Below are 106,774 nucleotides of genomic sequence, written 5' to 3'. Positions count from 1 at the left end.
TCTGCAAAAGAGGTATCAAAAATAGAGTTCACGAAAGTAGAAAATTGGGGAATGACAAGAGCAAAGAAATAACCTGCTTAAATAGATCTGGAGAAGTAAACATCAGCTTGTATCATCAGCACATAATGCTTAAGTTCTGGGTCATAAAGGCAAACTGCTGTGTGTGTGTGTGTGTGTGTGTGTGTGTTTACAGCATAGCCTTTACAACCATAACACACACATATTTTATTTAAAAGTATCTTTAAATGTGTATATGTATATATATACACACACAAATACAGTATTTCATAATCTAGTTTTTCCCCTCAAATTATTGAGCTGATATCATTTGTAACAAAAAAGTATTGCATTAATGCAAAATAAAACCTTTTTCGAAAGTCATCAGACTTTCGGACCCAGTATATAGATACATATATAGATCGATAAATAGTAGGATTTCTTACCTACTAAGAGAAGAAAACTGAGCAGCCATGTATTACAGCGATTTTTCCATGGTTAAGGGGTCTTCTTGCTAATAATTGGTCAGGAAGTGCTCTGATAAAATGTCTGATTCCAGACAAAACAAAGGAATGTTATATGGGCTTTAAAACAATACTAGCATAGAACATTTGGACTTTGTTTCCCATGATGTACTAACAAAATAAGTCTATGGGGCAAGGCACTACTAGGATAAACATTAAAATACACATTATAGAAAAAAAAAAAGTTAAACATTTTAACATGTTAACATAAGTTAAAACCTCATGTCATGACCCTGTAAAGCCAGAAAATAAGAGAACACACAACATGCACAAAGCATTACGCTTTTAAAAAATAGCTTGTAAACCCTTCAAAATGCCGTTCTCCATGAACCCCACTTTTTAAGTGCATTACTGTAAATATGATTTTTGCTTTCATTTACAACTATTCAAAATTTTAATACATTTTACATTAAAATGCATTACTGTGATGGAAAAGCAGAATTTTCAGCATGATTACTCCAGTCTTTAGAGTCACATGATTGATCAGAAATCACTCTAATATGCCGATTTGGTGCTCACGATACATTCCTTGTTATTATCAATGCTGGAAACAGTTGTGCTGCTAAATATATTTGTGGAAACCCTAGTCTACATGTCCCCCAAAAAAAGAAATAATATATATATTACTGTCGATTGAGGCATTGACGGAACAGTCAATGATGTAACAAGGTCTTTTTATTAGTTAATAAGTTTAATTAGTCAGCATTGTACAGTTAAACCCACAGATACCCTAGTGTCAACACAAACATATACGGACTTTACACTGGATGTGTGCGTGTGTGAGTGAGTGTATGTATGTGTAGTGTATCATTAAATATTTGGATATTGAAATATTGGAAGCATGAGAATTCATTTAAATACAAAGATGTCTGTGTGTATGTATATATCACAAGGTTGAAGAGCTGTTTGAATTATGATGAATGCTGGTGTGTATGCTTTGGGAGTAGTAACATGGTATGAAGTACACAGGCTAGGCCAAATTCCACACAACAAAGATGCAGTCTAAAAACTTCGACCTGTGTTATGATACCTCATGCCAGCACTCATCCCTGTAAGGAGCTGACTACACATATTGAGACAGTTCAGATCTATCAAACATTTGACCCATCGGTTATAATTTTCTTCTCTATTCCTCCCTTCTCGCCTTTCACAGCATCAGCTAGACAACTCCACCTGTAAACAGATGCACAACATGTAAAAAATGAAGCCCGAATCTACATAGTCAATCCAAATAGACAAGTTTCATTGGGGCTGTGTAAGATTCGTACCTCTCACCAGTCGTAGCGAGGGCGGGAGTGAGGAGGGTGGTGGCGTGGTGACTCGTGGCGGGGCGAGGGAGAGGAGGAGGAGCTCGGAGGCGCTGTCAGGGCCAGCTGCTGTCCAACCCCTGCACTCCGGTCACGCCCGTAATCTAAACTACGGGCATTAGAGGGGCGGTACCGCCCCAACTCTCTCCTCCACTCTTCATCAAAGGCAGCTGCCTCACCTGAAAGAGAACGAGTTTTACAATAGTGAATAGGAGAATTTATTTTGACAGTTTCAAGACGAAATTTAAGCAGTTGCAGAGAAAAAAAAAGAAGAAAAGAATAAAGAACAAGGGATTTGACCCACTCTCTTCCAGGTTGAAGTAGTCCTGTCTCTCTTCACGGTCTCCGGTGAGACGGTTCCTTGACCGTTCCATCACATGACCTCTCTCACCAATGTGATGCCCTATAGCCATTCGCTCCAGTCCACTCTCACTGTCCCGCATCGTTTGACGTGTCTCTCTGATCTAAACAAACATACACACACAGAAACAATAAGGGGTGATTTAACAGTTGTGTCACGCTCTCATTTTCAGTCTTTTATGGATGGGAATCATAAGAGTAATCAGAATCATTTTAATGTTAAATAAATCTTAATGGTTCCATTAACAATTCAAATTCGAGGAATATATATTTGGTAAGGAAAAAGTGCATTTCTGTTGCCAATTTTTTTTTTTTTATAAAACACCATTGACAAAAAACAATGTTTATCTTTTTAACACACATTGTCTTATGAAAAACCATTTGCGAACTATACTGATTTAGGTCTCAAGAGCTACAAGTACAGCATAACAGTATCAGTTCTCAGGTCATAGATTCAGACATGATTAAATGAATGACTTGTGGTTCAGGGAATTATATTAATTGAAAAGAAAAATTGGGATTCATTTACATTACAAGAGACAGATGTTTTAGGCTTCACTTGTCAGTGTATGAAAAAAAGAACTGGCTAATAAGAGTCATTTGCTTGAGAATCGGACTTCTCTGGTCATGCAGTATGTTTTTAATCAACTAAAAATAACCGCCTCATAAGAGTAATTTGCTTCAGAACTAGACTTGACTGGTCCTGTTAAAAAAAAAAAAAAAAAACCCAGCTAATGAGAGTCATTCGCTCGAGAACTTTACTGGGCGTGCTGTTTTTTTTTTTTATTCACTAAAACCAGCTCATAAATGCGTCACACTTCAGGGACGGCCTTAAATGGTTGCTTTGTATGTTTGAAATTCACACACACAGAAAAAAAAAAAAACCTCATGAGAGTCACAAACTCGAGAATCAGACTTTTGGTCTCTATGTATGTTTCATGCTATTTAGCAACGCCAGGTTCGCACAATACTCCGTTTGCAGTGCGTATGCAGTATGTATTATAGAACGCATTGTTTTTACATATGATTCATTTGCAGTGCGCAACTGATCTGCGGCTGTATACCACTAACACAACACGTATTCATTATATTTATTTTAAATCCAAAAGTTGTTACTGAAAATGTTTTTTCAGCATTGTGATTCTTTGTACACAGTGCAGTTATACAAACTCTCAGATGTATTTGCGTTCAAATTTAAACGGATTACTACATTTATTATTTCTATACAGATTTATATATTAAAGGTATAGGCCCCCAGGATGAAAATCCTGTCATTAATTCGTTACCCCCATGTCATTCCAAACCAGTAAGACTATCAATCCATCTTCGGAACACAAATTAAGATTTTTTTGATGAAATCTGAGAGCTGTTTGCCCCTCTGTTAACAGCTACCACAACTACCACTTTGAAGCTTCAAAAAGTTCATAAAGAGATTGTAAAACTAATCCATTAGAATTAAGCAGTTTAGTCCAAATTTTCTGAAGAGACGTGATCGCTTTATATGATTGAATTTAGCCTTTTATTTACATAAACATTCATCAACTCACACAATCAGTTATGGTAAACGGATACTCAAGCATGCTTGCTTGATATGCGAGAATGTGTTACGCAGCATGTTTGAGCTTCCGCAAGAACCAATGAGGTTTGTTCTCCACGTTAAGCAGGCTCGGTTGAGCTTGTTTATATTCGCTGATCAATGTTTATATGTGAATAAAAGCCAAAATAAATTTGTTCATCATATAAAGCGATCGAGTTTCTTCAGAAATTTTGGACTAAACCGCTCGATTCATATGGATTAGTTTTACAAGCTCTTTAGGAACTTTTTGAAGCATCAAAGTGGTTGTTGTGTAGCTGCAAATGGAGGGACAGAAAACTCTCATATTTTATCAAAAATATCTTAATTTGTGTTACGAAGATGAACGAAAGTCTTGCGGGTTTGGAACAACATGAGGGTGAGTAATTAATGGCAGAATTTTTTTTTAGGTGCACTATTCCTTTAAGTTGTAAAACATACTTTTTGTATTTTAAGGTCACAAACATTTCAAATGAAAACTTACACTTGACAAAAACAGCCAATTCACATGCCATTTCTTTTGCATTTAAATCTATATACAATAAATCCTGTGGGTCATAAAGAACGTTTACGTTTTCCCACCTCCACGAAGAGAGACGAGTGCCGTCGATTTTGTCGCCTTTTTTATCTAAGTTTGAGGTAAGGAGTAGTTTTCCTTGCTTTACACTTTTGGCAAAAAGCCAAGTGTTGATTGTGAAAGAGTAGAGTTTAATTATAAGCATTTATGGTTAAATTGTTCAATTTTCATGCATCCGTGTGCAGTGTGAATGCTCTATCCTGTTAACATGGGCACAGAAAAAAAAAATACACATCAAATAAGCATCGCAAACGGAGTATGTGTGAACCTGGCGTAATGCGTGGAGTATTTTAATCTACCGTTGTGCCCTGATCCGTGGAAGAATGCACATGCAAATTACGTTAACAGAACCAAATGATATGAAAATCATTTGGTTGTGTTTTTTTTTTTTTTTTTTAAATGGAACTTCTGAATACGATTAATTGCATACATGTTTTAGCCATCATGACAGAAGCAATTTAGCAAATGATGAACAAATAATGGAGAACATCATTATAAATGGGCATACATCCAGATACGTGCCAGATATTCAAGATTGGTGTTTAAGAATCAGTCATGGACATGCCTGCCTCAATGTCTATAACATAATATATGGTGTATATGTAAAACATATGGTAACACTCTGCTGTGTGTCTAAGTCTCTTACACCCCCAGGAGCAGTGCGGAATTCACTGGTCTGCTGATAGACTTTCGGTGCTCCTGGATCTGTGGAGGAGTATGAGATGACTGTGGAGGAGGAGAAGGTCTGGCAGTTTGGAGAACCAGACATTCGTTCCTGAAGACAAAGAGAAGTTATGAAAGTGTGATCTAAGATCAGTTGACCTCAATCATTTGTGCAATTGTATTCTCTCAAAACAAATAATTCATGTTGATTTCGCATTCAAATTACTGAAATCTACAAGGTAGCTACTTGAAAGTCACAGTCTGCACTTACTCCAGTTCAAAAGCTGCAAACAATAATGCACCATTGCAATCAACAAACGGAAGCCTTGTTCTTGTTATTGAAAACCACAGTGTTTCAATATTTCAGAATTGTGGCTGCCAGGCCACCATGAAACTCACCATGTTCTCCATCATCCCACTCATCATACTGAACATGTCCATGAAACCTCCACCCTGAGAAGAAACAAAATGCACTCACATTAAAATTATTTATGATACTGCACCATTTCTGTCACTCATCAAATTAGTGAACTTCATTGAACAGGCAAAAAGGGGTGAACAAGGAACAGTATCATACCATTCCCATCATGCCGAAGGGGGTCAAGGCTCCAGCTTGTGGCTATAGAGGGTGGAGGACAAAAAAAAAAATGGACACTTTCATTTCTAAAACAAATCTAAAAATCACCCAATTGAGACAAACTGCCGTCAGAGATGCCAAATCAGCATCAAACTGATAGTCAACATATTAACATGGTCATTTTCAGTTAAAACGTTCAAACCAGGCCCTGTTTTTGTGGCTCTGAGTGATGGGTACCTGTATGCGTGTACGCGGATGCTGGATCTGAGGGGTGAGAGGAAACGGATCCATCCCAAATGACCCAAAGAGACTCCTCATTTGGTGCCTGTGTGCCGCGAACGGATCCCTGTCACAACATAACATGCATATCATTTATAGTCATAACATTTATTTGAAAGCACAAATTGATTGTTTTGTAATCCTCAAACATTTGTCATTTTAAAAGAACTAATACTCACATCATGTATGGGTTGTCATCCACATCATTCAAGTAGTGAAACATTTTTGTTGGTCTCTCTTGGTTGGTTGAACTTGCACCAATAAATAACTTCAGTCTCTTTAATCAAAAGCCAACACAACAACAGCTCAGGGGCTCTTAATTGGTCAACCAATCATCAAGCTCCCTTTGCCAGATACGCAAAACACGCTCAATTGGAGAATTACACAATTCGGCCTGCACGTTATATTACCCAACCACAATGCAAACCATCAATTTACCGAGCGAGATAGATAAAACACCCTGATATAATAAAGCAGCTCTGCAGAACATTTATACCTAGGCGAATAACGTTACTCTCGAATATTCCAGACAGGTGCTAATCCAAAACAGCCTGCAAGCTATTTCAGATCGTTAGCCTAGCATAATAACAAGCGCGCTGAAATGATTTGTTTTAAAACCACAACAAGATTCGGAGAGGTACAAGTCAAGGTGAATTATGACAAGCCGACGAGAAAAACAGCAGCACGCAGAGCAGACGGACCGACGGAAATAACCGCCGCAGATGAGCACAGGAAGACAGTATGACAAAGGAAACAAAACCTTGAAGATCTTGGGCGAATATCTTGCTCTTCTAAGAGATTCACGCGCTGTTTTTCGGGGTGTATTACATCAGAACCGATGCTGTGTCACGCGCTGACACTAAAAAATAAACTCCATTGAGGAAGAGATGGCTTTGATGGGAAGATTACGTGCACTTAGTAAAGCAGGCACAAAAGCCAAACGTCAACAGAAAAGAGCGATGGGAGGGGGAGGAAGAGGAGGGGAACAGCCCTGTTCACATTCCGGTGAATCAAGATAAAAGTTTAAGCTCTGCGCTCGAAATAATAATATTTATTATTATTTTGGTTCAGATGCTTATATATTTTGGTCTCCCGTGGGTCATTCGAAGGTTGTCTTATTGATTTTAGAGCATTATTAATTTGATGCTTGGGCATAAGCTCAGTATGGACGTTGTGCAATAAAGTTATATGTTTTGAAAATGTGAGGAAATAAGAGATTTGCATTAAAGACATTAACTACACTGTACATTTTAATTGTGTTTTATTTTGTATATTAATTTTTATTTTATCGATATTTTTAGGATTTGTAATTTTCTTATTTTTGTTTTATTTTGTCATTGTGTGTGCATTTGTTGATTAATGTGTGCAAAATATTAGGTCATTTGAAATTTTAAAATTGTACTATACATTACAATATATATGTGTATGTATATGTACAATATATATGCATATGATTGAGGAGGGGGCTTTTATCCTGATACAATCCTTAAATTGCCTTGCCTTTGTTCTCTGTTCTCGTGTTCCGAAATTCCTTAATACATTTCACGTTGAAAAATATATATATTTTTCAAGATTAAATATAAATAATAGAGCTTTTTGCTTGTCTGACGCTAGATGGCAGTATACAGGACGCCAACAGAGAGCCTCTCATCGACAGAAGGAAAGCCACCTTTCCACTCGTTTCCAAATTCGGTCACGTGATTGTCTATATCCTACTGACAAGCTTGTTTCATTGTTATATTCATTTCATTTCAGATCTTATTATTTTATTTTTTTTATACACATTTTAGTCATAGTGGTTTGGCTAAAACTTTTTGACTGCACAAAAACTTGTCCTCCATGACTTGCACCCTTTTGGATTTGACAGAAATTTGACTAATCACTATATGGGTTTAGCAGCCCCCTAGTGTGTTCATGATAAGAACTTTTTTTTATTATAAATTGTATGTATTAATAGAATATATTGGCTAATAGAAATGGAATTTTAATCATAGACATATAATGATTTTACTAGCATTTTGGACCACACGCTTTCCATTCTTCATTATTCTAGAGGGAGGGGGGGGATTTTTCTTTTTGGAATGTAATTTTTAATATATTCCACTTGAAAGTATAAATGAAAAATGTGTATAATCCTAAAAAGCCCTCGTGCGCCCCTGGTGGCCACTTGAGAGGAACTGCAGCCTGTGTTGGGCGTGTGCGCAGAGTGGGTATGCTGAATATCGCAGGATCTACAACTGGACGTTTTTCGCTTTCATCACGTCAGATTGATACTCTCAAACCCGGACGTAACCAACGCCTAGTCGCCGGAGAGGAACGGTAAGTAATTCTCAATCTGTAGCATTATTTTATATGGCTTTTATTCGATCAACTTGTATTTAAACAGTACACGTCCTTTGTCAGGCTTTACCGTTGTGTAATTTTGATTTAGGGTGATTTGTGGCCTCTCGGCAGTGCTAGCGCGTTAGCTTAGCCTCGCAGCATCCTGTCGCCTTCTTTACACAAAACTTTGATTTACTTCACTGCTGACAAATCTCTTCAGGATTATTTTCGTTTTCTATAATAACCCCAAACTACCAATTTCTTCGCCATTCACTGTAGTATTCAATTAAGTAGATTTATCAGTTGAAGTGTATAACTTTATTGGTGGGGGAAGAAAGTTGAATTAAATCATTCTAATGTAAAATCCGACTTTTATTACGAATAAAATGCGTCCCGTGTCGTGTATCGAAAACAAACACAGCCTTGAATCAACGATAAACAGGAGCATTAGTGTTTTACTTTTAAGCTATCAAGTTTTCGTTTGTATTATTGTCCTTAATTGGTCTACAAAATAAAGACGAAAAGTTTAAATAAGGTTTACTATAAAAAATAAAATTCAGAAACTGCAATGAAGCTGAAAAGCAGGCGATATTGTTAGTGCGAGTATGACAAAGTAATAAAGCCTTCCTCTAAGCAGCGTTAATATGCGGAAGCAAATAAAATCGGACACATTCTTGTAGATGTCTCTCTGTATGCCTGCCTTTGTCTCTGAAATCTAATCACATCACTTAGGGCTTATTGACAATTCTGGTAAATGCATTCACCCTGACATTGGCGACAGTGAACGGTGGGACTAAACGAAACTAATGATTCCTAAATGAGGTATTTCTGAATCCCACAAGGGCCAATGTAAGTGATAACATAATTTTCATCCATTCTCTTTTACCATATAGATGCAGACCATAAAGTGTGTGGTGGTTGGAGATGGAGCTGTCGGAAAGACCTGCCTCCTCATCTCATACACAACCAACAAATTCCCCTCTGAATATGTTCCCACGGTAACGGAGTAAAGGGTGGTGGGCTCTGGGTCAGAGATTTGGGGAAGGGGGCACAGTGAATGAATGATTATGAGTAGTAATGGTAGCTATTATTATCTATTGTGTGCCTTGTGCCGTTTCAAATTAGGAGCTCTCATGTATGTGTATGTCAAAGGATATTTGATTATATTATTGTAGAAACCTTTTTAGTATTAGATGTGTAGTGTTGTCTGAAATACAATGTATATAAATGAGTTATTTTTGTTTGTTTTGCAGGTTTTTGACAACTATGCTGTCACAGTGATGATCGGAGGGGAACCGTATACGCTGGGGCTTTTCGACACAGCAGGTAATGCGGTCTGGGGCTTGTTTACTCTAGACATTAATCTGATTTGATTGCCCACACTGTAATTTTTTTAATGTAATGATGACTGATTTGTTCAGTCAGTATCTAGTACATCAACTTTGGTTACCATAATATTGACTTAAGTGTCAACATGATACCAAGAGATATGAGAGAATAGCTGTCTCTGTGGAAAAAGAAGATGGAAAACTGGAAATTTGGCCTCTGCTCATTTCTATCTTGCCACGGTGCTGAACTAATGCGAAAACATAAGTTACAGGCTTTTTATGCAATAATTCATACCGTTTAGACCCGCTGACTTATTTGCTTATTCACTAGCTAGTGAATGTCACACAGTTCAGTATACGAGGAGCAAAAATGTGTATTCGGATACGGCTTTAGACATTAAAACGCATTTGATGATGTTACATATGTATGCCACAGCCTGAAGAAGATAAAAACTATTTTATTTTGATATAGGATAAGGATTTATTAATTAAGTGGTGAAACAATAAGGAAAAAATGGTCCGATATAAAATATACACTGTGACTGCCGTTCAAAAGTTTGCAAATTAAAACTTTTATTCACTAAGGACACATTAAATTGATTAAAAGTGGGGGTAAAGACATTTATAATGAGAGATAAGATTTCTATTCATCAAAAAATCCTAAAAAATGTACCATGGTTTCCACGAAAATATTAAGCAGCACAACCATTTTCAACATTGATAATAATGATTTAAAAAATATATATATATATTAAAATAGAAAACTTTATTTTAATTGGTAGTAATATTTCACAATACTACCGTTATTACTGTATTTTTGGTTAAAAAATGCCTTGGTGAGTATGACAAATTAAAAAACCCTTACCAACCCCAAACTTTTAAATGATAGTGTACATTAATTTATAATTTCCTCTTGCTATTTTTCAAGATGGATTGAATTTCTCAGTCTTTGCTGTTGTGTTCAAAAGCTACGTCTCAAATGACTCTCAGAGCAGAAGAGAGGTGGTAATGAACTGCATCTGTTTCTGTTCTCTCAGGTCAGGAAGACTACGACAGACTTCGGCCTCTCAGCTATCCGCAGACAGACGTATTCCTTGTTTGCTTCTCTGTTGTTTCCCCTTCCTCCTTTGAGAATGTGAAAGAGAAGGTGGGTGTTTATTAAATGCTTTCTGCTTTCTTGCTTGTCTCACTGTTTGGGCATCAGAACATGGAAGAGCTACCTTTCTCTGATAGGCTTGTTGACATCATTACTGGTGGTATACTAAACTATGTCATGATTTAGCGTTTACATTTTCAGTTTACTATTCCCCCATATTTATGGCATGGTATCATGTACAGATACATTACAGTGTTGATACATTCTTTAACAGCATGTATGTTTCATACAGTCAGGTTTTACTTTGATGACACTGACGTCACATGTTTAGTGTCATTAAAACACACACTTAGCAGTACCTGATTTTCCTGCTGGACTTGGAGAATGGAACTCATGTGAATAGATCTATTTAAACTGATCATCAGTATGTATGTGAATAGCACACTCATTGCACCTCGGTGTGTATCAGATTTATGTAGAGATTTTGTATTTGTTAGTCGTTTTCTCTTCAGATTTATAGTGTGAAGTCTTTAAAGGAATAGGTCACTCAAAAATACTCACCCTCAAGCCATTCTAGGTGTATGTGACTTTCTTTTTTCAGTCAAACACTATCAAAGTTAAATTAAATAATATCCTTGCTCTTCCCACCTTTATGGCATTGAATTTTTTTGAGTTTTTGAAGCTCCAAAAAGCGCATCCATCCATCATAAAAGTAATCCATATGACTCCAATGGGTTAATAAATGCCTTTCTGAAGTGAAGCAATGGGTTTTTGTAAGAAAACATGCGTGCGTTCACAAGAGAGTCGAGCTCCGGCGGAAGGTTGTCATACGACATATGACGTAATCAAACCATAAGCTTCAGTGAGATTTAACGAATGTAGAAGTGCAGACGACAGAGCTGAACAAAACTCTGGTCACAAATTAGAAGTCTAAAATGAGAAGTTAAAAAGTCTGAAGATTTCGATATAAGAGAATAGGGGCTACGTCGGGTCAGAGCTAGAGGTCAACCGATTGATCGGTTTTGTCGATTGATCGCTGGATCAACGCTGGAACAATCGGTTATCGACAAAAATCCATACTGATAGTTTTGGGTAGCGTCAGTTGCTGGAGCGGCTGAGAAGGGTCCGCTGTCATTATACAGTACGAGAGCGGCCTCTAGAGGCTAAATAAAACCTATCACTGACGCCTCATGGAGTTTGTTTTGACACGTGAGACTGCGCGCTGCACAGAGCGGGAGACTTAAGATGCAAATTTAAAATAGACAATCAAACGGTATGTTACAGTACACTACCCTATGTTTTATATCATTATAAAGTAATTAGTTTGTTGACTAGATGCTGCATTAGAGGAGAACAGCAGTATGTTTCCTGTCGAGGCTGAGAGGACGCTAACATTAGTAGCACCTCAAGCAGTTTAAATAACGTGACAGAAACACACGCAAGCCCGACCCAAATGTTTAATGTCACAATTGTTACCATCTGTTTGCATTAGTTTATATCAATCCAGCTAGTCACTTTTATGCATTTCTTAGCCAAAATAAGTTACATATTTAAAGCTAGTGATGCGAGACACTGATATGTTCATGCAGCCGACAGAAACAAACAAATCAGAAATGCATTCGATGTTAACATTTACTAATACATTTTTAAATGTTACATCTGTTAACTTAATTTAATGCACTATGAACTAGCATGAATGATAAAGGTATATTTAATATATTCATATTTATTTATATTTAAAAAGTACAGTACATTTTCATGGTTCAGTACTGTTCTTTTTTATTTCTGTAATAAAATTTAGTTTGAGCATTATTACTTTTGAGTGCTAACCCGGACGTTGAGGTCACTTCCATGATTTGGGAAAAGCCCGGGTATTTTTGGCATATCCAAAAAAAAAAACACTGAGCAAAAACTGATACTACTAACGAAATATTACTGCATTCCTGGAACTGGACGTCGTTACACTACATCCTTATGCATCGCTTTCTGCCAGGACTTTTACGGGCTTTTCCCAAATCATGGAAGTGACCTCGACGTCCGGGTTAGCGGTAGCATAAGCCATCAGGCAAGTGTTATTTAAATAAACTCCTGATGTACTTACAAACTTTCCAATGCCTCGTTTTATGAGTACAGAACCTATTTGTACTACTATAGAAGTTTGGTACCATTCCAGGCATTATTAGTGGGACAATTTAAGAGATACAACCTTGGATCCATTAGCGCCTGCACTAAGCCATTCGGCTGGCATCTCTAAATAAGCTCTATCTTTAATAATGTTCGACCAAGGGAAAAAAGCTTCTGGGGGGGTGTTTGGCTCGAGGTCATGATGCAAAGGACCCTAGGTTGAAATTACTCTGAACCAACCCTTTAAATGAAAGATAAAATATGATAGAGCAACATAATGAACAATGAAAGTAACAGAAGCTCATACAATACATTTTAACGTGCATGAAAATAACTGAAGGAAATAAATATTTACTAAACAAATTAAGCCAACTAATGATATATATATATATATATATATATATATATATATATATATATATATATATTCTTTTGGTTTCTCTACCCAATAAATAAGAAAATTACAAATGCAGTGAAAATACAGGTATCAGCAATTACCAAAAATGAAAGTGGTATTGGTGCATCGCTAATATAAAGTGATCAATTGGACAAAATTTGGTTATCAGTAAAATATTTTGTCAGCTCCGTGATTCTCTGTCGATGGTCAGATTAGTTTATCCAGTTTTGCACACTGGGATGTTTGTTTCTGATTGTGCTATGATAAATAGCTCTCTATACTCTCTCACCATTCATTTTTCCCCCTCTCTCTTTCTCCAGTGGGTACCGGAGATCTCTCACCACTGTCCACGCACTCCATTCCTTCTGGTGGGCACTCAGGTTGACCTGAGGGACGACAGTAACACTGTGGAAAAACTTGCCAAAAACAAGCAGCGCCCCATATCGCCTGAGAGCGGGGAGAAGCTGGCCAGAGACCTCAGAGCTGTCAAATACGTGGAGTGCTCCGCCCTCACACAGGTTAAAAGAGCAGCCGCACACACCTATGATGACACAACAGCCTTCCTCACTTATCATCACCCATGTGACCTACTGCAAATGATGTTTCATTTTATGATCTCTTTCTTACAGAGAGGCCTTAAGAATGTTTTCGACGAGGCAATACTCGCTGCCCTTGAACCTCCAGAGACCAAACCCAAGAAGCGCTGCATCCTTTTGTAGGAACACAAGCAGTGGGTTTTGCGCTCACTCCAACAAGAGAGGCAGAGAAAAGGAAACATTCTGGTGGGGTTTTTAAGTTTGGTAGGGCTTGGATTTGGAGTAGAGTTATTATTGGGAAAAATCATGGGAACAAAACAGCAAAAAAAGAAAACGTGATACTTGAGGAATTTGGCAACAAACATGGTATTGCAAACAAATAAATGCACACTGTGCCTTTCTAAATGTTTCTAGAAGAACGGAAGAAATTAGAGAACCCTGTAACCAATAACACCCCTACAAACAAAGATAAAAAAAGATACAGGCGCACTTTATGCATGTGATGCCTACAGAACAACATATAGATCCACTTTAATGCTTTAAGTGTCAATTACATGTAATCGATCCAAAAAAATGTGCGACAGTGGCACAAATATATGAGATTAAATGCTTCAGGTTTCTGATCGCCATCAAAAATGAATGATTTGAAATGCTTTTGCTGGACAAATGTCGGGTTTGTCCCTGACACATGCTTTGCTCTAAGCTGCACAAGGGTGGTTAGCACACAATGTCTAAAAACAGCACATTTCATGAAGTGTAAAGCCGAACATGCTGACTGCTCTGATGAGCGCTTCTGCAGGGCTCGGCTATTTGCTCTAACCTGTGGATAGCGTGCGTGCAGTAAGCTGATTTCAGCTTTCTTGAATTTCTTCAGTTGAGCATTTTCGCTACATTGCAAAATTGCCATGGGCACAAAGGCGATTCTTGACAAATTTGCCTTTTAGTGTTGCTTTAGGGTCTGTTTTCAGTTTTTAATGTTGCGTTTTTGCCAGTTCTAGACGTTGGACTCACACGACACCTCTAGGCAGGTTCTGTCCTATATGTGGTCACTTACTGTTGTTAATACGTACTGGACTGTATCTGGCACAAAAGCAAGCTAACGTTATTGGTTTGGGCGTATAATTAGCTCTAATCACTGACAATGGCGTTGAATAGAACATATACAAAAATAAACCGTAACAATTTTAGATATTTTAATTATTAAAAACAGTTTTTATGTTGGATCAGAGTGTTATGGCTATAGGAATCTCACACTATGGCCACATCCCCTCCGAAGTAACGTGTTATATGGTTTATAAGAGAGTTTGGGACATTTTGTGGGAGCCAATGGATTCTTAGTTCACAAGCATTTGTTTCTTCCTGTATGAGCCAGACTGTTCTCCTCTTCTGTGGTTCATGCTCCTAGAATCTCTTAAGTGCATTTACTCTCGAGCCATGCAGTGCCTTCTGCTGGCTGTTTAGAAAACTGAATTTTTTTTTTTTTTTTTTTTTTTTGCCTTTTTCTCTTTTTGTTTTGACTTGGAGTATGATGTATTAAATGTATTACTGTTTTTCTCTTGGGTGAATGAATTTAGTGGACACATTTTGAAACTTGAGTTTTTTTTTTAATGAATTTTTTTTTTTTTTGCTAGAGTACCATTTGATTGTGATTTTATTAATAAAATAACAAATTGAAATGTAATATTTTGAATAACCAATTATAACAGTCGTGTGAGTAAAAAGGATGATAACTGATGATGACGGTTTATAATGTGGCCTTTTCTTAGTCAAGTTCTGCGGTGTTTGGAATCTCACTATATTTGTAATAAAAGTGGTGCGACTGACACAGCTGTATTTGTATCCTGCTTATTAGATTTTTATGGTATTTGGTGGTGTGTGACAGCAGACAAATGTTAAAGCATGTATACTTCAAAAGTTTGAGGTTAAGTTTTTTTTTTAGTTTTTTTTTTATAATTAATACTTTTATTCAGCAAGGGTGCATAAATTGATCAAAGTGGCAGTAAAGACATCTAGAATGTTATAAGAGATTTCTATTTCAAATTAGTGCTGTTCTTTTAAACTTTATTCATCAAAGAATCCTGAAAAAAAAGTTTCCACAAAAATATAACCAGAAAATCATTGATTAGAAATGTTTTTTGATCACTAAATCAGAGTGATTTATCAATTAGAATGATTTCTGAAGGATCATGTGGCAGTGAAGACTGGAGTAATGATCCTGAAAAATCAGCTTTGCATCACAGGAATAAATTACATTTTAAAATGAAGTTATGTTTTACTGTTTTTGGTCCAATAAATGTAGCCTCAATGAGCATAAGAGACGACTTTCAAAAAATCCAAAACCCCAACAGTGTAAATATTCATTTAAAATGTATCAATCCATAATTAACAAACAAAACCACTTTCCACATGTAAGATTTCAAACAATTTTATTTTAAGCCATATAGATTATAAAAATGAGACAATAATAATAAACAAGCCTCTAATCTATGCAATAGGACAAGCCGAAAGCCGAAGAGTTTGCAGGTGGAACTTTCCATCCAGAGATAATGCCACACAGGCATGATGAACTCAAATAAATAAACATAACCAGCAAAACTGAAAAGAAATTATAAATACAGTACACAGGGAGAGAGCAACTCTAGACTAGAATTTAATGCTAAGGCCTCAGACTAAACTAACATTATTCTCCTGCTGTTATTCAGGGGTTAATCTCGGCTTTAAGAGCGTTGTCTGAACAAGTTAGTTAATGTCTTTTGTATTTTATGTGTATTTGAGCATTTAAGAAATGTAATGATGTCGGTGTGTTCCAGTTCAACACATTGCCCTTCAACAAAAGTGCTATTGAAGATTAAAATAATTGTAATGTAATGTCACATTTAAAAGAACTTTAAATTCACCAAATTCAGGGCATGATGCAGGATGTTTTGGATGGAGCAGGTTTGTTCTTCATCATGTGGGCATTAATGCAGGCTGGCATGAGATGAGGTGCTTGTGCGGTTGTGCGCTTTTTCTAGGTATGTCTCATTCTCGGCAGGTGTGTATGAGCACTGTGTTCTTACACTGCTGGCAACGAACTGAGCAGCACCAGGAGAACTTACAGGAGCAGCGCTGCACCACCTCAGCCCGGCCTGCTCGGAAACCCGGGCCACAACATAACAGTTCACATCCATCTGGTGCCAGCCGTGAGGTTCCTAGGACGTGGAACAATAGGAAAGGATGAGTAAAGAGCGATGAAATGACATGTAAAACCAGGGAATTGATTAGAGAATTAATAAGAAGAAATTTTATACTGATTATTTTAGTTGGTAATTTGGATTTTTACACTTTTACCGTTACAACGTCGTCCTGCAGTGCCAGGAATGCCATTGTCTGGGTCTAAGCGGCAGAAATCTGGTGAAGAAGCCAAGTAGACAAGGTCCCGTGTGGCTGGGGGCTTCACTTGGGGGTCCCGTGGAAGGAGAGCTGTGCGAGAGCCCACGCGTGTCAGCCGTACCTAAGCAGAAAGTGTGGCTGTGACCCTTGAACTTGGCAAATTACATACACATATTTCTTCTACAGTACTGCAATAGCAAAATTCTAATGTAGCATTGTATGTATCCTTCACAGAGGATGTAATCCCAGAATGCATTGCGACAAACTCCAAAAATCATCCAAGAAGGTGGATTTCAAATATTGATGAGAAATGATTCAAACTAATAAAATGAACTATTTCACCCGTGTGAAACACATTATTATGCTTATTAGAATTTTGTGTTGTTAGCTTAGCAACATCCTAACGCCAAACTCTACAGAGTGCAACAGTTGGATTTTGGAAGTGAATTTTTGACAATAACTTAGAAACCTTTAAAACAGACCTACTGTGAGCTATGAGGTTGTTAATTGCCGTTATATGGTTTTGATGAAGCATTATTCCAACTTATTTTTTAAATAAGCATGTTTAACTGTGAAATTCTGATTCTGATGACACTTATGATTCTGCAGAGAAATCTCCACCAGTCAGAAAATTACACGTAAATCATGCCAAAAGAATTCTTCAGCGCAACCCACACCAATGAAGCACTGCAAATGAGGTAAACGAGTTAGTTTCCTTATGCCTAAATATGCATGTTTTGCAATAAACAAACTTTTTACATCTGTAATCAGCTTTAAATCAATAGTTTTATATTTCTCCATTTTATTTGATATGTCATTTGCAATGCTTCATGGAATCGTAATTATTTCCCTCATTAAAGCATTAAGTACACGGTTTTACCTTTGTCTTATTGTCTGATTTTCAAAATAATGATTTGCTTCCAATCAAAGTTTGTAGTGTTGTGATTCACCTGGTTGATTAGAGCCTGAAACTAAGTGCCATTTGTGGAACATATGCAGTTTCTACCTTAGTAAAGCATTCCAAAAAATCAGTCATGAGAATCACTTATGAGTTTCCGTCTCAATTAGGATTCTGCCTTAGAAGACAGCTATCTATGTAGGCAACGGTCAGTGAGGCAACTGGAACAGAGCCATTGTAACACATACCTCTGTGGCCCCATCAAAGCGTTCTTTCAGCACAGCACCGACCCGGCGGAACGGAGGCATCACCTTCCAGCAAGTTCTGAGCTCACAGGACCCCGAAACACCGTGACACTTACACTCCACCTGCATGTTGTGGAGGATAGCCTGAACAAGGACAGAGAAACCCATAAAAACAAATACGCAGTTGGTGATAAGTTTTGATATCAATCAATAAGTGAAACATCATGCTTGCCTTCCGTCCTGCTTCGTTATTGTGAATGTTCATTAGCGGTCGCCCTGATGACATGCCTTTAGCTCTCTCTGGCTCGTCCACAAAGGTCTGAGAGAATGCAACGCCATAGGACAGATTATCAGAGCAACCTGACCACTGGAAACCTTAGGGTGAGCAAGAGGCACATGTTTGGCATATATTTTTTTGTCAGTGTGAAATTGTTATTGACATGTTTTAAGACTCACCTTCAGGACTGACCCCCCTGACCTTTCGGTCACAGCCGCACCTCTCCAGTTCTCCTCTGCTACAGCCCCGAGTCACAGCCACAGCAACTGCTGCCGATGAAAGAGCGTGGACAAAAGCCGCCTCACGGGTGCCTGAAGACAGCACATAAACTGAGCAAGGCTAAACGGGGTTGTCCTTTAAAGCTGATTGTATTGATTGCATCTTGTGAAATTAATAAAATAAGAATGTGGGTAAATAATGAATAATTTAATACAAAAATTCACAGTGGTTCTCAACTTTTTTGACTTGAAGGCCACCCTCTGTCCAACACTATTCATACACTAACACCATATATATATTGGTATAAATAAATAAAGAAAAAATGTTTTTTACCAATAAACCAATCATGACAGCAAGGTATTTGAAAGTTGTAGCATAAAATAATCCAATATGTTCTATTCTGATATGTTGTGACATAATTGTTGTAACCTTGGTTCATGACTCGTCCAAACACATTGATCCCACGAGGAGTGGTGGAACAGTTCCAACGCCGGTTTCGGAACTGATGTTGGCACTGCAGTGGTTAAAATGGAACAAGTAAGTCAGAGTTAATATATGCAGATATGAAACTGTTAAAGTCACTTAAAGTTTAAAGATTAACATCTGTGGCCCTAAAATGTGACCGAGGCTACTTGCAATCACAAGCAGTGGTGGAAATTTTTGGAGTAAATGTAATTAGTTACTGTACTTAACCCTCTATGGGACATCCTAATTTATAAATTGCATTTAAAATACAATAATACAAATACTGTGCGTCATGCATAAATGACAAAGTCCTTTTAAAGGATACATTTTCTGTGTAGCTGGCACTATTGTTCAGTACTAGTCTGGCAGGCAGTATAATAGTCTTTTTGCCCGTTTTAGGTTGATGTTAGTACATTTTATGGAAGACAGAGAGGAAAAGCTGTACCATTTCCAGAAAGTATTGACGATAGTGATGCCAGTGCATCAGAAAATAAAGTTTGGGTACATTATCCTATATGCCAGTTTGGAAGATGTGATCCATACTACAACCAAAGGTCAGATGCCACTGCCTATTGGTTTCAAGAGGTGAAAAATCGAAAAGTTGAATTTCACTTAGGCTACAATCATTGATTTGGAATTCCAAGAAAGAAACAAAGTTTTTAATGCTTTTTGAAACACTAAGACATGGTTTCACTTCTTTCCAGGCAGGAAAGTTGCATCTGAAATTTTGTCAAGTTTTTGACATTTTCACATGTGAGTTCCACGTGAAGTAGTATACGTAAATATATACGTCGAATATATTTGTCAGAAATACAGTTACTCGTTACATTTAGCATGGCACCTAACTTTTTCTGCAACAGTTTATTTCTGCTACAAAAGAAGCGATATCACCATCTACGGGGCATTGAAGATACAATAACTTGTGCGTTTCCCCCTTATTCATTGAAACTTGTCAACAAGGCTCCTTACACGAATGGCAGCAAATACGAGATGAGGACATGGCTGTACCTGGTGATGAGGCCGAAAACCAACACGTACAGTGCAAGTAGCTTTGACTATTCAATCTTACTTAACATTATTTAAATTATTCGTTATATTAAAGACACATTTTTGATGGATATTGAAGGATATACCGTGTTTGTTGACGTTTAAGAGGCTGTTGTGTCGACCTTGATTTATTGCAATAGAGGTGTTCAGTAAGTTTTATTTTGATTTTAGAAAATAAAACATGATTGCTCTCCTCTTAAATCAACTGTGTCTTGTTTTTCACTGGCATGTCTCTTATGTTGAGGACTAGTGCATATTCAGCCTATATTCAGTACGAGTAAAAACACTATGCTCAGATAGTCAAGCCCCTGGTGTTTCACAGAGCCTAATCCCAGACTAAAATGCATGTTTGAGCTGTTTTAACTGAAAGCAGTTTGCACTGCAGTGCCATTGTTTTGTCTCAAAATGAACACCAGCAATGTTTTTTTCTAAGGCACGTTTATAAAAGCTACTTAAATGTCCTAATTTAACTAAAGCCTAATCCTGGCTTAATCTAAGCCCTGTCTGTGAAACCGGGCTAAGACTTTTACTTAAGTAGTATTGCAAATGGTGACTTGTAATGGAGTCATTTTCGCTACAAGGTATCTGTACTTTTACTTAAGTATGGTTTTCAGGCACTCTTTACACCTCTGGTTACAAGGAATAGACAAAACAAAATGGTCTATGTGGGTTTAATGAACTGTATTTTTTTCTGGGACAATGACAGTAGAAATTTACAATACTTTTTGGTAGCCAGGACTAAACCAAAACTGATATTCCAAAATAAGAAATATTCTCTAGAGTAAAATGTGTAATAAAGGACCTTCTGTGTATATTTTTGACATGATTTTATGTTTTTTTGCCATCATGTCCTTGAATAAATAAATGTTAGAATGTTCACAAAATTGTCATTGTGAGTCATTGTGTTTCAGGCTCTCTCACCTCTTCAATGACCATCTCTGCTGCCTTTCGCACGGACTCCATGACCTCCCCCCGTGCCCGGCACACCCCAACTTGGCCTGGTGACAATCCCCTCAGACGGCCACATGGTTCGGCACCAGACACAGGACGTGAGCGTGGCAGACGTGCCAGAGAACTACAGAGAGAGAGGTACAGCGTAGTAGAAGAACATGGAGAATAAATCAAACACAAAACAGAAAAATAGTGTCAGAGAAAAAGTTGGCATGTGAATAAAAGGATGACATTTTGTCAATGAACGTCAGGACAGGTAAATAAAAATAAAAAAACAGGGAGAGGAAACAAACAGAAAAGAAACAGAAAGTGTGTGAGAAAGAAATATGTCACCATCTTTTACAAGTTATGGCATAACAAACAAACGCTTTCACACAAGCCAACTTACAGCCAGTTGGTTGCCATGGTGAGGTGGGGTGCCCATAGCAACAGCAGGAGGAGTCGTCCCGTGAGAGTCACTGAGGAGACCGTTGGCATCAGATTGCCTGTCTGTCTGTCTACCTGTCTGTCTCTGAATTAGTGTTCAACTGTGTTTCTTTCAGTTGTGCCTGTTACGTTGGGGTTGTTCCCCTCATATCTGTCAAAATCAATAGACAGGAAATTACATTACTGAATTGTTACATTATTACATTATATAATAAATAGAATTAGCAATTGAACATGAACTGCTATAATTAACATTTTACAGATTATGACTATATTATATATAAATATCTATATTTAGATATTTTTACTGCTTAATGAGAATAATACAATCTAAAGTAGGCAATTCAAATAATTCAAACAAAACAATTAGACAGCCTTCTCAATGTATTAAAGGATAAATTTTTACCACTTTGAGGTCCAAAAGGATAAAAAATATTCCTGTCGACGAACCGTTTAAATCGAGTTCCAGATCTGTCAATTATCCAAATTTAACACAAGCTTGATGATTGTAATTATTTCCACTTATGTTTTGAAGATAAAATGCCTCTAAGTTGTAATCTTATTGTCACACAGAGAGAGATATTCATCTTATGGCATTTTCATCCATGACAAAAAAATCGATATCTATATCTCAATATCTCTTTGGTTGAGTAAAATAATCAGAACAGGAAAAATAAATGTATTAGTTGTATAGATAAATGATTAGAATCCTTTTATAAAATCCCATTTTCTTTGATGAACTAAAAAAGCTATAAAAAAAAAAAAATTAAATTCTATTTTTATCCTAAGAAAGCACTTCCATTCCCTTCAGATCTGTATTAGTATATGTGGGGAAAAAAGTTTCCATTTCAGTAATCCAATTTGTCCAGCAAAATGAACAATCCCAAAGGTAAAAAAAAACAGATAAGTGTGGATGAAGTGATGGTTGTGGGGTTATAAAGGAAGGATGAATAAAGGGTGGGAGGGTTGGAGACCTCAGAGAAGGGAGGGGTGAAGATTTCGGCCATAGTACATTAACATTGAGGGATGAGCTTGCACTCATTGTCCAATTTACTCAGGACGTAATATGTGACCTCTGCTTAATGAGTCCCGCAGGATGGTGCCTTCAACTCGTGGGATTATACAAATGCTAACACACTCAACTGTGTGTTTGTATTTGTGTTGTGCGTCAAAAAGAGGGCAACTGACCAAAAGTCTAGTGCCAAATCACTGTCTAAATGCATACATCTGCAGGTCTGTGTGTGTAAGTGAGAGAGAGAGAGAGAGAGAGAGAGAGAGAGAGGGGGAATTCCTTTTGTCAATGCATGTGACTTGAGCATCTGTTACCTAGTATCAGTGAAGGGTGCATCAGAAAATGTTGCCCTTAAATCCTGAGACTCTCACAAAAGAGTTGTGCGTGAAAGCCAGCGGAAATTGACAGAGAAATATGTGTCGTAACAATAAATAACCTGATAGATAGAACAGCAGAAGTACTCAGACCTGTCCCGAAATGGGTCTGTGTGAACGTGTCTTACCTAATGTTTAATTTTCCCAAACTTTTGTTGCTCTTTTTACGAGTGTCCCCCCTCCCCCTTTCTTTCCTCCCTCTGCCCTGCTCCCTCTTTTTCTCTCTCTCCATATTGTCTTCGAAGAAGGGATGACATTTAGACAAGGAGAAGAAAACACAGTGCTGACAAATATTAGAACTGAGGCAAATAAAGAGAAGAGAGAGAGAGAGAGAGAGAGAGAGAGAGAGAGAGAGAGAGAGAGAGAGAGGAGAGAGAGAGAGAGGAGAGAGAGAGAGAGAGAGAGCTTTAGGACAAGATCTTGGATTTCATGTATCTACTGTGGCCTCCAAAAGTACTTGGACACTTAAGTCACAGTTTAAAATGCAGTAGAAACAAGGGATAAACCAAGTGGCATCTAACCTAAACCTAAAAACTAAAAACACTTTTTGCAAGTACTTTAATTTGCTTGGTCTTGAGATGACTTGGTTGTTTATAGTCAGTTTCCCTCAGATAAACCTGGACATGTTCCACTAACATTTGACAACCAGAGAGTGTCCAAATATTTTTTTGTCTTAAAAAAAAAAGAAGAAGTACCTAACAAATGTCATTTACACATCATTTTTATATATAAATGCCAATTGGTTTACCATTTTATTAAATATAGGCTATTTATTGCATACATTTTTGTTATATTTTGCAAAAACATTCATACTACTTTTGATAAACCTTTACTATATTCTATTGTAAAATGGAACATTAATTTGCTTTAAAAATGTTAATATCTCCATTAATGTTTTATAATACATATACATTGCATATACATGTTCATGTACAAAAAATGTAAGACTTGTTTTCATTTCTCATTCGATATATCTCTATTGGTTGTAGATCTTTTTTTTTTTACATTTATTTACTTAAATACTCTAAGCTTGTTTTCACTGCTGAACTCTCCTGCACCTCAGCAAGCAAATAAATAACTGTGCCCTCTTACAGATTCACTGCCTTTCTCTCGATTTGAGCATTGCCCCCTTATATCTCTCCCCCTCCCTTGTACTTTTTCACCCCTCTTCTCGTTGTATTCTCTCTTTGTGTCCTGCCGTCCTTCACAGTGACGTCTTGCACGGTCTCCCCCAGCAACACCATGGCGACCTGCACCCCCATGTCATGTCCGGCGCCTCTCTTCTCCTCATCTCTCCATCCGCTTACCGCTTGCTCATAAATAAAATCTCTTCTTTTTAAATCAAGTGTCCCATCTGTCGGAATCTGTTTTACACGCTTATTTGAGATGTCACAGTGGCTAATTGTGGCTGTTTTGTGTGATTTAACATGGGGGTTCAGGTGGACACCTGTGCTGGACTGTGAATTACAGTTGAACAATTCTAGACTGTTACTGATTATTTGAAAATAATATATGTATAAATATATAAATATAAATATATATATAAATATATATAATTTGTATTTTCCACATTTTGTGATTTTTTATATATATATATATATATATAATATGTGTCACGGAACACACTCGGGAAACAGAGAGATCCATGTACAGTATTTTTAATATCGGGGCAATCCAACTCATAATCATCCATGCAAAGGTCAAAATCCATCATAGCAGTCCAAATACAAAATAAACAAGAAACAAACCAGAACAGACAGGAACCACAGATCGGAAGTGTAGGGTGACATAAAATAACAACTCCGTGACAAACACTAAAACAGACAGGCTTATTTATATACATAGGGAAATGACAATGCTAATGGGGAATAGGCTGAGTGCAATGATTAGTGACAAGGGACAGCTGTGTGCAATGAGGAAACAAGGATCGTGGGGAATGTAGTTCAGAATGTGACAGACACCGTGGGGAAGGAGGACATCTAGTGGTAACCAGGGAACACAAACCAGACACTGTGACATATATATATATATATATATATATATATATATATATATAAATGAATTGTTTTTAAATAATAATTGCACTGATATTCATTTTTAATATGAAATCCTTTAAAAACATACATATGATTCAATATATATATATATATATAAATTGAATTGTTTTTAAATAATTTCAAATAAAAAATTTATATATATATACACACACAGTTGCAATCAAAATTATTCAACCCCCGAGAACAAAATTTTATGAGGCATCAGTACACTATTATAGAAAGTTTATTAATACACATTTGAGTGATTCTGAGAACGTGAAGTTGATGAAACATTAAAAAAAATCTAATTGACTAAACATTCATGTACAAATGATTCAACCCCCAAAAGTACAATTTGTGCAGAATGTTTTATTCTTTATAACCTGTCACATATCCTGCAATCCTGGCCCATTCCTGGCTTAAAAAAGCTTCCAGATCACTGATAATCTTTTGTTTTTACGTTACCACTGCTTTCTTCGAAGTCCAACAAATATTTTCAATGAGATTTAAATCTGAAGACATTACAGGCCATACAAGAACATTCTGATCCATGAACTAAGCTTAAGTAGATTTGGATGAATACTTTGGGATGGCTGTCCTGCAGGAAAGTTCATCAAACATCAGGCTTCAGTCTCTGCCAAAGGCATCACCATCTTTGCCAAAATGGCTTGATACTTCAAAGGATTCATGATGTCTTTCATACACTCAAGATCTCCACTTCCTGCAACAGCAAAGCATAACAAGACTGGACCACCTCCATGTTTGACCATGAAGATGTGTTCTTCTGCTCAGAAGCTTTGCCTTTTTTTGCACCAGATGCTGATCCATGGGTCCAGAAAGTTCCAGTTTGGTCATATCACTCCATTAAACATTCTTCCAGAACTCGATCCAAATGAATTTGAGCATATTCAAGTTGGCCTTTTTGTTCTTAGTCAAGAGTGGCATTCGGCAAGATGTCCCAACATGAAGGCCATGCATGTCTATTGTTCTTATACTCTATATTGAAATGTTTTTTCCTCCATTCATCAGGTCACCCTCAAAGTCTTTGGCAGTAAATTGAGGGTTTCTATCAAACATTTTATTCTCCTTAATGATATTGTGCTTTTTCTTCAACTCCCTCAAAGATTTTCTGGTACAACAAATTTTAAAGGTCTGAATAAGGCTGCCAGCTGTGTCTCTAGGAACTTTTAGTGTTTTGGAAATGTTCTTGTAGCCATAGACTTTCTAATGTAATAAAACAATCTATTCTAGCTTTTGTGAGAACTAGTCTCTTTTGACTTGGCCATATTACTCAAGTGTAGCACATGCATGCGCCAAATGTATGTGTAACACCACAAGCTAATTCAGTTTTGTTCTAGCGTTCCCAAAGACTTAATTGCGTTTTAACACAATTTTGTAACATACATGACTTAAATACAGCATCATTGAAAAGGGGTTGAATAATAAGAAAAAAAAAAGAAAAAAAAATCCTGTAACTCAAAAGCATTACATTATATATTGACATTATCACTTTTAATATGCCAGACTGTTATACATGCAATTTAAAAAAAAATCATAAATTATTTGCATAAATTATTATAGTCTCAAAGGGGTTGAATAATTTTGATTGCAATTGTATGAATGTATAAATACTGTATACACATACATACTAGTGGAACACGCTAGTAGATAAGATGCATGCTAGTAGACCATCTACAACATGACAGCGCACAGTGATTATTATTGGATGGATTGTTGACCTCATTCTGAAATGCTTGCATTGGGTTACTGCGGACCACTCAGTGAATATTATGGGATAGAAATGACAGCCCTCCAATCAGGCAATCCCTCCCATTCAACCCATTATTCCATAAACTGGACACTTTCAATCAGTGAATTAATGAAAAAATGACATTCTGTAAGCATCACATGATTTTAAATTAAGGTGGCAGTAAATTATCTGTTCGGGTCTACAGGACCAAAAGTGAAATGTTCATGTTCTTTTTGCTTGCTGTAGTTCACCAGTCTCATCCATCCATCTCACCACTGGATGTCCTCACTGCTCATTTGATAAGAGGAAGGTGATGTTAGAGTATTTGTGCTTGTTGCAGGATTGGTATTGGTTATCACCTGAAACAAGCATGCATAGTAGCACATGTACACAGACACTTTGTTTTAACTGGGTCCGCAGTGTCAACATTCCCCTGACCTTCAAGAGAATATTATTGGATGGGGCAAAGTGTGGTGGGGGCTGGTGGGAGCTTCAGTGTGACCCCCACCCCCCAACCCTTGCATGGTTTGCCATGATTGGTGACTGTGGACAACCCCCCGTCCCCCGAATCTCCATGGTGACTGATCTACTTTAAGCAGAAGGGTGTGCATAAGCGTGTGTGTGTGTATGTGTGTGTGTGTTGGGGGGACACAGTACCTGAAGCACTGATGCATTTCTGTACAGGAGAGATGCACCGTGATGTGAGCAAAATACTTTTTTTAAATGTGGATGGTACATATAGCAATGCACTAAAATAAACCTAAAGCTGTATCCATCTATCTATCTATAAAAAAAATGTTTTTAAATATAAATTTAATCGATCTATCTGCTACCATTTAAAAAAAAACCTTGGAGAACTCAAATTGAGCTCAAAGTTTGAGCTTCTTGTCTGCTCACAGTTCACTTTGCAGGTGTTTCATCTTGACAAAATGCAGTTTTTTCATTGTTGATACTCCATAGTTCATAAGTTCACGAGGATCTAAGCCCATCAACACTGCCCTTAATCTGATTACATGTTGTAGTTCCTCTGCTATATCAATGCTATATCGCAGGATTAGTGTCAGTTATATCGCATTTGACCAAAAGTGGGAGACGCACGCAATGAAATCTTCATTTGTTGCTTCATATGTTTATATTTGTGAATGGCAAGTTCCAGTTACTCAAATGAGAAATGGTGTATAAATATTTATAGCACTGACTACTAGATATGTATATCCTTGTTGCAGGTTTAAAGTCAGCATGAAACAGAATCTGCGATAAGGTTCACACTACCAGCGGTCGATTTCCGGCGACACGAGCGACAGTGACCGTTGGCGACCGGGTGGGGCGTGTCCAGCGACGCAACAAAGTTGAGATATGTTCAACTTTATGCAAATGAAGAGCGAGTGACAGCCAATAGGAGTGAAGTCAGTGGAGCGCACGTGATACGTCACTCTTCAGTGCCGAGTCCAGCCGAGGCTAGATGAATGCAAGGCTCATTTCAGCAGTCAGAAACTGTCCTATAATTTATGATATGCCTCCGTGTATGTACGGTGGTATTCGCCATGCTGACCCCGAGCCTGAATGGTTTCGTGAACCCAGATAGACCGGCATTTGCCCTTTTGCTGCAGTTAATAGCCATGATGGCAAAGAGCACTCGTTGTTTCTCGTTCATCTTTAATATTATGCATTTTATTTACTGATTCCATTTAGATTTAGACAAAATGTTTGTTTGTAGCGGCAAGAAAACTGTTGTCTACAACACTGAGTAACATCCGTGAATGCAGTGCACTGACTAAGTCGCTTGTAGTGTGAATGCACATGTCTTTTCTTCCCTATTGGGACTTAGTTTTGTCCAATTCATTAGATGATAGAATCATTGTGGTTTGCAAATTGCTGTGATCTCATGTGAGTGACAGTTTGTCCCGCCTCTGCACCAGTAAACACGTCATCAGAGAAGAGATGGAATGTCGTTGCAAGTGGGAAAGGATGATATTTTGATTAAAGGGCACATGAATTAAAAAATAATGTGAATGGATACATGCAATATTACATAAAAAATAAGAATAGAATAATCATGGTGATTTTAAATAGATCTACTTGGCCAAAACAAAACCAGTTATGCTTGAATGGATGAAAATGTTACTTCTGCATTTCATTCCCTTAGGGGAAGTCTTTTTGACCTTTTGTAATGTGCAGGTAGCTGAAGTCAGCAAGTCACTGGAGTTCAGACAGTCCAAAAGTGTCATTTTGGGATTGTCACGGCACATCCAATTCATAAGAGTTAATGCTCATTTGACACTGCTTCCCACAGACTCATTACAGGAGTCAGACTTCGGTCTGGTATCTGATTAACGAGAAGCAAAAAAGACTGCGGCACCTTGACATCTCATCACCTCTGAAGCTGTGAAGCGTCACTCGTGTAGTGTGTGGCGTTTGACAGATAGCCGAAGCGCACTACTTGTTAGCCCGTCTTCCAACCAGGTGCTCATATGTGTTTTTTGTCACTCGTGCACCAAAAACCCAGCCAGGTGGACAGACAGCCGCAGATTATTATGGTCTGTCGCCAGCGGCCTGGGGTTTCCCTGGAGACCATGTGACTGGTGTTGTTTTTTTTCTTCCCTCTCTTTTAGGAGTTGTGTTTATTATGGGATGTCAGAGCGGCCTGCTTATGACTATTATGGGATGTCAGTGAGGGCGGGAGGGGGCAGTGTCTCCATAGCAACGTGGTTGCTAAGGGGGCAGGGACTAAGAAAGGGGAAGGCAGTGTGTACTTGCTGGTACTGTGTGCGAGGGGGAGATGATTATTATGGTCTGTAGGTTGCGAGGTAACTATGCAGAGTTGAGTGAGTGTTGTAGGGAGGGGGGAGCGTGCCTAGGATTATTATGGGATGTCTCTACCCCCCCCTGATTTCTTTGTGTGTATGAGGATGTTCGCTTCTGGTCACTGACGCTGGGGAAAGGGGAGAAGAGTGGACGACGTCTCCCAAAGATTCACACCTTTTCGGAGCTTCTTTTTATTTTTCAGTGATAGGTAGTAACCTGCAGCTTTCGCGTCAGACTAAAGCTGATCATACCGCCGAGTATCTACACCTTGGACTGACCTGTAAGTCAATTCCTCCCACCCACTTCCAACCGCCTGCATTAAAAATATACATACATATAAATTCGTGTCCCTCGATGAGCTTTTTGTCATATCAGAAAACAGAAAACAAATAAACAAATCTAAAATTACGGGTAACTTACAACTGTTAGACACCGCGTCATAAAGGGCCAAATGTTGTTTGTCGGGGGCTTCGCGACCTCCGCGTGTTATTTTCAAGGAGGAAAGTTTTTAAGAATCGAATATAATCAGAAACGAAGGCAGATAAGCGCTTTAACTCAACTCATCTAGTCGGCTGCCATTTTCCCTGGATCACTTGACTCTGTTTGCTAGCTTTGCTAACTTGATTGACAGCTAAGTTGAGGCGTCTTTCGCTCGGACCGAACGAGAAAGTTTACGAAAAAGGCCGAAATGACACGACGACGTCAAACTCTTTTTAACCCTACACGCTGTGTGATGTTGTAGTTTTATAATGCCACCATTGTTAATTGATTTTATTTTACCTTAACACAGCTAGCCTCCGCTGTCACTGGTTTCTCTCTCTGTCAACATGGGGTGCTGCTAAAAACCTGACCAAAATATTGTTGTTATTTCTATTTTATGAAGCGTCCTGACGGGGATATGTCAGGGAGTGAAGACGACCGGGACCATTTTGGACCCATGCAAGATGGTAAGGCTTTAGCTGTCCCGAGCAGAGTCTGGACCCTCATTTAACCACATCATGTTATATAACCTCCCTAAATGAGCCCAAACATGTAAATTAACTGCTGACATCTAGACAAATGGCCATTTCTGTAAGGAGAACGCTGCTAGATTGAATGTTTATCTATTTTGCTTGAGCTGGCGAGCCACGTGTAACTGCATCATCCACCTAAATAAAGCCAAATCTTTAGGTTATGATGCAGTAACGTTAGCCAGTTAGCTGCATGCAAAAGTCACATCACTTCCTGATTCACTGATCCGTAGTGAAAGCATCAGCTGTTAAAATAAAACATAAACCCTTTTTGTTACAGACTCCTTTACCTTAGTATCATAGGAGCGAAAGTGGCTTGTTTTTGTACTTAAGCGTTCGTACCGGCGGAATATTGTTTAGCATAGTGTGTCTAACCCATTTGTTTTGCTTTCCTATTTTGGCCGCCCTCGGAAATGGCGTTGGTAGCGCATCCTATCAACAGAGAGCTTATAATAAATGAATGATTTCCAAAGCAAGAGCCTTTTGCCCTAGTTTCACTGCTGCTGACATATTTGGACAGTAGGTTAACATCTCGAGGCAGGAATGCACAACAATAATGTATTCTAAAGGCTTTACACGGTTAATGGATCTAAATTAATGAGCTATATTTCAGTAAGGGTCATACAATTAGAATAAAAGTATTATATCGGTTCTGGAAGGAAAGGAAGGACAGAAAATCAAAATTAAGATGATTGTTTAGCTATTATTATTATTTTATGCTGTGTGTTTGCTTTGGACAGATGATGTGGATGAACAATTATCAGAGGCAGAGACTCCCAAATCCAAAAAGAAGAAGAAAGCAAAGAAAAGCCGTGAAAGCAGGAGTAGCAAACGACAAAAAGTCCTCAGAGAGGTTAGCAGAGCACCTCTTCAGTCTATATGTATGTGTGTGTGTGTGTGTGTGTGTATACTTTTATTTAGTAAGGATGTATTAAATTAAATCATAACATACATTTACATTGTTATTGAATAATTTCTTAAGGATAATGTGACACTGAAGTAAGATTTGCTATCACAGGAATAATTGAACTTCAAATGAAAAAAAAAAATCCACAATATTACTGTTTTTACTGTATTTTTGATCAAATAAATGCAGACTTGGTGTGCATAAGAGTCCCCTTTAAAAAAACAAACATTTGAAGGGTAGTGTATGTCGGATTTCATCTCTACAGTGTCACATCAATCATAATTTTTCATTACCATAACTGTTAAACATGTTTTAGGATCAAGCATTGAACTGAAGGGTTCTTTCCTGAATATATCTGATACTGTCACCTCTCCTTGGGTGATTTCATGATCTAGGAGGTTCCTGTCAGCTCTCCTGAAGTCATGGAAGCAATCCGAATGGTAGAAGGCGAGGAAGAGGAGGAGGACAGAGTGATGCGATCTGAGAGTGAAGGGAGTGACTATGCTCCGAGCAAGAAGAAGAAAAAGAGATCCAGCTCCTCCAAGGAGAGGAAGAAGGGAGGTTCAGCGGGAGAAAAGGCTGGCGGCTCATCTGGAGGGAAAAGCAAACGTAAAGACCCAGAACCCGAGGAGGAAGATGATGATGACGATGATAATGAAGGACAGGTAAGGGGTAGCCGATGGGTAGTCTATGGGACAGGGGACAACTACAAAAAAACCCCACAGGATTCAAAAAAACAATTTGTCATGCTTTATAAAAAAATATTATTTGTTCACATACACAGTATTGTATTTTTGTATTAGATTGCTTATGCTTTAACAATCAGTGTTACTTGTCCAAAGGACATTTCTGGAAAAATCCAATGTCAAGCCCTGCCCTTTCCTTTCTACATTGTTGCCACAATAAATACTGATTTTCAGTTTTGCTTGTAAAGTTTTCATCAGCTAATTTACTTTTCCCTTGGTACACTATCATTCAGAATTTTGGATTGTTAAGATTATTAAATGCTGTTAAAGGAGTCTCTTACTCTTAGTTTTTTTTTTTAGAAATAGAATTGATTTGAAATATAAATATTTTGTAACATTGCAAGTGTCTTTACTGTCACTTTTGATCAATTTAATGCATCCTTGCTGAGTAAGGGCATTCATTTCTTTGAAAAAATCTTACCCCAAACCTTTGAAATGATAGTGTATGTTTTTGGATAAAGGTTCAGGTCAGATGATATTATATATATATATGGCTACCTTTTTAGGATTGCATTCTCCAGTGTCTGTCATCTGTTATCCTCTTTTCTCCAGCCCAAATCTTCCTCTCAGCTATTAGCAGACTGGGGAATGAAAGACATCGACTATACCTTCACCCAGGAGGACTACACCTCTCTCACCAATTACAAAGCTTTCAGTCAGTTTGTCAGGTAGAGCAGTTCTGCTTCTTTGACTTTCTGTTTTTGTCCCATATCTATTATCACCTCATGTAAACATCCATATAATATTCCATAGCTGTCAGGTGACTGATCTGAAATGTCTTTTTCATTTCGTCTCTTGTTTAGACCTCTAATAGCTGCTAAGAACCCTAAGATCGCTGTGTCAAAGATGATGATGGTTTTAGGAGCTAAATGGCGGGAGTTCAGCACTAATAATCCCATGCGGGGCTCAGCGAGTGCTAACGCAGCCCTGGCAGCTGCCAACGTAGCTGCTGCAGTGGAGAGTATGGTGACCAGGGTGGATGGAGGAGGGGCGGCACCCACGGCCACGCCCACATCAACAGCAGCTCCTGCTGCACTACCCCCACCCCAGCAGCCCCCAGCGGTCCCTCTGCGGAAAGCCAAGACCAAAGAGGGCAAAGGTCAGATGAGAGATAAGCGTTTTTTTGGGGACCAAATGTGTGCTTATTATATGTATTTTTTTAATTACTCAACTTTTTGTGTCATATATGTATCTACTCTAGGCCCAAATGCACGTAGAAAGACCAAGTCCACTCCAAAGTCCCAGGACAAAAAATCTAAAGCGAAGAAAGTGGCTCCACTCAAGATTAAACTGGGAAATTTCAAGAGAAAGCGTTCCTCTGTATGCATCTATTCCTTATATGCTTACATATATTGGCTAATTTATACAGTACATTATTATTCATATTTATTTAATATTATTAGTTAATATATTAATATCATAGTAAATAATTATATTACAATATTTAATGATATATAATTATGTTAAATAAATGCATGTACTACTGTTCAAAAGTTTGGGATCAGTAAGATTTCTTTTGGAAAGAAACTAATACTTTTGTTCTGCAAGGATCATTTAAATGGATCAGAAGTATAGACGTTTATAATGTCACAAAAAGATTTCCATTTCAAATAAATGAATTTCTTTTGAACTTTCTATTCATCAAGGAATCCTGAAAAATATTTAACATAAATGTATTCTGGAGAAGTATTAAGCAGCTGTTTTCAACATTGATAATAATAACAAATGTTACTTGAGCAGTAATAAATCCATTACAGTAATAAATTACAAATATGTTAAAATAGAAAACATTTAATTTTGCACAATATTATAGTTTTTACTGTGTTTTTGATCAAATAAATGCAGCCTTGGTGAGAATAAGAAACTTTTTAAAAAAAAATCTTACAAATCCCAAACTGTTGAACAATACTGCATATATATTAAATTATACATATATTCCTTATTTTTTATGACATCACTAACTTGTTTTGCACCCCTTCACCCATGGTTCTTCTCTCAGAGCGGTGAGGATGATGATGGTGAGAGTGATTTTGACAGTTTCTCAGTAAGTGATGGATCTAACAGTCGGGGCAGCCGTTCCAAGAGTAAGAAGTCCAAGAGCTCCAAGAAGAAGAAGAAGGGTGAGTCAAAGAGAGCAGAAAAACTCAAATTACTCTGCTGAACACAAATGCTATATTGAACACACTTTACTAGTTTGGACACTTTCCAGCCATTTATATTTGATATAAGCCCTCCTTCTTTCATAGTGGATGAGGATGCTGATGGCTATGAGACCGATCATCAGGACTATTGTGAGGTGTGTCAGCAGGGTGGTGAGATCATTCTGTGTGACACCTGTCCGAGAGCCTATCACATGGTGTGTCTAGATCCTGACATGGAGAGAGCCCCAGAGGGCACCTGGAGCTGCCCCCACTGCGTAAGTACATGCAAACATGTTCAGAATGAATGTATGTCCTTTCCTCAAGCTGCTCTGGGCTCATTGAGTAAAAATGATATTCTGTGTGTGTGCAGTAGTTCTCTACATTCCATTGATATTTAATGACTAAAGTTTCTGTTGATTATGCATTATTTATGTCTCTCTCTCAGGAGAAGGAAGGAATTCAATGGGAGGCTCGTGAGGAGAGTTCTGAGGGTGAGGAGGAGAATGATGATGGAAGGAGGGATGAAGGAGAGGTAGAAGAGGAAGACGATCACCATATGGAGTTTTGTCGGGTTTGCAAGGATGGAGGAGAGCTGCTATGCTGTGACACATGCCCCTCGTCTTACCACTTACACTGTCTTAACCCTCCCCTGCCAGACATCCCCAACGGAGAGTGGATCTGCCCACGCTGCCTGGTGAGAGAGGAATAATATAGTGTGTTAGTCCAAGTCTATCCTTTGGATTTGGTTTTCTTGAGATTTTATCTTCGTAGATGTCATTGCTGAAATATATAGGATCAACATTACTGAATCCCAATTAACATTTATTTATTTTTGCTTGTTTGTTTAATTCTACAAAACAAATATAATATAATATCTTGTTTTCTCAGAGTGCTCCACTGAAAGGCAAAGTCCAGAAAGTTCTGACGTGGCGCTGGGGTGAAGCCCCTCCCCCTATGCCCGTGCCTCGGCCTGTAGACCTCCCAGCCGATGCTCCAGATCCTCCTCCTATGATTGGTCGGAAGGAGAGAGAGTTCTTTGTGAAGTGGTGCAACATGTCTTACTGGCACTGTTCTTGGGTCCAGGAACTACAGGTAATGCACAAATAAAAACACACACAATTTCTTGTAAGTAGGGATGCTCCAATATGAATTTTCTTGCAGATATGATTAACTAATTATTTTCTTGTTTTGGCTGATATTAAATCTATACGTTTTTGTCGAAATAAATGAAAAATGAAACCCTCGATAAATAATAAATAGACGGTTTTAAATTCTAAATTACATGTAAATTATTACTGTTTTTGCATATTAACTTTAAGTGAATGTTAGATCACGGCAAGAGTAATCTAAATGAACATGCACACTTAACAAATTATTTATAATACCTTTATAGCTGGTATGGTACCGTTATATTGTCCATCTTTGTAAGTCAAGAACATAAAAGTATTTACACTCTCTTATATGCCCAATTGACCCTTCGCTAAGCCACGCCCGAAAACCGCCACTGGCCAATCGTGGCTTAGCAACCGTAACTAGGCGCGGGAGGTCTGGCAAGCTTTCGAGCGAGGGAAACATGCCCAAGCGTTGTGCGTATGGATTGTGCAAATCTGATACCCGGTATCCTAAAAGTTTGGACGGGGTGGTGGATTTTGTTCCCTTCCCGAAACCTAAAACCCAAAGGGAGAAATGCCGGGCGTCATCTTCATTTATATAGCGCTTTTAACAATGTAGATTGTTCCAAAGCAGCTTTACATTGATAATAGGAAATTAAAAGTAAAGTGTTATGGCTTTATAGCAGCTCTAGAATAAAGTTATTGTCCAGCTCGTGGATCAAGCAGTGTGATTAAAGGCAAGACGGAGGCTCACTGACATAACTTAAAGTTACTTAAAAATATATTTCAGCATTTTGTTAATCGACGGCTAAACTAGTACCCCAATCCGATCGCGACTCTCCCGGTGTTAGTTCTAGTATAAGTAAAAGGTAGTTAGTAAAAGGAGGGAACATCAGGGGGCTTGCTGGAGATCTCCAAGGAAAAGGTTGGTATGCAAACTTAATCAGTTCATAACAGTAACGTTAGTCACTTATGTGACCCACGACGTGTGAGAGCAGTAGCCTGGCGCACTAAAAATATAAGCGGGAGAATGTTATCATTGCAAAGTGGTCAGGCTAATGTCTTGTGTTTATTCCACAATACTTATGGATAAGCTGTTTGATTTATAAATATTAGATTTTCAAATTTCACTGCATGCACATAGCTGTTCCTCAATTTGTGTTTCTCCCATTTGAATGGTCAGCGTATGAGGCGGCTGCTGCTTGCGCTGGGACCTAACGATCTAGGCTTTAGCTTCAATTTTGATGAAATTATTCTCTAATCGTTTGCATATTATGTCGTGGATATATCCCTCGATTGCATACTGCAGTCCCTTTTGTCTTGCTCTCTCAGATTTTCACCTGTTCGCCAAAAATGACTAATTATCTCCTTGGGAATGTCTGAAACCGGTGCATACAAACTGTAATAGACGTGCCAGGCGCAAAAGCTTGACAGGCGTAGCAACAGTAACTAAGGAGGGCGGGGCTTAGCGAAGGGTCAATTGCACATTAAATTGTGCATTTGTTTACATGGGCGTGTTTATTAGTAAAATCATCCAATCAGGTATGTCTTTCTCTCTCTCGTCACAGTTGGAGCTGAACTGTCAGGTAATGTTCCGTAACTATCAGCGGAAGACAGATATGGAAGAGCCCCCCAATCTAGAGATGGGTGCTGAGGGAGATGAGGATAAGAGCTGTAAGAGGAAGAATAAAGATCCCTTCTATGCCCGTATGGAGGATCAGTATGGACGCTTTGGAGTAAAGATGGAGTGGCTCCTCATCCACCGCATATTAAATCACAGGTGAGGGTGTTCAGATGTTCGAAATCTCTTGAAGAACAACATCTGCTCAACTATTTGGACATTAATTTCTCCGTTCTCTCTGGCAGTGTGGATAAGAAGAATAATGTTCACTATCTGATCAAATGGAGAGATTTACAGTATGATCAGTCAACCTGGGAGTGTGAAGACATGGACATCCCAGACTTTGAGACCTTCAAACAGCATTACTGGAACCACAGGTACATGCACACAGGACTCGGCAGCATTTCACACGCATACACCCTTCTATGAAACAATGTTGCAGTTATAATTTAACCTACATATCTTCTTTCTTTCTGTTTGCCAGGGAGTTGATGCTTGGAGAGGAGGGCAGACCAGGTAAAAAGATAAAGAAGGTCAAAGTGAGGAAGACAGAGAGGCCTCCTGCTAATCCTGTTGTGGATGTAAGGAATCTTGGAACAACTGAAATCAACTTCTGTCTACTTTATAAGATGGAATTTTTAATACTTTACACATTTAGGTCGGAGCCATGGTTTAGCACTGCAAGTTATTCAATGCAAATTCATACCATGGCTGCTGCTTTTCTCTGTTCTGTTCCCCACTTTTTCCCCGTAATTTTCTCTCAAGTGTAATAATTATTAATATAATTATCAGTAAGGCCAAAAATTGCATATAGATTGTTTGAAAACATTGTTTAAAAGCCAAAGAAAATATATGAATAGGTTTTTTTGACTGTCAATGAACTAATATTCTTCCTGTCTCTCACTTTCAGCCCACTATAAAGTTTGATAGGCAACCGGATTATCTGGACTCTACAGGCGGCACACTTCACCCATACCAGCTGGAGGGACTGAACTGGTTGCGCTTTTCTTGGGCTCAGGGCACAGATACCATCCTGGCTGATGAGATGGGTCTTGGAAAGACTGTTCAGACTGCTGTCTTCCTCTACTCGCTCTACAAAGAGGTATGTTTTCTTAAAAATATATAAGTACACATCGCTCAAAAGTTTTGGGTCGGTATGAAAATGTTTTTCAAAAGAAGCCTCTTGTGCTGTCCAAGGCTGCATTTCTTTGAAAATAACTGTTTTCTATATTAATATATTTTGAAATGTAATTTATTCCTGTGATTGCAAAGCTGAATTTTCAGCAGCCATTATTCCAGGCTTCAGTGTCACATACATAATCCTTCAAAAATCATTCTAATATGCTGATTTGGTGCTTCAGAAACAATTTTCATTATTATAGAGGTTTAAAAAAGTTGTGCTGGTCTCTATAAATGGTCTCTAGGAAGACATGGATGTTTATCATAGAATGTATTGTGGCTTTAAAGTAAATAATGTGGTATATTTGGTAATGGTTTCTCTCAGGGTCACTCGAAGGGGCCCTTCTTGGTCAGTGCCCCGCTGTCCACTATTATTAACTGGGAGAGAGAGTTTGAGATGTGGGCCCCAGACATGTATGTGGTCACTTATGTGGGTGATAAAGACAGCAGAGCTGTCATACGAGAGAATGAATTCTCCTTTGAGGACAACGCCATCCGCGGTGGGAAAAAGGCCTCCAAAATGAAGGTATGAATCACAGAGGAAAGGAGGGGAAGAGTTGATACAATAGCTTATAATCAGAGAGAACTAGTAACCATAACCGTAAACATGTAGGTTCATGTAAATATTTGGCACATCTGCTGTGTGGTTTGATGATATTGCTATTGTCTTTATCTGCCTACTATGTGGTTCCTGAAACTCTCTTCATCTGTGCAGAAAGAGGCTGCTGTGAAGTTTCATGTGCTGTTGACGTCCTATGAGCTAATCACAATTGATCAAGCCATCCTGGGCTCCATTGACTGGGCTTGTCTTGTGGTAGATGAGGCCCATAGGCTGAAAAATAACCAGTCAAAGGTAAAATCCATGTGTCAGACCCCTGACACACCAAAGTATTTACTACTTAAATGATTTGTTCATCCAAAAATTCAAATTCTGTCATCATTTACTCACCCTCATGTAGTTCCAAACCTGTATGACTTTGTTTCTTTCACTAACTCAATGATTGGATTGCAGCCGATATCAGCCCACTGAGGTTAAAAGTACTTTTTTACTTTTTTCATAAAAAAAAGCTATCGAATAAATTCAGAAGACTTGGAAAATAGTGCAACGGTCTTATGGACTACTTTTATGGTGCTTTTGCATATTCTTTGAAGAAAGTCATATGAGAGTGAATAGATGATGACAGAACTTTGATTTCTGAGAGATCTATTCTTTAAATTTTATGATAAGTCTTGGATGTAAAACTAACACACACACACTTTCTCTCTCCTTTTCTCCCTCTCTCTCAGTTCTTTCGTGTGTTGAATAACTATCCTCTTCAGCATAAGCTGCTGTTGACAGGCACACCTTTACAGAACAACCTGGAGGAGCTCTTCCATCTGCTCAACTTCCTCACACCTGAGAGATTCAAGTAAGTGTGTGTGTTTGTGTGTTATTGAAAAGTGAGTGCGATGATGATTTTTGTGTGCCCTCAGTTTTTTTTTTACATTGTTCAGTACCAAATATGTGTGTGTTTCAGTAATCTGGAAGGTTTCCTGGAAGAGTTTGCTGACATAGCTAAAGAAGATCAAATTAAGAAACTGCACGACATGTTGGGTCCACACATGCTTAGAAGACTTAAAGCTGATGTCTTCAAACACATGCCCTCAAAAACTGAGCTCATCGTGCGTGTGGAGCTCAGCCCCATGCAGAAGTACGAGACTTGTTCAGTAATTGTCAGTGAATGTTCTATTTAAGATTCTGCACATTTCTTCTAAATTTTCACTCAGACTGATTTGTGCCACCTGCTGGACAACATCTGTTATTTACAGCATCTATCATTGTACTGTATGACTGACAGTTTGATGATTCTGTTTACTCAGTCTTGTCTATATAAAATACAGTTAAATGGGCCATTTAATGTCCTTTTATTACATTTACTGGAGGCTTTTTAAATGACAATTCTGTTTTTCTGGGACAGGAAGTATTACAAGTACATCCTGACACGCAACTTTGAAGCTCTGAACACTCGTGGAGGAGGAAACCAGGTTTCTCTGCTCAATGTGGTCATGGACCTGAAGAAATGCTGTAACCACCCCTACCTTTTTCCCACAGCTGCTAATGTGAGCTTCCATTCACTCACTCTCAACTACCATTTTACAGTAGAAATGGGGGAACTGACAGCTTTTAGGTTTTAAATTAATAACAACAATACTTCTTAATGGGTGATCGATATGGGTCTCATTTTGCAGGAAGCCCCTAAAATGCCCAATGGCATGTATGATGGCAGTGCCCTCACAAAGGCTTCTGGGAAACTGATGCTTCTGTTTAAGATGCTGAAAAAACTGAAGGAGGGTGGACATAGAGTCCTTATATTCTCACAGGTACACACACATGCCTGAAACACACACAGATTACAAATATACTCAGAATAAAACTATATATTCTAATATACTTAAATCTACTGTTGTAGATGACAAAGATGTTGGATTTGCTGGAAGACTTCCTGGAGAACGAGGGATACAAGTATGAAAGGATAGACGGAGGGGTCACTGGAGGGATGAGACAGGAAGCTATCGATAGATTCAATGGTAAGGGGATACTGCCAGCCATAACAGCAGTTTGATCAACATTATGGATGTTTTGTTTTGATCAAAAATGTCTATTTCCTCTCATTGCAGCTCCTGGCGCTCCTCAGTTTGTTTTCCTCCTGTCCACTAGAGCAGGGGGTTTGGGCATCAATTTGGCAACTGCTGACACTGTCATTATCTACGACTCAGACTGGAACCCGCACAATGACATCCAGGTAGAGACGATGTGAAATGCCTGATGCTAAAACTATCAAACACCTGCATCTCTGTGAGAGACTATGTGGACAAACTCTTTCTGACACGATCTCTCTCCTGTTGTCTTTCTCAGGCATTTAGCAGGGCTCATCGTATTGGTCAGAATAAGAAGGTCATGATCTATCGATTTGTCACTAAAGCATCCGTTGAGGAGAGAATTACACAGGTGAGATATGAAACAGTGGTTTGAAACTGTTTAAAACCCAGGCAAATACAAAATTATGTAGAAAAACACTTAACAATCATACACTACCCCTTGCAAAAGTCATCGCCTGACCCTTGTGTCTCAGGTGGCAAAGAAGAAGATGATGTTGACCCATCTGGTGGTGCGGCCCGGTCTGGGCTCCAAGGCTGGATCCATGTCCAAACAAGAATTGGATGACATCTTAAAGTTCGGCACAGAACAGCTTTTCAAATATGAGCTCGGAGAGGGTGAGAAAAACACTGTTTTAAGTAATTCTTCATCTTCTAAACATGACCTTGATTTGAGATCAGAAAGTGGAATAGACATTTGACAGAACAATAATGACATTTAAATGCAGCCGAACTTTGGCTACAGTAAGTTACAGGTGTTCAGCTCGTACTTAAAGGATTAGTTCACCTCAAAATGAAAATTTCCTGACAATTTACTCACCCCAATGTCATCCAAGATGTTTATGTCTTTCTTTCTTCAGTGGATCGTTTTTTTGAGGAAAACATTTCAGGATTTTTCTCCACACAATGGGCTTCAATGGCAACCAAGATGTTGAAGTCCAAATCAATGCAGTTTCAAATGCCATTGAAGTCCATTGTGTAGAGAAAAATCCTGAAATGTTTTCCTCAAAAAAATTAATTTCTCTCATCTTGGATGGCATTGGGGTGAGTAAATTGTCAGGAAATTTTCATTTTGAGGTGAACTTATCCTTTAAGAGTTTATGTGTGACTTGTTTTGTGTATCAGTCAGTTTCGGATATGATAATAATATCCCCAACAAGTAGCTGTGGTGTAGATGTGAAGTTCTGCTTTTAAAGATTATTTAGAGCTTCAAACTATACATGACCTTATTATGCTGAGCATTTATGTTAATGAGTTTCGCTCTGATGCCTCAGTAGGTTAAAAATAAAATGTGTGGCAACATTTCTTTGTAATGGGCCAGGACAAATGTTACAAGTAAACATCTGACATGGTAAATAAAATAAAATCCTACTGTTGAGCCCTGGGCTGAAATAAATTCCATCACCTGACCCAGTTACTGCTCACTTTAAATCAGTCGTCATTTGCCTAGGATGTGAGCATCACGTGACTCGTGTTGCATCTATAGCAAATGGAACCCATTATAATCACTGATGATTTCTACACTGTGACTGGATACAGTATACAGATGCGCATTCAGTTTCTGACATACTCTATGCACTTGAGTCTGTCGACAACGGGACAAACGGACAAGTGAAAAAACGTCCGCCGTGACGCGCCCAGTTTAAACAACTCAATTGCGTCTCTTTGCAGACCTCAGAAGGATCCCAGCATCAGAAACAAGTAGATATTTATTTTAAAATACGTCGCTTATCGTGTCCGAGTATTACATGTTTGTTCGGGGCATTTTGTTTAGCAAATGATGCAGTATAATTAATGGAGAGTTTGCAAAGAACTTTTCGTTGAAAGAATAAGCAGCCAACTGTATTGGATCTGACAGAAGCTGCACCGCAAATTGTAAGTAAATGATTTCATAATGCTTTGTCTGTAAATGCAAAATTGTATATGGATAATGTTTTCAAAACACTTAACTTGCGTGGGCGTTGATACGGTTTCCAATGCAATAACATTAGCTAATCATAATAGTAGCCATTTACTGACATGCTTTAAAGTAGCCGTTCCTTAAAATAGATAATTTCAGACAGAGGGTCAGAATGAAGGTTGAAAATAATAGTTTTTCTGCATATTGTATATACATTTATTTATTTTTGTGTGCAGAAAACAAAAACAAAACAAAAAAAATGCTCTTTTCACAAGATGTAAAATAAGTCTTTGATGTCCCCGGAGACAGTTTTAGCTCAAAATACCCCACAGATATTTTTAAATGGCATGTTAAAATTGTCACTTTTTGAGGGTGAGCAAAAAACGCACCGTTTTTGTGTCTGTCCCTTTAAATGCAAATGAGCTTCTGCTCCCTACACAGTAGGCAGAGCTTCAAGAGCTCTTGTTCTTTTACCTCACACAGACATGCACTGAAAATTTCAAAAACTTGTAGCCTTTTATGTTCAAACCGAAGTCAGGAAGATGGAGAGACTCAAGAACAAGTGAAAACATGTAGACAACATTTCTGAATGGTTAGTTGATGAATTTATGTAGCTTGTGTAGTTATCTTCTAGTCACTGATTAGCATATTCTGTCATGATAATCTATAAATTGTGTTCCAGGGGTGGAGTTTATGTAAATTTTAGGGTTAGTGATGTCACTAACCCAGGAGGAAGCTTGTGTAGTCCCTACCAGCCATTTGTTGTAGTCCTTAAAAATAAATCGATTTCTCCCTTTGCTTTGAACTTTGAGCATTATAACTTTGCAGATGTTGTTTATGCTCAAACAGCAACATTACATACTAACTAAAATTAAAAAAATTAAATCATAATCAACCACCCCTTTAAAATACTGCCAATGCTTGTAAAGCACTTCTAGTACTAGACAATATGGAAAATAAACAAATACAAAAATGGAATTAACAGGCTCGATACAAGAAAGGGACAAAGTAAAGATTAAAATCAATTCTAAAACAAGTAAATATCTCTTATCCAGGAGGTGACAATAAGGAGGAAGACGGCAGTGTGATCCACTATGATGACAAGGCCATTGATCGGTTGTTGGATAGAAACCAAGATGCAACAGACGACACAGAGCTGCAGAGTATGAATGAATACCTCAGCTCCTTTAAAGTGGCCCAGTATGTGGTCAAAGATGAGGAAGAGGAGGTAAGTTTGTGTGGGATTGTGACTGTCTGTGTGCGTGGTGTGTTTATGTCATATGTATCTATATCTTATGGTATGTCTTCGTCAGGAGGAGGATGTGGATAGAGAGATCATTAAGCAGGAAGAAAGTGTAGATCCTGATTACTGGGAGAAACTGTTGCGCCATCATTATGAGCAGCAGCAGGAAGATCTCGCTCGTCACTTGGGCAAAGGCAAACGGCCACGCAAACCCGTGAACTACAACGATTGCTCACAGGAGGACAGAGGTAGTAGACGGGGTACAGGCGCATTTTTAAGCTTTTTTTACTACTCTTTCCCTGTATGTTCGTGAGTAGTTGCATGTGTGTTGTATGGATGAAGATGAACTTGTGTGATTTTAGGTCTGGTAGCTAAATTTTGTTTAATATCTGTAAATCCTTTCCAATGAAAATAATGTTTCATGTTTAAAATAATTCCTTTATTTTTTTTATAAATTATTATATTTATGGTTTATTAATTTTTATAATTTTGGGTGGTTGTTGTTTGGATGTACACTACCAGTCAAAAGTATGGACACACTTACCCATTCTTTATTAATAACTTATTTTAGCATTTTAGAATAACATTGAAGTCATCAAAACTATAAAATGAAAATATGGGAATTATGTTGTATGTGCTAAAAATGTTTAACAAAAAACTTACATATGATGAAAAAATTTAGTTATTTTCTTTTTTTTATTATGGAAACAATAATTATTTACAAAATCTTGGAATTTATGCTTTATAGCTTGTTTGCATATGACGTCACCTCACTGCGTTGCCATGGCGCGAAATGCAGATGGAGGGCAGGAAGTGATTTGCTACATTTAGAACCACTATAACAAACTCAAAATGCCTATGTTTTGCGTCGTTTATGGTTGCTCAAATCGATGAAACCACGAGGAGTTTTTATCGAGTACCAAAAGTTGTTGTTCATAAGGGGGAAAAAAAGGCAAGAAATTGACAGAAAAACGCCGGAAAAAAATGGCTTGCAAACCTACGTCGGAAAATGCCTGTGTGTGCAGTGATCACTTTGTCAAAGGTGAATTAACTTATGTGGCTATGTTTGTGTAACGTACCAGTTTCTGAACTTCGTAAAGTGAAAGTAATTGTTTCTTCTTTTCTTTGAGTTTGTAAGTTACCCCTGTAACTGAAGACAAACTCGTAACGTTACAGGCAAAATCTTTCAATTCAGTTGAAAAATCGCTCCTCTTCATAACGTAAGGATCACGTCCAACATATGTTTCGATTTTTTTGTTGTATATTTCTCTAGTAATAGCGTCAAAAGTAGTCCTGTACGGACTTTCCGCCATCTCGTCCATTCCGCTCTTCACTTCCTGCCCTCCATCTGAATTTCGCGCGTCATCACAATCACGTGACTGCAAACCACCTATTAATCAATTTGATGTTGTTTTTAATGATAATGAATTGAATTATACATTGTATATAAACAAAATATAAGACTAAATTATAGCATTTAGGCATAAGCCTTTGGACTGAATTTGTCCAAAATTCTAGAACCTTAATCTAGTGTGTCCAAAAGTTTGACCTTTTTGTTGTAGATGTCAGCATGATTTTGTATTTTGTCCCCTCAAATTAAATATTTTCTTGCCAAGAGAACTCAAGTGCTCAATAAAATATTGCCCCATCCATTTGTGTCCTCAGACTGGCAGGATGATCAGTCTGATAACCAATCAGATTACTCTGTGGCTTCAGAGGAGGGTGATGAGGACTTTGATGAGCGGTCTGAAGGTAAAGAATGAAATTAAACCATCTTTATCTGAATAAGCATTTATTCTACAGATATATATTTGTATTGACATAGTCCTCGTTTGCAGCTAACTCCCGAAGACCAAGTCGCAAAGGCTTGAGGAATGATAAAGACAAACCACTGCCTCCCCTACTGGCCAGAGTGGGAGGAAACATTGAGGTACAACTTCACTTACCTTTCAATTTTTTCAACTATTCCCTCCACATACTCAGTTATACGTAACCTCTCTCTCCTCATTAGGTGTTGGGCTTCAATGCTCGACAAAGGAAGGCCTTCCTGAATGCAGTGATGCGTTATGGGATGCCTCCCCAGGATGCCTTCACCACCCAGTGGCTCGTTAGAGACCTGCGAGGCAAATCAGAGAAGGAGTTCAAGTGAGTCTGACATTCCTTCCAGAGGATTTCTTGTCATTTATTTTAACTTCATTTACTTGAGCACTCTCTCTGTTTTTTAGGGCATACGTGTCCCTCTTTATGCGTCACCTGTGTGAGCCAGGCGCCGACGGGGCAGAAACATTTGCTGATGGCGTTCCACGGGAAGGACTGTCACGACAACACGTTCTCACACGCATAGGTGTGATGTCACTGATCCGCAAGAAGGTGTGTGAAGTTATGATTGCTAGTGCTTTAGTGGTAAATAGAGAGCTATTTGATTCTGTGAATGACAGTGGCGTTATGTGATTGACTGTTTTAAACTCCAACAGGTGCAGGAGTTTGAGCATGTCAATGGTCAGTGGTCAATGCCCTGGATGAAAGAACAGGAGGAAAGCAAAAGAGCGGCGGCCATTGCAGCGGGAGAAGATCCAAAAACACCCTCTACAGGGACGCCTGCAGATACCCAGCCGAACACACCAGCAACAGGTACACACACGCATATCAGTGTTGTTATTGTTAACTAAAACTATTTAAAAATTAATTGAAATAAAGCTGTGATATAATAAAATAAAATATAAATATTTGATGAAAAACTGTTTGCCTTATTGTTACCTTGTTGGTTCCTTGGCAAATAACTGAAATTTATTTAAGTTGAAGTACTAAAATAACAAAAAAATGTATTTAAATAAAAAAAACTAATAAAAACGTCAAAAGCTCTGGCATAGCACAATTACTAATATTAAAACAATTAAAATAGAAGCTAATTCAAAATATTAATAAATACTGTAATAGTATTCATACATACAATGAATTGAATACACCTCATCTATGATGATGTTTTTAAATTCTGTATTAAAGTGTCTCTGTTATGCTATTTTAAAGGCTCCTAATTTTGTTTTGGAGTGTCCTACAACAGGTTTACATGTATAAAAGGTCAAAAAACATTTCATTTTCTCATAATATAATTGCACATCACCACATTTTTTCATTGATTTTCAAACGACTCGACGGATGAATCAGTCTCTCTAAATCCCTTTTAAAGCCAGAAAAAATTGTACACACTGCAAAGACAGTAATGATGACGTCGATTTTACCTTTGACGTCGAGTGCGAGTCCGATGCTGAAACATTCGAAGAACTAGTTATTCAACCTCCATCGCAAGTACAACGTGAGCAGGACGTTTCTCAGTGATACGCTACTCAGTTTGACGTTCTTCATGAGATGTTGCAACTAATTCCTCACCATCAGCATTAACAAGTGAATGTCCATCAACAAACCGGTGTATATTTCGAATTTATTGCGCTGCACATGCAGGAACTGTATCAACTAAGGTGAATGAATGATGTAACAAATATTTGTAAAAGAAATCTTGCTCAATCCTTTTTCATTACTCAAAGTAGTAAGTACTACAGACAATCTGCATTAATAGACAAAGTTTTAGGTAATAGTGGCCCACAGCTGATGTGCAGAAGTATTTCAGTAAGACTGTAAAATGCCGCTTGATCGCCAGCGGTCAACATACAACATAGGCAGGCATTATGCAAATGTATTTTCTAGTAGAACCGTCACGCAGTAGGATATGAAATACAAATGACTCGTAAAGGCGGTTCAGAGTCGATTCTTTCTTTTGGGAGACAATAACTTTACTTATCATGCACTTTTGACTTTCACAAACAGCTATATTACACACTCCATGAAAGGGAATGTTCTAAAATTCAAACCATTTTTTTATGGGACACGAAGTCAAAAACATCTAGTAAATATCATGTCCTTGTATTATGGGTATAACGAATCATAGTTGATCCCTGCGGACCAGGACCTACGGTTCGAAACGCGTGATTTGCGGATTAATTTCAACATTTTACCATCATAAGAGTGAAAGTTTTTCATTTGCACGTGCTTATAAGTCTTGTCAGTTTAAACATTTAAACGATTTTAAACCATTCAAGCGTAAGAATAAGGGAAAGAGAACTCAATTTGCTTCCCACGCGCTATTTTCTGTGCACACACCATGAGGGAGCCGGACACAGGGAGCCGCGTTTCAGATTGAGTTCTTGAGTTGTCTTCTTATACTTGAATGGACAAATACAGACAAAATTATATCAGAATTACCATCTCGGCAAGTATTGTAGTGAACAGTTATGTCACAGTTACATCTCAAGTGAACATAAAAGAGGTGCGAAAGAAATCGGATGTGTATCATTATATTGGATCTGTGCATAAGTGTCAGCAGCCTATAAATACCTCCTTCTGTCTGTGTCATTAATGTTAATAATAAAAAAACAGCTTTAATAAAGATTAATCTATATTTAAAGGTGCACTGTGTAATATTTAGGAGGATCTGTTGACAGAAATGCAATATCATATACATAACTATGTGTTTAGTAGTGTATAAAGACCTTACATAATGAACCATTATGTTTTTATTACCTTAGAATGAGCAGTTTCTAACTACATACACAACGGGTCCCCTTACATGTTAAGTCGCCGTCATGTTTCTACAGTTGCCCTTAATGGACAAAAGTGTTTCGTCACTATGTTGCTTTTCGTACATAGAAACTAGCTAAAGTCAGCGAATAAAACACTGACACAATGATGAACAAGTAACAATAATATTCGCAATAACATTTTGTTTTATTGAGTAGTTAAGTAAACATAATTTCTTACTTCATCTTTGTTAAGAAACCTCATTGCTTAACTGGCTACTCTCTGCTGTCTCAGACAACAACATCATTTCCTGTCAGCCACCGCAACTTATGTTGGTTGCAATTCGCAACCTCACCACTAGATATCGCTAAAAATCACACACTGCACCTTTAATTTATACTGTGAACACTCTGCAGTGTAGCCTGACAAGCCAAACCCACATCAAGATGTTGGGTCTGGGAACACACCATTGGCAGGGCTCAATCCGAGGGGCGGGATAAACGGTTGTCTTTCAAATTCCCTCTGCACGCAATAGGATAGTGCTACAACCAACCAGAGCAACGAAGATTCGAAAAACCGCTGTTCGCCAGCAGCAGCAGCCATCTTCTTTGTTTTCAAGTAGCTGGGAATTCACGTTGAACCGTTGCAACTCTGCCGTCATTATGTTAAGCCCGCCCACTGACTCTATACACGATGTGATTGGCCTGACTAGAGTTTGGTTTTTCCAGCTCGCAAGCCAACAGAGAGTTGCTAGACGACCCTGGCTGCAAATTACATTTGCTGCCGCTAGGGTGCGTCTGGATTTCTAGGCTATCTGCAGTGTTCTTTTACATTCAGTTATTCCTTTACTGTTCCACAATACTACTGTTAGACCTTACTTTATTTGTATTTATCTAAGCTTGTACTTGTTCTTATTTTATTCCTAACTGTTCATTTGTCTTTAATAATATTTTAACTTTATTAGTTGGTGTAGTAGTTTTTCCTTTGGTATAAACTGATCTTTAAGTAAAAATTGTTGCCTACCAAAAGTCATGTGGTCCAGTGAACATGAAGAAAAAACAAAACAGCTAATTTTTAGATCATTTTACCTTTTTATGAGAAGTTGGAAGTTGAAATGAGAAGTAAGATTTGTCCAGCATCTCTGTGCAGCTAATCGTTACGCATTAATCTGACTCTCTTTTATCCAAACAGAAGACCTTTCCAAAGGCGAAGAAGTAAAAGAGCTGGAGGAGAAGATGGAGGGGGATGGAGAGAAGGAGACGAAAGGGCTCAGACAGGAGGATGAGGTACTTGTTATTTACAGTCTCACTTTTTCACTTCATCTTCCTGTTTCTATTCTCTGTATTTTTAAACACTTTCCTTTTGTAAACACCTGCCTGTCTCACTTTCTTTCTTCATGTCTCCAACTGTCATTCTCACGTTCCTTCTTTTTTTCTCAGATTATTGAGATTCCTGATGAAGGTGAGAAATCCTCCAGTCCAGCAAAGAAAGAAGAAAAAAAGGAAAGGGAGAGAGAGGCCACCTCACCATCAGCAGAAAAGGATGGAGAAAATGAGAAGGATGGAGAGAAAGAGGAGAAGTCCACTGAATCGAAGAAAAACTCATCTTCAGATGTCAAAGCTGAAAGTTCAGATGCCACAAGCAGTGTAGACACATCCAAAACCAAAGGTGAAGAGCTGAGCACTACCTAACATTTAAATATTTATTTTCGATTTGATTAGACATTCATTTGTTTGAATTCTGATTTAATATCCACTTTCATTCCATGAAAACTCTAGTAAAGGTCCCATGAGTAGCATTAATACTTTCTTACTCCATTGCAGAAGAATCTTCTGAAGAGAAAACAGAAAAAATGGACACCAGCCCAGCAAGAGATGAGAAGAAAGGTACATACTAACACAAATAACACGCCTTTATACCACACATAACTGTTACAATCAATAATGTCTCTTTCTCTCTTCAACCAGAGCCAAAAGACGAGAAAGACAGAGTGAAGTCAGAGGAGTCCGCTAAGCTGCAAAACGGAGAGAACACCAAAGAGACAAGTGGAGGAGGGGATGGAGTGAGTGAGGAGAAGAAGAAAGCAGTGAAGCAGAGGTTCATGTTTAACATCGCTGACGGAGGTTTCACAGGTACGCTGGGAATTTACTGTGTGTGTGTATATGTGTATGTGCTGGTGAATTTTGAATCAATGATCTCTCTGTTTCTCTCTCCAGAGCTTCACTCACTCTGGCAGAATGAAGAGAGAGCCGCCACGGTCACCAAGAAGACTTACGAGATCTGGCATCGTCGCCACGACTACTGGCTGCTGGCTGGTATCATACAGTATCCTTGACATATTAACGTCATTTTATTGATCATTTTGGTAGTCACTGTCTTTTTAGTACCGATACAGCAACAAATTTGCTTGCATCACTGAAAGGAATATGTCTTTTAGTGTATTTTATTATTCTTTTTTTATTGTTTGTATTATTAAAAAATTTACCACCAATCAGAAGTTATATTTATTATGACCATTATCTGTAAATGACAGTGTCATACTATCCAGTAGTCATTAAAACTAAACTAAAACAATTTCCAGGAATTATGTAGTGGCCAAGAAATGTCAAATGAATCAAAACTATCCTCTACTAAAAATCAAGTGGAAACTGCTGTTATAATTTTATAGATTCCTGTTCCTAATTTTATAGATTATGTCCTTAATCTCTGTACCATCAGCCACGGCTATGCTCGCTGGCAGGATGTGCAGAATGACCCGAGGTTCGCCATACTCAACGAGCCCTTTAAGGGAGAGATGAGCCGAGGAAACTTCCTTGAGATTAAAAACAAGTTCCTTGCTCGCAGGTTTAAGGTTAGAGATGTACAGAAACTACAAAACTTATTCTCACTGGCTTCATTGTTTTCCTAGAGCTAAATTTGTTGGCTCTTCTTTCAACTGCATCATTAATGTCTGCGTTTAGCTGTTGGAACAAGCTCTGGTGATTGAGGAGCAGCTCAGACGTGCTGCATATCTAAACATGACAGAGGACCCCTCTCACCCCTCCATGGCACTCAACACACGCTTCAGTGAGGTGGAGTGTCTGGCGGAGTCACACCAGCACCTCAGTAAAGAGTCCATGTCAGGAAACAAGCCTGCTAATGCAGTTCTACACAAAGGTACAACAACTCGCTTAACTCTGTACAGCACATCATAAATTCAAAATAGCTATTATTATTACTAGCAGTCAGGGGAAAAAGGATTTACATTACAAAAATGATTACTATTTATTTCACATTTGATTCTGGATCTTTTAACAAAAGTTGATTATCACATTTTTAGTGAATTGTTCGTCTAAGTCTGAATATGAATTCATTAATTAAGCAAATTAAATGAAAATCAGAATTAAAAAAATTATTTAAATGTGAATCCAAATCAAATATGAATCTAAATCTAATTGAGTTTAAATCCAAATCAAATATGAATCCAGATCAGTCAGATTGAAATTGAATTTGAATACAAATGTGATTGAATTTAAAATCTAATCAAATAATAATCTAAATCAAATTTAATTTGAATCTAAATCCAGTAAGATTTAAATTGAATTTGAATCCACGTCTAATTGAATTTGAATTAAATCTATTTAAATTTGAATACAAATCAAATATGAATCTAAATCTGTTTGAATATCAATCCTAATCAAATATGATTGTAAATCAAATGAAGCGTTATAAAAATACATTTGAATTTGAAATCAAATCGAATTGTAAGGTGCTCAAAGGATACCAGTCCTAATTATTATACAAATCTTCGCACAGCTACTTTCACAGCTTAACACTGTTTCTAACACAGCACTGCTCTAATCCACAAAAATTCACACTTACTATCTCAATATATCTTTACAGACCACATTTGGCTTGATTATTACATCCTGTAGCTTTACTGATGCACGTAGGCAAAAATGTTGAGATGTCTGAATTTAATTCCTTAAAATGTTCAAATAAATGGAGACGTGTTCAAAAATCTCCACCATTCTTTCACCAATCTCAATCACCATTCTTTCTGTCAGTTCTCAAACAACTGGAGGAGCTGCTCAGCGACATGAAGGCAGATGTCACCCGGCTCCCAGCAACCATCGCTCGAATACCGCCCGTTGCTGTGCGGCTGCAGATGTCAGAAAGAAGCATCCTTAGCAGGCTGGCTAGCCGAGGACCGGAGGTCACACAGACGCAGGCGCCACGCTGATGACCCCTGGATGAATTTTTCACCCATACCTCTCATAAGTCACGATGAGGAATCATCTCACATACACTTGGGTCAGGTGATCAGATCCGTTGTATATATCTGAAATGAGTTCAAGCTGCCCACACTAGTTTGGACTGAAGGAGAGTGGAGTGGTTCCTATATCTAACACACTGTGGTTCCCTAACATTTCCTGTTAAATTCAATTTAGAGGCATTCCACCCCCTCCATTTAAAAATCCTCTGAACACACACCTACTGACCTGAGAGATGTGTACATATGTTAGAATACACAGCACCCAAATTATTCTCCAATAGAAATCCAGTTCAGGTTTTTCAGGTCACCTCCTCTGCACTGTAGTAGTGCTTGAAGTGTCGTCAAGGTTGAAGAGCTGGTATGGATTTCTGCTTTGTGTGGAATGGATCTTTGCAGTGGGGACTCTTTCCTCCTCAGGTGTGTATTATGTTGTAATTCACACTAGTTGAATCACTGTTTTTTGTGCATTTCCACAAGCTTGAATTTCAAATGCCTGTTTAAACCCTTAAACATCTGGTTTCCAACCAGATACAACCTAAAATCATGTGGTCTCCATCTTGTCCTTCTGTAAGTACTGTCAGGCAGCAGTTGGAAACTGAGTGAAAGGTTTATGCTGATGTAAACACAGACCCTGTCCCAAATGCCACCATGTGACATCCTCCTCCGAGTTCACATTTTGGTGGCTTGATGCCAGATAGACTGTCAGGTAATAGTCCACTGATGCAGGCTTTTCAAACGTACGAACACATAAGCACTCTTCTGAAATCTTGGGAACTTCACAGATGCATTTTGGACAGGGCCACAACTCTTATGAGGCCATCAAATGACCTTTCATTCCTTTAGAATTAAAAAATATATAAATATAGTATATATTATAAACACATTTTTTTCCCATTATGAAAACTGCTGCTTTAAGAAGAGTCAAGTTCCATGTTCACTATTGTTTAGTATTCAATTCTGTGCTTGTTAAAATAAATCCACCTTTATTCCCCATTCTCTCTCCTGATTGGTCCCTGAATAATGTAATAAGAGAGTACGCCACGGTTTCTTTTTCCTAAAAGAGAAGACAAAATCCCCCTAGCACAGGTGAAAAAATGCAGCTGTTTATTTAACGTCTAATTTTACACTTTCGGGAGTTTTGAATATCTCACTTTGTAATTATCGTTGTTGCCCTGTTATTGTTATTATGTCTTCTGTTTGTTTGTTTTTTCAGACCTGCAATAAAAAGGTAACTTAAGCGTGCAGTGTTGTCTCTTTATTAAGGAGTAGCTTGCCAAGTTTTTTTTATACATGCTACATGTTTTGTTTTTTTAGGAAATATGTTGAAAATATTCAGTCTCCTGTACTCACCAGTTCGTAAGACGTATAGAAACGTACGCATCACGGAACTGACCATGTGTGCAGGTATTTTTGATTCCAAATCCATTTTGGAAAATCGTATGATTCATGAGTTTACATGGCTAAACATTCCCTTTCTGCACTATTGCCCTGTCTATTGTATTGAAATTTTATTCGCATTGAGCTCAAATGGATTGATTGAGGTGTTAAGATGAAGACTTCTCAATCTGATTATAAATGGATTATTTGGATGCTTGATGTACAAGTAGCAATCATGTTGAGGGATTACATGGAGGGGAGAACAGCAGAGGATAGTGCAGAGAGAAAGCATGAGTTAATGAAAGACAACAACAAGACAGGATGGGGAAATTATGACAATTAACTAAAATGGTTGGGTGGAGGCAGATAACTTATCGGAGCAAATATGCTTTGGGAAAGGAAGACTAGAAAAGAGGACACGCCAAGTCTAGTTTAGTTAGTCAAGCCTTCATTTTGCATGTTATTAGATCAATAAATGTTAATGATGTTTGATCCGTTTAATCCAAAAGCAGAACTTGACATTGTATTACTGTGTGTGTGTGTGTGTGTGTGTGTGTGTGTGTGCGTGCGTGTATACAACCAAGTATTAATCTGAAGAGGACAAAAGCATGTCATGTAGGTAAGGGACAGTTTTCTGACCTTTCTATAATCGTGTGCAGTTCATTTTTTGGCTTTCTCTATACTGATCTATTTTGTGGACTGATAATCAAAGAATACCATTGCAAGTCTCCAAAAACATGGAGAACTTTACTATGGAACGGTTTGTTTTTGTCAGTGTAGAATAACTTGAGAATGATTAACTTTGAATTCTTTTTTGAAATATATTTAAAAAAAAAATATTTAGAAGATGGTCTAGCTTTTTGGATCCTGTGATTCAAAAAAACAAAAAAACAAAAAAAAAACAGCGTAAGATGTATTATTCTGTTTTGACCACCTGTCAAATGGCAAGGTGTTTCCAGAAATGTGTGATTTAGTTTTTATATGTTTGATCTTCCTTACTGAACACACACCTGCAGTTGCTGCTAAATACCTTTTTATCTGGCTGTGTATTTGTAAAATGGTTCTAAGTTAGTGGTAACTATAGAAAGAGCCACTTTTGAAAAAACATTTTTTGATGTGGTATCGTGAAACTGGATCTTGTACTTTGCCTGTATTCAAATGTTAGCTGCAACCTAGAGGCTAGACGAATACAATTTGCAAGGCAAAAATAATCTCCCTTTCTGGACAGACTTACGATCTTAACGTGTAGGCCTATTTCATTTTGTCAGGCAAAGGTATTTTTGAGGTCAGTACGAATTGAATGCTTTTATTCAGCAAGGATGCATTACTGATCAAAAGTCACATAAAGACTGTTACAAAATGAATGGCTGCTGAAAATGCAGCGTTGCCGTCACAGGGATAAATGACATTTGAAAACATTTTAAAATGGAAAACAGTTATTTTAAATTTTAATAATTTTTCATAATATTACTGTTAGCAGTACTGTGAACACATAAATGCAGCCTTGGTGAGCATGAGATATTTATATCAAAAGCATTAAATAAAATCATACTGACACCAATTTTCGCGTGTAATTTATCAAAATTACGTTTTATTTTTATTTTATTAAGCGTGTTAAATATGCCACTTTAAATTTAAATTTGTTTATTTATTTATTTTGATGACCATGCGGCCTTGTGGTACACTGGCTATTTATATAAGACACCTTAGGCCATTTTTATGTAATAGTTGTGTAAATCATGCAGTTAACAAACCATAACATACATATCTCTCTCTCTCTCTCTCTCTCTCTCTCTGTGAGGTGAAAGTCTGGAAACAAGGAAGTGCAATGTACACTAAACAAAATGGACTTTAACTGTCAGACTGACACCAACCTGTGAAATCAACAAATCAACCTGCGAGAAAAAGGCATAAATGATAGGAAGCAAGAGAAGTACATTCAGAAGCTGTGTAAAAGAAGGTAATTTGCATTTCATTGTTGTTTTTGATAGATTGCTCAGCCTGTAGTTCCCCTTTTTGTCTCTTTTAGTTTCAAATGGTGAGCTGGACGTTTTTCTGGATTAGTTCTTGACTAAAAGGACTTGAAGAACCAGGAAATCAATCTGCCATCTCAGGATCTTTCTCTACCTCTCTTGTTGCTTTCACTGTTTTATGAACAAGCCACAAAAAGGAAGGAAGGAGTTTGTAACAGTGCATGAGAGAGTGAGAGAGGGAGGGACATACGACAGGCTTATATACACTGTCAGGACGACCTGCTCTTCAAAGCACCGAAAACACTGTTTACGTTTCGAGAGAGGAGAAGCAGAGAGGGCAGGTATGATGCCGGTAGACTAATGATTATGGGCTGTGGGTGGTTGTGTGGAGGGATGTCAATGCACAGGTAATAGAAGGAGGGAGGCAAATGGAAAAGTAGAGGATGAGTGCAGACGTATGACACGAAGAGAAGAAGACTGTTCTTTACAGCTCTGGATTATGTTTAAACATGTATCTTGTTTATTACAATATTAATGTGCATTCAATTCTTTTTTCTTTCTGACTGGAAGAGGAACATTTGAAGTAGGAAGATGGTTCGGTAAGTTGAGACTCTCTTGTTCCAATCTTGTTCAACTTCTTCCCTTTTTCAGTTTTTGCTACTCTGTTTTCTTAGACCCTTATCTGTGCGTTTTGCAATATGTGTAAAAAAGCGTTTTTGGTATGTGTGAATGCAACTGCAAAGTGCACCGTGTTATTTATGTTAATGCGTGCCTGGGCTTTGTGTGAATGTGCATTTCTGCAAATGCACTTGGTGGTTTGGTAGGCCTTGGTAGAGTGTGCTTGTTTTTGCATGTGCTTCACCGTGCCATGAATGATTATCATACATCATTATAAATGAAAACATTTGCCCATTTGCTTTTGAACAGCTCTGTGCCTCCTCTACACACACGCACGCACACACACACACACACACACACAGCCTAAACAGTATTTGGACTCTTTTATAAATGCATGAATGCAATACATAACAAAATTTGAAATCAGCTGGATCAAATTATGGTTTTCTCAGAACTAATTTCATTTTTCTGAGCCATTTTTGCAGTTAAATTTTAACCAACCAAGATGTAGATGTATGAAGTCAGTTTCCCCTCTAGTCCACACAGGTGTTCTAAACCACAGGTGCAGTTCATCACATCAACTATGCAAATGTTACACTAACATTTGACTGCCACAAATTGTCCAAATATTGTTTTTATGGTCATTTTGAACAAAATATATTCGTTTTTCTTTTAATTATTAAATATTTGGCTTGCGTACAGTTGTCTACGTACGATATGTTGTACTATTCGTGTGATGGCACTCATGTAAAATGTAATATTATTATCATATTAACAGATGCTCATTTATATGTTAACCAGGTGGTTCCACAGAGATCTGTCTGGAATAGACGCAGAGACCGTTTTGAAGACCCGAGGCGTCCATGGCAGCTTCCTGGCCCGACCCAGCAAGAAGAATGTTGGCGATTTCTCCCTGTCTGTTAGGTACAGCACTTTTTTGTTTGTTTGATGATCTGATAAAAATTTCCATTTTTAGTAACTTTATATGTCGTCATTTAGAGGTGAAAATTTGGTTCTGAGGATAAGCTGAGGTCAGATTGGGTGACAGATAGCCTTCACTACTTTCCAGGACTAGCTGCTCTATTTATGAAAAGAACCCTTTCTGTGTTGGCTTAAAAAAAAAACCATTTTACTGAATGTTTCTGCGTTAGACTGGTTTGAGACTCGTCTTTGTTCCTCTGATTCTGACCGTGTTTAGTTCTAGAGCTTGTCAGACAACATTTATATACTCTTCAAACCAATTATTTGATTTTTTTGGAATGGATAACAAGCAGTTATTTTTTTCTCTCTAGGCAGACATCACACACAATGAGCGAATTAACATTTCATTATTTGTGGGGTTAATTTGATTCTGTATTTGTGTTTTGTCCGTCACATTTTTGTCTTGTATTTTTCAGAAGCGTTGGTGTGGGTTGTGGTTTTCTGACGTTAAATTATTTTCATGCAGTCAACAAATTTTGATGTACTTTCCTAAACAATCTTTTGTTTTTTTCTTCTCTCTTTTTTTCTTTTATTCATGCACCTGCTACCTACAGTTCACTTTACATAACAATACAATAATTCACGCATTTATCTGTGTGTTTATTATTTCCATAAACCTAATTCATTTGATTTATATATAGACTGTAAAATATGCTTCAGACATACGAGTCTATTATTGTCAATTCTACTTTGTATAAAAATGGTCTACTTAATGATGAACAACATCAATAGGCTGATTAGTAGAATTGGTCTGCGATGTTGTCACGTGATGATTCGATGTTACTAAATACCAGCCTAATGTCAGTTTACTTTTAAAGGGCAAAGAGAAGTGTCAAAAGCATGCCTTACGATTCTGATAATTACACTGACTTATATTCTATTCTATTTTGTTCTGTTCTATACAGATAAACATATGTAGAGCAATTTCAATAATACTTGTTTAAATTTGCATGTTTTAATAATAAATCTCCCATGTTTAATAATTGAAAATACAGTATGTCATGCTTTTATGAAGGCACCTTTATTTGTTTACCACATTTGCAGTTTATTGAACCTTATTACAATATAATAAAATTACAATGTTAACAACAATAATGGAAATTAAGTGTCACTAACATTGTAATTTAGTGTAGAATCATAAGTCATCAATCTTGTTTTTTTTTCTTGTTTTTTTTTTAATACAGGCTTTTAAGCCTTTAATTAATATGCTATTATAAAGCTGACAGTACAGTGTAAAGACAGAGAAAGGGAATGGGAATGAACCTTCATTCCTGTAAGTCCTCCTCGTATATGTCACTAGAATGTGTCCTATTTAGTGCACCACAGTTCCAAATCACGTAACCAAAGTTGGTTTACTGGCATACTTGAACATAGCTATTTATTTTGAGAAGGTATTGAATCCTTCAAGCTCAGGAAGCTAAAACTGCAAGCCTGAGGAAACAGAATTGGGGTAATAAATACAAGAAACATTGCTGCGATCCTTTGTGAATAAGCCTTCAAGTAAAGTAATTACTACATGCTCGCTCACATACAATTTCTACACACTTTGTGAAGTTACTATTACTCCATTTCCTGCGACATTACGTCCTGATGTTGTTGAATTTTCCCTCTGAAAGAAACGACTAATTTATGTATAGGGTCCTAATTGAGATGCCATGCATGTTCTATCTGATTAATAGTAAGCCAATAAACAGAAATGTAATTTTACTGAGAATGGTACATCTTCAATCCTGTTTCCTTCTCTACCTCTTTCTCTCAGAGTGGGGGAAGTGGTCACGCATATTAGGATTCAGAACACGGGTGATTATTATGACCTTTACGGCGGGGAGAAGTTTGCTACGTTAGCTGAGTTGGTGGAGTACTACACTGGAGATCATGGAACTCTACAGGATAAAGATGGGACCGTTATTGAGCTCAAATACCCCTTAAACTGTTCTGATCCCACCACTGAGAGGTAAGCCATCATATTTGGCCCTGTATCCAGATGATGTCGGGCTTATTTACAAAACTAACTGAAGCAAATAACTATTACAAGCTGTTGATTATTTGATTTTGGGGATGCCATTGATCTAAATTATTTGTGAGACTGATATACATCATTGGCAAAATACAGATGAAACTCGTACTGTAATGGCAATGCACATATTGCTCTATAAAAATTGTGTTAACATGATAAAAACACTTACTAACCTTGTGTATGGAAAGTTAAAAAACATTTCTTAACTCCTGTCATGACCATATAAAACATTCTGATTATAATGTTCACATCGGTATTTACTGTTCGCTTTTACAACACCATATCCAAAATAACGAGGCCCTCCACAAATACAGTAGATGCATTATTTTCTGATATTGATTATATTCAAATATGTAACATTTATAATTCTGGTTGCAATCATGGCAGTTGCAGTTGTTTATAAAGTTCGGCTGTTATTTTTTTTATGTTAAAAAACTCAAAAGGTCAAAGTCAGAATGTGACATTTCCATGTCTCGCATTATGCAGCTTCATTGTTCGATGTTAAGCTTAATACAGATACGCATAGTGCTACGGTATTTGGGTAATTGGAAATTTCTGTTTGCACATTTATATTCAGACTTATGCCATGGTCAGTGGACCCAGTAGTCAAATTATTGCTGTCCATGTAAACATATCCACTGGCTTTACTGGTCTTTTTAAGGAATATCTAAGACAGGGAAATGCAGTCATTTTCCTAATAAGGCTAAGAATTTACATATTTTATATTTTACAACTAATATACAGTGTTGTTATCAGTGAAGGAAATTGTGTTGTTTTTCACTTTTGGAGAGGTGTTTGGTAGTTTTGTAGTTTAGCAATGGTATTTTATGTAAATGTATCTGTTCGAATGCTGTCATGCTAACTGAAAGCTTCAACTGATTATTTTTTTTTTTTTGCCAGATAAATACTATACTAGCTGCACTACAAGCTAACAAAAAATTGTTAACAATATAGCTTCAATGTATTTAGCTTTTTGTGTTAGTAACTAGTGTGGCTACCTACTTCAAATAGCATGTATTGCTTTTTAGCTACATTACACCAAGATACTAACAAATAGAAGCTAATTACATTTAAGTTGTGTAGTTAGCCACTTTTGTTAGCATGTAAACAAAAATTAGACACATTAGTAGTAGTTTGTCTGTAGTTTAACTATTTAAAAACACAAGCAAATCGAAGCTTGACTGGTAGCTTCCCCAACACTGGTTGCTACATGGCAAAATATTAATGGCAAATTAGTGGAAAAATTGTTATGGAGTGGAATGATCCACATGTATGCAGTTTCTGGAAGTCTGTGATATTGCCACTGTAAAATTGTGCAATAAGACAAAATGTCTCTAAGAGGAGTTTGTCCCTGCTGTTGATGTATTGATTTGGTAAAAGCGTCACATGATCTGTCATTTTATCTCACAATGGAAGTCTTCCACATTCTACTTTCAGTTACATCAGAAACTGAGGAACAAAACTTGATATAAACCTCCAACATTTCTTCCACCGCTGACATTAATCTTTATAAATAAAGAGTTGAAATTCCCAACAGCAGCAGATTCACTTAATTTGGCAAGAGATGTGTTACCATGATCAGCAAGTATAAATCATTTAACATGGTCTCTTTTGCTTTACGGTTACACCTAATTTACATATTCTAAATCAGTCTGCTGCTGCAGCTTCTGACCACACAATTTAAGAACTTAATACAGTAGCCAGTTGTATCAGTTGATCCTGCTTACACAACATCCTGTATCAGTATTGCTACTAGACGCGACGCGACGCGCGATAAAAAATGTATCTTTTCCATGTTATTTCGAGTTTTTGTCAGCCACGACGGCGACACGCGACGATTCTATTTTAGAAACGTTTCTATTTTTCTGCGACGTCGCGGCTGGAACAACAAACACAAATTGTGGCAATGGTGATCATCTCAGATACTGTTTATGTGCTTTATTTAATTTTAAAAGCATGCAATGTGACTTTGAATATCATTTAGTGCTCCCGGCTTTGTAGCTGTAAAAGCAACAATCGATAATTAACCTCAGATCTTGAAATTAAACAAATGGAAACAAGAACGTTCAAACGGTGAACAAAAGTGTATTCTTTGACAAAGATTGTTTTAGTAACCCAGCCTATGTATTTTTTTTTAATAATACTTAAATGGTGTAATATTTGTGAATTTGATTATGTTGCCTACTTATCCATTTTCTTGCGAGTGCCGCCAAGATAAGCTATGCACTTGCCGCGAGACTCCGCCCACACGATGGTTTTGATTGATTTTGACCATGATTTTGACGCATCTCGCAGTCGCGTCGCGTCCAGTGTGGACAGAAATTATTTGTCACTGGAATCTTATCGCATCGCGTCTGGTTAGGATACACGTGTACTGTAGGTGCATGAATGACAAGCACTGGAAAATGCACCTTATCTGTATATTTTTTTCCTCTGTCTGTCTCTTTTTCTTTTGTGTGTGTGCACAAATTATTTTTATGGTGCCAAAAAAAAAAAAAAAAAAAACACTTAAGGGGTGAAAGGTTTCAGATTATTTTTTTTTTAACATACATATACAGTATCAGACAGAAAAAAGTGACTGAATGTAAAAAAATTTAAGATTGGCTGAACAAAAAATACAGCTGATTAATCTAATGATCATTAATCTAATGATTAATGCAGTGTAAGGTAAAGTGAATTATTTATTAAATTATAATCATTATAAATAATTTATAAATGTAACAAATTAAAGTAAATATTTGTATGAGACTGCTAGAATTTTTTTATTTTGCATTCTTTTAACTAAATACTTTTTTTCAATTACAAATTCAAATTCCAATAAAATTTTATATTATATTATTACCAGCATACCAATTTGAGTCAAAAGTTAAATTGAATTTCAGAGTATCGTTGTATTTAGTTCGTCCCTTTTTTGATTTGACAGTAGCACTCGAGTTGCATGAGCTCAGAGCTCTTCAAATTATACTGTCCACATTGATCCAAAGAACATCTTGTACTTCAATAAAAGCAAGACCACCTGACCAGCTGTGCAAATATCCTCACATTATCAATGTCACAAATTTGATTAGTGACTTGGAAATGTGCAAAGTCTTTTTCTTATTCATTCATAATGTTGTTAAATGCTAAAATGTGTTTATTTCCAGGTTCAAATTAGATTTTGAATCCCACAATTCATTGTGGCCTTTGTGATCCTGAAGTGTCACCATCTTGGTCACTGAATTTAATTTAAGCTCCTTATTTCATGTTGAAGCACCTTGAATTGCAGACACATTCTACGCCTCCCTCTGCCATGTGTCTGACTTCCTCTTCTCAACTGCGGTTGGAAACTTTAGTTTTGACACATTTGCAAACAGTGACCAGACCCATTCAGCCCTTCCTTCATCTCTCTACTGTCTCTCTTCACTCTCTGTCCCCCACCCTTCTGTCTATTTTTCTCTTTTTTGGTCATGCTGATGATAACTCTTTGATGGATGTTGTTGTTTAACGGACAGAGAACATGCATACCGAGGTCACATCCACACCGAACACATTTTTCCATTCCACTGCGCTACTTTTCCATTGTTTTTCAATGTAAACGCATACACGGACATCTTTAACTGTTGCGCTAACTTGCGTATTTTGCGTCGTCTTGCATGACACAGCGTTCTAAAACACGACACTCAAGTTAAAAGAAGTTCAACTTTTAAAAAAAAACATCTCTAAACCTTGCACTTTCAGTCGTTCCCCTGACCTGCATCTCATGTTTTTTGACAGCAAAAATGCGTGCTGTGTGAACCGGCCCTATGACTTACTTTCTTCTGCACAACACAAAAATTTAAGTTTGAGGAAGAATTCTACTGTTTTTGTCCATACAATGAAAGCCAGTGGGGCCCAAAAATAAATTTGGACCCCACTGACTTTCATTGTAAGGGCAAATTATCCCCTTTTAAGTGACCTTATTATGAGTTTACAGAGGAAATTTATAACAGCTATGTATAACCACGGTATAACCACGGTTTCTTAGTTAGGATGAGCGTGTCTTCTCACGTATAAAGGGGCTTCATTTCTGAAAAGTGCAGAATTTGTAATGCTATTTCATCATAATTGTCTTTCAAAAGTAGAAAATAGTCACCAAAGACTCACAATACATACTAGTCTGTGTCTGCATGATGCTGTTTCTATGTGGTGAGAGACGATATTCTCAAGTCTATCACGTCAGTTGTGATAGAGTTGGAAGAGAATTTGCAATGACAGATTGTGTAATGTAAATACATTTGAGACTCACATAAATTATTAAATGAAGTTTATTTAACAAAGTTCGGGAAGAGCACGTTCAGGTAATCCATCTGCGAGAAAAGGCCTGTATATAGGCCTATAGCGTTCCCTCACCTCTGTCCCATGACAGTTTTGCAGCATCCCACCGCCATCCCAATGCCTCACTCTTGGCTGGTTCCTGTCCCAATCAAGGATGGCAGGAGTACTCTGGGTTCAGGCCAAACCCTCCCCTCGGACAACACGCCAAATATACATGCGTTACCATACATTACCATATCTGATTGCATGTACGAGTGAACTTGTGAAATGTTTAATGCCAGAGTTAGTTGCATTGATAACAAGTCCAGTCTTAAATTGAAAACATAAAAGAGCAGAGATCTAGATGCCTTCATAAAGGACTGAGATGCACTGAAAATATTATTGCTGATTATAAACAAAAAGGCGTCTTTTTGCATGACATAGTGTCTTAATAATAAGAGAGATGTCTAGTTGAAATGTGTCCAGTCGCTCTTAGGCGTTACTTTTAGTATTATGTATAATTTTAGCAAAGACAGAGAACTTAAGAATCAGAGAATACGTATATATAGATATATAGATAGATAGATAGATAGATAGATATATTAGTGGTTATGTTTATCATAAATATCATTTTATTTAAAAATATAATAATTTCCTTTTTTTTAAAAATAATTATTCATTTTATTTGAAAATGTAATAACTATTTTTTTCATTATAATTATTAAGAAGGATCAAAATCATACAAATTAAAACACCGGTTGTAGTTGACACAGAGCAATCATGGAAGAACCCCCAGAAGGGCGATTTAGCAAGCGTTTTCTCTCTCTCTCTCTCAAGAGAACAGAGAAGGAAGGACAAGCTAAAAATACACCAAAGTCTCGAGTCAAGAAATCTTGTCATCAGAAAATTTTCCGACCGCAGTACAGGAAGCTGAGATGTAGAAATTGAGAACTGAGTCCAATTGTTAGTACACATTTTAGTATGCTAGAGCGTGAGGACCACCATTCTTTTGCGTCACGATCTAGAATTGCTAATAAATATATACGCAAACTAGAAATGCATACGTGACATAAATGTTCAGCCGTGTGTGTTTTTGTTTTTGTTTATGGCTGCAGTGGTTTGTGGTGCAGCTGCATTCGCCCTAGTTTTATTTTATTCGTATTTTTAGGCACTGTCATACTTTAAATACCTTGACTGTCTGGTTTATTTGTGTCAGAGATGTACATTCCTTTGAACCATGTTTGCAGGATATCCTCTATGTTTTACTATTAAAAGTTTCTATCGTAAGAACATCTAGTACTGTACAGGAATCTAAACTTCACAATGACTTTTTTCCCTTTTGCATTTGTATCTTCAGGTGGTACCATGGCCACCTGTCGGGTCCAAACGCTGAAAAGCTGCTCCGTGAGCGCGATGAGCCCGGGACGTTCCTGGTTAGGGAGTCGCTCTCTAAACCAGGAGACTTTGTCCTGTCTGCTCTCACCGGTGATATGAGCAGTGTTGGTAGGAAGGTCTCCCATATCAAGATCATGTGCAACGTAAGTGCATGTGCTCATACACGTATGATTGTTGTGAGTCAAAAGAGGTCAGTGTTCTGCATTACCTATAATGAACGTGAAAATAGAATATGTTACTTCATAAGCTTGTTTCAAGTCTAATAATTAGTTCCTCTTGAAAAGGTTTCAAAGTGGGGTTTTGGACAATATCAACATAAATCCTTATTAATTAGGATTAGCAATAAATGATTAAATACTATTTGCAATACAAATAGCTAATTTATAAATAGCTCAAGTATTTTCTGTTATGAATAATTTTTTTTATTTAATGATTTTATATATTTACCCTTTTCAATGCAAAGCCATCACAAATTAAATATGATTTATGCTGATATTGTTAAAAACCTCTCACTTAGACAGTTTACATACTTCCGGAGGGCACTGTACACATGGCTTATTTAGATGGTAAATCCTAAAATATTTAGCTGAATATGTACTTTTGTATAGATCTTAGCATCTTTATCAACAACACGTTGTTTGAGTGGAATTATTTTCATAAATTCAGCAAACAACAAAAATACTAAAAAAAGTTGTACGTGCATAACATGAAATACATACACGTACACACAGAATGACATTTGTACACATTCACACAGACTTCCATATGCATGTTTGACATACTTAAGCATATGCACAGTATAGTATTTTTAAACATATGGTACACACAGTTTGACATCAATACACACATTTGCACTTACCTGAAAAACGCGACTGGACTTTGAGTCATGAGCGCGTTGGATGGTAGCGGGGGTGGTCATGCCCCTCTCGGGGCTCTAAATAAGCACTATTGTTGTGCTGTTTAAATGAATGGTAGAAGATTATGACCGAGGGAAAATCAGGTCAGCGTACTGCCTGTCGATTGTTAATTTATTCCACTGGTATGTGCGTATGTGTATGTGCATTAGTGAGGTTCAAAGAGCACAAAATGCCATCGTTGCATTGTTGCCCTGTGAGCTGATTAACAGAACAAACAGTGTTCTGTGAAGCTCAGAGAACCAAACAATGCAGTTAAGGCCTAAAACGTCTTAAACCAGCCTGTTAACCCTAGTTTATCCAAGAAGTTGTAAGCCCTTGCCAATGGACAGCTTCTGTTTTTAAATCTGATTTAAAGACACAGAAAGCTTTCTGTGTCGCCATTTTGGTGATGGTATTAGGTTTAATGATAGAACATTCTCACAGGTTGTACAATAAAAGTAAATTCTGAATGACCGTTCTTTATTCATTTTTAATAAGAATAGCATAAGCAAACTTTTCAAGCAAAATAATTAATAAAAACCAATATGCTTTGCAAGATTAAGGCAAAATATATTTGGACATTTTCTACACCAGTGTGAACATGAGAGCATCCATCCATCCATCCATCTTGATTACAGTGAAATCACACAGTATAAATGTGTCAAAAAATACATAGCTGTCTATTCTTTATATTTTAATAATAAGTATTATTTGGGGGTCCTTGGCATCAAGTTAAGGTGCCACTGAACCTCGTGTTACCCTTAGGTGGAATCAGAGTGACTGATTAATTTCTTATGCATGTTTATTTTCAGAATGACCGCTACACAGTTGGTGGTAAAGATATTTTTGACAATTTGACAGACCTCGTGGAGCATTTCAAACGCACTGGTATTGAGGAGTTGTCTGGGACAATGGTTTATCTCAAACAGGTAAAGAACATTTATATTGGGCAGGGGGTTCATACCCAACATGTGTTAAATAAATCTCTTAAATGTCAAGCAAGCGTGCAACAAAAACACTAGCAACCAATCAGCTTCTGGTATTAACTGCAACACTGTGGGAATTGACTAGGTATGGTCACATTGAATTATACATGTTGAGATAGATGGCTGAACTGATTTGATTTTAAAACCCTTTTTAAAATAAAAACAATGTAAGAAAAACTGATTTTGTTATTTGTGATCATATGGATACATTGCTGTTATAGTGATCTACTATTACTTTTATAGTGGCTAAATGTTGAGCATCTGTTCTGCTGAACAGAGATACGGCTGGAAAATATCTGTGAAACTGAGCAATGTACTTTATAGTGTGACAAAATGGCAAATTACATAGAACTGTGGGAAGCACCTTTAATGTTGTGATTAATATTTGCCCTTTGTGTCTGTCTGTCTGGTGTTTTGATGTATGTCTTGCTCTTCTCCCATGATGTTTACCCACCTCTCTTTTCCCCAGCCTTATTACTCCACGAGGTTGAACGCAGCTGATATTGAGAGCAGAGTAAAGCAGCTCGACCAAACCTCAGAGAGAGAGAACATGGATGGGGCTGATAAAAAGATAAAAGCTGGTTTCTGGGAAGAGTTTGATGTGAGTGACGTGTTTGAAGGTTATTCACCACCAAGTTCTTCATACATTAGAATCACAGCTACATTTTATGTGCTCTTTGTGGGATTTATTTGGAAAATAACTGTATTTTATATATGCTGTTTAAACAAACATACATGGAGAATTAATATGGAATTCCAGCTTTTCAGTTTAAAGAACTGATTTTATACTAGAACACGCTTGCATATTAGTTGGACCAGCCTGAAAAATACACACACACACACACACACACACACACAAAAATAAAAATAGTGATTTGAGCTAAACAGATTTTAAAGATGATCAAATTTTATTGCTGACCGTAAATATGTTATTGAATGTAATCTTAAACAGTTCAACTTGCCCAGGAGAAACCACATTTACAAAAACCCAAACCAAATTTAATTTAATTTAATTTAATTTAATTTAATTTAATTTAATTTAATTTAATTTAATTTAATTTAATTTAATTTAATTATTTTTAAGATTAGTCCTACCTGGGTAAAAATATATATGTTATTCCCACGCAGTGGTAGTTTTGGGGGTTTGTGGGCTGGAGTTATTCCGTTCACACCTAACAGCAGCCTGTAGTCTGTTAGGCCACAACAGAGGGTCTATTTCCCACTCAAAATAATCCATGTTTGCCTTTGACCCACTTTTTGTTCTGCCAAAGCAATCAGATCTTATGAGATAACTGATTTATTACTTTATAAACGCAGTTACATTTTAACATAAATGACAAAAAGACACAAAGTCGAAGGTATGTGTTTTGTCGAAAGCAGTTTTAGCAGCATCATCTACATGAGTTATGAGTCTGATTAAAGACAATTTGTGCATTTTTTACAGCCTTTTTTGTACTTATAACACTTGGTACCGGATGGCAAAATGAATTTAATCAACTGTTGCTAAAATTAGTGCGTTCATACTGATCTCTGGTCGTAGTAAGGTTAGACCACAGGAGCCAAACGGTTGTTAAGAGCCACTCTCAACAGGCAGGATGTGGTAATTGTACTTTCTGTCTTAATTTCCCTTACTGTCTCTTCTATTCTTGATCTATAAATCTGTTTTTCTGCTTGCAGGCACTGCAGAAGTTGGAAACTAAGGTAACGAAGAGCAGAGATGAAGGAATGAGACCAGAAAACAAAAGCAAAAACAGATACAAGAACATTCTTCCCTGTGAGCAATGAATCTGATCACACTGCAGTATTTCTTTTAAAAATGAATAAATGAAATATAAGTTTAGTAAATAATATATTTGAAGAGATGTCCACAAAGTTTTGGCCATCTTGCTATTATTTACAAATAATAAATATTCCCATTTCTTCCCCTTTTAGTTGATGACACCAGGGTTATCCTGCAAAGCGGTGATCCCAATGTTGTCGGCTCCGATTACATCAATGCCAACTATGTTGTAGTACGTCCACAACATAAATCACAACATAATCATAAATCTCTCAAATTGCATCTTTAAAATGTCTTGTTTACACCCTCTCTTTTCCATCATTCTCTCTCTTTCTATACGTCTGTGTTCACAGAACAAATTAATGGATATTAATAACCAGAAAGTTTACATTGCTTGTCAAGGCTGCCTCGCAACGACTGTAGGCGATTTTTGGCAAATGGTGTGGCAAGAAGAGTCACGAGTAATCGTCATGACAACAAGGGAGGTTGAGAAAGGACGGGTTAGTACTAGTTAACATTCATCCGGTTAATAATTAATTGTATTATTGTTTTATTTAGTATTTTTTATTTCAATTATTATTAAATGTAGTAACTATTAATGAAAAATGTACATCTTTATAGCCTCGCTTTAAAAAAAAAAGTAACGTTCAATGTAACGTTTCATGGTTTATCTTTTGTTACCTCTGCAGAATAAGTGTGTGCCATACTGGCCTACTGTTGAGGGAGAGTCAAAGGACGTAGGCAGATATGTAGTGACGTTACTGAATGAGAAGGATGCCACTGATTACAAGATCAGAGTGATGGAGATCACAGCTACGCACCGGGTGAGAAAAGAGTCTTTTCAATACCTCTGTGAGCACATTTCTGTGCACTGCACCTGTGGCCCAGATTCTGTCCCTATATGTCATTCTGTTCCATTGCATCTCATACCATCACCTTGATTCCAATAATATAAAAATAAAACTGGATGAAGTAAATAGTATTGTGGTTTTCAAATGTGGCTTTTCTGTTATTAACAAATAGAGTTGCATTATGGTTAGATTAAAAGGTCAACACTTAAGGTTCAGCTTTCGATCGATTGCTTTAAATGCCACTTATTTTGTGTTTCTCAAAGACTGTCACTGGGTAAAACCATGATTAATCTTTTTGTGTTGGACTTGGACTGGTCACTCCAAATTGTTTTAAAAACTGAAGATTATTTTATTTTATTTTATTCCATTTCATGCTATAGATTTGATTCCAATAAAAACTGTGTAAAGAAAACAGTATTGTGGCTTTAAAATGTGGCTTTTCTATTATGAAAAACACAATTGCATTATGGTTAGATAAACAGGTAAAAAAGTGAGACCACTTTAGGATTTTTAAAAATTCAAGAACAAAAACACATGATGTAAAACAAAGGAAATTATTTCTTGAAGCTTGAGCGCCTTGAAATACTAAGAAATGTACAGTATGTACAATTTAATACATTTTTATGTTGGCAATATCATTTTAATTAAGTAAAAAATGTTTCTTAAACCGGAAAGGTGGCACAAAGCGATTGATTAGCATTGAAGCATAAATGCATGAATGCACTGCACATTGTGATGATTCTCTTCCTTCATGTAGACTCTCTCTCTCTCTCTTTGCCATTCTGATTCCAGAAAGAGCCAGCTCGGACCATTTGGCACTACCAGTATTTGAGCTGGCCGGATCACGGCGTGCCGCAGGAGCCTGGTGGAGTGCTTAGCTTTCTGGAGCAGGTCAACATCAAACAGAACAAACTCTCCTCATCTGCACCCATGATCATCCACTGCAGGTACTACTTACTCACAATAACATCATCCTCCACTTGGGGGCTTCATGAGCACAAGATGCCATGCCATTTCAGATGTCCATAAAACATACGCTCTTAGAAGAAAAGGTTCTATATAGAAGCTTAAAGGATTCTGTCAGGCACTTCATGTATAGAACCTTTTAGGGGTTCCCATCATGGGATCATTATAAGGATTTAGTTTTAATAAACTCATTTTGTTTTAATTATTTTTAACAATTAAACAGCTCATAAACATACTTAATCCCTAGAAAATGTTTAAATAACATATTAAACATGAAAGTATTATTAAAGGTATAGTGGAGGATTTTCCCGAATTTTAGAAAAGAACCGCCCTCTCCACTTTTTGAAAAAATGCACATGCGCAACACTCTACCTGCTCCCGAGAGGGAACGCCTATTAAACGTGTGCACGAGAGAGCATGCACGAGCCTAGTTCTCCTCGTGCACGCTCTGTTTACAAGTTGCTGTCGGTGCGCGATTTGTGCCAGGGCTAGCATCGCTAATCATAGCTTACATTAACTTTTACTAGCAGTGATTTTAAATGGATTTCTCCAAATAGCATGCCAAACTTTACCTGTCGAGTAGAAACTTCGCGACTGAGGCATCAGTGGGAAGCCCAACCTGTGCTTTTAGCGCACGCCAGCGTGTGAAATATTCTCCCAAAAACACTCTGGTCTTGTTTCTTTCTTCAGAGGCCTTTCTCTTCTTGTCATACAATTCGTAGACACTTTTTCTCTTGCGACCCTCAGACATTTTGAAAAAAACCCGGTGAGAACGGCGAGCTTCAATGAATGGCTGAAACCGTAGCTCACCACACATATACACCTGAAAGTGCGCATGCGCAGAAAGCGAAAACTACCTAGGGACGAGCACGTACGACGGCCTTACGTAAACACATCACCAGAATGATTGACAACTAGGAGGACCAATAGTCTTGATGATCCACCCTCCACTATACCTTTAAGTAGTATTATTAATCATTTAAGACATTCCTTCTTATGTAGAAACTTTTGGTAAAGGGTTCTTTAAAATTGAGTCAAGAACCCTAGGTTCTATATAGAACCCCGTTGAACCTTTTATTCTAAAGGCCCGTTCACACCAAGAACGCTAATTATAAAGATAACTATATTAGCGTCCACACCGACAAAAGTGATATTGTTCTGTTTATTATAAGCCGCTTTAAATGCTCAAGCTCTTTAAGTTTGTTGGATTCGGATTGGCTGTCCATGTTTTGTATCATTTATCAGCCGGATGAAATCGTTCTGAAAGTGATTCCATTTCCAATAATATTGTTTCTCTGTGCCATTATCGTAATAGTTGTGGTATGGACTCTGCTATTCTTTTAGAAATATATCTTTATCCTTATCATTATAGTTATCATACCTGGTGTGAACGAGCCTTAAGAGTGTACATCTGAATATTCTTGACTTTTTATGGACAGCATTCATTGGTTAAGTGCCACTTATTTTGTGCTTCACAAACACCGTAACTGGGAAAATACATAATTCATCTTTTTGTGTTGGTCTGATCACTCCAAATTGTTCTAAAAAGTTAAGATGATTTTATTTTATTTTATAACAGAGAAAACAATTTATTACATTTCATGTCATTTCTTGGCATGACATGTAATGCATGCTAAAAAGTTTAAGCAGAGAGTTTCAGCACCACTGTAATCACAGTACATGCTTGAACTCCTCATGATCCCTCACTTCCCACAATCTTTAAATGAACAGTTTGTTTACTCTTTGGTAACGTGCTATAGGACATTCAGTGTTTCATGACCTCTACAAGTTGGAAGAGATCGTTTCAATGTGTTGTTGCTCAATGTGTTTTTGGCAGTGCTGGTATTGGACGAACAGGAACCATTGTGGTAATCGACATGCTTTTAGATTCGATTGATGCTAAAGGTGAGTTTACCCTCTTTTGAGGTTTTTGAACCTGTTTTTTACTGTGTAAAAACTGATATCTGTGAGGCTTTAAAGTCAGCAGGCTGGAATCCAGAAGGTTGCTAGTTCAGTCACCAACTATTACAAGATATTAGCCATTGTGCCCTTCAGAAAAGCACTTACAGGGATAGTTCACCCAAAAATGAAAATTATGTCATCATTTACTCACCCTCAAGTTGTTCCAAACCTGCATGAGTTTCTTTCTTCTGTTGAACCAAAAAGAAGATATTATGAAGAATGTCGGTAACCAGTCAGTTGACGGTAGCCTTTGGCTTTTCCCCTACTATGGTAGATAACGGCTATCGTCAACTGACTGGTTACCAGTAATACCTTCATGGTACTGTTCTATCAGAATATAACATGAAAGGTCATAGGTTTGATTCCCAGGGAATGGATAAACTCATTAAATGAATACCTTGAATAAGTGACAGCCAAATACGTAAATATATAAATTCTCAACTCAGTGGAGAAATTAGTGTATTTAAGATGTTTTTACAGGTCACTGGAAATCCTGGGCAGTTTTGAATAAATTCCAGCTCTTAATGAGAGGTTTACAACTTTAAATAAGCACATACACATTCTAGAGACAGGGTCAGTACAGTTTCAATATTCATCTTTGTCTCAAAACAATAATGAACGTTGCCATGGCAAAACTCATTTTAGATCAGGACATTTAAAATGATAATCTGATCACAGATCAGCTCTCTCAGCAGGAGACTCATTATTATTCATCATTTTTATTGCAACTTAGGGTTGATGCAGTGCAATCACATTGATTAAAGCATTATAACCTGTGAATGTCCCCAGGCTTTCTAGAATCAACAATATGGTTTGCTAATATCACATTATTATTATTATAATATGCTTCCCTTCGAAATCCTGTTTTTTTTTGTTGTTTTTTTACACAAATCATTATACTTAGTCTTATAATAGGCTTATTTTTAGTTGTTGCAACCACATTTCACATGGACACCTCAGGGTGGTACTTTATCATAGATCTTGGATCAAACATAGTCTAAAGTTTCTAAAGATGTTGTCTGTGTCAGGTTTGGACTGTGACATCGACATCCAGAAGTGTATTCAGATGGTTCGAGACCAGCGGTCTGGCATGGTGCAAACTGAAGCCCAGTACAAGTTCATCTACTTGGCTGTGCTACAGTATATAGATTCGGCTACGGTCACACGAAAGGCTGTCATGGTAAGAAAATGGCTGAGGATCATTGTGAGAGGGTTTTGAAATGAAATTAAGGAAATAAAGGGAAATGAAGCCATAAAGTTTGCACTGTAAATGAATAATATTGGTTTGTGTTTAATAATGTTTGGTTCCCATGATATCTAATCAAAGTCAACACTGTAAATAAAGAAGATAAGACTTGTATCCAGTTCTCTATCTCTCCCATCTGTTGTATTTAATATTGCTATTGATTTTTTTTTTTTTCTGCTACAGGAAACAGAAACTGAATATGGAAACCTTTCAATTCAGCCTAAACACCAGAAAGCCAGTCGCAAAGCCTCTGCAAAGTGAGTATACAACTGAGACTTCAGATTGTAGCGTATCTCCAAATACTCCCACAGACGTTAGGAAACATTCTTCTCACGTCCCCATATCTTCCCTGAACCAATGACTACTTAAGTAGGTGGTTCAAAGATCTCTGTCACACGGCCATTCTGCTTATACAAGCTTTTTGTAAGTTATAAACCGTTGTGCAATATCCCATTGAAAAAGAAAGATAGATTGAGTAGGGCATTTTATCTCAGATCTTGTATTGATTCAGCTCGACCTTGTTCAAATCACCGTGAGTTGAACTAATCATTGTCTCATTGGACAATGTTTGGCAAGTCTCTATTTCTCACATTTATGTGGTTTATGTGCTGCTGACAAAAACATTAAAACTGCAGTAAACAGCAAAAAAAAGAAAAAAAAGAGAGAACTTACTAAAAACAACTTAGTATAATGGTATGCTTTTATACATATTCAAATCTAACTGCATTTAAATTAAAATGTTCATATCCAAGCATTGCATTGCACTTCTCGTTTGTTTCTCTAGAAGTTGGGATGGTTATAATAATTGCTTCAGGTTAGTGACTAATCAGTCATACTGATTTTTTTCTTCTTTTTTTTTTTTTCTAGAAAAAATGAAGATGTTTATGAGAATCTGGCAGCAAAGGGAAAGAAAGATGTCAAAAAGCAGAAATCAGAGGAAAAGAAGAGTGGATCTGTCAGGAAACGATAAAAATACACGAAAAGATGAGATTTAATTTTTGCTTCGTAATTGTACAGCTTATTTTAAAATACAGTAGTAGCTGATTTACACACATACTGTTTGAAAGAAAACCGTGCCAGGGATTTTACAAAGATGCCAAAATATTTGATCTTATCCAGCTAATCTTGCTATATTGTTTTCTCTGTGTATTTTTTGTGTCATTTTTTTTTAATATCTAGTAAAAAATTGTTGTTGAAGTAAATTCACTAAGTTGCAATTAATTATAAATCATCCACTTGTTTTCAGTTTTAATAAAAGTCCTTTTCAAAGACTGTTCAGAGTTATCCCTGGCCGTTATGGTTATCTTCTGTAATAAAATGAAGTTGTGTTTGCATAGAATGTTTAATTTTCCGTGATGTTATTGTAACAGTAAGGCAGAAAGGAAAGGTTGATGTCCTGGTGAGATGATACGCACAAACTCTGGCCTAATGCCAGTGAGAGGGACCCGTCTCATTCTTCTTCTGTACATCAGAGAGTGAACCCCATACAGGGCTGACCCCGTTTAACATCGAGGCACAGCGGGGGAAAACATTAGGAGAAATGATGAATGAACTTTCCAGAGCTCCACATGAGCAACAAAACAAAATACGTCGGAGAAAAGAGTGCTACATTTCTAGAACATTCTCCATATAATAGATAAACATTTACATTTTAGGATATAAAATCAACTTCTCACCTTTAGTAAGTTAGCATGGTTAGCATCTTTCAACTGCCATTTTACTCACATAGCAAATGCAGGGGGTCCACACCGTCAGATACAATCATAATGTGATTTTAGTAAACATTTTAGCAATTTTATGTTTTTGACTAAATAGTTTTATTTCAGTGTTTGGTTTTACCTCTTGTATACATCAAGGCAACAGATGTCTTGGAAACTGGCTAAAATAATAAAAGTTTTAGTTTTTTTCTGTTTCATTTGATTTGATTTCAGTTCATGTTTATCTTACCTTGATAAATGAGTTGAGACCTTATGGTGGTTTCAAACTGGTTTAGGCCTACGTCTATCACCACATTCAGACTGATAGTCTGAAGAATATTTTGCACATCACACATGTATTAAATACATTACTATTTCTAAAATTTATTTAATTTGCTGAAAATGCAAAATGGTCAATTACCATTCACTAATCACAGATCACAATAAAACAAGTTTTCTTTTTCTGACACTTTATGTAGTCTTATATTTGCCTATTTAAGATGGCATATTTTACAGGGGTACGGTCATAATGAATCATTCTTTTAGTGTGCATTTTATAAAGTTACAATTTGATAAGCTCTGGAAATCCAGTCCACCTCCCCTTAATGCCTGCAAATCAATCCCAAACCTAGAGAGGCTGGATTTGGCTATTTGTTCTGTTCAGAATGAGATGGTTTGGGAGGAGTCACCGCTGCTTTCGGGTTTACTTACAGAGGCCGAACCTCAGATCGGTCATGGCTCATTGTGCAACGGAACATCACGGAAAAGATTCCCGGAAACACTGACCACGGATTCTGCTCGGTACACTTCGCGTGCTGATAGTAGGAAACGGCGTCAATCGCGCTATTATTTAACCAAATTAACTAGCGTACAATGCGATAGTGCTGCCTGGAGGCACGGATAGAGATCAAGATAACCAGAAGGAAAAGTGAGCCAACAGCAGAGCCACCTATCACAAAGTTTAGTTAGATTCGATTCGATTCGAACGAAAGAAAGAAAAACTGAGAATGTCTAAACCTAATTATACTGGCATTTACCACATGGTTTCCCAGAATAATTTTGAAGAATATCTGGCGGCTTTGGGTAAGCTACAATTTTTTTATATATATATTTTTAATTTTCTCTCAATTTTGCAATCTAAGAGCACATGATAAGTGAGCTGCTCTAGTATATAAAGAGTCTATTCTTATTTAACGAACCACAGTGACTCGCTTTGATTGTAACTTGATGCTTGTTGACTGTGATGTAGGCTACCTCAAACCTTTGTGTGAACCTGATGGATGCACCTCCCTTTATTCTGGGTTAATGTGATGAAATATAGTCTAATCATCGTCTTGCCGTGGGGAAGAAAGCCTAAACGAGATCATAGCATTTTAGTGTGTAAATCTATATATTTTTTTTCAAAGTGAAGAAACATGCCTGACCCTGAACCGTTTATCAAATGTATTGTTTCTGACCTTGTAACTGGTCCCATCCTGCTGTTATGCACCTAAAAATGAATAATTCCCTCATATTGTTGCAAAATCGTATGAATGATTTTTTTTTTCTGTGGAACGCAAAGTGAGAAATGTTCAATAACTTGCTTGCCACTTTTTTTCATGCATTTGCAATAATGGAGCTTTTGAGCTTCAAAAATAACAAGCAGCATAAAAATTATTCATGCATCATATTCATGCAATAGTTTGTGTGACAAACAGACTGAAATGTTTTTGTTTCTCACTGATAATCTTCTCCAGTGGCCGGTAAACCACTGCAACCAGAAAAATTGAATCGGTTAGTTGAACTCAAAAACATTATGATTCCGAACCAAATCTTAAAAATTCACCTTTTGTGTTTCACTGAAGAACATAAAAAATAAAAATACAAATGGAATTTGTATGGAATAAATATGGAATAACACAAGGTTAAGGAAAAAATATTTATTTTTAAATCAAAATGCTTTTCATATAATCTTTCTTCTCTTCACATCAGATGTTAATTATGCATTAAGAAAAGTCGTCTGCATTCTGAAACCCAGCAAACATATTGAACATAATGTGAACTCTGGCGAAATTAAGATAAAGACAGTCACCACCTTTAAGAACTTCGACATGGACTTCACTTTGGGACAGGAGTTCACTGAGGACCTGGGACCAGTCGATGGAAGAAAGTGCCAGGTCTGTGGGTTCTTTTTTTTATTTGCACTCCTCATTTTTATATTATTGTCTTTCTAGTCAACCCATTTGTAATGTATTTGTGGGAAACCTGGGCCCGTTTTAAAAGGAACAACCACCAGACAAAGGAGCGTGGTATGTGTGGCGCTAATGGGTAATGCTCTCCGTATGTTTCAGACCACAGTGGACTGGGACGGTGATAAATTGGTCTGCGTGCAGAGAGGAGAGAAAGAGGGCAGAGGCTGGACACACTGGTTAGAAGGAAACATCCTTCATTTGGTAAGCAAGTAGGGTTTGTGCTGGGCTTGGAAAAACTGCTTTACATATGCAGTGGATATGTTTCCAGTGTTTACTGGACTATAAGGTTTTGATAAAACTGTATGAAAGGTTTTTAAATAACATAGAATTATAAGTGTGTGTGTGTGTGTATAGCTTTTCTAGGTAAAAATGATCTATATCTTTTTATAATTTCTAAGGCAGTTATAAAAAGTGTGAGAAAAGCGACAGGACACAGGCCACAATGAAAAGGGTAGGTGAAAGAGGAGATGAAGAGGAGGGAATTAAATGAGACGAGTGACGGGGCTTTTGTGGGCTAGTTTAAAGAGACACTGCTCTTTTTGTGTTAAACTTTAGTTACACTATTGTTTAAAAGTTTGTGGATTTTTTTTTTTTTTAAGAAATGAATGGTTTTATTCAGCAGGGACACATAGCATTGATCAAAAGTGACAGTAAATACATTTACAATGTTACAAAAGAGGTCTATGTCAGATAAAAGCTGTTCTTTTGAATTTTCTGTTTATCCTGAAAAATGGTTTCCACAAAAATATTAGGCAGCACAACTGTTTTGAAGATTTATGATAATAAGAAATGTTTTTTGAGCACCAAATCAGCATATTAGAATGATTTCTGAGGAATCATGTGACAGTGATGTTGAAAATTCAGCTTTGCCGTCACAGGAATAAACGACATTTTGTCAATTAAAATACAGTTATTTTAAGTAAATTTTTATGCCATTTTTGATCAAACAAATGCCTTGGTGAGCATAAGAGACTTCTTTCAAAATTTTTTTAAAAATTATAATCTTGCCTGGTTTCATTTAACAGATCTTTTCATTTAAAGAAATAGTACATTCATTTTAGGAATAGTTTCCATGGAGCAACCTGGTATTCAAGGCTTTATTTAGAAGCATAATGTTGATAGGACCTCCTCTGAATGTCTCCGGTTCTTGGGTTAATCCTGAACGAAGCTTTAATCGCTGGGCTACTATGTATCTCTTTCAATGTCCTTCATCCTTTTCCCTCTCTCTCTCTCTCTCTCTCTCTCTCTCTCTGCAGGAGATGAGGGCTCAGGGTGTCACTGCCAAGCAAGTCTTTAAGAAGGCTGAGTGAGGATGGAGAGAGAGGGAGAGAGAGAGAAATAAAGGGGCCATTTGCTGGGGGTTTTGAGCTCAGATTGTTCTTAGAGCTCAGGGCTCAGAAAGAGGCAGTATTGCCACAGTGATTTGTTCCTGATCCACAACAAACAGTTTAAATGAAAACTACAAACGAAGAAATTGGTTCCCTCTCTATGAATTGTTTCAGCTTTTAAAGCACAGTTTTTTTCCTCACAGTTGCAATCAAACCAAAATGCGAAGATCAAATGAGATCATGGCAATAGCGCCCCCTCTTTGAACATTAATGAATGGTACTATAAAATATTGATCAGGCTGGATTCATGGCACCCTAAAATTAATATTTTATGCAGATGTTTACAGTAAGCAGAAGTAGTGATTAAACCAGCCAGTGGTTTAGCTAGTCTCAAGTACAGCTTGAATTATTGATTCCAAAATTATATTTAATGTCCGGTGTCCTGCTCCTGGATTGGCAAATGATTGGATAATATTAGAGTTAATAAATGAAATTTTGATTAATTGCTGTAGTCAAACATTGTCTAAAAGTGCTGAAATATGTATTGTCTGAAATTTTAGGTCATGTTATTGTATTTGTCCACTCTAGAATACAACCATTTATATTACAAAAAAATTCTGTTTGAATGAATATATTTCTTATCAGAGCATTACTAATAGCAGTCCTTCTTTGCGGTAATTATTTTCAGTTACCATGCAGTAGTTATTTTGTAATAGGGTTGGCCAAAATAGTCTCATATTCAATAATTGTGTACAGGTTTGGCTATACTTGTGAGGGCCAATACAGTGAAATATCATGACAACCATTTAGTAAGAACATTTGACTGGTCTTCACTAGTTAAAAAGGCTTTTAAATCATCCAAAACATGTTTTTGTTTCAATCTAGTGTTTTGCAGGTTTCTGGTTTAGAGGTACACTGTTAGAAAAATCTGTAGAAATTACAGTATTACTGGCAGCTACTTGCCAGTAACTTACTGTAGATTTAAATTGATGTTATTTACTGGCAACAATTTGTTCAAAATTAAATGAACATTAAACATTAACAAGTCTTTATCTTTACAGAATAAAACTAAAATAACAGCCTCATGCAAAGCATTCTGGGAACCAAAATCTGAAGAAAAAAAAAACAGAAAAAGGTTAATGAAGATTTCTGGTTCCCAGAATGCTTTGCATTAGATTGTTATTTTATAATTTTATTCTGTAAAGACAAAGACTTGTTAATGTTTAATGTTCATTTAACTTTGAACAAACTGTTGCCAGTAAATAACATACATTTAAATCTACAGTAAGTTACTGGCAAACAGCTGCATAACTACAGCAAATTTTTTACAGTGTAGAGGTAGGGGTTGGGTTAACATATCATTATCCTGATATAAAATCAATAGAAAAGTCTATGCAATTTCTTCAATAATATAGTGAAACAAATGGGTGTTTATACACACACTTGTATTCAGCAAGGATGCATTAAATTCATTAAAAGTGGCAGTAAAGACATTTATAATGTTAATTTCTTTAAAAATAAATTGTGTTATTTTGAATTTTCTAAGAATGCTGAAAAAAAGTGTCCACAAAAGTATTAAGCAGCACAACTGTTTTGAATATTAATAAGAAATTTTTCTTGGTGAACCAAATTAGCATATTAGAATGATTTCTAAAAGAATAATGTGTGAAGACTGGAGTAGGCCTAATGATTGCTGAAAATTCAGCTTTGCCATCACACAGGAATATTTCACAATATTACTGTTTATTTGTTCTCTATTTTTGATCAAATAAATGTAGCCTAGGTGAGCACTTATTAATTTCTTTCAAAAACCTTACCTTTTGAACGATGTATCTTTCAACCAGCCAGTTACACATTAAATGGCTTCCACCTTGCAGTTCCCTCATTTTGCCTCTAGGGTTCGACAAAAGACTTGGAAAAGGAGTTTGCTAAGAATGATTATTTCAATCACCAATAAAGGACAAGCTTGTTTTGGCGCATATGTTTTGCTTTGTGGTGAAGTACGTGCTTCTGACCGACTGACAGGTTCGCCAGTGAGATTTAATTGTGAAAATAACAGATGTTTAAAAGAACAAGCTTAAAGTCTATTGCGCCCTCTTCTGGTAAGACATAGTATGACACGTATTAGTCTTCATCTCTTTGCTTTGAACATATTTGAATCCCACAAATACAACATTTTTATTAAACAACATTAACATAAAAAAACCTGTTAACTAAAGACAATGTTAAGTTTTTCATTCATCTTGAATATTGTAGAATGTACAGTAGGCCTATGAGGTGTATTTTTACTGTGAAAAATAAAATCTAGTTATTTACATACATTTTACCAGAACAGAAGTAAAGCTTCTACAGATAGATAAAACCACACTTTAGATTTTTGTCAATACACATTATTCTTCACTATATTTGTCAGGTTAATAATATGGAGTTAATGTGTCAAAGTTCATCGTTCCATTCAGACTCCTGTGGTTGCGACTGATAAAGGGATTGATGCGTGCTGTCTGTATATCCATTTGCGGCAGATGATTGGCAGTATTTTTCTGACATCATCATTGACATCACTCCATCACACTGTATGCTACTGTCCATGTCTGTGTAATCATCAGCTGAGGAAGAAAAAAAAGAAAATTCTTGATCAGTGATTGGCTCATCTCAATATCTAATTTTTGTTTTCTTTGAACTTATAAGTATTTAAAACTCCCTTTACGTGCTTATTCAGATATTCGTTTACCAGAGTGGTCTGTCTTAGCATTTCTGTTTCAACAGCATTAAATGACGATCATTTCTGAAGGATCATGTGACTAACAATAAATGTCCAATAAATGTGACTAACATGTGAAAAATGTCCAGATCAGGTGTAATCAGTTTCTCGTAAATTCGCCTTATGAGATCAGACCAGAAAAGCTGCTTACTGTACAAACCGGAAACTCTGTACCTGTTGTCACAATATGACTGGTTTTAGAACAGGATGCGATTCAGGCCCCATGTTTAGCAGAGACATCAAATACTTTATCGCCCGCACCAAATTAACGAAGGAGGAAAGTGTAGGAGTCGTGGGAGGCCAAAACAGCAAAACCCTACTAGATTATTTGACATGCAGTGAAAGACGACGTCTATGTGGTTTTATATCCTCCGGTCTATGAGTTGATAAGATCAGACGAGTTCAAAGGAAACTGCAAATCGTTTTATACAGTGACGCAAAGCCATATCTGAAGTCATCACAAATTTGGTATTGCTCATTTCGAAACTCTCCTGAATGTATTCATACCGTAGGAATGTTCGGTAACATTCTAGAATGCTGCGTGAGATTTCCAGGTAACAGCTTTAGAAAATTAGAGGTACTGGGTTGATGATGTTAAATACATACAAATGCATTCAAAGGCATTCGGTCCTCTCATTTGTGATTAAATTCATTATTTTGTACAAATACATTTCAAATTTCAAAAAAAAATTGTTGGACATTTTTTTTCTCAGATAAATGAAATATACAGTAATCTGCTTTTCTAAATATTTTTTGCCTGCTTTACACCTCGGATTTCATAATGTCTGTGACTAAAGATAACACTTGAGAACTGTGAGTTAATATGTGTACTGTCTTTAACCTTATCAGGACTTTTCCCCCACATCCTCTTACATAATAATGTATGCATAACTGCTTGCATTGCATTTTAAGCGGTTCCTACAATAATATACATATTGTAAAACATTTCTACAAAAATTTGTTTGAGATAAAACAATAGATCTTCCTGTTCCTGTCCAAAAGACCTCAGATGTAAATAAATATTTTACAGAGAGGTGTGTATGAACAAATAATGGAATATATTTAGTGTATATGTGCAAGGAGGAACAATGCCTTTTTTTTTTTTTTGCACATGTGTGTGATTATCATAGGGAAACCCGAGGAAACCAATGAGTTTTACCTTTATGTTTGTCACATTCTGCACATCTCTCCATGTCAAAGTCTGCAGGGTATTTCAGGATGTCTGGAGGAAGCACTGGCGAGTTGGGGCTTAAAGAAATCTCTGAGAACACACATGCACAACATATAAAATATATCAAATTACATTTCCTTCACATTTAACATGCATTGTTGATGTTTAGATTTGCAGTTTCATTTACAGTATTCTGTATTTTACTTACAGCAACAATCGTCAGATGTGTCTGGTGTTTTTAAGAGAGATTGTTGTGCAGTTTACACCACATTGATACAAGTCTGTGAGCATGTATGCAGAACTGATAGGATGTGGCTTACCAGCATCAGTTTAATCATAGGCATCTTGTGCACTAAACTGAAAGCATTTGACAGCGCACAGCAGAAACGTGCATGAATGTTTTGACTGTTCATTCACTTTGATGTTGAAAATCAGTGACTGCAGAAGATCTACTTAGCTTATTGTACTTTTCAGAGCAAGTTTATCCATCCCTCAATGACTGGCAAAGCATTATGCATTGCCTGTGTAGGTATGCATCTAGCATTAGAGACAGGGTTTGGGTTTTCCTATCAATCAAATCTGCTGTTACTGCTTCTGTAAATTACCCTTTTTATGTATGTCAATGCAAAATTCTGCTTGCCTATCAAGGACAATTCAACCTAGATATGCAACCTACAGATCTGATATGAAGTCAAGACTTTTTTGACCACTCAGTAGAAATGCTTATCTCTGAACACGTTACACAGTCTTATATCTACTACGGAGCCCCAAAGGGACATGGTGCGGGGGGGGGGATTATTTGTCAATGCTTTTGGGCTCTATTTATTGTTTAATATTAAATAAATAAATTCAATTATACACACACACACACACACACACACACACACATATATATATACATGTATAATTTTACACATCAGCCCAGTCTATTCTGTAAAGTTAGTGATACGCAGAGTCTGGGTTTATTACTCATTAATCTGACAATAAATGTGACACACCCAGTTTTTCTTATGCACACCCAGAGACTTTTTTCTGGCTATGCTAGTGATATATATATATATGATTTGTAGGCTATGTATAATATGTACAATTGCATTTCCGTAGATATGAGACTGTGGCATGTTCAGAGACAAGCATTTCTGCTGAGTGGTCAAAAAAGTCAAGCTGACTTCATATCAGATCTGTATATTGTCTTTAGATTTGTTCTTTCATTCTTTCATATGCTGATGATTGATTCCTGGCTTTATTCTAATGATGAAGCGCGTGCACATCTGCTAATTAGAAAGCAAGGGCATTCCTGTGTTGTGCCGAATTTTGACCCCCGCAAAATGATTACCCCCCTAACATTGGTAGGTTTAGGATTAGTTGTGGGGGAGGGGTTAGGATTAGGCAATCAGTTATTGACTTCAACGAGGAGGGTAATAATTTGGCAGGGGGTCGAAATTCGGCACAACATCGGCATAACTTGCATTTTCGCCCGCTCTCTCGCTGTCTAAATATGTGCTGTCAAAATTGATCGTAAATCGTGAACATTAAAGCTGCAATAGGTGATCTGGGAAATGCTAACTTTAGCCTGCTAATGCTAGCATTGAAAGCATACGATCCCACCCTCCCTGAAAATCGCTGCCCAGTCTCGCCTCCTCCAAAACACATGAACGTGCACAGACAAGAAGCGAGACGACTGTGACCAGAGAAAACTTTACAGTAGAGTACAGTGAGGGGAGAAATAGAAGAAGCGCTTGCTTCCATACATACGTAACATTATGTGATTGTGAAATTATTCCAGTTGAGATTCAGAAGTTGAAGTATTTCAGCTTTATTTGCGATTTCAGGACATGGTGGCAACACAGTCGAATCTCTCTGAATTATCTGCATAGGGCAAAGTCAGCGGTACATAGAACTGTAAAGTTGGGTAATTTGCCTGCCATTCTCGCTCTGTCTGCACAGTGTGTACGTGAAACGCGCTGATGACGTATGATGTCTGCGTGAACAGGCTGCGCAGTGGTATGCAAACACGTTGGCTGAGATGGTATCATTTCATTCAGACCGAATGTAATGATTGAACGAACATTTTATTTGCTAAAATGTTATTTTATAAAAAATGTTTTGCACCTTTAACGTGATCCTATTCACAAATTAACAAGCATTCGGCTTCACAGTAAGAGATCTAATAGGCTATGTTACACTTACCTGATCTTTTTGACTGATGTTTGTTTCTCCAATACATTATAAACAGGACCAGAAATACAATTAAGACAGTAACAACGATCCCTGCCCACAGGCTAGCAGGTAACACCCAAGAACAAGCTGAAATAAAGAATAAAAAGTGACCTAAGAGGCACAGGCATGTCAACTCTTTTTAAATGAATAAATTAATTTATTTGATTGATTATGAAAAAATACTTTGAACATGGTGACATTTCCTATAAAGGTAGCCTATAGACAGACTTACATGTAGTACATGTATTAATAGGTCCACACACAGCATCTGATTTGCTGGTCCCAGGAGCCACTGTATTTCGACCTAAATCTTCACAACTGTAAAATGACAGAGGATGTAATTGATTTCAGATGGGAAACTTTATTTAAGTTTATATACTTCTAAAGTTTATATAGCCTAGCTACTGAGTGTAATGATATATTTTTGAATTGCGGGTAGGCCTACTTTGTGTATGTGTAGAAAAAAGGGAAAGAAATATTTGTGTGTATATGTCAAAGAGAGGTTGAGAAAGGAAGCGATACCTACCCACCCTCCTACACAATGTACGTCTATACTTTCTTTTTTTTTAATGGAAGCGGTTTTATTTTGTGTAGGAGAATTACACAAGACACGTTTACGTAAAACCAGTCATGGTAAATTACATACAGTAAAAACTATCTATTCCCCCTCTCTGACTTTTCTTTAGATCAGATGGAGGTGGAATAGAAAGGAGCATTATAGGTGAAAAATGAAAATATATAAATGACATGTAGAGAAAAACTGGCAACTTAGTGACCTTAACATGAACTAACAATGAACAACACTTCTACAGCATTTATCAATCTTACCTTATGTTAATCTCAACATTTACTAATACGTCTTTAAGATCTAAAGTTGTATCTGTTAACATTAGTTAATGCACCGTGAACTAGTTTAAGTTAGTTAATGCATTACGTAGTGTTAACAAATGAGACCTTATTGTAACGTGTTCCTAAATAATAGCAGAAGACAAGACATCTTTGGTTGTATAACTTGGGTATAATCATTAATGTGAGTCAGAAGCTTCTGATTCCAGCAATAGTTTCACAAGAGATCATTTCAATTTAAAAGTATTGTAGTCATGTAGTCATACTGTCATGTGTGTGGGGGGATTTTTTGAATTTATGAGAAGTGTTGTGCTTCTCTGTCAGTCTGCTCTAAATGTGTAAATTTGAGTCTCACTATTAAATCATGTGAGGAAAAATGAGTTTGCTAATTACATTTTTCTTATAACTGACTCTCACCTTGTATGATTTTTGCAGCTGGAAACATGGTCCTCCACATCACTGTAGGTTCCCTTTAGACAGGGACTGCACACAGTGTCACTCTGGAACGTGTCTGCAACACAACTTCAGTTATTCAACATCCCTCCTGCCACATGTTCCAGTCCGAACACTCTATGTGGTTCAAACCATTGCAGATCTTCCGACAGGTATAGCCACAAAACACATGCTTTAATGCAAACTCAACTGATCCCTTTTTTGACCTGTCAATATATGAGTCATTGTGGATATTGTGGCAAAGCGTAGTATTATTTTCACACAGTTCATGATTGGTTTAATTCAGGTTTAGTTTCCCTTCTCAGAGTCTTTGAACCAGCTTTCAGAGTCATCACACTGAAGAGGACATTAACTTAGGAAGACATATTGAAGGATATATAGATGGATTTAAGCAAGTGCATGGCTAACAAGCCACTAAATAAGGGCTACAGCTACTATAAGGATGATTTTAGGTACTTGATGAAATGAACAGTTGTATTCCTTATTGTAGCAGCTGTCAGATTTTTAAAAGCGCACAGTGAGTGATTTCAAAAGTCACATTTGTGGCATGACTGCATAATTTATGTAATTAACGTGAGAGTTTAGTAATGTCAAACACAGATTATATTTCACAATTGTAAAAATCCATGGGAAATTCCAGAGGGACCCCTGAAAAATTTGCCTTTTGGATTGGTCTACAAATTGACATCATATATTTAAATATATATGTGTGTGTGTTCATAATGTGTCTGTTCATGTGTGTGTCTTATAACATATTATTTTACTTCATTGACAGGTACAAAACATAGTGTCAACTCAATATAGAATTTATAATAGTTTTATTTTTCACAAAAAATGATATGTCTTTACAAAATCGATTTATTTTGTTATATTCGGAGGTCTGTCGCATCAAATTTTTTGAAAAGCCCTGCATCACATAAGCAAAGCTGATACTAGATACTTACATTTACTGGTGACCCCTTTTCCCGGAGGACACTTGGAGACAATGTTGCAGTGATCACAGTGGGAATCGCTGCTCTGTGAACAGTAGTATCCCTCCTTACACATGCACTCCGTGTTTTTGTCTGGCTCACACTCCTTTACCATCACCAAGTTACTGTCTGTCACACACATACAAAAAAACATTACTCCCTGAAAAAGACATGTAGCATTATTTGTACGGAAAAAAAGAGTAAAGGAATGTGAACTTACTGCTGGTGCACTCCCTGCAGGCTCGACACTCCTTCATTTTATTTTCCTGATCTATAAATGTATGACGTGGGCAGGTTACACACACTGGACCTGATGTGGCATTACATTTGGTGTCCAAATATTTCCCTGAAAAAGAAAGAGCGCTCAGTTTTTGCACAATACTCCACAATCACAAGAGAAGTCTATCATTTATAAACTTCGTATTTAAAAGCCAATAATGCAGTAATTTGTTGAAGTAGCTTGCATATGACCTGAAAAGAACTAAAAAAAACTAATAATAATTCAACCCAACACCATATTACACTGTAAAAAATTTCTAACCCTCCCAAATCAAAAATTTCAAATGACCGATAACATCTAAATTTTTCAATTGGCCCAAGTGAAAATCTGTAAATTTAACTTAATAATTTACAGAATTTCACTTGGGCCAATTGAAAAATTTAGATGTTATCGGTCACTTGAAATTTTTGATTTGGGAGGGTTAGAAATTTTTCACAGTGTAGTGACTCTAAAATGTATTTGGAAAATGTCTCTATGTTTGTTTGCCCATATAATGGAAGTCAATGGGGTTCAAAACAATAATATTGGACCCCTTCGACTTTCCATGACTAAAACACAATGAAACATTCTTCAAAATACCTTCTGTTTTCTGTAGAAGGAAGAATGTCATACTTGGGACAAAACAGGGTACGTGATGACAGAATATTACTTTATCATTTTACATTGTATAGATTTCATTTCAGTAGATAAAAGAAAAGAAAACTAAGCAGAATATGAAATCAAATGATGCTAGAGTCTTTCTCTCTCTCTCACACACACACACACACACACACACACACACAAAACACTTTTGCAATTATAACCAAATGTTGAAGTCCAAATGAAGTCTGTTCTCCTCAAGTTCAGAGGTTATCACATTAATTATGAACATCATGCACTATGTTTTGTAAAAAAAAAAAAAAACCTTTTTTGGCTTCGTTATATATAATTTTATAATTGAAAAAATAAGCTTATTATTGTGAAATTAATTGATTGCTTGAGCTCTTTCAATTAAATGCTGTTTTGTTATATAATGTGGTGCTTACATATTTTTATTCCATCTAATATATCATTATTTCAGATTAATACAGAATATCCTGTGTTATGTTAATGCTTAAATTCCGGGAACCATCAAAGGCTCTCTTGTTAGCAGGGTTACAGTACAGGATGTCCTGTATATAACACTGTAGTGGGCTGATTTCACCTTGATAAACAATACGATGAGTAAAAATAATACCCTGTGCCTTACAGTCAATTGTATGGGAAGTTATGCAACTAAATTAGCATAGAACTCAAAATGAAATGAAAATAAATGTCGGCCTACTTTAATAATCTTGTCGCTGTAAAACATCGCCGTAAAGAAAATATCATGATCGCTATTTTCACATATTGTTTGGTGAACTGCTTTCATTGCTTAAAGTTTTAAAAAACGACCAACTATAAGTGATACAATGATTAAAACACACTGCAGATTTCAATATTAAAAAAACAGCATTCCAAGTAGGCCACAGACAAAAGCTATCAAAAACGATTTTAATAGAAATGGATAAAAACCCAAGCTCTTTTTAAATCAAAGTAATTTGTAGAGTAAGGATATGAAAATCTCACCTTTCGGACATTTCACTTCTCCCATCTCGGCTACTTTCACTGTTGTCTCGGTTCGGTCCTTTCAGTGTGAATAGTTCTATGCAGTCATATGAAGTCTGTCTACTAAACAATGAAAACTTGGAAGTGATTCTAAAAATAGTGATTCAGTTTTTTACGTTACCAAGGAATTGATGATCATTAGGTCATGCTGACTACGTCTTCTCTTTTCTCTTCTGTCTGTCTGTCGCACACACTTTTTGTGCGGTGTCTCCGTTCATCGGCTGCAGGCAGAGGAATTATTTTTTTCTCAATTTCCTTTGTGGCTCTTTTTCACGTCACCAACACTTAACCCCCTCTGTTACTGTTTTTTTTTTTCTGCCCAGTTCACTGGAAAGCCCCACTAACTCTATCCACCCCTCTGCATTTGTGCTTGCATTATCTCGCCTTCCTTCCTGTTCTCACAGCATTAAACCCCGAGACAGAGAGAATGTCAACACTGCAACAAGACCTTCATTTAGTGTGTGATTCAAGTACAACAGTCAACATTAATAACTAAAACATCATGAGTGCTTTATAAAAATATCAGGCATGATTAAGCTGTCAAAAAGTTGAGATAAGTTTCTACTTAACTAGGATTTACACCAACTGGAGGGGAAAAAAATTGAAGGGACAAAGGGTGGATTTTTTTTTAATTTGCAAAATAGATTTGAATGTGTCTGTTGTTATCTGCTCTGAATCACACATTTGTGCGATCTAAATGTCAGAAAAAAATGAGGTCTGACATGAAAACCCACAGACACTTTTGTGGAAGAGACTGTGTGTGTGCGTGTGTGTTCTTGCTCTTTTCCTCATTTGGTCAGAACTGTTAGCAGTGTAGTTTCATATCATTACTGTACTCTCTAATGGGAACTGTTGGCATCATAAAGATACACTTTATTTGAATGGTAACATGGTGTTACTGTATCTGAGGTATATCGCATGCTGTATAGGGGTTTTAAACTTTTTGATGCCATGGACCCCAAAAATGTAATCAACCCCTTCCGAAAACAATGGATTTTTAGCTACATATTTTAATGTACATAGTCCAATTTATATGAAAAAAAATATGAATGTGTAAAATAGCATCTTGACAATATTTTCATTCAAATAATGTCACAAAATGGACAATTCTTGTTTTTTTGTTGTTGAAAATTTCAGTATTTATTATAAATAAATATAAAAAGAAATCTGAGAAGCTGTTTCACTTCTATATATCACAATAGGGAAGAAAAGGCTATTGCAACTTCTGTTTCATGCCAACGTCAACATTGTATAATTTTTCTACCCACATTAGTGTACTGTTAGACACATAAAACTATGGCTGTCAAAAGAATAAAATAATTGTGATTTATCTCATGATTTTTAACCAAGTAGATGAATACAATGAGAAATGAAAGGGTTCCGAAATGTTATTACTTTTTTAAACAAATTTTCTATAATTTTTTCATACAAACTTTTCCTCAGACTCAGACCCCCTAGGACATTATGTCCTCCCCTGGTTTTTTATTTATTTATTTTTTATAAAGAAGAAGCCAAACTCGAGGATCTCGACAACAACAACAGCAACAGAAGTGGGATTCATGGCTTGCACTAGAGACTTCTCTCTGTAATAGTGAACTATTTTACTTCCTTGGTTTTGTTATAGTTACACTTTATGTTTTACTTCCTTTGATTGGTATCTTATAAAGCTTGCTTAGCTCATTCAAGTATGAAGCATTGGTCATGTAAGGTAATTGTTAAATATTCTGTTGCATTGAATAAAGGTCAAGTGTAACCCATAAGCACATCTTCACAATTTTAAAAACTACACAACAAAACAAAATTATTTAAACAGTTACTCCACTATATAACATTTCAAATAGTACAGTAGTAGGCTACACCTCTTTTAAACGACATATCAGAATTCAATTAACATGTTTAATGACACCATTTGACCTTTTTTGTGTGGTTGTTACTGTAAATGGTTGTTGGAAAAAATACAAACAATAGAGTGCCGATAACCTCTTCTTCCTCTGTGCCCCGTCTCAGTCTTTCCCCCATATACCTGCCCTCCTCTCTCCCTCTCTTTCTCTCCATTTCCCCTTTATGGGTCACACTCACTTTCCTCTCTTCCTCATTTCTGACACCAGAGGGCGTACTTACACTCAGGTCGAATAGCAAGCATGGATTTCAGCATTGCACTGAAGCCCATGCATTTCTGGCTGCACATCTCTGTTGTATAACTGCGCACAAGCACAAGTTGTTAATTGAAATACTGTTTATATTAGTAAAGACATTGACTTTTACATTCAAAATAGTTCATTCATTTTTGTGAACTCAATTAACACTAAAAATACACATTAAGAAAAATAAATGTTTTTTTTATTTTCTATTTTTTCAAAATTCAAAATAATAATTGGGTTAAAAAATAAATAAAAATAATTTGATTGTTCAGTATACTGCTTGGCAGTATTATTTATTCAGTATATAAAAGGTAGTGAAGATTAGCAAATAGCTAATAAGGATAATTTTTAAAGGGACAAACTTATTTTGGGGATATTTTGGGGAAATTTAATTTTATCAATCAATAAATTCCACTAGAAACAAACCTTGTTGTATTATTTTAATTTAATACTGTGAAGCTGCTTTGATATAATCTGTATTGTGAAAAGCGCTATACAAATACTTGACTTGACTTGACAAACCCTTTTTTGTTGGAAAGCCTGTTTACCTGGATTGATATATTGGTAAGTGTTCAAAAGTGTCCATATAGCCTACTTTATGTGAGGGCCACTGTACATACAAATCTTATATATTTGAATAACTGAGTAACTTTTAAACTTTTAAACTTTAAATCAATGAATAAACAATGTAAATGAGGCTTGTATCTGCCCCCAACAGTGTTCTGTCTGGAACAGCCACAACATCTCCGCTACAGTTCACCTCAGTTCAGGGTGAACGCCCACTGGCAGATATTGAGAAACACTCATACACTCAAGTATGTTGACTGTTTTTTGGGGAAAAGGGGGCTGGGACATGATGATGCAAACAGAGCATGAAAGTGAAAGTGCCGAAACAAGGGAGAGCGAGTTATGTTTTAACACTTCTCATCATGATTGTTTTCTGGTATGTATTTCTCTTGTAGTCATTTTTCAGCTAACCAAATATTGCATGGACTATTATATCCATGTATACAATGATGTCGTCTGTATCTGATCATTATCTGTGATCTATCTATCTATCTATCTATCTATCTATCTATCTATCTATCTATCTATCTATCTATCTATCTATCTATCTATCTATCTATCTATCTATCTATCTATCTATCTATCTATCTATCTATCTATCTATCTGTCCCTACGAGTTTGTTTATGTCTATACTTGTCTTTTCTGCTTTATTAATTTATACCCTACTATTTTCTCCTTCATTCTCCATTATGAATTTGTTTTTTCTGACTTTCCCCTCCTTGTCCAGTGTTATTGTCCTCCTCCTTCCCGTTGGTGGGTCAGTGCCGATGACTGGATGGTTGCAGTCTCCTGGACACCCACGAGGGTACGACCCCGATTCCAGCCTGACTTGGAAAGAGTGTGCTCCAACCGGACACAAAATCACACTCACTCTCATACATTTGGACCTGGAAGAAAGCTTTGAGTGTGCTGACGATTCCTTGAAGGTGTGTGTGTGTGTGTGTGTGTGTTTGAAAGAGTTTTTTTTACAAAACACATACTGTATCTGTGCACACTTAGAAGTGCAGTTTTATGTGTATATAAAAAAATACAAATGTTCTACAGTGTATATTTTACATAAATGTTTTATATTTTGTGTCTTTGTAAGTGACAACAATTTTTGTCCAGGTATTTGTAGATAATGAGCTGCTTTTCACTCTGTGTGGACGCAAGTCCATGAAGGAGCTGCAGTCGTCTATCAACCCTTTGCTCCACTCCTCCTCTGGTGGTTGTCTCTCTGTTTCATTTCTTGCAGACTACTCAAACCCTGAGAGACACACTGGATTTCGAGGCTTTTACGCCATTCAGGGTGAGTAACAGATGATGAGTAATACACTGCCTCCAGGGCAGAAAGGATATGAGATTGTGAGTCATTGAGAATTTTATCTCAGCCAATGCTTTAACATCAAATCCTGCTGACTTTTAGATGTTGATGAGTGTGAGGACCCTGATAATGAGTGCACCCAACTCTGCAATAACTACATTGGAGGTTATCGCTGCTTCTGCAGACCAGGTTACATCCTTGACCCTGATAAACACACTTGCCAAGGTAATGATTGGTTGTGGTCGAAATGAGATTTTAAGACATTTTTACTCGGGCTGTCAATTTAATTTTAATTTACAATTGATTATGTAAGGATTAATGTCAGTCAGCCAGTCATTATTGCAAAATAAATTAGATTTATTATCCTGTAAAATACTCTAAAAATAAATACATGGACATGAAATATTGATTTTAATTTAAAAAATGAATTTTTTCCTAGTTATTATTTTAGATATTATCTGAAAGCTTCCACTAAGAGAAAATAACAACATGTGCTAAACCATCAGCATATCAACAAGAATAAAGGGCTGTTTATACCATACAAAAATAACTATATACGTTTTAATAATTGTTGTAATTCTCTAATAGAATAGGGAAGTCCACACCACTGCTATAACAAAACAGAGGAATATCTTTGCAATCCCTTTTAGAATTTTTTTTCCAGCTGATGAATTATTAAAGTGCCCCTATTATGCTATTTTAAAGTTGCCTAATGTTGTTTTGGAGTCTCCTACAACAGGTTTACATGTATCAAAGGTAAAAAAAGGTTTCATTTCCTCATAATATATGCACATCGCCACATTTTCAATGATTCTCAAACGACTCGTCAGATGAATCAATCTCTCTCTAAATCCCTCCTTTCCACGAGCTACTCTGCTCTGATTGGCCAGACAGCTCAGTCTGTTGTGATTGGTTTACCGCGTACAGCGCCCGCGTCGAAAACAAAAACGCACATTGCCATAACAACGTCAGCTCTGCGTGTCCTGAGGCTTGAGTAAATGTACTCAACGTTGTAACGAACAATGATTTTACCATATCAATGCGAGCGCGAGTCCGATGATGAAACATTGGAAGAACTATTCATTCAACCCCGAACCTCCATCGCAAGGACAACTCGAGCAGGACGTTTCTCAGTGATACGCTACTTAGCAGTATAAAAGTTAGGGATTATACTGCTGTGATATGGTAAAGATGAATTTTAACCACTGATTCTTCACATGCTCGTCCTTGGGCAGTGAAAAACAACTGGTTTTACCTTCACATTGTAGAGCACACCATCTTCTCGACATGATGCTATCCAGTATCCACAGGAATCAGCTGCAGTGTTTGAGCTTCAAGTCTTCCCTGGTGTCTGAGTGCGCAATAAGTGGGCGGGCAGTATGCTAATGTTTCGTCTTGACGTCACAACGAAGCGGCTTATGATTCGTTTGAAAAACGATTCATTTCATTGACTCGGAGTCGACTCTTACTTTTGAAAGACAATAACTATATATATATACGGTGCACTTTCAGATTTAAAACTTTGCAGGATGTTTTCATTCACTTAGAGCTATGTTACACACTACATGAAAGGTCATTTTCAAAAATACATAATAAGGGCCCTTTAATGCAAAGTTCGGTAACACTTTAGAATACTGTTCTGTCATTAATGTATAACTACACACAAACAAGCATATCATATAACTAATTTGATTAATCTCTTAATTAACAACTTTAAGTTATACTTAATCCCTAAAGTGAAACGTGTTGTTTTCTTTCTGTCTGTTAGTTAGTTGTAGTGAAAATCGCACTGGCTCTACAGAAGGTGTGCTGATGTCACCCGGCTGGCCCGAGCCGTACCCTGAAAACTCTGTGTGTTCTTACACTCTGGCTGTAGAGGAAGGTCTGCAGTTTGAGCTGATGTTCACGGCCGTGTTTGATGTGGAAATGAAAGAGAATGGACAGTGTATCGACTCATTAACTGTATGCAACATGTTTTATACACCATTATATCTTTTTCTTTGTATTTCTCCTCATTGACCATTTCTGTCTTTCTATACCCATTCCTTTTAGATTAAACCTCTCTCTGGGGATGTTAAGACATTTTGCGGAAGGGATCTCCCTCCGTTCTTCCTCACAAGGTCTCAACGTGTTGAGATTATCTTCAGGACAGACCATAAAGGAGCAAACCGAGGATTTAGCCTCAGATACAGAGTGAAAGGTGTGGCTGTTAACCCCCATCTTTAAAACTAATCAAGGATATACTGATTAGGATGTAGGATATGTTCATGATTGGTGGAACCAAATGTAACAACCTGCTATTGAAAAACCCACCACTAATATGAATATTGATTGTTGATTGAAAAGTGCTTATTTACATGTTGCGTTGTTGTTTATTTACTTTCTTTCAGAGATGAATTGTGTTGGACCTGTGACGCCAACTTCTAGTCTGATTTCACAGCATTCTGATGATTATGAATATCCCACGGGCTCCAGGGTTAAAGTGAAGTGTGACAAAGGACATGTATTACAATCAGTAAGTGTTTCAGGCTGGTTTTACCTTCTTAGGTTGAAGGGCTGCAGATTAAAGGTATGGGTTTGTTGAGAATTATTTTAGAAAAATGTATGTTAAAAATGAAGATGAATTAGATTTAGATGAATTATATAGAAATTTGTAAATAAATAATTTATTTAGAAAAATATGTATAATTGAATAATTCATAAATATAATTGAAATACTTTAAATTTGGATAGTATGCTTTTGCAGTTAGATGATAGTATGCACTTTATATGGTAATTTATGACTCAAACCTTTTTTAATAACTGCAAGTCAATTTCTGTTTCACAGAATGTATTAGCTGAGTCTGAGTATGACTCCACATGCCAGAAGAATGGAAAGTGGAGTCCTGTTATCCCTTGTGAACGTGAGAAAATGTCTTCTCATAATGTCTTTCTTGATTTCTGAACAAGTTGTTTTTAAGATATATACATGGGAAGATTGTTATCTTATTTTTTTTCCGGATAATTTTCCACCCTCTCTTTGATACTTAGAATTAAATAGGCTGTCTTCACTACCGTATTCCCTATATAAACTACAGTTAATGATGTGATGTGATGATGTTACGAGCTCACAAAACAGCTACTTAGCACAAATTTGTTAAGTAGCTGTTTGCTAAGTAGCCATTTGAAACAGCTTTCTTGTGGTGGGCACACATTACTGAAGCTTTTATTTCAGTATACATTATCAAAATATTGAAATAAGTTGGTTATAAAGATGTTGTCATACTATAACAGGTTTAATAACTTTTTCTTTTTTTCTTATAACAAAAAGAACTCTGAACTTTTAAATATGATAAAACAAAATACACAAAACAATACACAACAAATTTTCAAACAAATTAAAGTGGAAAAGAATTATAAATAACAATAGGTAACACTTTTATAATAAGGTCTCATTAGTTAGCATTAGTCTATGCATTAACTAACATTAACAATGAGCAATAACTAAATTTGTTACAAATGTTATTATTCTTTGTTAACATTAGTAAAAAAAAAAAAAAAACTGTTCATTGTAGTTCATTGTCAGCTGCATTTCTGTTGTTCTTAAAGTGCCATCTACTGTCAAAGAGTAGAGAAAGTGCATTTTCATTCAGCATGTCTCCTTAACTCATTCTGCCATGCTTCTTATCCGCGTTGGGATTGTTTATATCTTATCAATGTATATCGACAGGCAGCTCGTTGTGTTTGGAGAGACATCCAAAAATACTTTTTTTGCATTGATCTGAAATTTGTTAGTGTCATAAAAAAATAAAAAAAAAAATAAAAAAAAACTCTTCTTGTTTTCCTCCTCAGCCGTGGATTGTGGCAACCCAGAGCTTCCTGAATTAGTGGAGCTTTCAGAAAAAGATCCTCCAACAACTTATCTGAAACAAATCCGTTTCAAGTGCAAATCTCAGTATTATCAACTGGATAAAACTGGTGAGATGTGTATGGTTTATGTCGTACATCATTGTCGTAATTCTTGATAAAAGTAGTTAGTTCTACATCTTTGTCTGTCTTCCCTTTTCTCAGGTAATTTTACCTGTAATGCTGATGGTAATTGGGTGTCTGAGAGTGGTAAAAAATTAACAGAAGATTTGCCTAAATGTGAACCAGGTATCAGTCATCCTGAATACACCTATTAACCCAAATATACTTGGTTATCTTTCATATCTCTTTTTCATATATTTCATATTTCACTCTCTTTCTTTTAGTGTGTGGAATGAATTCAGATGTCTCTTCTGGTGGCAGAGTCTTTGGTGGGAAGCGAGCCGAACTGGGGCAGATTCCTTGGCAGATCTTACATAGGTTAACTCCCAGAGGTGGTGCGTCTCTGATCAGTGATTACTGGGCTCTAACAGCTGCTCATGTGGTAGATGGATATGAAGAAAACACCATGAATTGGTTAGGGGGAATAATTGATGCTCAGGACAAAAACGCTGTAATTATGGAAACAGAGAAGATCATAATTCACCCAAATTATATGAGAGTTGGTAAGGGTAAAGAACCAGATAACTTTGATAATGACATTGCACTCATCAAAATGTCTGCCAGGGTGACACTTGGTCCAAACATCAGGCCAGTGTGTCTGCCAAACAAAAAAGATAAACTTGTGGCGGAGGGCACAATCTCAGGTTTTGGTAGTAGAATCGAAGACAAACTTAGTCGATATCTGCTTCATGGACTTATTGAGATACATCCACTTGATAAATGTGATCCAAGAGGTTTACCTGTTACTCATAACATGTTCTGTGCTGGAGGAGATCATATAGACAGTTGTCAAGGTGACAGTGGAGGTCCTTTGTTTTCCCCTGTTCTGGGCTATGGGTCTTCAGACAAGCCTTATCGTCTTGCAGGCATTGTATCATGGGGTCCTCCTGGATGTGGAAATAAAAGCTTCAAGGGCTACTATACTAAAGTCCAAAACTACCTGGATTGGATCAAAGAAACCATGGAAAAAAACTAACATCAGTGCACTAAAATTATATTCACCTACAGCAGCTGTTATTACAATACACATCATTTATCTACAATACACTATATCAAATCTGTTCTTACCATAAATGATTCAAGTTTTATACTCCTAATAAAATCATTTTCACATGTAAAGACATTGTTTCTTTAGAATTTTTTTTTTCCATGAGTAATTCAGCATGTTAAGTGCTTACAGGTTTCCTCAGTCTGTGCCATCTCTTTTTTTTCTCTTCCAAGTTTTTTTAATGCCTTGTACTTTAGCCTCTCTAGATTTGACTTCCTCTTCAGCCAAATTAAATAAACCTTAAAAAATTAATTTTTATTGTGAATTTTAATATCATTGCCCACTGCGATGCATAGACAGTGAATATTTATGAATTATGATTTATTTCCTTAAAACTGCTTTATAGACAAACACTTTCTTTGTAACTGACAAGGATGGAATCATCTAATAATCTGTAAAGAAAAGATGCATGAAAATGATCTGTGTAGACTTTAACCCTTAATGTTTGAGTAAACAGGTTGAAATCGCAGCAAGGTTTACGGGAAAAGTAATCGTCTCTCTTTTCTGCCATAGCCAAATCAAACAAGTTTACCTTTTTTGATGACTTTTAGACTCTTGTTCTCTCATATGTGATTGTTAACCACATACACTTTATCACAAGAAAAACTCATGACTGCATTATCAGTATAGTGAAACAGTTTTTGACATCTGCATATCTGTTATGGATGGAATACATATAATAATTTGGTAAGTTGTTTTTAGATTTAACTCTTAACATTTGCATGTATTACAACATATACTGTATATTCAATTGTGTTGTTCATTTAATAAAAATCATTGGTGGACATCGACATTTCTTAGCCATCTCAGAACATCCTGTGTCTATTTACTGAATTCTCCATGACACAATTATGATCTTTTTCAGTTTTTTACTCAAACACTGATCCAGCCTGCTGTGGGCATGTGTGAATGTGTGTGAATGTGAGCCGGCCATGTTTGGAGAAGTGTCTTCTCCACAGTACCCTCAGCCGTATCCACCAGATATCTTGGAACAGTGGGACCTGGAGGTGCCACAGGGGTATCAGATCCAGCTAACGTTCAATCACCTGGACATTGAGCCCTCTCCAAACTGTTGCCACGATTCTCTCAAAGTAAGTGTTACGTCACTTCAAAATAATGTAAAATCTAAAGATTTGTTTTAACTTTAGGCTCATTTGACAACAATCATTTGAACAACAGTAAAATACAGTTTGATGCCATTTTAAGTGATTATTTTGCATCCAGGTTGTGTCCGATAAGAAGGTTCTGTGGAAGTTTTGTGGCCAGAATTCCACAGACAGGTTTCACCCTGGTAACAAGCCCATCGTGGTGTCTGCTAACCATCTCCAGCTCTTTTTTCTAACTGATGATTCAAACCCCAAATCACACATGGGATTTAATGCATCATACCAGGCTGTTGGTTATGGTGAGTTATAATAAAGCACATCAGTGCTGTAGTTACGAATGTTACTTTTTACGCAAAATATAATTGTACTTTGTTTATTTTTGTTCTGTGTATTTTTGTTTTGTTCTGTTCAAAATGAAAATCCACATGCGAAAATGAACCCACAGCAGATCTAACAGTTGCTTGTTTCCTAACACATGGTAGTGGCATTTCATTCCTGAATTAATCAGAGTTTTTGAATAAATCATAGGCCTAATTTGCGGGTGGATGGATCTCCACTATTTTGCTATAGGCAACACGTTCTCACTCCCAACTCCTCACATATTTATGGAAGAACAACAGGGCTAATAGTCTTTATATGCAACGCGCGAAATTTGGCCGCGTCAACACGCACGGTTTGTCCACATTAATGCTGCAATTCTTTTTACGTGTTTCTTTTGTATGCATAGAGCATAAATAAATACATGGACATAAAATATTGATTTTAATAAAAACATTTTTTATATGTTTTCCTAGTTATTATTTTAGATATTCTTAAAGCTTCCACTAAGAAAAAAATATAAAATGTGCTAAACAGTCAGCATATCAACAAGAATAAAGGGCTGTTTACACCATACTGTTATGGTTGGTGGTGCTGAGAAATACGCATTACGAGGAAGAATTTTGGAAGGAAGACTTTAATCATCAAACACATTGGAATAAGTAGGGATGGCTGACGCGAAACAGTCGTTCCGAAGCTTTGCGAGATCCCGAAGCGCAGATGTTTCGAAACACTGATCCGAAGCGTGATTCAAAACACCCATGTCACGTGACTATGGCCAAACGAAGCCTCGAAGTGTTTCACTAAAACTGTTTCATCAGGTGTGGTCCGCCGAATCAGCGTTTGATTGACACGGTCGGGAACAGACCACACAATCGCACATCTGTATAAAAGTGAAATCAGCGCATATTGACCTCGTGGGTTTTTGTGAGAGGAGTTTGATTTTGAGATAGCGGATTTTTGATGATATGTGACATAGTGCGATTTGATTAGTTATAGGCTATTTAGGCTTACATTTAAATTTACACAACACATTGACTGATAGGCTAGAGACAGAGTATACATATAGTGACACATTAATAGATACATAAATATATATAGAGAGCTAGATTAATAGATACATATATAGATAGATTATAGATACATATATAAATACATAGATAGATTATAGATAGATACATATATAGATACATAGATAGATTATATCTAGATACATATCTAGGTACATATCTAGATACATAAATAGATTATAGATACATAGGCCTATCTAGATACATAGATTCATATAGATAGATACATAGATAGATAGATTTGGATAGATAGATAAAATGGAGGCTCCCCAGAAGAGATGCCGTACATCTGTGGTGTGGGAGCATTTCCATTTAGAAACCCCAAATAAAGTGAGATGTGTGTATTGTGATCGGCAGCTAGCCTACTGCAACAATACATCATCCATGATGCGCCATTTGAGGAGCACTCATCCTGCCATTTTGCAGGGTGCAGAGGATGGCATTCCCCCTGTACCTAGGCCTGCTACTGACACTGCTGGGCCATCTAAGCAAGGTATGCATTGTTTGAAATATAATTATAATTGAAATATAATTACAAACTTTTGGGACACTGTTTACAAAGTCCATAGCCCTATGCCCTACAACCTAATGTCCCAATCACAACTGCCAATCATGTTAAAAATAGCTTCAATGTGAATATAATATAATATAATATAATATAATATAATATAATATTGTGTGAATATACATTTTATAGGTCTACATATGAGACACACAATGCTACAGCTGATGCCACAGTGGAAGTGAAAAAATACATCAACGATGCGGAAAAACAGGAGAAACTCTGGACATTTTCAGTTCCTTGTCCTTCCCTTTGGGCTTCACGGAACTCCAACTACTTTCCAAAGGATGATGGACCAGATCCTCCGAAGGACTGAGAAGTTGTAGAAGAAGTTGTAGAAGTTGCTGCTGCATACTTAGATGACGTATTAATCTATAGTCAAACTTGGCAGGAGCATCTGGGTCATCTGAAGGACATGCTACTGAGAATTAAGAATGCTGGTCTAACCATCCGCCCAGACAAATGCACCCTTGTCAGGACTGAGACACAATACCTAGGGTATGTGCTGAGTCATGGAGTAATACTTCCACAGGTGGGTAAAGTGGAGGCCATCAAGAATATGGAACGGCCAGTGACCAAGAAACAGGTCTGTTCTCTCCTTGGACTTGTGGGGTGGTACAGGCGTTTTATCCCCAACTTCTCTGAACGAGCCTTTACCCTAACTGATTTAACTAAAAAAGACAAGCCAAATAAAGTTAACTGGACTCAGGACTGTGAGAGGGCTTTCCAGGACCTAAAGGACTCCTTTTGCACAGAGCCTGTTTTACAGAGTCCCAACTTTGAAAAGACTTTCACTGTACAGACCGATACTTCTGGCACTGGGGCTGTACTGCTTCAGGAAGGTCAAGGGCAGCTCCAACCGATTGCCTACATCAGCAGGAAGCTCCTTCCCTGTGAACCAGGTATTCTACAGTTGAGAAGGAGTGTCTGGCAATTAAATGGGCATTGGACGCTTTAAGATACTACCTGGTGGGGCACAAATTCGTACTCGACACAAATGCCTGTATCACCAGATGGTTTGTAGCCATCCAGCCATTTGACTTTGAAATTTTGTACAAAACTGGGTCACAAAATTGTACAGCAGTTTATTTCTCTAGGACACCTCAGGTGTCTGGGGAAGGGGGTAGAAATGTCACAGGTTAACCTGGTGACTCTATAAACCTGGACTTACAAACATACATCCATTTCACTGGTACTGTACATTGCCGGCAAAATTAGTATTAAAAATAGTTAAAGTTTTGTTACTGCTGTGTTTTGTTATAGGTTTCAACTCTTTATAGTTTTTCTTATAGTTTGTCATTATTTACCTAAAAGAACAGAATGCCAGAACACCCAATAATTCATATGATAATTAACTTTATTTTTCCCAAAATTTTCCACAAACCTTCACACTCTGTACAACCAAACCCATAATCCAGGTTACACATCACTTCCTGTGGAAGCTACCATTTTGGTGTGATGTCAGATGGGGGAGAATTTAGAAACAGTTGCTTTTGCCATTCAATTTGTTGTTAAACTTTCTCTGTTAATGGTTGTTGTATTAGATGTTTAGAAGGTTTAAGTGTTGTGTTGGGTGTTTATATTATTTAATTTGATTGTTACAAACTTTTTAGTTTGTTCCTGTGGTTGGCATGCCCTGTAGGTGGGGCTTCAGCCTATAAATAGGCTTGCTGGCTGAAAGGATTTCAGTTAGCATAGGATATAATGTATGGGGATTGTGATGCTTCTGCCCACCTTAAAGGTTGAGGAGCCCAGGGCAGAAGTTGGAGGAGCTGAACATGCAGCGTCAGCAGAAGGTGGGTGAGGCATTACATCCACAATATATAGATGCATCACCCATGTAGGCTGTACAGTAGATGGCGGTAATACTCCTGCGGCCAGTAACGAAGAAGAAGAAGAAGAAGAAGAAGAAGGGCTTCAGTTCTGATTGTGGACTCAGAGAAACCTCATGAGTAGTGTTGCGAACTTGAGCCATTTAATTTAAGCAAAATTAGCACATTGTTGCTGTTTTGTTTTTCTTTTTGTACAGTTTTTATTTATTTTTGTTTTCTCCTGCACTGTAAATATTTTAGCACCTTCCAATGAAACACAATTTTTGGACTTTGCATCAACTTTTTGAACAGCACGTCATTTCCCTTTTCCACTCCAACTGGTTGGCCTCCCTACAGAAACAATTGAACTAATGATGACGGTGACCATAGAAATAAAGGAGTGCCGGGAAACTGAACAAATGCAAACAGAAAGTTCAAAAACAAACTGACATGTAACACATACACTATACCTATATAGTTTTAATAATTGTTGTAATTCTCTAAACAGAGGAATATCTTTGGAATCCCTTTCAGAAAATGTTTTTTTTTCCCAGCTGATGAATGATTAATGCAAAGTTCGGTAACACTTTAGAATACCGTTCTGTCATTAATGAATCTACAAATGAACAAATGAATAATGCAATATTAACACTCTATTTGCCATTTGAAACCACTTTCATGTGTTGGGCACACCAACAGTACAATGGCCAAAAAATTGTTTGGCAGCTCTAGGCATGTGGCGGTATCAAATTTTAATGTCATGATAATTGCTGAAGCTATTACTGTATACGGTATTATCAAGATATTGAAATAAGTTGGTTATAAAGGTGTTGTCATACTATAATAGGTTTAATAACTTTTTTCTTTTAACAAAAAGAACTCTGAACATTTAAATACAATAAAACAAAATACACAAAACAATACACAACAAATTATTCAAACAGATTTAAGTGGAAAAGAATTATAAAGAACAATAGGTAAAACTTTTATAATAAGGTCTCATTTGTTAGCATTAATATATGCATTAACTAACATTAACAAAAACAAAACAAAAAACTGTTCATTTTAGTTAATGTTAACATCTGCATTTATGTTGTTCCTAAAGCGCCATCTACTCTCAGAGGGTAAAAGTGCATTTTAATTCAGTGTGTCTCCTTAACTCGTTCCTCCATGCTTCTTATCCGCGTTGGGGTTGTCGCATTACTGTATACCAGCACATCTAGGCAGCTTACTATGTTTGGAGACACATCCAAAAATGTTTTTTTTTTTTTTTTGCATTAAGCTGAAAATTGTTAGTCTCATTTAAAAAAACAAACAAAACTCTTCTTGTTTTCCTCCTCAGCCGTGGATTGTGGCAACCCAGAGCTTCCTGAATTAGTGGAGCTTTCAGAAAAAGATCCTCCAACAACTTATCTGAAACAAATCAGTTTCAAGTGCAAATCTCAGTATTATCAACTGGATAAAACTGGTGAGATGTGTATGGTTTATGTGAACATCATTGTCGTAATTCTTGATAAAAGTAGTTAGTTCCTCATCTTTGTCTGTCTTCCCTTTTCTCAGGTAATTTTACCTGTAATGCTGATGGTAATTGGGTGTCTGAGAGTGGTAAAAAATTAACAGAAGATTTGCCTAAATGTGAACCAGGTACTCAGTCATCCTGAATATGATTATAACCCCAAATATACTTGGTTATCTTTCATATATCATTTTTATTTATTTCATATTTCACTCTCTTTCTTTTAGTGTGTGGAGTGAATTTAGAAGCCTCTTCTGGTGGCAGAGTCTTTGGTGGGAAGCCAGCCAGTCTGGGGCAGATTCCCTGGCAGCTTTTCCATAAGACATATACCAGAGGTGGTGCGTCTCTGATCAGTGATTACTGGGCTCTAACAGCTGCTCATGTAGTGGATGGATTTGAAAATGACAACATGACTTGGTTTGGAGGAATAATTAAGACTGAGGACAAAAACCCAGTCACTATGGAGGCCGAGAAGATCATAATTCACCCCAATTATCATAGAGCTGGTCGGGGTGAATTCCCACCAAACTTTGACAATGACATTGCTCTGATCAAAATGTCTGCCCAGGTGCCACTCGGTCCAAACATCAGGCCAGTGTGTCTGCCAAACAAAACACATGAATTTGTAATGGAGGGCACGATGGGTACTATATCGGGTTTTGGAGGGTTTGATCGAGGCTTATTTAGTAAAACTTTACGTTATGGGCTTGTTCAGGAATATGCTCTTGATAAGTGTGAATCAGGGGATCTGCCTGTCACTGATAACATGTTCTGTGCTGGAGACGATGTTAAAAGTGTTGACAGTTGTAAAGGTGACGGTGGGGGTCCTCTGTTCTTCCCCATGTTGGGCTATGGAACTAAAGAGCAGCCCTATGAAGTGAGGGGCATTGTATCATGGGGTCCTGAAAGATGTGGTAATGAATTCTCTAAAGGTTTCTACACTAAAGTGCAGAACTACCTGGACTGGATAAAAGAAACAATGACAAATAATTAGCATCTGCTGTGCAAGTCGAGACAATATCAGTGTTTAGCGTTAACCTGAGATCAGGTTCAGTTATGTGCATAACAGTCAAGAAGATTTAGAATGAACTGGTTTTATAATAAAAATAAATAAATAAATAAAAACCTGTTTTCTATTTCAGCAGGCAATAAGTTAATTAAATAAAATTGGTGCCTATTTCTGTCTTCTCCAATTTGTCAAAATGTTTCAAAATGAACTAGCAAAGGTGAATACATTTTATTATAATAAAAATAAAGTAGCGTTGTTAACACCTTACAATTTACTATTACAATTTACATTAGTGTATGCTTAACTAATGCATAATGTTAATGTATGACTCATGAAGAACTAAACCATTAATGATTACTGCACCAGCAACGGTAACACTATAATAACTTTCATTAATAAATCATTAACAAACATTAATACTTAACAGATCAAGTTACATTCACAGCTAGAAAAATGAGATACTGTAATGTGTCAGGGATCCACCAGATCTGCACACTCCGCCCACTCATTCACTCTCCCCGGAATACTGATTCACCACACCTGCACCTCA

The 106,774-nt window shown here is 37.0% G+C and overlaps 9 protein-coding genes across 12 annotated transcripts; 6 read left to right on the top strand and 3 right to left on the bottom strand.

Moving 5' to 3' along the window:
* Nucleotides 1-1,178: 1,178 nt before the first annotated feature.
* Nucleotides 1,179-6,827, bottom strand: mlf2 (myeloid leukemia factor 2). The gene is made up of 8 exons (XM_084435645.1): nucleotides 6,037-6,827; nucleotides 5,816-5,924; nucleotides 5,579-5,620; nucleotides 5,401-5,454; nucleotides 4,985-5,113; nucleotides 2,133-2,292; nucleotides 1,790-2,007; nucleotides 1,179-1,694 (listed from the first exon to the last, which is right to left on the bottom strand). The coding sequence occupies exons 1-7, from the start codon at nucleotides 6,078-6,080 to the stop codon at nucleotides 1,793-1,795; spliced, it is 753 nt and encodes a 250-aa protein (XP_084291771.1). The 5' UTR covers nucleotides 6,081-6,827; the 3' UTR covers nucleotides 1,179-1,694; nucleotides 1,790-1,792.
* Nucleotides 6,828-8,015: 1,188 nt separating this feature from the next.
* cdc42l (cell division cycle 42, like) lies at nucleotides 8,016-15,485 on the top strand. Its single transcript, XM_084435508.1, has 6 exons — nucleotides 8,016-8,176; nucleotides 9,073-9,177; nucleotides 9,433-9,505; nucleotides 10,545-10,654; nucleotides 13,445-13,642; nucleotides 13,754-15,485. Exons 2-6 carry the CDS (start codon nucleotides 9,073-9,075, stop codon nucleotides 13,841-13,843), a joined length of 576 nt encoding a protein of 191 aa, XP_084291634.1. The 5' UTR covers nucleotides 8,016-8,176; the 3' UTR covers nucleotides 13,844-15,485.
* A 585-nt stretch (nucleotides 15,486-16,070) lies between these two features.
* On the bottom strand, nucleotides 16,071-21,611 carry wnt4b (wingless-type MMTV integration site family, member 4b; the record flags this gene model as incomplete). Its single annotated transcript, XM_084385716.1, has 8 exons — nucleotides 16,071-16,851; nucleotides 16,991-17,153; nucleotides 18,179-18,319; nucleotides 18,408-18,550; nucleotides 18,632-18,763; nucleotides 19,101-19,185; nucleotides 21,105-21,258; nucleotides 21,523-21,611. 8 exons carry the CDS (start codon nucleotides 21,609-21,611, stop codon nucleotides 16,682-16,684), a joined length of 1,077 nt encoding a protein of 358 aa, XP_084241842.1. The 3' UTR covers nucleotides 16,071-16,681.
* Nucleotides 21,612-29,410: 7,799 nt separating this feature from the next.
* Nucleotides 29,411-54,097, top strand: chd4b (chromodomain helicase DNA binding protein 4b). Of its 2 annotated transcripts, none has more exons than XM_084386147.1 (40): nucleotides 29,411-29,817; nucleotides 30,421-30,484; nucleotides 31,288-31,400; nucleotides 31,850-32,119; nucleotides 32,753-32,868; nucleotides 33,004-33,299; nucleotides 33,402-33,520; nucleotides 34,200-34,320; nucleotides 34,447-34,616; nucleotides 34,787-35,035; nucleotides 35,230-35,433; nucleotides 37,022-37,233; nucleotides 37,320-37,451; nucleotides 37,559-37,655; nucleotides 37,985-38,176; nucleotides 38,579-38,779; nucleotides 38,969-39,106; nucleotides 39,541-39,662; nucleotides 39,771-39,944; nucleotides 40,212-40,353; nucleotides 40,483-40,614; nucleotides 40,704-40,821; nucleotides 40,912-41,036; nucleotides 41,150-41,242; nucleotides 41,367-41,508; nucleotides 43,846-44,018; nucleotides 44,104-44,281; nucleotides 45,699-45,785; nucleotides 45,872-45,963; nucleotides 46,045-46,178; nucleotides 46,259-46,403; nucleotides 46,508-46,664; nucleotides 49,797-49,891; nucleotides 50,045-50,273; nucleotides 50,429-50,491; nucleotides 50,573-50,737; nucleotides 50,822-50,930; nucleotides 51,324-51,456; nucleotides 51,566-51,761; nucleotides 52,652-54,097. In XM_084386147.1, exons 2-40 carry the CDS (start codon nucleotides 30,436-30,438, stop codon nucleotides 52,825-52,827), a joined length of 5,859 nt encoding a protein of 1,952 aa, XP_084242273.1. In that variant the 5' UTR covers nucleotides 29,411-29,817; nucleotides 30,421-30,435; the 3' UTR covers nucleotides 52,828-54,097. The 2 variants fall into 2 exon arrangements, with proteins under 2 accessions (XP_084242273.1, XP_084242272.1); XM_084386146.1 differs by having other exon boundaries at nucleotides 44,104-44,293.
* On the top strand, nucleotides 54,097-76,095 carry ptpn6 (protein tyrosine phosphatase non-receptor type 6; the record flags this gene model as incomplete). 3 transcript variants are annotated; one of them, XM_084386150.1, is made up of 18 exons in its annotated part: nucleotides 54,097-54,264; nucleotides 54,822-54,856; nucleotides 56,039-56,197; nucleotides 56,781-56,809; nucleotides 57,630-57,752; nucleotides 59,569-59,763; nucleotides 65,456-65,636; nucleotides 67,202-67,318; nucleotides 67,845-67,976; nucleotides 69,053-69,149; nucleotides 69,308-69,387; nucleotides 69,509-69,655; nucleotides 69,845-69,979; nucleotides 70,799-70,953; nucleotides 72,810-72,877; nucleotides 73,963-74,114; nucleotides 74,364-74,437; nucleotides 75,048-76,095. In XM_084386150.1, 15 exons carry the CDS (start codon nucleotides 56,802-56,804, stop codon nucleotides 75,148-75,150), a joined length of 1,767 nt encoding a protein of 588 aa, XP_084242276.1. In that variant the 3' UTR covers nucleotides 75,151-76,095. The 3 variants fall into 3 exon arrangements, with proteins under 3 accessions (XP_084242276.1, XP_084242275.1, XP_084242274.1); XM_084386149.1 differs by lacking the exons at nucleotides 54,097-54,264; nucleotides 54,822-54,856 and adding an exon at nucleotides 56,267-56,551 and having other exon boundaries at nucleotides 56,045-56,197; XM_084386148.1 differs by lacking the exons at nucleotides 54,097-54,264; nucleotides 54,822-54,856; nucleotides 56,039-56,197; nucleotides 56,781-56,809 and having other exon boundaries at nucleotides 57,619-57,752.
* A 444-nt stretch (nucleotides 76,096-76,539) lies between these two features.
* rbp5 (retinol binding protein 1a, cellular) lies at nucleotides 76,540-79,939 on the top strand. The gene is made up of 4 exons (XM_084386153.1): nucleotides 76,540-76,960; nucleotides 77,849-78,033; nucleotides 78,208-78,309; nucleotides 79,365-79,939. Exons 1-4 carry the CDS (start codon nucleotides 76,885-76,887, stop codon nucleotides 79,416-79,418), a joined length of 417 nt encoding a protein of 138 aa, XP_084242279.1. The 5' UTR covers nucleotides 76,540-76,884; the 3' UTR covers nucleotides 79,419-79,939.
* Nucleotides 79,940-81,160: 1,221 nt separating this feature from the next.
* Nucleotides 81,161-90,231, bottom strand: LOC311276475 (tumor necrosis factor receptor superfamily member 5). Its single transcript, XM_084386152.1, has 8 exons — nucleotides 89,726-90,231; nucleotides 88,079-88,204; nucleotides 87,832-87,987; nucleotides 86,852-86,945; nucleotides 85,821-85,906; nucleotides 85,559-85,675; nucleotides 83,357-83,458; nucleotides 81,161-82,042 (listed from the first exon to the last, which is right to left on the bottom strand). Exons 1-8 carry the CDS (start codon nucleotides 89,748-89,750, stop codon nucleotides 81,873-81,875), a joined length of 876 nt encoding a protein of 291 aa, XP_084242278.1. The 5' UTR covers nucleotides 89,751-90,231; the 3' UTR covers nucleotides 81,161-81,872.
* Nucleotides 90,232-92,716: 2,485 nt separating this feature from the next.
* Nucleotides 92,717-99,625, top strand: LOC311276209 (mannan-binding lectin serine protease 2-like). Its single transcript, XM_084385760.1, has 11 exons — nucleotides 92,717-92,848; nucleotides 93,201-93,399; nucleotides 93,581-93,761; nucleotides 93,879-94,001; nucleotides 95,545-95,738; nucleotides 95,829-95,976; nucleotides 96,167-96,291; nucleotides 96,604-96,679; nucleotides 97,608-97,733; nucleotides 97,827-97,910; nucleotides 98,009-99,625. The coding sequence occupies exons 1-11, from the start codon at nucleotides 92,778-92,780 to the stop codon at nucleotides 98,758-98,760; spliced, it is 2,079 nt and encodes a 692-aa protein (XP_084241886.1). The 5' UTR covers nucleotides 92,717-92,777; the 3' UTR covers nucleotides 98,761-99,625.
* Nucleotides 99,409-106,392, top strand: LOC311276210 (complement C1s subcomponent-like). The gene is made up of 6 exons (XM_084385761.1): nucleotides 99,409-99,519; nucleotides 99,722-99,923; nucleotides 100,057-100,237; nucleotides 105,042-105,167; nucleotides 105,260-105,343; nucleotides 105,443-106,392. Exons 1-6 carry the CDS (start codon nucleotides 99,494-99,496, stop codon nucleotides 106,207-106,209), a joined length of 1,386 nt encoding a protein of 461 aa, XP_084241887.1. The 5' UTR covers nucleotides 99,409-99,493; the 3' UTR covers nucleotides 106,210-106,392.
* The last annotated feature ends 382 nt before the right edge of the window (nucleotides 106,393-106,774 follow it).

This window comes from Rutilus rutilus, assembly GCF_951802725.1.
Source record: "Rutilus rutilus genome assembly, chromosome: 17".
Lineage (NCBI taxonomy): Eukaryota > Metazoa > Chordata > Actinopteri > Cypriniformes > Leuciscidae > Rutilus > Rutilus rutilus.
The sequence above is the reverse complement of the archived record's forward strand: the minus strand, read 5'-3'. Positions and strand labels throughout refer to the sequence as shown.

Coding starts and splice junctions, on each gene's coding strand:
- LOC311276210 (XM_084385761.1), top strand. CDS start 99,494: ATGGATGGAATACATATAATAATTTG. Junction 99,924..100,056: donor GTTGCCACGATTCTCTCAAA/GTAAGTGTTACG, acceptor TTTTGCATCCAG/GTTGTGTCCGATAAGAAGGT. Junction 105,168..105,259: donor TTATCAACTGGATAAAACTG/GTGAGATGTGTA, acceptor CCCTTTTCTCAG/GTAATTTTACCTGTAATGCT.
- cdc42l (XM_084435508.1), top strand. CDS start 9,073: ATGCAGACCATAAAGTGTGTGGTGGTTGGAGATGGAGCTGTCGGAAAG. Junction 9,178..9,432: donor CCTCTGAATATGTTCCCACG/GTAACGGAGTAA, acceptor TTTGTTTTGCAG/GTTTTTGACAACTATGCTGT. Junction 10,655..13,444: donor TTGAGAATGTGAAAGAGAAG/GTGGGTGTTTAT, acceptor CTCTTTCTCCAG/TGGGTACCGGAGATCTCTCA.
- rbp5 (XM_084386153.1), top strand. CDS start 76,885: ATGTCTAAACCTAATTATACTGGCATTTACCACATGGTTTCCCAGAAT. Junction 76,961..77,848: donor AGAATATCTGGCGGCTTTGG/GTAAGCTACAAT, acceptor TCTTCACATCAG/ATGTTAATTATGCATTAAGA. Junction 78,034..78,207: donor TCGATGGAAGAAAGTGCCAG/GTCTGTGGGTTC, acceptor CGTATGTTTCAG/ACCACAGTGGACTGGGACGG.
- chd4b (XM_084386146.1), top strand. CDS start 30,436: ATGTCAGGGAGTGAAGACGACCGGGACCATTTTGGACCCATGCAAGAT. Junction 30,485..31,287: donor TTTTGGACCCATGCAAGATG/GTAAGGCTTTAG, acceptor TGCTTTGGACAG/ATGATGTGGATGAACAATTA. Junction 39,663..39,770: donor CTCACACCTGAGAGATTCAA/GTAAGTGTGTGT, acceptor TGTGTGTTTCAG/TAATCTGGAAGGTTTCCTGG.
- LOC311276209 (XM_084385760.1), top strand. CDS start 92,778: ATGAAAGTGAAAGTGCCGAAACAAGGGAGAGCGAGTTATGTTTTAACA. Junction 95,739..95,828: donor AGTGTATCGACTCATTAACT/GTATGCAACATG, acceptor CATTCCTTTTAG/ATTAAACCTCTCTCTGGGGA. Junction 96,292..96,603: donor AAGGACATGTATTACAATCA/GTAAGTGTTTCA, acceptor TCTGTTTCACAG/AATGTATTAGCTGAGTCTGA.
- mlf2 (XM_084435645.1), bottom strand. CDS start 6,080: ATGTTTCACTACTTGAATGATGTGGATGACAACCCATACATGAT. Junction 5,925..6,036: donor GATGACAACCCATACATGAT/GTGAGTATTAGT, acceptor ATGTTGTGACAG/GGATCCGTTCGCGGCACACA. Junction 5,621..5,815: donor ATCCGCGTACACGCATACAG/GTACCCATCACT, acceptor CACCCTCTATAG/CCACAAGCTGGAGCCTTGAC.
- LOC311276475 (XM_084386152.1), bottom strand. CDS start 89,750: ATGGGAGAAGTGAAATGTCCGAAAG. Junction 87,988..88,078: donor CTGCAGGGAGTGCACCAGCA/GTAAGTTCACAT, acceptor TGTGTGTGACAG/ACAGTAACTTGGTGATGGTA. Junction 86,946..87,831: donor AAAAGGGGTCACCAGTAAAT/GTAAGTATCTAG, acceptor GTTGTGTTGCAG/ACACGTTCCAGAGTGACACT.